This window comes from Megalops cyprinoides, chromosome 17 (assembly GCF_013368585.1).
Source record: "Megalops cyprinoides isolate fMegCyp1 chromosome 17, fMegCyp1.pri, whole genome shotgun sequence".
NCBI lineage: Eukaryota > Metazoa > Chordata > Actinopteri > Elopiformes > Megalopidae > Megalops > Megalops cyprinoides.
The window spans coordinates 24,596,118-24,735,241 of record NC_050599.1 but is presented as its reverse complement, the minus strand read 5'-3'; the positions used below and the strand labels follow the sequence as shown (position 1 = coordinate 24,735,241).

General features: G+C 45.0%; 9 protein-coding genes and 4 non-coding genes across 17 annotated transcripts in view; 8 read left to right on the top strand and 5 right to left on the bottom strand.

Moving 5' to 3' along the window:
- LOC118792678 (kinectin-like) overlaps positions 1 to 13,006 on the bottom strand; it is a 23,383-nt gene extending 10,377 nt beyond the window's left edge. The window contains exons 1-13 of one of the 2 annotated variants that reach the window (XM_036550573.1): positions 12,884 to 13,006; positions 7,561 to 8,126; positions 6,590 to 6,763; positions 6,345 to 6,488; positions 5,935 to 6,065; positions 4,573 to 4,686; positions 3,755 to 3,895; positions 3,171 to 3,277; positions 2,663 to 2,807; positions 2,322 to 2,418; positions 1,878 to 2,056; positions 1,189 to 1,257; positions 540 to 577 (exon numbers count right to left, since the gene is read on the bottom strand). In XM_036550573.1, the coding sequence (XP_036406466.1) occupies positions 540 to 577; positions 1,189 to 1,257; positions 1,878 to 2,056; positions 2,322 to 2,418; positions 2,663 to 2,807; positions 3,171 to 3,277; positions 3,755 to 3,895; positions 4,573 to 4,686; positions 5,935 to 6,065; positions 6,345 to 6,488; positions 6,590 to 6,763; positions 7,561 to 8,125 (1,904 nt within the window). In that variant the 5' untranslated portion in view covers position 8,126; positions 12,884 to 13,006. The remainder of the gene's footprint in view (positions 1 to 539; positions 578 to 1,188; positions 1,258 to 1,877; positions 2,057 to 2,321; positions 2,419 to 2,662; positions 2,808 to 3,170; positions 3,278 to 3,754; positions 3,896 to 4,572; positions 4,687 to 5,934; positions 6,066 to 6,344; positions 6,489 to 6,589; positions 6,764 to 7,560; positions 8,127 to 12,883) is intronic. The other variant, XM_036550574.1, reaches the window with a different exon arrangement.
- Positions 13,007 to 16,360: 3,354 nt separating this feature from the next.
- On the top strand, positions 16,361 to 16,431 carry trnag-ccc. Its single transcript has one exon. It is a non-coding gene; the product is annotated as a tRNA-Gly (tRNA).
- A 231-nt stretch (positions 16,432 to 16,662) lies between these two features.
- Positions 16,663 to 16,734, top strand: trnae-cuc. Its single transcript has one exon. It is a non-coding gene; the product is annotated as a tRNA-Glu (tRNA).
- A 567-nt stretch (positions 16,735 to 17,301) lies between these two features.
- On the top strand, positions 17,302 to 17,372 carry trnag-ccc. Its single transcript has one exon. It is a non-coding gene; the product is annotated as a tRNA-Gly (tRNA).
- Positions 17,373 to 17,606: 234 nt separating this feature from the next.
- trnae-cuc lies at positions 17,607 to 17,678 on the top strand. The gene has a single exon. It is a non-coding gene; the product is annotated as a tRNA-Glu (tRNA).
- Positions 17,679 to 53,206: 35,528 nt separating this feature from the next.
- Positions 53,207 to 55,350, bottom strand: arf6a (ADP-ribosylation factor 6a). 2 transcript variants are annotated; one of them, XM_036549892.1, is made up of 2 exons: positions 54,981 to 55,350; positions 53,207 to 54,802 (listed from the first exon to the last, which is right to left on the bottom strand). In XM_036549892.1, exon 2 carries the CDS (start codon positions 53,908 to 53,910, stop codon positions 53,383 to 53,385), a length of 528 nt encoding a protein of 175 aa, XP_036405785.1. In that variant the 5' UTR covers positions 53,911 to 54,802; positions 54,981 to 55,350; the 3' UTR covers positions 53,207 to 53,382. The 2 variants fall into 2 exon arrangements, with proteins under 2 accessions (XP_036405785.1, XP_036405786.1); XM_036549893.1 differs by lacking the exon at positions 54,981 to 55,350 and adding an exon at positions 54,902 to 54,965.
- A 15,517-nt stretch (positions 55,351 to 70,867) lies between these two features.
- On the top strand, positions 70,868 to 79,767 carry LOC118792663 (pre-mRNA-processing factor 39-like). Its single transcript, XM_036550557.1, has 14 exons — positions 70,868 to 70,988; positions 71,911 to 72,614; positions 72,706 to 72,831; positions 73,557 to 73,675; positions 74,236 to 74,403; positions 74,790 to 74,955; positions 75,559 to 75,666; positions 76,130 to 76,294; positions 76,685 to 76,811; positions 77,682 to 77,950; positions 78,289 to 78,473; positions 78,615 to 78,689; positions 79,100 to 79,220; positions 79,654 to 79,767. Exons 1-14 carry the CDS (start codon positions 70,976 to 70,978, stop codon positions 79,711 to 79,713), a joined length of 2,406 nt encoding a protein of 801 aa, XP_036406450.1. The 5' UTR covers positions 70,868 to 70,975; the 3' UTR covers positions 79,714 to 79,767.
- Positions 79,768 to 81,006: 1,239 nt separating this feature from the next.
- On the top strand, positions 81,007 to 84,154 carry LOC118792009 (ubiquitin-like protein FUBI). The gene is made up of 5 exons (XM_036549687.1): positions 81,007 to 81,076; positions 81,956 to 82,037; positions 82,494 to 82,638; positions 83,329 to 83,384; positions 83,755 to 84,154. The coding sequence occupies exons 2-5, from the start codon at positions 81,963 to 81,965 to the stop codon at positions 83,878 to 83,880; spliced, it is 402 nt and encodes a 133-aa protein (XP_036405580.1). The 5' UTR covers positions 81,007 to 81,076; positions 81,956 to 81,962; the 3' UTR covers positions 83,881 to 84,154.
- A 1,085-nt stretch (positions 84,155 to 85,239) lies between these two features.
- Positions 85,240 to 88,388, bottom strand: fkbp3 (FKBP prolyl isomerase 3). Its single transcript, XM_036549686.1, has 7 exons — positions 88,279 to 88,388; positions 87,814 to 87,915; positions 87,337 to 87,441; positions 86,902 to 87,037; positions 86,154 to 86,221; positions 85,782 to 85,879; positions 85,240 to 85,496 (listed from the first exon to the last, which is right to left on the bottom strand). The coding sequence occupies exons 1-7, from the start codon at positions 88,381 to 88,383 to the stop codon at positions 85,442 to 85,444; spliced, it is 669 nt and encodes a 222-aa protein (XP_036405579.1). The 5' UTR covers positions 88,384 to 88,388; the 3' UTR covers positions 85,240 to 85,441.
- A 1,516-nt stretch (positions 88,389 to 89,904) lies between these two features.
- Positions 89,905 to 97,167, bottom strand: LOC118792687 (heme-binding protein 1-like). The gene is made up of 5 exons (XM_036550588.1): positions 96,817 to 97,167; positions 92,537 to 92,631; positions 92,213 to 92,354; positions 91,368 to 91,551; positions 89,905 to 90,518 (listed from the first exon to the last, which is right to left on the bottom strand). The coding sequence occupies exons 1-5, from the start codon at positions 97,034 to 97,036 to the stop codon at positions 90,347 to 90,349; spliced, it is 813 nt and encodes a 270-aa protein (XP_036406481.1). The 5' UTR covers positions 97,037 to 97,167; the 3' UTR covers positions 89,905 to 90,346.
- Positions 97,168 to 111,570: 14,403 nt separating this feature from the next.
- LOC118792106 (mitochondrial basic amino acids transporter-like) lies at positions 111,571 to 116,396 on the bottom strand. Of its 3 annotated transcripts, none has more exons than XM_036549819.1 (3): positions 116,361 to 116,396; positions 114,257 to 114,340; positions 111,571 to 112,455 (listed from the first exon to the last, which is right to left on the bottom strand). In XM_036549819.1, the coding sequence occupies exon 3, from the start codon at positions 112,453 to 112,455 to the stop codon at positions 111,700 to 111,702; it is 756 nt and encodes a 251-aa protein (XP_036405712.1). In that variant the 5' UTR covers positions 114,257 to 114,340; positions 116,361 to 116,396; the 3' UTR covers positions 111,571 to 111,699. The 3 variants fall into 3 exon arrangements, with proteins under 3 accessions (XP_036405712.1, XP_036405711.1, XP_036405710.1); XM_036549818.1 differs by lacking the exon at positions 116,361 to 116,396 and adding an exon at positions 114,711 to 116,118; XM_036549817.1 differs by lacking the exon at positions 116,361 to 116,396 and having other exon boundaries at positions 114,257 to 116,118.
- Positions 116,397 to 125,278: 8,882 nt separating this feature from the next.
- Positions 125,279 to 128,299, top strand: LOC118792604 (solute carrier family 25 member 47-A-like). The gene is made up of 6 exons (XM_036550488.1): positions 125,279 to 125,524; positions 126,817 to 126,860; positions 126,960 to 127,031; positions 127,121 to 127,303; positions 127,502 to 127,766; positions 127,872 to 128,299. Exons 1-6 carry the CDS (start codon positions 125,488 to 125,490, stop codon positions 128,147 to 128,149), a joined length of 879 nt encoding a protein of 292 aa, XP_036406381.1. The 5' UTR covers positions 125,279 to 125,487; the 3' UTR covers positions 128,150 to 128,299.
- Positions 128,300 to 131,071: 2,772 nt separating this feature from the next.
- Positions 131,072 to 136,717, top strand: LOC118792190 (breast cancer metastasis-suppressor 1-like protein-A). Its single transcript, XM_036549954.1, has 10 exons — positions 131,072 to 131,330; positions 132,081 to 132,171; positions 132,317 to 132,444; positions 133,042 to 133,121; positions 133,266 to 133,362; positions 133,715 to 133,804; positions 134,074 to 134,138; positions 134,230 to 134,269; positions 134,405 to 134,531; positions 134,821 to 136,717. The coding sequence occupies exons 1-10, from the start codon at positions 131,195 to 131,197 to the stop codon at positions 134,936 to 134,938; spliced, it is 972 nt and encodes a 323-aa protein (XP_036405847.1). The 5' UTR covers positions 131,072 to 131,194; the 3' UTR covers positions 134,939 to 136,717.
- The last annotated feature ends 2,407 nt before the right edge of the window (positions 136,718 to 139,124 follow it).

Genomic DNA, 139,124 nt, shown 5'->3' with positions numbered 1-139,124 from the left:
TGTTCTTTTTATTTACAACTTTCCAGATTTGTCTTAAATGTAAAGTTATGCTGATGTTTTCTCCTTCCGTTACTATTTTACCATTACGTTACTTGTATCTGTATGAGTAGCAGCCCTTCTGAAACTCCTTTTTGAACAGGAACCTGAAAATGTTGCTGTGTTTTCACTTGTTAGGGCCCTTTTAAAAAGAGCTGGTCTCTAATGTCCAAGCACACCTATGAGGTCTTCAAAGTCAAAACACAAGCTATTTTCTGGCTTCCTGTGCTAAATTTAGACCAAAACTAAGCCATCTATCTGAGGGCTGACCTTCCTAACATTAGCCACAATGATGCACACTAACAACCACAGTCCTACCAATCCATCTCTATGCAGTCAATTAGATGACTAGAGGTATTTCCTGAATGGTGCCCTCAGTGTAAATGTAATGTCAAAATACTCTAAACCAAGCCTTGCTCAGATCAGATGGCATGACATTAACAGCAGGTGGAAAAAAATCCAGACAGCAGAAGACTCTGTTCCTGAATTCTGAGTGTACTCACAGTCTCTGAAGCTCCTCAAAGTGCGACAGGGTGGTGGTCTGGAGGGGGGAAGATTTGGAGGGGGGGGGGGTGTTGTTAGACATTAATGTATTTACATTTAGACATTTGGCAGACAGGTTTATCCAAAGTGAACTGCAAAGCAAAAGGTACAAAGTGCACATTGTCAAGACACTGAATTACAGTACAAAACAGACCACATCTGAACAACCTCTGTTACATAGTGCAACAATAACCAGTGCCACACTGCATACAGAATAAGTGTTACAGTAATGGAGAAACTTCAATGGGTGTCAAAGTGCAGTAATACCCTACAGTGACATATAAGTAAGGTGCAAGATTTAACACGGGAGCAGCTGAAGCAGTCTCTTACTGAAATGTCTGTCTGAAAGCAAGGCAAGATTTCCCCTACAATCAACAACATTATTATTTATTAGCTAAACAGATTCATACAGATCTATTTACATATCTTACTTTTCATATAAATTTACACAATTTGCCTTTTTAACAGAAACATTTATACAGCCAGTTTAACTGCAGATGTGCTCAGGTTAAGTACTTTGTTCAAGGGTACAAAATGGTGTTGCAATCGGTATATGAATGTACTACATTCTGGTTACAAGCACAGAGATTTATGAATGACACCACACACCTGAGAAGTAATCTGGGCCTGCAGGGTCTCAACCTGGACTTGTAGGGATTTGTTTTCATTCATGAGATCCTGGATAAAGCACACACACCATTTCCTTAGATGCATTTCAGACAAAAAACAATATAAGCCACCAAACAATGTATATTAAATTGTAGATACATTAAAAGTGATGGACAATGTGATGAAAAGTATTTTGTTTCATTTGGCAGTAAGGAGTTACCCAATACAAAACCGATCTGGATCGTAAGACTTTCAATGAATGACACAGCCTAATGGGTAGATTTCTGGTAAGACACTCACTATATCTGCTTGTTCAACCCCCAGCACCAACAAAGTCCACAACAGAAGATGGAAGAGCCAGGCTTTACAAACCCAAAAATGGGAGGAAACACCATGTGCTCTCCATCAATGATCAGTAAATCAGCTCTGACTGGTTCAAATTAGTGAGACCCCCCCCCCCCCCCGGTTACAAAACAGCTCCATCCACTGTGGTGTCAATGCCTTGGGCATTTATGTCCCTAATATCTGATCCAGGTTCATCTTAGCGTCTTTAATCCCGATTCAGGCTCGGTGCTTTCAGGCGCAGAGACTGGCCTTTCCACTGATAATAAGGACAGCTGCTAAAACTGCCATGTGCCCAAATGCCGAATTCGTGGGGGTGTTGCAGCCCCCTGTAGGCCCCACCGTACCTGCACCTGCGCGGCCTCCTCGGGCCGGCCGTGCTGGGATTCCTCCAGCAGCTCCAGCACCCTGCGCTCCAGCTGCTCCCTGGACACCATGGTGTCGGTCAGGCTGCTGTGCAGCGTCTGGATCTCCTGCTTCTTGCTGGTCACCTCTGACTCCGCAGACACCAGCTGGGCCTGCAGCTCTGTGGGGTCACAATCCACCGTCACGATCGGGGTCAGCACCCACACACTGTCCTGCTCCTTTCAAACGGTGTTAATGAAGTGAATGTGCATGTGAGTGGGAGAGAGTGAGCCTGCCAATGTGTGTGCAATTGAGTCTGTGAGTGTTTGTGTATGTGTGCAGGCACATGTGTGAGTGTATTGGTGTGTTTGTGTGACAGTATTTGTGTGTGTGTATGTGTGTACATGTGTGCGTGTGCGCATGTGTGTATATGGGTGGTTGCATACCTTGCTTGGCTGCCTGCAGTTGCTCCCTCTCGGCGTTGACGCTGTGCAGGTAGCCCTGGAGCTCCTCCCAGCGCCGCTGGCCCTCCTGCAGCTGAGCCTGGAGACACACAGGATATCAGAGCCTTTCCCACACACACACACACACACACACACGCACGCACGCACGCACGCACGCACGCACGCACGCACGCACGCACACACGCACGCACCCCTATACACACAAATACATCTACACAGGTATGCACACCAAGACACCTCCTCCTCCTGGCACCTGAGAGCACAGCCACTCACACTCAGTGTGAGCTCACTTCCTGCTGCAACGCCCCGCCCGCTCCCCTCACCTCCAGCTGAGAGACGTTCTGCTTGTAGTTGACCTCCAGAGTCTTCCTCTGCAGCTCCTCCTGCTGCAGCTTGCTGTTGTTCTCCGCCAGCTCCTGCATCAGCCCCGCGTACTCCGAGCGAAGGCTGTTCAGCTCTGCCGACTGCCTGCAGCGTGGGGGAGACATGACGTCACATCAGCGTCTCCTCAACATCGCCATGCGATCCGTGCGGCCATGAGACCAGATCAACATTATCTGCGCTGTACAGATATCAGAATGTGCGTATCTGAAAGTGTATTTTAAGGGTGTGTGTGCGTGTGTGTGTGTGTGTATACAAACATACCTGAGACTGTGCACGTGTGTAGGAAAGAGTGCGTGAGACAGTGTGTTGTGTATGTGCGTGTGACCGCACGTGTGCGTATATGCGTGAGACAGTGTGGTGTGTATGTACGTGTGGCAGTGTGCGTGTGTATGTGCGTGCGACTGCGTGCAGGGTGTGTGTGTGTGTCTGTGTACGGGCTCCGCTCACTTGCTCTCCATCTGGTTGGTGGCGGTGCTGACGGCGTCTCTCAGGATTCCGTTCTCCTGCTGCAGCCGGGAGATCTGCCCCTCCAGCTGCTCCCTCAGCTGCTGGAACTGCGCAAACACCGACCCCCACGTCAAACAGAGGACAACACCGGGACACACAACTGTGCAAAACCTGTGTCTCGAATCTGCTGATCTGCCTACTTCTGTTAGAGTATATAGCACTAGAACAGCCCCTACTAATTGTCTCCATGAAGATGATGTAGAACAGGGATTAAGGGCCTAGGCGTGGAGCCGCAAACTTGCAGGTTTGAGTCCTAAGTGGGGCAGTGCCATAGTACCTTTAGGCAGAATACAGAATAGCTGATTAGCCTCACAATAGCCTCATACAGCTTACAATATCCAGCTGGCCTATAAGTGGATTAAAAAGTATAAAATGTAAGCTATATAATTCGCCCTGGATAAGGGCTTAATAACCTCAAGCAGGCAGGTCAATGAGAAGAGTGCATGTGTTTGTGTATAGAGCCCATGAGCGGTGTGAGTCTGAGCAGCAGCGGTAGGCTGTGACTGAATGAAGTGACCTCTGACCTTCATTTGCATGCCCTGTGCCTCCTGGTAGCTGCCCTGGGCTTTGGCCTGCAGGACGCTCAGCTCCTTCTCCAAGGCCCCACGCTGGTCCCGCAGCACGGCCTCCGCACGCCCCGTCTTCTGCTTCTCCACCTGCAGCTCCTGGAGACGGGGAGACACACACACACACACACACACACACACACACACACACACACACACACACACACACACACACACACACACACACACACACACACACATAGTAAATGGAATTCTGACCTCTTCATGTAAACCTGACCATTAAATATGCAAATGGATTGTAAACCTACAACTAAAATGTAAACTTGATGTGTACACATGTCACTGAAATTTAAACCTGACCCATAAATATGCTACCGAAATGAAAACCCGACCTGTAAGCATACCACTGCAGTGTGAAACTGACCTGTGAATATACTACTGAAATATAGCATGACACACCTTGTTTCAGTAAATACACAGATAGTGAGTGGAAGTGGGAGTGTGGAAATGGTAAGAGCGTGTACAAAGCAAATAAATAATCTTCTTTGAGGGGCTTCACTTCACGGTGCATGCTTCTACCCAGCCATTTGGTTTTTAATGGACAGGGCATTGTTGGAAAAGCAGACAGTAAGTCCAGTGGGAAAAAGACAAACAAGGACTCACTACTACATTCTGCTGCTCATTGTAAAATACAGCAAAATGCCAGCAGTGTATTTTAAGTCAGGTGGTGCCACAATGTCACCATGAGCCAACTGATTGGTCTGTGTCAAAGCACCGTCCTCCAGGATTGGCCGGTGTGGGCAGTGGGCGTGTACCTGGCTGAGCTGCTTGACCTTCTCCTTGGCGATGGAGGCCTCCTCCTGGAGGGTGGCGAGGCGGCGCTCTCTGTCCTGCAGCTGCTGGGCCCAGGGCTGCGGGTCCACTGCAGTCTGAGGGAGAGGGGTCACAATGAGCCGGGCCCCGGAACCAGGAGCATGCAGGTTCCATTCCCAGGAGGGACACTGACACTGTTCCACTGAGCAAGGCACTTCAAGAGGAAACTTTACCCAAAAATTGGTTTTACGACATACATTACGCACCCATGCACAGCTCAGCAATGAAAGCCACGAAGAAGCTTCTGGCTCATGGCCATATGGAGGCCAAATGTTGTTGTTCTACATAATTTTTGATGAGTTTAATCAAGAAAAGGAGAAAAGGGTCATGTTCTTGGTTTACAGAATGCTGTTTGGAATGCATACTGCGAATGAAAGCACTAGATACATGTCATAAAAATGTATCTAATTTTACTTTTGAGATGGCCTCACCTGAAAGGAGGCAGGACCCATTTTTGCAGCTTTATAGAATTTTACTGAATGCAACTGAAGCAAGTGAAATACTCTGGCTCAAGGGCATAGCAACCGTTCAGCATCTGCAGGTCTGTGAAGCATTTTTAATTACAATTTAGGAGGACGAGGAAACGTAAGAAAAGAAATCAGAGAGTCCAAGCATTACAGTGGAAAAATGAACAGAAGACATTCACATATCCAAGTTCTTTCAGGTGCTGGGCGCAGAGAGATGCACAAAAAAGGAATTAAACTACAGCACACTGTGTGCTCCCAAAAAAACCCAATCAACCAATGGACACAAAAGGACAGCTTTCAGATGGAAAGCTCTCAGTCCTTTTGTGCGAATTTTCGCTGTGGGGGGGGACTAAGAGAGTGTTTTGGCATTTACTTTTAATTCTGTTTATGATATTGGAATGGAAAGACACAGCCGAGGGGAGATTTCAGTGGTTGCTGTTCTAAAACCAGCTGCTCAGTGATTCACCTCCTCCCCCTCTCCTACCCCAGTGCCCTCCTGTGCCCCCGCAAACCCCTGACATTACTGAATTACTCAGCAGTCACCCTTCCTCGTCCTCATAAACTGGCACATCCCATAGTTCGGATGCTAACCTTTTACAAAGCTGTCCATTTAGAAGAACTGTCCATCCATATACTGTACATTTTTTAACTACCTTGGCGAAAGGCACTGTGGCATTGGTGCGTTTCCAGTGAGAGGCAGCCACCTTTGGGTTACAAAGCTAGTTTGTGTAACATTATGCTGCCCCAGCACCACACTCTACCTCTAAACCGAGCATAACTGAACCCCCCCCCTTCCAACTTTGTCCCCAACCCTGTGCCCACCCCCTGCAGCCTCACCCTCTGCCAGGCGTCCAGGGCAGTCGGGCTCTTCTCCTTCAGTACGGCCGCCACGCACGCTGCCTCCTTCTCCGACAGCGGCAGGCTCCGCAGCCCCGCCAGGAACTCCCCGAGTCTCCCCTCCGCGCTCTCTGCACACACAGGAGAGAGCGGAACCCGTGACCCGTACGGCCTTGCCTCAGAGAAGGGGCCCCGACATCCCCACGGCCGCTCACTGGCACCCTGGGGCCTATGACGGGGCCGACATGCTGCAACCCAACAGAGGTACATCACTGGTTTCAAAATGAGCAAGCCCCGTTTCTGGTAAACTGGGGCCTGAATGGTTTAGTTCAAGAGGACAAAAAAACAAGTGTGTGACAGATCTGCACTCCACAGACACAGATACACAAACACACACAGACATCTCCTACCTTTGTCTGCCTCGTTCTTCGGCCTCTTGGCGTTAATCTTGGAGGGGGTGCTGTCTTGGAGGGTGTCGGCAGGGGCTGCAGAGTCACCGTCCTTGAGGGGGACGTACACAGACGCCTTAATGGGGGCTTCATCCACCAGGGCTGCTGGAGCAACACATACAAGGTCACATACTGCAGGAGTGCAGCACTGACACAAGCACATAGAGACAGACACACACACACACGTCCTGCATGTCTGGACCTACCAGGCTCCACCTTCTGCTTCTTGGACGAGCTCTTCTTCTTGCCCCCGCTGGTGGTGGGGGTGTGAGTGGGTGGAGTGGATGGGCTGTCCTGCGTTTTGGTTTCCATGGTCACGGGGGCCTCCTTTTTGATCGGGGTAGGGTCCTGCTCCACTTTGGTCTCCAGCTGCAGCTCATCTGCAACAGTGACAGTGCGGTCATACCAGGACCATAGAGAGCGACCCAGCCAGTGATGGTGCGGTCATATCAGGACCATAGAGAACGGCTCAGCCAGTGATGGTGCGGTCATATCAGGACCATAGAGAACGGCTCAGCCAGTGACGGTGCGGTCATATCAGGACCACAAAGAAGGACCAAACCATTGAGGGAACTTCAAAAACTGTCATGACCACAATTGCAGTTACTTTTTCATTTTAGCATGAAAAACCATGTGTACTTAACCCGAAAAACACATCAGATAAAAGCATAAAATATAACCCCTATGCCCTGTGATTTCTACCTGTCCAAAAATACAGCCCAAAGTGGGTGTCACTCTTCAGTCATATTACATAAAATCGTGTCCAATAGCAACTCTCCGACAGAGGTGTGTGTGAACCTGAGCAAGCAGGTGGCAACCTTCACACCTGAATAACACTGCGTCATTCCTCTAGCACCTCCCTGTTGGAAAAGGTGTTTCCAAGAAACGTAACTTCTCAGTACCAATTTGTCCAGGCCTCATGAAATAAAATCATAGTTGAATGTGCACAAACCTTATTAGGTAATTAACACAGAGAACTTCTGACATTAATGAACTGACACTCATGTGATATTTCCGGTTCATAACTTTCTCCTTCCGTAGACTAGCTGGATTGCCCCCTCTCTGATTGTGTCTGACATATAGCCTGTGCGTGTGTTCTGACTAGCTCAGATTTTAATGTTGCATGTACACTAATAATGCCCAGGATGAACTTCCAGACTCCTCCCCCCCTGCTCACCGGCCTCGCTCCCCGCCTTCTTCTGCGAGCCCTTCTTATCAGCAGGGGGCGGGCTTGGTTGCTTGGCGACTGGTATGGGCGATTTGTTCTTGTGCGGTGTGGGTTTGGAGCCGTTGACCTCATGGACGGGGCTGGGCTCTTCGAGGGGGGCGGGGCCACCGGCGGGGTGGGCGGGGGCTGCCTGCTGTTTCTTCTCCTTCCTCTTCCTCTCCCGCAGGCCTGAGGGGGCGTCGCTGGGGGCGGGCTGTGCCGGCAGCTCCTCCTCGCTGGAGGCCACCGCGTCCGTCAGGTCCAGGTCCCGCGGGTCCGAGTCCGACTCGCCCTCGCCCGCGCCGCCCGCCCCGCCCCCTGGCCCCCCGCCCTCCTTCTTCTTGCCCTTCTTTTTGCCGCCGGCCTTCTTGCGGGCATCGGGCTTGGCGGGCGGCAGCTTGAGGTCGCGCTTGTGCCGCGCCAGCACCTCGTCGTACGACGGCTCCCGCATGAAGAGCCAGAAGAAGAGGAAGAGGAGGGCGATGAGCAGGGAGGGAGCCAGGATCAGCAGGTACTGAGAATCATACAGCTCCATTCTGCATGGAGGGAGAGAGGGGGGGGGGAGTGAGGGAGAGACGGAGCGAGGCGAAACAGAAAGGGAGGGAGGGGGACAGAGGAGGGAGAGCGGTGGATGGAGGGGAGACAGGGAGAGAGGGAGAGACAGAGAGAGCGGGGAAATAGAGGGACAGAGAGAGAGAGAGAAACAGGGAGAGAGGTGGAGGAGAAAGAGAACAAATGAGAGAACAGAGTAAAAGGAGAAAATGAAAGAGGTGAGAGAGAAGTGGAGGATGTAAATAAGACAGAGGGAAGGAAAGAGGGAAACAGGGGAACAGAGAGAGAGGAGAGATTGAGACAGTGGAGAGAGAGGGAGACAGAGGAAGGTAGAGAGAGACATGGAGGGTGGAACAGGGACAGGGAGGGAAAGGTGAGACAGAGAGGGGGAAGAGAACGAGGGAGAGAACAAAGAGGGAGAGAGAGGCCGGTAGATATGAGTGAAGAGAGAGAATGTGAAAGTCAGGAGAGAAAAATGATGGAAAAAAGAGAGGGAAAGGGGTGAGGGGGTGGGGGACAAAAGGGACAGACAAAAAAAGATCAGTCTAATCCTCAACTCTCCAGGGCAAGGGCACCTCTCTGCTTTTTACAGCAGGAGTAATTAAGGAATCATTAAAAGACCTGGGAGACTCAGGTCAGTTGTTACCTACGGTTCTGAAATGATTTGGGGTACTTAAGGGACTGGGAAATTTACAACCCCCATGAACAATTACTCCCATTACTCACCTCTTGTGACAACACGGTCAGATGTGGACACCAATAAAGGACCCACATTGTGCGCTCTGACATCATCCCTCTGCACCCTCTGTGGCTCTCTGAATAAGCCCTGTGTCCTTTTGGTGACTGTGAATTCCTCAGGACTTAAATCATTTTCATTCATTGACTTGGACTACAACAACGTGTATTGGCAATCACTAAGCAAGCAAAGAGCGCCCCTACTGGGCCCTGACAACAACAGCACTGATCCCAGATCATTCTATAAGAGCCAGATGACAGTGAGAGTGACCGTGCCTCGCAGTCACTTCGATCCCAGATCACCCTGTAAGACACACAGACCCTCAGAGTGGCGCTAGCTGCATGAGAGAACACCACCTGGCCAAAAAGGCCCCCTGTAAAACAGCACCGACTTCACCATGACCTCCAGAGCGTGGAGGTGGACCTAAGGGCAGCAGCGAGGCCGCGGGGTGCTGCTGTTGTCAGGGATGCATTCCTAATCAAGCGCACACCATGAGGAACACCACTTGCAAGGGGTCTAAGGCAGGTCAGCACAAGGTCACGGAGAGGACAAGCGGCGGCAGGCGAGCCAGGAAGTGAGAGACTGCCAGGTCATACCAGATAAGACCAGACTTCCTGTCTGATGAAAGATTCTAAAGCAAAGAGGGTTTCTGATAAAGCAAACACTCAGAGAACAGCCCAGTGACTGAGACCGGCTGATACAGGGGAGCCTGGTCTATTCAGAGAGACTGTGCTCACACGGCAGTCTGCAAAGGCCTGAAACGGAGCTGCACTCCATCACTAAACGAGAGGAGATGGGGAAGAGAGCTGTTCAAACACAAATAGAAAATTCTGCTGTCTGTTCTTTTCCCGGGATGAAAGCCAACGGCTGTAGGAAGCAAAACTTCAATTCTGACTTGTATACCTACTACCTACAATTAGACACTGCACCATTTGCTTTGCGCAGTCTTGGAATGCTTCGACAACACATTTTTCATGGACACGTCAATAAAGCTTGCGTGAATTGAGTGAGGTGATTAGACAGAGAGAGAGAGAAACAGAACTGATGGAGAGGGAGAGAAAAGGATTGAGTTGATTGAGACAAGGGCACGTTGCAGCAACGACAAACTCTTCCAGCCTCCCTCTCTGCGCATCCACCCTCTCGTCCAATCAGACCGCGGAGGTGCTGAGCACAGTAATCCTGCCTTAACAGCTGCCCTGAGGCCGAACGCCCCGGGCTGGGCGCAGACTGCGCTGGGCTCTGGGCCTGGGACCGCAGAGCCGCGGGCTCAAGCGCCAGCACTCTGCCTGTGCCCTGCGTGGCAGTGCATTCTGGGAATCGCCCGAGTGAAAGCTCAATCAGATTAATGGTCTTGCGCATCATTAGCAAATGCAGCCCTCGGTAATGTTCTCCGAGAAGCAATTAAGGAGAGTCCCGCGCTGCGGCTATCGGTAGCGGAGGCCCCCCAGATAGCAGTGCTTCACCTCCTGCCTCTGTCAGCGTGAGTGACGCAGGGCTCCGGTGGGCCTTGCTCTCCCTCTCTGGGGCCTGCACTTAATGTGGTATCAGATAAGCAATGCAGCCCATGATCACCCTGCCTCTCTCACCACACCTGGAGAGAGCCTTCCACACACTCAAGTGCTGCCACCCCACCCTTCCTGCACACAGATAAACAGGGACTGGGGGCTGGTCACTGGGCCAGTCAGACTGCAACGGCTTCAGACGCAACCCTTGCCGCTCCCATTTTCACCAGCCCCTGTGGACAGGGTGGGGCTGGATGTCAGCTCTGCTGAGCTCACCAAAAACCTTCCATTGATCCTGAGCTCAGGCAGGGCGACAAAGCCCCTGCCCCTCCACTTCCAAATGACAGAAAGCTGTGCCAGCTCCAGTTCCCTGAGCAGAGAGGAGCAGAGCTGGTAGGAAAGTGGGGGCGGGGGTGGCACACCCACAGAGAGACTTCACTGATGCAAGGCAGGGCAAGGCACACCTACAGCCTTCATCTCTGGCCGCTGGGCACAAGCTCTTCCCACGCTAGCAGCCATCTTCAGTCCCAATACTAATAAACGCATGAATTAATGAATGTAACAGGTCAAGACGTGCCCGAAACTGCAGAATAGAGAAGCGAACAGGCACTTTTTTCAGGTACCCAGAAAAAAGAATACAGAGAAGCACCTCACAAAGATGCACCCCCACCCTGTCCACCATGGCAACCTGGGTGCATTGCTCAGATAACAGCAGGGAACACACAGCAGGGTATTTGGAAGGGGAACCCCAGCAGGTTTCCTGGAAGTGTTACTAAGGAGACCCCCAGCTACCTGCCCTGGTTCACAGCATGGCGCGTGTGAAAACCACACCAGCTGCGATCAGTCTGAGCTATCTGTTAAAGAGAGCGCTTATCTGCTTCTAGTCTTAAGACTGTCTAGTCTTCTTAGTCTTACGACGTCATATATTCTGTTCAAGGTTGCTGGTTTAAGTGCAGGTACTTTGCTTAAAAAATAAAAAGGAAATCCCTGGACATTACGACCATTTATTCTCGACTCTTTGAGCCATTCAACAACTCTCAGGACTGTGTTTTCAAGTACTTGAGAGTTTTTTTTTTTAAAGCGACCAAGAAAATTATCAGCGTGCCCAGAAGGGCTCCCACGTTCAAACAATAACATACTATTTTTCACTTTCATACAGTTTCTTAACGGGATCTTCACAACGAGGATTCATGATATGTTATTTATTGTTAACAGACAAAGGAGCACTGCCCAACCTCACGTTTATTCGGCTATGATCTGGGGAGCTCTGTGGTTAATGGCTGCGATGCAAATTAATGATAAACCAACGGATTGCGACAGTGTTGGGCTGCAATAACTCGAAAGTGAAAACTGTCAAACAAATGTTACATCATGACAAGAGAAACGTTTTTATTCAAAGTATTCATTTCATCAGAGAATGATGTCGGTCTGTAGAGTCCATTGTCTCGAATACAGAACACTGTTAAGTCCACAAAACAGGTAAAGTTAGGTCCCAATTTAGACAATTATCCTCATACGTGAAAATAATCCATAACAAAATGTTATTGCGAGCTAGCCAGCTCATCAGTTTGTTGCGACCGAGACAGCTAAACTTACCTGTCATTTTAATGACTGTCAAATGAAGCAGTTATCAAGCGAACAAAACGCAATGACATTCATTGTTCGCGATCACTGTAGTTATTTAACGACGGGCATCTCCGATAATTACTGATGACAAGGCTGATAGCTATGCGGCTAGCACCTGTAGTTTTCAGATGGCCCTCGTCCGTCCAGATAGCTAAATGGGATAGATAGATAAATGGGAGTGCGTTTGACTAGCTAACGTTAGCCATGTAACCTTAGTTAACGCTATAGCTGCATTTTCAGTGGTGGTGGAGCCGTTGGTTATCCCTCTCTACCAGGTCTGAGAGGGCCTTACTAAATCCTACCAGATCGTCCCTTTAAGTCATTCTGACCGTAAATTGCATGAAACAGCAACTGACACTGCTTCATTTAGCAAGATAACATTAGCAAGCTAACGTCAGCATCTGAAATGGCTAAAGCAAAATTACGTTCAGTCTTCACCACAACAAGCCTAACAGAACTCATAGTCATCCCCCTGCTGAAAACTGGACTGAATCATGAGGATGTGAATGAATCACGCACTTACTCAGGTCGCTAGCCAACAAGACTAGTTAGCTATCTTAGCAAGACAGCTTTGCGACGAAATCGGGAGACAAATGGACGGAACCAAAAATTTCAAACTGATTCGTGGGACCTCTGGGCCAAACACTAGGCATCAACCGAACCGAACAGCTCTTGCTAATTAGCAAGCTACCTAGCCACCCCTGCTGGTCTCATTCCTGAAACATGGTCCCCCTGAAATCTCAAACCCATGCTGTCTTCCCAGTTGTCGGGCACTACCGGACAGGCCCTGGACCCGGTTTTCCACCCTCTGCGTTGCCCCGCGAAATAATCCACCCCAAGACTCAAGTGTGTGGCAGAAAAGGCATACTTGACGCACCTGAATAGGTGTTGATGATATTAGCTGGGATGAAACGGCGTTTCCTTGATGTCAGTGAATGGATGCTAGCGGAGGCTATAGCCCCGACACTTGCTTCTGCTCTAGTTAGTCGGCTTGTTTCAGTTCCGCGGAGGGTGGGTCAGCTCTCCGCAAATCAATGAATGAGCGTAGGCCAACCAGAGCCGAGGAGGGCGGTGTGAGGGGCTGGTCTTGCTGCGTGAAAACTACGCATATCACCGGTAAAACCAAGCGACGTGTATCATTTCTGCCCTTCAGTAATTTGCTTTGGTTAGAATAATCTTAAATCCGTTGTCGACAGCAGAAAAGACACTTAGGTTGTATTGGAAGTGTTTTTATTGATCAGAAACACAATAACAATAAGTCAAATTAAATGTAATTAAACACACAAACAGCAATATAACAACAGTCGCAAAATGATGCTCAATACAGACAAGAAAAAACTGGAAAAAAACAGTTTATATAAAGACCAGAGGACGTCTTCATACATTTTCTGTTAGTTAGGGACTCGAGCGTCAGTGTTTCTCAAAAAAGATTGGCTTATGGAAAATACAGGGCCTACATTTATGGATGAAGAATTTAGCTGATAACGTCTGTAAATTAGATCGCCGTAGTTCATATATAGAAAAGGAGAGAGAGACGGGGAGAGCGGATAAATCCTCTTTCTTTGTTATAACACAAAATGGTCTGCTCGTTTGAAATGTTAATCGGAGCGCTGTTTTGCAGTAAAAATAGTCACATCAGTCCAAAGGATTTTGGATTCAGGGTGACGTTTCGTTTCAGAATTTAGGATGATTATTTTTAACCGGGTAGAATCCGGGTAGCATCCAAACATTTTCAAAGACACTTCATCTCATTTGAATACAATATGCTATGATCATTTAAGAACTCCAAGTATGAAAATGATTGCGCATCATCCTTACAGAGTTGTTAGACCAGTAATACTGGCATTTGTTTTTAGACTTAATATCTTTTTGTTCCATATCAAGTATTTGTGCTACTTGAATAGTAATGTCCAGAAAGACAGTATCTGCTTATGGAAGTTTAGAGAGTTTAATAACACTGGAATTACAAAAAAAAGAGAATTTTGGGGCTCCTATTGTCTTTATGGAATTCCACACAGATTTTTTTAGGGATCATTTAATCCATTTTATGTGTATAATCCATTTCAGTGTTGTGTTTTATGTGGAAAAATCTAAAAACTGCTTCCGTGAGAGTAATTATTCATGAAAAGAGATTTTTAAATGTTCATTCCTCGAAACAGAACTGGAGAGAATCTGATGAACCTTGTGAGAGGTATCTTTGGGTGTATCCAGAGACAAGGAAGTAAAAATAAGTCCAGGCAGGCCTTCTACTTTGACTGCCAAAATTCTACCATTAAGCAATTCCCTTGAGGCCACAATATCAATTCTAAATATTAGTTACAAGGGCTGTTCTTGAGTATTTATTTCTTCTGTTATTCTAACACATACAGTGTTATCGTTTCTTTTGCAGGTGTATTGTGCATCACAGAATCAGAACGTGATTTGATGGCAAACACTTTTCACATTAATGCACAAACAGTACCATGTGTGTTTGGAGGTCTGTGAGAGGACAGAACACTTAAAAACAATATCCATTTCCACAGCAAATAAACATATCACAAAAATAATAAAGACAATACAGACTGTACTTCTAAATTGACCTTAAGCTGTGAAAGTTCCCCAGCAAGGGAACACCCCCCCCCCCCCCCCCCCAAAAAAAGGCCATTACTCTGGGATATCCCTGCATATCTGTCATTTGAATAACATCTGTAATGGATAACATACCAACCACCCCTATATTTATGTATATTAGCCAGTACTTAATATTTGAATAAAAATAACCGCCAAAAAGGGGGATAAAAGGTTATATAATCAATGCACTTTATTACAACACAGTAACATGGTCTATGAACTATGCTCATTCAACACCAAGGAACTAAAGATGAGATCAGGGTACCTCAACAAATGACCAGAGAGAGAGAGAGCCCGATCATTTTGAGATAAATGAACAGGGACATTCAAAGCCACACAAAACAGACAACATGGAGAGGGCAGCTTAATGGAAGCTAACTATAGAAAGAATTTTTTTTAATATATATATATATATATGTCCATATAGAACCTGCCATGTAATGAAGGAACCCTAACTTCTTTTCAGCTTAGTTGAGTGCCTCGGTTCTTTTGTTTTCTACATTCAAAACAACGTTTGAAAATTCCGCATCAGGAAAACCAACCCAGAAGCATGCCACACATACTTGCCACACCACACATACTTACCACACCTCTGTTAGAGGAAGGTAAAATACAACCACTGGAACACAGACAAATCGATTAAGTGTACTCCACACTGTTTGTTTTTAATGTAATATGACCTTATTGTATTGTCTAGCATGGTACAAAACATGAACATTAAAATAGGTATTAAATGATATGTTATGTTCTGCCATGAAGGAGGGGCAAGTTTATCTCATAGGCTGCCACTCTCCTTGTGAAAGAAAGCACACGGTGTGAAATGGAGAGCAAAGGAGCCGCACAGTGATAAGCACCAGAGCAAGCTGGGGGCCAGCCCGGCTATCATGTTGTCAGAGGGTGAGATTAGCGAGGACACTTTTGGTTCATAGTCCATGTGGCCCTTCACTTCAGGCTGTTCCTGGCCTTAATGATAGAAGAATGCTACCTTATTTGCAGGATATTCCGTAGCCGTTTCTGTCTTTCTTTTTTTTTGTTCCATTAGAGAAAAAAGAGAACTATGATTTCTGCCTGCTATTAGTTACAAGTCTAGCACTCATCATCAACATTGCCTTTTTTCTGGAGGAGCTTCATTTTGTAATCAGTCATTTTTGGGAATCTGTCTGGTTTAATCTGCTCTTTTTGCTCCTAGGTTCTTCAGTAGCACAGTCTTTCAGGCATTCAGCAGATTCCACATGCATGTGTAGGGGAACCTGTCAGGCAGGGGCCTTTAACCTTGCTGTGATATGAATGCCCTTACACTTCTGTGCTCCTTAAACTGGTGTAGCATCACCTGCTGGAGGCTTATGTTAAGGTAACCACTGATGTTGTTGAAAACAATGAAGTTGCTGTCTTCTGAGTTAACTGTTAGTTAACTGAGTTAACTATTAGTGCTGATAGGTGGGAATCCTCACCCAAACAATCATGCATATCCATGGCACCACCATGTTGTTTTAGCATTATGCATGCGACTATTCCATGGCTGTGGCAAAAAACCTGCACTGTGCTCTGATTTGCAAAGGAAGGGCTGAAACAAACTACTCTGCTGGTCTAAGACAAAGGAAGCATCAGGACATTGGGACCATGTTTTTTATTTTAATGCTACTTAGGATGGGTATAATCTGAGTTACAACAGTAACCTTGCATGACAATTATGCAACAAGGAGGAGAAACCCAGAAAGAGGTCTCAAACACCATTGTAAACAAGGCGCCAGTGGTGTAGGGGTATCATGCAAGATTCCCATTCTTGCGACCCGGGTTCAATTCCCGGCTGGCGCAGTAAGAGCCTGGTAGAACCAGTGGCAAGAAGTGGTGTTTTACAGAAGTTGCAATTTGGCCCTTGTGAAAGCAGCATGAAAATGGCTTTGACTTGCAAACGCTGTCAATGTCATGTCTTTGTAAGGTTGTAAAACCTTTGCCTTTTTGCCAGAATTCCCTGGCTCCTCTCTTCACTCAAGCAGAGTTCAGCAACGTTCGCCAGCGTGGCCCACAGGGTCTGGGTCAGTCAGTTCCCTGGTGGTCTAGTGGTTAGGATTCGGCGCTCTCACCGCCGCGGCCCGGGTTCGATTCCCGGTCAGGGAAAGTGTTTTTTTGAAATTCAGCAACCATAATTCCCCTGTCTACTTGCGTTGTTGGACGTTCTACGAATTCTCGTTCATGCGCCCTCCTCACCAAATAAAGTTAGCTCAGTTGTGCTGTGGAACCAAAGTGTAAGTGCCCTTCCCCTCTAAGTTTGGAGCTGCTTTTAAAAAGGCCAGAACAATGTTCCCTGAAATCATTTACACAACTCCCATAGCTCCATTCTCTGACCTGCTTTTGGACGATACCCAGGTATCAATAAAATTTGAGTAATTTGATCAAACGGAACTGCTAAAAGATGCTTTCAGCCTGCGTCCCTTGTGCTTAGCCTGCTATGACTTCCACCGCCATCTTCTGCGGTGGTCTAAGCGCGAGTCTAGAGTCTTTGAGGAACTCGCAGGGAAACAACAGGGACGGCCTAAACAACGGATGGCCTAAAATCTCCCAGTCACTGAAGCGAGCAGAATTGATGGAGTGACATTACCTATTCTCTTGTGTGAAGTAACAAGACCCTCAGGCATGCGCTCTGGAGAAACCCAGAAAGAGGTCTCAAACACCATTGCAAACAAGGCGCCAGTGGTGTAGGGGTATCATGCAAGATTCCCATTCTTGCGACCCGGGTATGATTCCCGGCTGGCGCAGTAAGAGTCTGGTAGAACCAATGGCAAGAAGTGGTAATTTTCAGAAGTTGAAGCAATTTGGCCCTTGTGAAAGTGGCATGAAAATGGCTTTGACTTGCAAACGCTGTTAATGTCATGCCTTTGTAAGGTTGCCAAACCTTTGCCTTTTTGCCAGAAGTCCCTGGCTCCTCTCTTCACTCAAGCAGAGTTCAGCAAAGTTCCCCAGCGTGGCCCACAGGGTCTGGGTCCGTCAGCTCCCTGGTGGTCTAGTGGTTAGGATTCGGCGCTCTCACCGCCGCGGCCCGGGTTCGATTCCCGGTCAGGGAACGTGTTTATTTTAAATTCAGCAACCATGATTCCCCTGTCTACCTGCGTTGTTGGACGTTCTACGACTTCTCATTCATGCGCCCTCCTCACCAAATAAAGTTAGCTCAGTTGTGCTGTGGAACCAAAGTGTAAGTGCCCTTCCCCTCTAAGTTTGGAGCTGCTTTTAAAAAGGCCAGAACAATGTTCCCTGAAATCATTTACACAACTCCCATAGCTGCATTCTCTGACCTGTCTTTGGATGATACCCTGGTATCAATAAAATTTGAGTAATTTGATCAAACGGAACTGCTAAAAGATGCTGCTAAAAGAGATCTAAGAGAGACACTCTGTGGTGGAAAGAACAGAAGCAACAATCCCTGTAAAGTGTTCCGCCCAGACAGTTGGATGCCACCATTTCCCAGAAGCCACCTGGAGCTGGGGGTGCATCCCAGCACATGTAGCATCCTGTGCGTCTGTGGTTTCACAGCTCACTGCCTCTGCTGGGCCTGTAATCGGACTTGGAGAAACCTGCTCAGACACAGGAGAGACCAGTCAGAGAGATGACATGACTGTCCTGCAGCATTGCCTTATCTGCAAGGTCTAACCAGGCATAGCAAAGTCTGAATGAACCAGTTGTAACGTGACTGTGGTCTCACATGTTGTAAGCCCCACTGGGTCAGGGACAGATGGCATAAGTGGAAAACATGTGAAGAAGATATGTTAGGACGGCAATGTTTTCTTCTGGGATATCGGTGCAGTGATGTGAAATGTTAGCTGAGGAGAGGAGGCTGCGATTAGACAGTGATTCAGAGGAACCATGCCCAGACAGGACACCATCTCCCTCCCCTGCCGGGCTCTTATGTAACGCACTGTCCAAGCCTTTTAAACTATTAATCACGGATTATCATTTATTCATCTTATCATTTGTCTGGAAGACGCTCTTTTCCTGAGCTTCTTACAACGCCACCGTGGAAAGATAAAATAGAAAAAGATGAAAAAATGAAGATCGCAAATAACAGTAAAAATTAGGGAATAAGTACACATTAGGTCATTAATCATCAGTGATTAAGCATTAAGATGAAAGATATTTAGACTTCAGCCTACAACAGTAATTGTCTTTGATGTGCATATAATGTTTAAAGTCATACAAGCAATATCACCTTGACACATGCTGATGGTGACATGCATCTGAAATGTGCTGGTGTTTTTCTAGCTTCTGTGCTGTGTTACTGTTTCTAAAAACAGCCTTGATAATTTAACAAGCAGAACTGTTTGTACATTGACCTGCTTTTTAAACAGCACTGTTGTTTTCTTTTATCAGAGTTGTGTGAGAATTACCTTGGAATCATTAGTACAGACACAATGCCCAGTAATGATCCATAAAAGCAATCTTACCTTACATGACATTGGTGAACATATATTGCACCATGCTGAAATCCACTCTGACTTTGGAGTGATTGGATGCTGGGAGGCTGAAAATGTCTGGACTACTGATGAGGAATATACAAAGGTTAGACATGAATAAAAGTGAATGATAGTCCTCTCCCATGACCCACTTTCCAGGGAGTGGAAAACACCCGTGATAACCCTGAGGCTCTTATACCAAAATGAAATGTCAGAGGTGCTCAAGATTATACACCAGTGAGCACTTTCATCTGTGACCACAAGAGGGCGGCGCAGTTCTAACAGCAGTAAGTTTGCAGCTTGGTCTATTCATTCAAAATGGGCAATGTGCTAAGTAAAAGATAATTTAAAAAACCTTGGATCCACTGCTTTGGATCTGAGAAATGTGTTTATGACTGATGACTCAGAGTAAACAACTCTCCAACCCACTTGTCTGTCAATCATCCACAAATCCGACTGACTGGCTCTCCAGCGAACAGTTTAACTCCTCCTCTGACACTTACATTTTCATGTCTGCATCAGGTGAACACAGGAGGCCATTATTTCACACAGAGAAGGAGGCTATGTGTAATACTGCTAGAACAGCAATCTGAGAACTGCGAAATTCCCCTGTGAGTCCATATTCCTCTGAACCAAAAGTTTTTTCATGCTCTCATTATGCACCACGACCACAACTTCCCCTTGAAAATTCCCCCTCACGGAGTACAAAAAGTCCCGCACTCCCAGTTCCCCTGAGGGACCTTGGTCAGTGCGTTCGCTCCAGGGGCACAATGGCAGTGTGGGGTGGAGGGGCGGGGTCTCTGTCCCTCTCCCACGGGCCCAGGGATGCAGAGGATTACGGTCTTTTGTGGGGAGCAAACGGTGACGCGCGGCGCGGCCTTCCGCAGGCACGCATGTGTCACGCGCTGGCGTTCGCTGTAATCTCTGTTTACACAGCAAGGGCGGCACACCCGCTCTGTCGCTGGTGGACTCTGTAACCCTGCCCCTCCCACCCCCCCCACTGCTGTCTGCAAAACCCACCCCCACACCACAACCACATCCCTCTGACACAGGAAGTGAGCACATTGGATCAAAGCAATGGTTGGGAGGAACTGTAGATATCTACACACCAAAAGCAAGGGGTGACCTGTCCTGTGCTTTAAGACCTCTGCCCTGTATATTATCAACAGTTGGGGTCAGAAATACACTGTTGTGTGGTACTTACTCACGTGCTTGACACTACTTCCAGCAGCACACACTAGTGACAAAGTACCACCGAGTATGCAAATGTACCGTAGTAGGGCGGGGAGGCCCTTAGGGAAAAGCACTATCTGTAGGCCAAACTATCATGCGCTAAGAAAGTATCGATATCAGCTCATGCACATTTGTTTCATCTATGCTTCTCTTTATGCAGCCTTTGTAATAATGTCATATCCCGCTCCAAATGTGTCATACAGTCTTGAATGGGGTGGTGGTGGCAGGCTTAAAAGAAAAAAAATGTCTGTGCTTCTTTGCGTACTGGTAGTCTGCAAGTGTATGTTTTGGAACGTATGGCGTAGGTCTATGCAACTTAATAGGGTCAAACTCAGTTCAGACTCCGTGGGTTTGTGTGTGTGTGTATGCTGGTTGCTGTTCCAACCAATTGCCCTTCCTCAACGGGTTCAATTAGTAAATTAACTGAATAGATTTATTTAGCAGGACACATTATTCCAAACACACTGCAGTAATATATTTGAGTGTATGGCACATATGCAGTCCTCAGCTGTAAAATCATTTCATTTTGAAAAAGGCAGGCCAAGCATACAACAGGTCTAATTAATCAGTTTCACCACATTTTTTCCTGTTCAGCTGAGGGAGAAAAACAAGTGACCAAAAACCTGTAGGACTGCAGCCTCCCATGGCTGAATTTTGTCACCTCCGCTCTGAAACACTCTTTCATAACGGCGGTGTTCGTCAGACTAATTCATTGTAATAGGCTGTCCTGTGAGGCACAGTTCAGGGTTTGGTCTAGGGGAAAACAGCTCATTAACAACCCAGGCCAGCCACTGCTTTAGGCTAGATCAGCTACACTCCCAGTCAATCCCTACACTTTACAAATCCATGCTGTGTCCAGACAAGCCCTTTCCACTGGTTTTAAGATATCCTTTAAAATTACATTTAAGAGCCAGCAGGTGGCGCCGTGTGTGTAAAAACAAAAACGCTGTGACAGTAACTGACAGCTCATGAGAGCATTTCATTGTATGTATTGAATTGAGTTTGTTGTACGCACTGCCAATCAGATCCACAGTTGCATTCATTCACTAATTCATTCATTCAGATAACAGTGTCATGCCAATACTGGGTTTTCTGCCTGAAAAGGATTTGAATCACACGACTGTTTAGCTCCTCAGAGCAGCCCCACAGCACCCCCGCTTCTCTCACGCCATCGCATGTACAAGAGAGGCCCACCCCCCACCCAGGGGAGAGTCTGAGGGGTTATCAGATGAAGGAAATGATCGCGTGACCGTGTGTTTTTTTTTTTTCACTTCAGCACGTGGGTCCCTCCAATGTCCCATGCTGTGGGTCAGTTTGGAGGGGCTGTCCCTGATTACTGGATGGTGATGTCATGTGGCAAACAAGAGGGGTGTGCATGCTGTCTGGTGGAGGTGACCCAGGAGTCGGCATGCATCGTACACACAAACACACACAGGCATGTGCACACACAGAGAAACATACACACACACACACGTGTGCGCGTGCACCTACATGCACATACACACACTTGCATACACACAAACACTTCCACCTACATTTACATGCACACTCTCACATACTTGCACAAATGCAAACACAAATACACAATCTTACATGCAACACGCACATACACATACCCAAATACTCTCACACATGCATACACACATACATGCAAGCACATACACAAACACAAATGCCTACATATACATGCTCACATACTTGCACATATGCATACATGTATACACATAGGAATACATATGCACACACGCACACACACACACACACACACACACACACATACACACACACACACACGCATACATACGCATTCATGCGTGCACACACACTCATGCACACATAGAGAGGAAGTGGTTTGGGGCCAGCTATGTGGCATCTATAAATGTAGACCTGGGTCACCTCCTCAGTGGTGTGGGCTCACAATTAGATCAGGCAGACTGAACAGTGATGTGACTACAGAAGTCTCTGCTCCACCGGCCGCTTCAGGCACAACAAGGAGCTTTGGAACAAAGTTCCTCCAAGTGGACACTGTCCTTCTCTGCACAATTGTGGACATTATCACTTCATTCCTCACTGTAACACTCACTGCAGAATGTCATTAATGAATATGAATGAATAAATAAATGAATAACAAGGTTGTTATGAAACAGCGAGGTACAGGGATCCAGAGGTGCTACTGACACGGTAAGGAAATTATTTTTTTTTTATTCATTCATTCATTATTGCTTGTTTACTTAATTTAGAGGACCCCTTCTCCAGGACAACTTATAAAGTTACTCTGACATGATCATTTTCACAAAAGTGACGACATTCATTTATCTTTTAGCTGCCCTGGCTAAATTCTACAACACGCTAAATGTACCACCTGGCTATTGAGCCTCCCACGTAGCCCAGCCCCTCACCCACAATGCCGTTCTGCGTGCTGTTAGTGCTCTGGCTTATTGTTCGAAGTCATGCAAATAAGGTGGCAAGAACCACTAAACTGCAACAGATATGGCAGCTGTTTCACCAGTGATCTGCTGCGGTAGCCAGAGTGGAGAATGTGTAAGGGCACAGGTCTCATCATGCAAGATATTCAGCAGATTGCAGGTTTGAGTCCTGGCAGGGGTATTGCTGCTGAACCCTTTAGCACTTAAACTGAACTGTTTAAGCAAAGGTCTCATGGTATATATGTATGAAAGGCAAGCTATGGGGTTCTTCCTTGAAAAAGGGCATCTGCTGAGCAAATATATCCCATCATTACTCTTCCATCAGTGGCTACAAGGGAAGAGCCACTTCCTCTCCACCCTATCATTTTCCTCCTGCCCCCACACCTCTGTAAAAGTTTTGATTCAATATGAGGCAGTAACCTAACAGACCATACATTTAGCTGAAATACCATGAAACAGCACTGTGAGACATTTTGGAATGCATGACCATTAGGGGGAGTTATGAGTTTGTGCTCTACAAAGTTCCAGCTACAATTCGCAGTTTGGTAATTCTGGTCGTTGTATGAAATTCAGCCACTCTTTGTCTGTCTGTCTGTCTGTATCTCTCTCTCTCTCTCTCTCTCAGATTATTCAAGAACTCAAATGATAAAAACCTGCTTTATTAGCCTGAAAGGGGTTACCCAGGGTTGCCAAAGCATACTACCCTCCTTCCTTCAGGATAAAACAAGACAATTAATGAGGGAGAAAATAATATTTAAATAATTAAGCAAAAAAGCACAACATAGCATTCCCCTTTCCCTTTGCCAAAATAAATTCATTTTCTCTCCAGGGGTCCCACCGCTCCCTCTACTTCCCCTCAGGCTTATGAAATATTCATCCGCTGTAACAACATGTGGCTGTTTCAGTCCCGACCAGCTCTAACCTGTTGGCACATCTCCGTGTGGAGAGCGGGACTGCTGACCAGGTGGCCCTCGGTTCAAATCCCACATCACTACTCCAGCATACAGTATCTAATGGATAATCAGCAAGTACGGGGAAGCGTTATCCGTTATGAACAGACCCAGGATTGGACGACCCGAAAAAGCTACGTAGCATGAGCAACGCTTGAAGGTAATATCCTTCAGGGACAGAAAGAAGACAAGCGTTGAACTGACAGAACAGACAGAAGGCCCGGGTGTTGATGTCCATCCATCGACAGCACAATGATTGTTTGAAATCAGTACTTACAGACATGCTGTGGTATGAAGACTTCTCCTAAGAAAGGCGGATACGACTAAAATGTGCTGAAATATGTACAATGTTTTGATTCCATTTTGCAGCCAAGTATAGGAATGCAAAACATCTAAGACTTTTCCACAGCCATGTAGGGGGGAAAAATGAACCACAGGTCAGTGCCTGTGGGCAGAACTGATAATATATGTGCAGCACCCTTGAGCCAGAGGCTCCTGTAGTGTAAAGTAGGATGTATAAAGGGGCCTTAGGGGACATGTGTGATGCAAACATAAAAGGAGGTCACCCTGGATATATGTCTGTTCAACAGATGAATGATGCTAATGCTAGTAACCCTACAAAGAGGATCCCTAGAGAAAATATGAGAGTGATTGTGACAGTTCCCGAACTATTTGGAGGACTTCCTTCTTTTTGCAAGCATGCTGGCGAATCAGATTGCAGCAGACTGATGTCGGATTGTCGTCTCCACCAGCGGCAGAGGCCCTTAGATGGTTCAGTGATGTTTGAGTTTGGGTGCTCTGGCAACAGCGGGCAGCCCGTCTCATTGGCCATACACGGGGACAAAGGCATTTCTCATTTCTGTTAAACCGCCGCTATTCTGGTACACAGCCGTGAGTCATCTGCACATCAGGCAGGATCCATTTCTGTGTCCCACATTCTAATCTGCCCATCTAACCGCCTATCTACTCCGCTCAACAAAACAGGCTGTCACTTCCTCTAACCAGAGAGTGAGACACACCACCAGCTTCTAAATGAGTTTGTAACCGTGTTTCTGCATACACAAGAACTGTGAGGTGGGTGAGTAATTCTCTGTAAATAGTATGAGTCGTTTTGGAGTTGTACCAAGGAGCGGGAGGAAGGGCTCAACCACCTCTCGCGCAGTGCTGACTCCAGTCCAGATGGTGGCGCTGTGTCAAGAGAGCGCTGCTCAGGAGAGAACAGGACTGAGGTGAGTGGCTCCATCCAGGCCCGTTCATCAGCCACGAGTGTTGTCACACGCAACAGCGATGAGGCAAACCCATGACTTGCTGTTTATGTACAGTTTACTGGAATTAGGGTTGACAGAATAAAAATTTTGCCTTCAGCATTATTTGTTTGAAAATTAAAAGCGGTAAGCTTTCTGTTATGAACTTTTTGTTTCCAAATGAAAAATGCTAGTCACACAACATCCACTTTTCAATTAATGCCTAATGCAGACATCTATAACGAAAAGTTACAAGTTACTTCCAGCTCTGTTACTGCAATCTGTGCACAGGGGTAACCGGAACCAGCATATAAAGACTGAAAAGCTGCTCCTTCTCTGACCCCATGGTTACACTATGCTGTACACTGGTTGGTAGAAAAGGCTTAGAATGTCCCCCGCTTTAATAGTTTATCAGCATGAAACCCTTTCCTTTACAAACAGACTCGTTCAAAGTTTCCTGTCAGTCTTTGGCCCTCTTTCTCCAACATTCACATCCTGCCATCTCAATTATTACGACAGGTGTGCTTCTTTCAGACAGGTGGGGAATTACAATGCGATACATCCATCTGCTAAGCATTCTAATGCCCGAGGTGAATTTGAACTTTATCAGTTATTACTGACTCCAATTATCTGCTCTGTGCCTGTTCGCCACCGGGGGGGATATACCATTGTCTCTGACGGGCCAGTTCTCGCAGAGACCATTGTGTGAGCCGGTGCTTTCAAAACACAGCTTGCCTTCCGCTAATCCACCCCTCCTCCACACAAACACATAAGACAAACAGCCCCACCCCCGCACTCACACTCACACTCCCCACCTCAATACACACAGACACACACACACCCATAAGTTTACAACAGAGTTATTGTGAAGGAGGAGCCTTCACTAATGGCACACCAAATTATAACCACAACGCCCAAACCCTGATAAAAAAACTGCTGACATTGAAAATGGTCTATTTTTACCATGTTTGTGTAAATGAGTGTAGGATCCTTTTTTTTCCATTTGTAACTGTCAATAACTGAGCTCCTTCCACCTACTTCCTTTTCAGTGTCGTTAATTGTAATTGTCTGCCTCATTTTGTGTGTTAGAGAAGACCTGTCATTAGCTAACAAGCCTGAAGTTAATTAGCGATTAATTAAATACAGGTATATAGCAGGAGAATTAGGACTGAATCTGAGTAGTTTGTAATGTGCTGTGGCTTAGGTGAATTTAGTTTCATTTTGTTTTTAAAGTAGTACTGTTTTTTTGTAAAAACTAAAAGTTCCTTGCTACTGTTTCTGTGGGTGGGACATGGTCAGCACTGTTAACAGATCGGACTTAGCAGTGCCACACAAGGGTTTCAGGATTCAAACTGAATTTATTAGCATGAATGGTGTTTTCCCACTGTTGCCAATGCATTTTAGGACATGAACATATCAGACCAGCCCTTTAACCCCTCCTTCCCATAAAAATGGCTGTTTCACTGACTTTAAGTGACTCATCATTAGTCTACCTGTGTTTCTCAATCCTGCTCCTAGAGCCCCCCTTTCCTGCATATCTTCTATCTTTGCTCCAAACACACCTGATTGAAATGACTAACATGCTCTTGATTAAATCAGGTGTGCTCAGCTAATCAAAAGTGCCCCTGATGAGTTCAGTCAGGTAGGTAGAGCAGGGAAAGATGAAAAACATGCAGAGCAGGGGGGCCCCAGGAGCAGGACTGAGAATCAGTGGTCTAATCTGTTGTCCCATTAGTAACAGAGAGGAGGTCACAAACAGGTGTGACAGACAAGATTGTGGAGACGCTCTTCATGGCAATCTCCTCTGGTCCATTCTCTGCACCATTAGCTCCTCTAAGCCTAAGGTCTGATTTAATAACAGTCTGACCCAGGGGGAGGGGGGGGGGGCTGTTTGTTCCATACTGATGATAATGAGATCAAAGCTGTCTGTAACAGGATGCCCACATGTGTGTGCATGTACAGACACACACACACACACACACACACACACACACGCACACACACACACACACACACACACACACACAAATGCATATATGCACACACCTTACACAGCCTGTCCTATACAAGTGGCCTACATACCACACCTACATCTTGCATTCTCTGACTCAGCTGTCAGAGGTTCGAAGAGCACACGTTTACCAGAGAAAGTGACTTAAAGCGCATACAGCAGAGCTAGGCAACGTTGGTCCTGGACTACACGTCGGAGATGTTTCCGGTTTTTGTTCCATCCGAACAATGTGTTCTCATAATTGGGAAAAAAAAATCCTACAGTGAATTAACGCAGGCGAAGTTACAAAGAGGTGCTCCTCCATTTCACCACACGTGCACGGTCACCTTGGGAGAAGAGAACGAGCGGTGCTCTCACTTTAACACCCAAGCGAAGGAGCTGTTCTCGAACAGGACGGCGCAGCACTCGGGCCCTGCAGTTCACAGGCATACCTGAAAATATCGAGCCAACGTCACGCAATTTGGATGGGTACAAAACGCGAGAGCGCCATTAAACACACTGTGCGAAAAACAACCCACTCGACTTTTCCAAGCACACGGTACTGACTACTGAGTGATTACTCTTTTATCGCACTGCTTTTCGCCACTTAATGGAGTAGCAAGGTTGAAGCAACCTAGGATTGCTGTTCTCCCCTCTGTGTAATTTCTCCCCCGTTCCAAAGATAAACAAACCAAACTAGAGTTAATTAATCAGTAATTGGGTCTTGCGGGGGCAGCTCGTTAGAATTCCCTGACGGTGCATTTTCAAGGAGGGCTGAAAAGTTGCACAGCGGTGGGAACCGATCCAAAAATAAGTTCGGTGACCTACCACTGCTGTCGAAAAACGATCCAGCAAGTGGGCACGGTCAGTTGAGTGATGAGTATTGAACAGACAAGAAGAAAATTCCATCGACTTGAACGTAGACGGTTACGCGACGGTAGCCGAACGAAGCCGAGAGCAAGCGAATGATGACGGTGGCTTCAAAATTACATTCCCATTCAATGGGGAGTCGAGCTGGAAGCCGTTCAAGAATTTTCAAAATGCCAGGAGAGCAGTTCAGAGGAGAGGAGGAAGAATATATTTGCGGAGGCGAAAGAATTCATTATGTAGAGGCCTACTAATGATACATTTCGCTCTGACGACACGGACCAGGTGTGTAGGTTCTTTCTGGCTGAGAGGAAGAAAATTATGCTGTGGTCGAGGATAATATGAAAATAAATAGATATAGGCAAATGTCATTCCCAGCCATTACTACAGTAATATTGCAAATATTTTCAAAAGCACTGACCAGGTAAATTAGACAAACGCGTGCAATTATGAAATTCTTGTGAGACATTTCTGTGGGTGCAATGCCTCTGTGATTTGCTCCGAATAGAAGCGTGAGGGGCGTGGGGGAACATCCCATATCAGCCTTGGGTTCTCGTTAGCAACATTCTCCAGTCCTCTGTGTGCACTGTGAATGCCCTCTCCTCATAGACAATCTGCCAGACGTGCTCTGTGTGTGTTTGCGTGTGTGTGGGTGCACACCCTTTTGGTGAATCAACTTTCCTTGTGACCTCTCTCCCACTCTTCTTTCTCACTTACAATTCTTCTTTTAACTGTTACATTAGCTATATATATATACTGTTCTTATCACAGTGTGAACCCCACCCACCACCCCCTTCAAGTGTGATCTTCAAGTGTTTCTGCCTCACTGGTGCTACTCTGACTAACCATACACTGATAAGGGATGTTGTAATTTACTTGTGCTTTCTTGTCACAGGAAAGGATAGCATAGATGGAGTACATTTCAATGATGAAAACAGTATAGTTTCAAAGGTGAAAATTACAGAATTAATGGTAGTTTTAGTCAGAGAGAGCTCATTTGAATTGGTGACAGAGGGAGAGGAACTTGTGTCTTCAGCATCCAGCTTCGTTTGTCCAGCTCAGGGGTCACGTTCTGAATATGGGGCCAGTACCATGACCTTAACCAGAGGCCTCCCATTAAACCAAACTGCCCAGTAGGACAGGCTACTGCGCAGCAAGATTAGCCAGTTCCCTGGATTGCAAATTTCAGCAGTCCTGCTGGATATATTTATGAGACTGCTAACAGGAGTGAGTGGAGGTGGAGACAGTGCAGCCAAAGGGTTAGGGGCCAAATTATCCCATCATTCCACAGGGTTGAAACCCTTGTGTTAACCCAGGACAGTGTGCTGACATGATTACTCTTCATTTACAAGGTTTACAGTGGTGTGAGCGAGTTACTGCACCTGACCGGTTACCAAAACCTTACCCCCAGGGTTCCTCCGCCTCTTCCCACTTCCCAATTTCCCAGCAGTTGTGAAAGGTTCTGAAAGTGTAGCGTAATGGTAAGGAGGAAGGCTCACACCCAAAAGGTTGCTGGCTCAGTTCCCCTCTAGAGTACTGCTGCTGTACCCCTGTGCAAGGTACTCAACGTATAGTTCCCTCAGTACATATCCTTATATATGTATTAATGGATAAAATAGTAAATCTGTGTAAGTTGCTCTGGATAAGAGCGTTTGCTAAATGTCAATAATATCAGGAGGATGGAATGAAAGGAGGAGCAGTGAGTTAGAGCAAAAGATGTAGCTGCAGGCAGATGGAACATGTCTTTCTCCCTCACGCGGTGTCAGATCTCCTGTCTCGGCCCGCTGTCGGGACCTGTCTCCAGGCCCGGGGGTAGAAACCCAAAGCTGGCTGGGTGTAGAGTTGCAGTCTGCCCATGATGTCACAGTGTGCCTCTCACCTTCCACGGCTTGCCACCTGAACCTCGGGGCAGCCTGTTCACCTGTTTCCTCCCCAAAGCCACAGCGCAAGAGCAGCTCTCGTGGCTTACCCAACATGCAATAGGGTATTTTCTTTCTCAAACCATGGGCAGGAGATGGAGAGCGCAGCAATGAGAAAAACACAGAACAACAAAGAGGCAGCAGAACAGAGGAAGGCACGCAAAGTCAACATCACACATAAATCAACACACACACACACGCACAAAAGTACTTCCTATGGCTTCTTACAAGTGCACATCAATTTCCTCTGTATCTGTCAGCTATTGGAGAGACAGACTAGAACAGGAATCTCGCTGGCTTTCCCATCAAACTGTTCAACCAATCAGAACCCTTTAAATGATCCGTGTGCGCTACTCTGTCCATAACAAAAATGGGCATTTCTGCTCATCTCAGGCTCAGATCCAAAGATTCTGCAATGTCCAATACAGCTGTTTAAAGAATTCTCTCTAAATGTCACGATGAAGTGCTGACTGTTATGGATGTCTATAAATCAGCCCTTGCTGGCTATTCAGTTCACACAGCTGCTTCAGACACCACATGCAATATCCTGGAGATATATATCACCAGAGCTAATACCCACTGTCAATGAAGAGGTAACTAATAGGGGTCCCTCGGTTTCACAGGGTGAGGCGGTAAATGAGTCGAGACGCACTGCTGTTTTAATTAAGGCCATGAAAGAGCGAGAATCGTGATGCCGCCGTCCACAGCAAATGTGGCGGTGGCGGGGGGACAAAGGAGCGGGCCCCCCCCAGCCCCGCTGTGAGGTCTGTGTGGAATTGCCATCTGCATTTGGCGTCCATATTTGGTGGAGCAGATCTGCAAAAATCCCCTTCCCCGTTGTATTGGTGTGGAATGCATTACGCTTTGTATCAAAACGTGGCGGGAAGTCGCTGGAACAGCCCAGATTTTATTTCAAGACCAGCAAAACAACATTGGGTTAATGTCCATCGTAGCTAATTTTGGATATCACACGCACACACAAACACACACACACACAAGTGTGCAAATGTTTTAAGAGACCAACACGGGGTACAGGTGAGGGTCCAGGTGTAGTCAAACAATGGGTTGCAAGATGAAATCCTGTTTTGGAAAGATGTATTAAGGACAATTTCCTGGTACAAACCCTAGTTGTACATATCCACTAATATGTATTACTTGTCCTGCATAAAAGCAGACCTAATGCAATTTATGATGACAAAGAGATTATTTTTTTGCTGACTGTTGTGAACTAATCCATTGAGATGGTTTTCACCATTTCTGAGGAAACGGAACAATTCTGGCCTTCACCATTTTGGCCTGTAAAGCTAAGTTTTCCTTACTCAGCTAAAATCAACAGGAAGGGGCTGGCCTGTTGCCTGTTCATATCCACTAGGCAGTGGATATTACATGCAACATGCTAGCTACCTGGGAGCGCTCTTTTACAAGATTTACAGGAAACATAGTGGCCTGTTTCATGTATAATTGAGTCAAGGCTCCTCAACAGCAGCCCATTTGTCCGATTAAAATAATTTCCGAGGGTGACACAGGCAAGACTCGTCTCAGAACGCTTCATCTGTGTGAATGTAGTGTTGTCCAAGACATGCAGGAATAACAGTTGCTGTGAAAGCTGTGGCAGATGCTCAGATTAATTCGACACTGCAGACTGGTCCATTAGACCCCACTGTGTAAGTACTGGACTCATGTTCACCCCCCCCAGGGGATATAGAAGATCTTAACAGGGGATTAAAGGAACAGTACATACCACACTGCCATTTAACAGTGCACATGTATCAGCTCCTTGTGTATAGTATGTCCATGCCTGTCTGTCACACAGGCTGAGTCTCAAAAAAAGTGATCAGTCATCCTCCTTAAACACTGCCTCCCTGAACCCCCCCTCATCCAATAAGGCCAACACACAGCTGACCCAGTCAGAATAACACACGTCCATCAGTAATCCCCCTCAGCCAATCAGACTAACACACACCTGTCAGTAGTCCCCCCTCAACCAATGAGACTGAAGCGCAGCTGTCTGTAGTCCTCTCCACCCAATCAGACTGAAGCACAACTGTGGGTGTGGGTGGCAGTGTAGCATAGTGGTTAAGGAGCAGGACTCGTAACCAAAAGGTTGCCGGTTCAATCCCCGCTGGGACACTGCTGCTGTACCCTTGGGCAAGGTACTTAACTCACAATTGCCTCAGTAAATATCCAGCTGTATAAATGGATGACATTGTAAAGAACTGTAACCTATGTAAGTCGCTTTGGAAAAAAGTGTCTGCTAAATGAATAAATGTAAATGTAAACTGTCAGTCATCCACCTCGACCAATCAGACAAACACACACCCGTCAGTGGCCCCCCTCACCCAAAAGACTAACACACACCGGTCAGAAGTTCCCTTTTGGCCAATCAGACTCACACACAGCTGTCAACAACAAACCACTCATCTTGAAAAATTTCCCCCTAGTTACCACTGAGGCAAGGTCAAAAATACACTTTAAATGCTTTCAACTAACACTGAAAACTAAAAAATAACAGTTAAAGCAAAATTAAGATGCAGTAAAATTAACATGCACAAAGAAATGGCCTTGAAGCTGATTTTAAAACCTAATTTCAAACAGTGGCCTATCTTACAGCTAGGAGGCACAGACTACTGGCAAAAAACTGAAGCAGAAATAAGACAGAAAGACAGTGGCACACTGTTGCTCCATTTTTATTAGATTTGCTCAGTAAACCTAATAACACAACCTAATTACAATGCATGAAACTCCTTTCACTAGGTAACATGTTTTGTGACAAACGTAACATGGCCGCCAAGTTACATGATAGACTATGTGACCAGCATCTTAAAAATGACCTCTACACCATCAAACTGAATGACATCTGCTTTTAAACAAAAGCATCTCTGATCACCTGTGCCCCCCTTGGGGTATGCAGGCCCTCCAGTGGCAACCACACAAAAGGCAATTAGAATACATCCAATTTTTTTTTTTTTAACTATCCAGCGATTGATAATGAGCCTTACAGAATCCAGCAGTGCTTCTCTAGCTACCAGCTGTTAATCCAGTGAATATGTCATTATTGTAATTATAAATTTAAAATCTCTTTAAAACTGTCATGAACAAAATGCACATTAATAAGGAAATCTATTAATTATATAGCTCAGTGGTTAAGATGCTCACTGTGAGTGCAAGCTGAGCTCTACAGCACAGGTTCAATCATAGCCATGTCATCAGCCAGGGGCAAATAGCAGTGGAACAAAATGGCTTCATTATGATGGGGATAAGGGGTGTATATGCTGTCTTGACTCAGTGCACCAGTGTCAGTGCACCTGTTGTCATGGTGGGATGAGTCTTTTGGTATGTACAATTAACAATTTTAAAAATAGGACTGCATAAAGGGAAAAAACATAAAAGCATAATCTATCAATTATTACCACTTTCATAAGCCTATTGTTGAATAATATAAAATTGTGATGTGAACTTGCATATATGCATTAACAATGCATTCACATACATATTAAATATCATACATAAAGCACCAATGGCTGATTTGTTATAAATGCCTTGTGTATTAAGTATGTATTAGATCCAGATATCATACTAGATCCCAGCTTGGCTTGGAGAGTAAGTACTGTTGCAGCTCCGTGAGAACAATTACAGTGGCAGGTGAGTGCAGTTAGCCCGGGGACGGCTGCCTCGTGACTCACTTCAGACGTTCTGCAGTCACAGGAAGCTGCGGCTTACTCTGGGCCACATCCTTCGCTGTGTGAGAGCCCGTGAGCGACTGCGCTCTGTCAGAGACAGCTCTGGGGCTGCCGACTCCCACAGAGAACAAACGGAGGGCCAGGGGGCTCCCAGCCAAGGATGAAAAGGAGCGGGTTTCCTCCCGGGGCAGATAATGGCTGTTTTTGCCTTACCTTCAGGAGGGCTCAGTGCCCCGCTACTGCTATGCGCTAAAGCTATGCAGCTTCGAGAGGGCTGTCCTACAACCGGCAGATGTGAAATAATCCTCCTTAATTATGGAGTGTGTGTGAGTATGTGTGAGTGTATGTGGAAAGTTCTTGCTGCAGCTGGAATCTTAAGAGAGCTTTGAGTTTTTGGGCCCGCGGTGAGAGAATGGAATGAGTGTTGCTGGAATGAATGAGCAGCCTGTGTCCGTCCGGGACCGGTTCGAGAAGGAACCGTCTCAAGGTCACACTTCCTCTCCTTCCTTCTGCACTTCCCCTTCTCCAGGAGGGCCCCGGAGGGTCTCCCTGCCCCGCGTCTCCACGTGCACACGTAGAGCACCCGAAATGAAGACATCAGCCGCGGCGCTGCTGTCAGGCAGTTGCCACGGGAACGGCCGAGACAAACAGAGCTTTTCCTTTGGCAGCTCGGCGAGTCTGTCTGGCCCGTTCGGAGGGAAGTCTGGGGAGCCGGCACGAGTGGTCTCTCCCCTTAGTAATCGGCGACACCGTTCGGCACGCGGGCGGCGGCGTGCGGTGTGAGGTGCCAGACACCAGCTCATTCAGAGGCAAAACAAAGAGCTTGTGACTCCCTCCTTCTCTCTGCAAACGGCAACACCAAAGACTGTCATGCAGCCTCAAGATTCCACAAACGGCCTCCCTGTCACTGCTAAAGAGGTCCGCTGATAGCTGCTCAGCATGAATATTCACACACAGGCAGGCCAGGAATGTATCTTGTGTCAGAATGATTGGCAGGGACAACAATTCTAAACATATCCACAATGATTATAATCACAACCATGCACGAGTCACAGTCCTATTCCTAATGTGTATTCATAAGCAGCTGACTTCGCTGTAACTCTTAAGGGTGAACAAAGCAGACATGGTGCTTTCAGTGTAAAGCAGAGATAAGAATATCTCCTTTCTTCCTCCAGCACCACCCCCCTGCACAATCTGGACACACCCCACCCTCTATGATGATACCATTTATCCACAATCATGACTCCTATGTTCTGGGCAAATATTGCTCTGGACACGCCCCTGTTCTCCATGGTGATGGCATTTATCTACAATCAAGATTTCTATGGTCCAGGCAGATATCATTCTGGACACATTCCTGCTCTCTATGGTGAGGTGGTTTTCTTTACTCAAGGTTTCCATGGTGAGGGTGGATCACATGCCAGCATTACCACTATTCTCCATGGTGATGACACTTGCAGACAGTCACTTTCAGGGTTTTCTATAGTGTGGAAGAAGAGGAAGAAATTACAGACACAGTTTGTTTTGGTGTGTGTGTGACACTTGAACCCCTCTCCCTAGGATTGCTAAAATTCAGCTCCATGTGCACTGGTTCCTTCCAATTTTAAGCTGGAATGAAGAAGCCCATTCCAGACATAATGTGGTAGAAGGGATTTACTTTCATATTTCATCCGCTTACATTCAGTAATAGCCCTAAGACCACCCATCTCAGTTTTTAGGCAAGTGTCCCAGGCCACGGTTTTAAAAGTGAGAACTGGTCAGCTCGGTCAGAGGGCAGGAAGCTCTTGCGGTCTGTATTCTGTGGAATGAAGGCAGCTGAGAGAAAACCATCCACTGCGGTTTTTAACATTTGAGTGAAACTGTGGAATCATTAGTCTCCTAAAAATGCCCACAGCTGAAGCCTGGAAACTCACTGTGCGCTAAGCAATGCTGCCCTGATGTCCCTACTGTCTGTGTGTGTTTACATACAAAACCTTACAAAATCACTTAAAGTCTGTTAATAGCCTTTTCACAATGACAAGATACTCTCTGAATTAGCACTATGATTTAGAGGAGCTGAATGTATATGGTTCTGCAATAAGTAGGCATGGATCATATGAATGATCAATTCTGATTGCAAAAAGGTGTATTGTATTGTATTGCTTGTTACTCGCGCATCTCTTCATTAACATGAAATCTCTACTACATGCAGAGTGAGCAGCTCGGTGGACCACTCCTTGCTGTTGATCGCCTGGCCCCCGTGGGTAAGCGATCTCTGCTTGGACCTCGGCCGTCGCCGCCATGTAAGCCTAACCCGACAACTGATCAGCAGGAGGGCTCCCCGTGTCCGAGTCACAGGACACTCGGCTGACACCTGACTCCCGAACGACACACCTCGTGCTGGAGTTACAGCCTGCCGGGAACATGCGGCCGTCCCGGCAGGCAGATACCGCCACCTCACAGGTCGCTAATAGCAAGGCTGCAGGAGATCTCGCACCAGCGAGTCCGTCAATGGCTGTGTGAGCGAGCGCTACTATAATAGCTCACTCACTGTCCCTCAGGCTATGGCACACTGCCACATACCAGGCAGCCAATGGTGCTGCATACTCCCCCCCCCCACAGTAAAGTCTGATGAGGTCTTTTTGTTTGTCATTCATTTCTTTGAGCCGGGGGAGGGACACGTTAAGTTTATTAAAATAACTGTCCTTTGGTTGCGAGCATTTCTCTCTCGGTGCATCTTTCTTTTTGTCTGTCTCCCTAATGCCCCTTCTTGCTCCCTCTCTCCCTCTCTCTCCATGTCTCTTTGGCGTCTCAGTGGAGCTGCAGCAGGTTTTTATTCTGCTGATTTACGTGAGCTGTCAGCGTAAAGACTGCCATGGGAGGAAAGCCATAAAGTCTCCCTCTTCAGCGTGGCGGTCACGGGGATTAGTGGGCCGCGAGTGAAAAAGCAGGGCTGGAGGAGGGAGGTGTCTGACCGCGCAATAACCAAGGGTCTGTTTCTGGCTCTGAAGTTACATGCTTCTGCTCTGAACTCGACGTGTCAAACAAGCACCCCTTTCACAATGCGCAAACAGTCCACTGTAATCAGGCTTGTCCATGTCTCTCACAGTTCTTTGGAGGTAGGCCGGAATGAGTTCCCTCTTATGACCTCACTGTGACCTCATAAAAGTGATCCGTCATCTCATTTTTGACTCATTTCCTTCCCTCACTGGGCACACCAGCATTTGTTTATCTCCCTGTCATAATGTAACATACAGTAGCAAACATGCTTTGCCTCAGTTTCATTTGCAAGTAATGTCACAAACATCTTGAATCCAAGTGGACATCTACACTGTTGCTCACCAGGCTGAATAACTGAGCTCACCTTCATTATTAAAGTGTTGCATTGACAACTTGTTTTTGGAGAGAGGTGAAGTGACCCAAAGGAGGAAGTGGGTCACACTTGGGGTAAAGGTCACAGACAGGAGAAAGCTATTTATTGCTGAGGGCTCCCAAGAGGCTGAGGCCTACAGTCCAAGGCATTGCAAATCTGAGCTGCTTCATTAGCTGACAATGACCACAAGCCCAGAGTAATGCAACATAACTCCTCCTGTTTCATCAGGGCTGAGCAGGTAAAGCCAGTCATGGTCACCTGCTTTCACCATAACATCACACCTTCTATTGATCTGTCAGGTGACTGAGTCCCTCAGGTGACATCAGTGGTGTTTGCCCTCCTGTGTTGCACTGTGGGAATTGTAGTGTGAAGAACAGACCTTGGCTGCACAGGAACGTATTGGAGGATTGTGTTTTGGATTCAACATTCCTATGCAAGTTTAGAGAATGTCATGTCAAGGGGAGCATAATATACAATCGGTGATTCCAAAAGTCAAGGTAGGAAAGAATGAAGGAAAAAAAAAGAGAGTACTTATTGCAGGAAGCCCAGCTGGTTAACACCAGAACTGGTATTTGAGGTGTTATTTAAATAGAACTGATACAGGCTGATGTCATTTCCTGAACATGAATAGCATTCTTCCTGATGATGGCATTAAAGACAGAAGAGTAATGAATGAATTTTCATGAATGAACATGAACACTGCTCTGTAGTCACAAGTTGACTTCTATCAGAAAGCCATGGGTTTACATATGGCGCCCTTTACCCCTTTCCACCTACCTGACCCCTAGCAGTATGTAACCAGAGCTCCACTCAGCCCTGACATTCTGAGGATAACAACATGCTAATGACACAACCTGACATGATCAGAGTGGAGTTTTAGAATACACTTGAGTCCTGCAGGTCTGAGGGTCAGCTCCCCAATGCCCCCAAGCCCTTGAATTCATGTGGTTAGTTTCAATTCTATAAAAGAAAAGAACAGAGTCCACACACTACACTAATGCTCCCAAGTGAATCAGAAAAATAAAACAGGAAATAAAAATATGTTTTTATTAGATGCAACAAGAATTCCTCTACCAGATTCACAAAGCAGACTACTGCACTAACTTGAATTAGCGGCTTTGATAAACAGTATCATCTAACTTGAAAATGTTGAATTTTTTCCCCTCAAAGTACCCTTTTCAAGTCTGAGTATCCACTCTGATTATATCTGAGACACTATATACTGAGAGACTGTATAACTTGATAACTGATGAACTTGTAAAGCACATGTTTTTATGTTATTGTTGTGCATGTACTTGCACATCTTGTAACTGTACATAGTTACTGGTCACTTCTAGAACACTTCTGTCAATCATGCTACGTGAAATGAAAATTTTTTATATATTTTAGATGTAAAAGTTCACTGTCTTTACAAAGATCTCCAGGGATGGAAAGGTTGTGGCCATTATCTTCATGTGCAGATGAAGCCACTTAGAATCATTAAAATACAACACAGACTCTTTCTTCTTCTCTTCAGTTATGTTTGTTAGTACTGCACCTACCACCAATTTTAGGAGGTGCGTGTGACTGTTCATTCCATTAGTTCTGACTCTATCTCATCCAGCTATGCCCTACTGAAGCCACAGAAATCGCAGGTGACATGCATCAAAGAGGTAATGCCATTAATAGACTTCAGCACCTCCATTTCCCCTCCTCAGTCCTTCAACACAAGCCGGTGACAGGCTATGAAGGCACTGGGAGTGCGGCTGGGTTTAATGGCAGTGTGGAATGACAGGATGTTGGGGGGGAGGACTTGGTCAGGGTCAGCAATGGAAAGTACTGTTTGTGGTGGCGATGGGCGCTCGCCCCCAAATGCTCATTTCTGTGGCTTTATTTGGAGATGGCTGCTGCCAAGACTGACCCACAGGCAGTTGCTATGGGCAACAGCTGACCCCCTGGACTGAGAAGCCTGGAGAGGGCCTTTTATCAAGTTTGGTAATCATAATTACAACAAGTCTTTCAAGTTTTAAGCTGCTCCCAGGTGTGTATAATGGTACCAGAGACTATGTGTAGCTCATAGGGTATTAGCTGAATTTTGAACTCTAGGAAGTACAGTTTAAAAGGTATGGCAATGATACTGTTGCCTGAAGAACAGCACTGGGCACCCTACTGAGGTGCCCATTGTCTTTAGCTCATCCAGATTGGTTATAAATCAGATATAGATCACTCTTTTACCGATAAGGAAAACCCAGAATCCTCTGTCTGCTGTGGCAGGCTAGTATCGCATCACTTATGCAAATTTTTGTCCTCCAATTGTCATCTCATTTGTTTACGAACAGGAATGCTGAGCAGCTTTTTCAGTAAGATGCCACATCCCCACTGCATGATTTTGCCACGATTTTACGTCATTGAACAAACCGTTTTTCAAGATCTCAGCAAAATCTGGACATCGCATTTCACGAGCAAGATGTCTCGGATCATCAGCGTGAGAGGACATCGAAATAATTGCAAGCTTCCATCCAATCGAGGACGTCCCAGCCAAAAGTTTCCAACGTGTCAGAAACGTTCCGTCTCTGACACTGCATAATTGTTAAATGGGAAAGCAATCTCCCCACAAGCCTGTTTGACATGAGTACTGGTGAGTCACATCATGTCGGTTCAACCACAGACCGGAGCTAGAGAGAAATTGCTCTAGAAAATTGTCTGCCTATTAAGTGAACAATACGTGTCAACAGCTAATTTACACTCCATTAACGGTGAGTGTGTATTATGGAGCGATCTGTTACGCGTTTGGAAGGCGTTAAGGTTTTGGATGTGACACCCGATGCACGTGCATATTTATTTCACTCTGTGCTAAAAGGAAAACATCTTTTAGTTCGACATCGCCACTTCCTCAATCTCAAACCAGGCGTCATGTAAACTGACATCCTGCGTGTGTTTGTGTGAGAGCACATGGTGCATGTTACACCCGCATTGTAAGCACATGCCGTTAATTTGGTTCACCTTTTGCACACATAATATACGTGTATATATAATATGAATACCGTAAAAGGTTGGGATTTTGTATTTCGTGCCTCATGTTATTTCACAAATACGTTCTCATGGCACAGACTTGCCACAAAAATAATTTAAAAATTGATATTCTTAAGTTTCTTGCTCTCATGCCATTTCTCTGCTGTTTTTGCTAAATGTGAAGTTTACCAACATCAGACGCTCATCTGAAAAGGACACACAGCAAAAGTAAATCCACATAGTTTAAAGGTCTTCCTCAAACCCTCCTCTCCTGTTGCCGTGACCGCTTTGGCTTGGTGAGCGCAAATAGCGCAACGGACTGGATCGCTCAGTGTGGGAACCCCTCCACCAGGAACCCCGGCTCCATCGGCGAGCAGGAGGGGTCCCACGACCTAAGGGGTTGCAGAAGTCGTGCAGCGCTCCCTCGGTACTCAAAAAGTGCCGAGAGACGCTAAATCATCTACCCGTGCCCAAAACCAGCAGGGTGCAGTCGGGCCTGCTAACATCAATGGCGTCTTTGTTGGAACCAGAAACACCAGACTCATTTTGGAGCTTCTGTGGAAAGAAACTGTGGCCTGTCTTCCCCTCTCCCCCCTGTCTGTCTCTCACGTGGCACGGAAAACTGGAAGTTTGCACAGGATCGCTGTGATCCAGGCTATTCATAACTTAGAGCGAGGGCCGGAGACCCAGAGCGCCTTCCAGCACCATTCAGGGAGAATTAAGAGAATGTCGCATTTTAAATGCAGCAAAGATCAACAAAGGTAAATATACCACAAAACATTTGGCAGCTGTATGTCTCTGTCTGGTCTCCATTCACTTGAGGGCCAGGCAGAAAGAAACAGCCAGTGGTCACTGGTTTGTTTATGAAAAACGGACCATGTGTGAACTCATGACTGAACTTTAATTTGACATGAAAAACAGGTCTGTCCCAGGAGTAGTTCAAAAGTAGTACTCAACCCCCACCCCCACCTCTGTCTCTCTCATTCTCTCCATCTTTAGAACCAAAATACTGTCTGGTTTTGCAGGGAGGAAAATTTAGAGGCAAGGCATTCCTGAAGAGAATACAGGATAATTTGCACACTATCAGAGATTGGCTCAATACCATGTGCTGTAGAAGCCTCCCTAACCTCCTTCAGGACATCTCAGCTGCTCCTGTTCTGGACTGAAGTGACTATCATGTGTGCAGCTGTGCCAGCTTTTCTATTTGAAATGCTCAGACTTTTCATTTTTCAAACGAAACTTTGTGTCACCTTGAGAGAAGGGCAAGCACTCTGCTAGCTAATTATAGCATTAAGAAACCTCATGAAGGTTTCTGAAGGACAGTACCGTGGTCAAACTGCCAACATCCAGCCCTCACAACTATAGCGTAGCTTTGCTATGTCATAGCAGTAACACAACCTGAGACAAAGCCATTCTCCATAGGAAACAGATGACATAAAAGGGAGGTTTTTCTGATTGATGCTGTAAATTTTAGGCTGAAGACAATTGTCTTCCTACACCCCCCCCCCCCCCCCCCAACACCCCTTTCTCATTAAAAACAATTAATTGAGCTGGAGCAAATTCACAGATGCTGTTAAGCTGGGATCAATACTCCTAGCTCTGCCTTCTCCTCTTTAGGCCTCTGGGCTATTGATGTCCCATTCGGCACTAAGCTGTGAATCCTCTCTCTTCCGACATCGATACAAGGGATCGGGCTTCACCCGTCGGCGCTGACCTGCTCCGCTCGGCCGGACCTATCCATCCGCATGCACGGCACTTTCACTCCACACCGGGGTCGCCCCTCCCCCTCTGTGACAACCAATCACGCCGCTGCTAACCTGCTCGCTCAGTAAATGTACACACATAGCCAGACAACAAACACGCATGCAGGCTCAGCCTCATGACGTCAGACAGTCACACAGACGGTTTACCCCCACTTCTCCATTCTCCAGAACAGTACAGCCTGCCAGCATCTGAGCGACATGAGTCAACGCTTAAAAAAACAGCAGGTGATTCAATTTCCCATAAAAACTGTAATTTCAGTCTAGGGCTTTAATGGCATATGGTGGAAATAAAGTAGACACTGCAGCCCCTCGAGCAGTGGGGCTGGCAAAGAGTTACTGACGCATATAAAACTCACAATACAATAACACGGCATCAAGAAATGAGAAATGAATGGCTGCAACAACCACTGGCTGCAACAATGCCTTTTGTTTTAACTGGGCTTCAGCAATAGCGAGTGACACTAAAGACCACAAACCCTGCAGCTCTGCAGTGTGGACAGCTCACTGTGATAATGTGCAGAGAAAGTCCGTGAGAATTAAGCAGCAGCTGCCCCTCTGAGGCTTCAACACACCACTGTCAGCTGACTGGGTCTGTCAGGCTGAGGCGCTAATCATCGTGTGCTTTTCTCTGGAATTTAATGAAAGCTTTATTTCAGTGCAGAGTCTTTCCAAGTGAACCAGGAGATGATTCCTCTCCCTAAATGGAAGTTCCACTGATATACAAATTACATAGATACAAACACGCGAGCGCACACACAGTGCACCTCAGTCCGTGTATGTTTTATGTCCTCGTTAACTTCCTCCGACATTGCAGGAATGTGGCCCCCACGGTTAAGACAAGGCCCAGAAAAGTGGAAATGCCTTCTCGGGTTACCAGGGAAGACAAACCTCAGCAACTGCAAAGAGGGCTCTGTGTCCCTCTGAAATGTGTCCCCAGGTGTCGCGCTGGCTGTATCAGTGAGTCCTTATCAGCTGGCCGGCCTGGCAGACAACAGGGCACAGTTCTGTTATTCACAAAACCGCAGTTTTCATTCGGTTGCCTGAGGTAAACGTCCCTGGCAACAGAGCACAACACAACACCATTCTCCACGCAGAGAGGAGAGACCCAGCCTGCTAATGTTTCCTTCTGTATCTGACGCAGAGTTGTGAACACCTGGAGTAAGAGAGGAAGCATCGTTCAGCACAGGAAGCAAGGGGGAAAAGCTGGGGTTGCACAGTTTAACCCCTGAGAGGGACCAGAGCCGACCAGCCAGGCACTACCTGTGCGGGAGCTCATAGCTACGACTAAATGACTGCTGAGCTGTCTGCATCCACTGCTGCATGCACACCGCCCTTCTCCCACACACACCCACACACACACACACACACACACAATTAGACAAGGAATGCATTCCATCCAGACGAGACTGATTAACGCAGGAAACCACTCTGTGCTCACAGAGGGACACTGCCCCCCCCCCCCCCCCATTCTCTCCCTCCCCTTTGCTGTCTTTTCTCTCCTTCTCCCTTGCTCCATCTCCCTCCTCCCCCTCATCTCTCTTTCTCTCATTGTCCTAGTTTTAATTTTGAAAATACTCTATTGCTGTAATTCTTAACTGTAGAAATCACCATGGTTCTTAGTACCGTGGAAATGTACTTGGGGCTGATTGTTGGTGACCAGTCTCTCTAATGCTCTAGAGGAACATCAAATTAGTGGACCCCTGGGCACAAGAAAATGACCAACAGTGTTTCTGCTTTATTCTGAAACTATTCCTACCTGCCCCCCTTCTCCTACACACACACACACACTCCAGTCTGCCACTGCCCCTCCCCCGTCCATATCACCTGCCAAATATTCACTGGGCAAGGTCCTCACCCTCCCCGAAATCTATACACTCCCAGTCTCCAAACACACTTTGACACAGTCCACTGGATGCTAATGCGAATATGTTGTCTGCCAGCTGTTAAGGGGGTCTCTCTAGTAATCTTGCTTGTGTCTCCCTGAATGCAGTATTGACCCACTCACCCCATTTGCCTATAATGGGGAAGGGACAGATATCAGCCCTCATGCAGTTTTACTGGTCTAAAGATCTCCTGTGATTAAAATATGAATACAAAATCACATTTGCTAAACATCCCTTTGCTTTTTATCAATATAAACACATTCAAAATTACCACAATGCATCACGTTATGGATATTTGTATCTTGTGGTACTGATGTGATGTGTAAAAGAGCTATATCCCCATTTCGGTGAAATAAGCTTTATATGCATTCAAAGTATGGTTTTGAAGAAGGTGACTGGTATAAATATTGCGCAGTACAGCGGTTGAGGCTTCTAAAAACAAGCACTCAAACTGTACCCTTTTAACAAGGTACTTCACTTAAACAGGGTCAGTATACAGCTATACATATTTACACTCGCCATTAATTTTGGCAGCCACTCTTATCCAGAGTAACTTACAAAGAACGAGCACAAAGTGCATTTCAGGTCAGGAGGGGAGAGGTGTGGGAGTGTTTGGGGAGGCTGTGGACCAGCCGAGCAGCAGCATTCTGGGTAAGCCGCAGTGGTCTGATAGTAAGTATGAGTGTATTATAACTTGCAAAATGTAAACTGTGTTACATTGCACTGGATAAGGAGAGCCTCTTAAATAAATAATATAATTAGTCTTAACTATAGCCATGTTCAAAGAGTCAGTGTCTCAATACCCCCACCCCCACACACACACGTGTACAAGTGCACGGCCACACCCACAAATGGGGCACACACCACAGTGCTCAGCCTGCAGTGTCCTCTTCAGCACCAGCTCAGCAAACTGCACTTCACCACCATCTTTTCAATGGTAACAGTTATTGGTGCTGACAAAGCTGGCAGAAACCAACGGCCCAAACACATAGTAGTTTTCATGAAACAACACAGAGTTGCTGAAGTGCACATGGGCAGACGAGGTCTCCTCTGAAATGGTTAATAGTGCACAAAAAATGACTAACTGGTGAGTTAATATTTTCAGTTCATTATGCCTTGTGGTTCACTTGGTCAACATAAATTCCAAGATGTTTACCATGTACCATGTGCTGTGGACATACCTCAATGTGTCTCTTGAGAAAAATACAGAAGCAGCTCATTTTGTCTGCCTAACAGCATTCTGATTCTGCTCTACAAAAACCCAGACAGTAAGCATTAGATGGAGTTTATGCTCTCAGTCCCCTTTGTTTAAACTCCTCCCTCACCCCCCCACAAACACTCCACCCCGCCCAAATCACCACTGATACGCACTCCACCCACCCCAATCCACCACTGTAACAAACTCCATCCCACCCAGTTCACTGTTACCCGCCCTTCCCTCACGCCACCGCCACAGTCCTCACAGACCACATCTCCACCAATACAGTCACACCAGCATGCAGGTCATGAACAGGCCATTCGGCCGATCAGCTCCTCATTTTCCTCATTCATCTGGAGTGAATCTTTATCACGCCCACGCCCTCACTAGTTTTTTTTTCCCCATCCAATTTAAAAATATTCCACCATGTAAGTCTGTACTGGCCCATAGAAACTATATCATAAACTTATTCAGTGACTGCCAACAATATGCCATTTGTGAAAAACTTCATATCCACAGCAACATTTTAACTATATGCTTGCATTAACTGATTTTAAGATTTTTTTTACTTTTTTAACATCCTTTTTATGTGTATTTGTGTGTGTGTGTGTGTGTGTGTGTGTGAGGCAGAGAACAGGAAGTGAAACTCAGATGCTGTGAGAGGCTGGGTACTGTTTACATCAAAGTAGTTTCTGGAATCATGCTGCAGTGATAGTGTGCATCTGAAACATGGGTACAAACGCTTGAAAGCACATCAGGTATTCTAGAAGCCTTCCCTTATGGCTGACACAACCTTTGACCTAATCAAGCTAAGGTAGCATTAATTCCTGTCATGTAAAGCCCTGTACTACAAAAAAACAAACCTCATTTCTTGTAATGAAAATTGTTATACACCATCACATAGCCTGTATGAATAACCATTTCTTTCACAGTGTCATTCACAAACTGCATTAATCCTAAACTCTTCAATTCCATTAAAGCATAGATTGCCTTGAAGTAAAAAAAAAAAACAAAGGCTGTTTCACAACTGATGACTGAGTGGTTAACGTTTAACTTCCACTTCCTCAGCAGACACCCAGCATATATGACGGCTAACAGCACTTATTCATGTGCCAGTGCAACTTATATAGTTGAATGTTAACAGAAAGACCTAAAGACCCTGGATTTGTATTTTAGTGAGGTGTAGGCCACTGTTAATAAATCTCCAACCACAAATCTTTACCCACAAACGCCAGGTCAAGAGTCCAGTGCCAACACAGATGCTCATCAGCCAGATTGGAGATTCCCACAGCTCAGAGCCCACATTTGGAGTGGGCCCAGCAGGGAGCCATGGGGTACACCTGTCACTGCTGTGAAGCAGTCTTCCCAGTTCATATGGTCTGCAGGCTGGCGGCTGAGGTCAGTATACTCCAGCACTTCGCTCCAGGGTGAACAGATGGTTTTATAGAACGGCCTTGGCATAGGGCACCAAGTTTGTCCAAGAGAGATAAACTGAAAACAACAAGTCAAACACTCAGCCCTGTGTGCAAAACTCCTACTGGCTTACTAATTTTTTTTTTAACTTGCACATAACATTCCCCCACGTTTAGTAAAGGTGATATGAGTTTACATCTGATAAAGGGCAACCACTTAGCACACTATTGACTTGATAGAATGATACAAATTATATGGTTTTTGTGACTATAGGTTTTTCCCTCCCAACATTTGTTCTAGCCATTGTATTTGGGGACTGTAGCAAAATCAAGCAGATTAAAAAGCTCATAAGCTGTTCTGTCACATTAATTTTTCAAATTGAAATGTTTCACTTAAATACTGATAGGTGTTTTAGAAAGAATCATAAAATGGAAGACTTCTAAAATATTTGTTTTTATACCAGCACTGCATTTGCAATCAAGGCTAACTGAAGGCTCAGAAACACTGAACAAAATGATTGTGAAGTGGCAGGCCTTTGAGAAACGGTTCAGCTTCATAAAAGCACAAAACGTGTAACTTCTGTAGCCCAGTCAGGCAAAATGCTGTTAATGATGTTCAACACAAAATGATTCCACACTATTTTATGGCATCAGGAGAACCATGCAGAACTGTCAGCACAAAAGGGCAAGGCTGTCAAGGAAGATCTTGCTCCATCATTAAACGTGAACCAATGAATGTCAATGAGTTAATGAATTCATGAGGAACCTCCATTGATTGGAAAAAAACCAAGTACTGATAAAAACAGGTAAATTAACACTATCACAGCTGGGATTAACCCTAACCACAACATGACATCAATTGTGTATTTTAAAAAAAGACCACTTTCACCTGCACATCCATACCTTTCAGAAATAAAGCAACAAATATATACCGGCTGGTAAATGGCTGGGGAGGTGCAAACCCTTGGTTGTCCCGTCTTTGATTAATCACTATTCAATAAATCATGGAGGAGAGAGGTGGAGTGCAGACCATATGGAGAGGCCATCACGGACAGGCCCAGCTGTCAGCCGGGCTGGCAGCGTGTCTTGCGGTGAAATATGATGCCTCTCGGAGAGGAACAGCGAGGCGCGCATCACTTCCTGTTACTCCGAGGAGCAGCAGGGCTGACGAGCACCCGGCTACCCACACCCAACGGCACAACTGCTGAACCAAAGCGAGCACCGCGGTGGCGAGTGTGACGTCACTGGACGCGCTGCAATATCCCACCCTTCCGCTACACTAATAGAACTGCACATGGTAGAAGGGGAAGTCGCCAAACACGCAGAGAGAGTTGCGTTCATTGCCTTCACTACTTACTCTCACTGTCTGGAAAAGTCCAGAGAGAGAACTGATCCAATGTAGTCACACATTTCAGCATCCTCAAGAAGCGGCAATGAATGAAGGGTACTTTAAAGGGTAGCTTAGGTGACACCTGCTTTACTGTGCCATTAACAGATAACTATTAAACTTACCTTCACTATGTACATCAAACAGAAGATCAAGTTTTACTTTCGTCCGGAAAAAAAGTGAACATATCTGAAAAGTGAAGTGTGACACGGAGCACTAAGGACTCTTCGTCGATAGTCCTTACAAGGCTAATTGATATGAGCTTGGTAAGCCTAACCGAGCACTTTCCCTTGGTTGGATTTCCTTCGTGCTGTTTAAGCAAAGACTGTTGATGAAGGAAAAAAAAAAAAAACCTTTTAGAAAAACTTGTGCTTGACGCATTGTGATTTTTGTCACGCTGTTTGGCCTGATTATTTGTCCCAACACCGGACGGGCTCCCGAGAACCGACGCCTGGGGTTGCAAAATAGGGCGTGCTTTTGTAAGAGATTTCACCCTATGATCGCAGTCATGAGTCAGCGCGGACATGCACATGAACTGAAAAGCGGAGAGAAAAAAACGTCTGTCGGCTCTTTGACCATGGCCCTGATAAGACACGGTGTAGAGATGAATGAACAGCTACACTTTGCCCTTAGAAAACCCCACTGAACTTGACTCAGTGTATTAGCAAGAATGCAGAGTTAAAAACAGCATTTCTAAGTACTTCAGTTCTTCCAGTGCTGGGAGGTGGGAAAGAGACACCCCCTTTTGGGTAATGATATCCACTCCTCATCATGTATTACCCAACCCCCCCCCCCCCCCTTCCCACCAATCAGTCTAAATTTCAGAGTGAACCTCACCGCAACCTCACAATCTTAAATATTTGACCAAGGGGAGGAAAGTGTTTAAATGCTCTCCCATGTTCTCCACTACCTCTCCAGCTATTTCTGTTTTGTCATTTTATGCTGTAACCTGGCAACCCCAGAAAAGTTGGTCTTAACCTGTTTTTCCACTCGCCTCTCCTTTCATCTGGAATTTGTCTCCCCCAGGACAGATCTGTAAGTTTTCAACGATCTGACCGTGGCTTTGCGATGGAGGAATTTTCGTGTTGCCTCTTCTCAGCAACCCCCACTCCCTCCAACCGCAGATCCCACTCAAACTCAAAGTGATGTCATCCACATGCGCCCAGTACCAACTGCCTCTATTTTCAGTGTGTGTTTACACATGCACACATCTGGAGTGAGGAACCAGTGAGGCTCCCCTGCCCTGCTCTCCCCACTGCAGAAACTCAGCGCTTGGCCTCTCCCAGTGGAGGGTCCCTGCCGACCTGCAGCAGAATGTTTTACAGCCTCATTTTCCCAGAATCCATAGCCACAGTTCAGTTGGGGGTCAAGAACACTAAAGACTTCCTTTCTGCGAACAGGGCCCTCCATCACTGGCAAGTCCATCACTGGACTGTGATAAGATCTGACCTGGGGTCTGTGTTCACAGCCAAAGAGAAGACTTGGAGCGGAGGAGTCTGGGTATTGGGGGGCAGGTTAAGGATTGGATTGGCTTGGAAGCAATGATGACACTGATGCAGAACATTATAAATCCCCGACCAGTTGAGCAAGCAAGCGCTGGAGTCGGACAGAGTCGGCAGAACACACACCGGGGCCTTATGGGCCGTGGTGGTGGCAGCACTGCCAGCCCGACAGAGAGTCTGCGCAGCCTGGCGTTAACAGATTAGCACTCACCAGCACATCAGGAACCAGTGATGAAAATGTAACATGATGTGACAAAAATGACATTTTGAAGACAGTGAAAATCCTACACATTCTGCTGGTCAGGCTTGGGGAAGGACACACAGACACGAGCCTCATTACGTATCCGCATGGCCAGGAGAGAGGGTGCTGCTGTTTCAGAGCCCTTTTTTAGGGGGGAAGAGAGGGCTGCGGAGATTTAAAAAAAAGAAAAAAAAAAGCAGGGAGGAATTAGACCAGCTCCACGCCTGAATAAGCAAACTAAACAGGCCACACACCAGATCCTGTCAGGCCCCTTTGAGCCAGTGCACCCCCACTGGCGGCCCAACAATGAACAGACAGCCCCCGGGCCAAATCCCAACAGCACAATCGGCCAGGTCCGCCCTCTCGCCGGTCTGCACGCTTTTCAAGCGCGCTCTCGCTCGCCACCAAAAAAAAAAAAAACACGCTCCGAGGGACGCAGCGGCGGACCTACCGAGTCTATCGCTCCGTCGTCCAAACTGCCCCTGTGTCATTCTGGCCCTTATTACAGAATCGGTTTTCACTCTCTAGAGCCTTTCAAGTGTTTTTTTTTTTTTTCCTCCCCATCTTAAAGAAAAAAAAGGCTCTCGTGTTTCCGTGCCAATCTGTGAAACAAGACCATGCTGGTAAGGTACACACAGCCCAAATCACATAAACAGTGGCAGTAGTTAGCTCTTCTGCACTATGGGCCACACACACAGGCAGACAAATTATCTCCAACTCTGGGATAGGTCTGTGCATGCGGCCTGCACTTAATTACAAGAACACAGTAGCTTGGATTTAAACACCTGCAACACCACCTGCAATGTTTCTCCACTATGCTACTATAATTTCTCCACTTAAACCACTATATTAGATTTAATTTCAGACCCAAGATTTCTAAACAAGCTACTATGCCCTTAATCAATGCTTCAGCCACAGAAACATGGCACCGCTACGTCATCCCCATGCTGCCCACTCCTAGAGAAATAACAAAACTCAAATCCGAAACGTTTTATAGGGGATACAACTAGAAAAACGCAGCAATCAAGTGAAGAGTTAAGCTAAAATGCGAATTACAAAGGACAGGGCCGCAGGAGGGCCAACTTCCAGGCGACAGCTGACAGAGACGGTTGAAGTGCGGCAAACGGCCAAGTGGGCATCGCACTCGGCAGCTGTGGAAGCAGCTCTGACGCAGGCCTCGCCTTCCTGCCTTGCCCGTCACAGGCCAGCTCTTCCCAGCCAGCGCAGCTAACCAGCCCCATTCCAGGAAGCCACTCTGTCAAAGTGTTCTCCTGTGAGAAATCATCGCTGATCTCGCGTCACGGTTTACCGACGGGTGAGAAGGTAGCAGTGCTCAAACCAAACCGATTGCAAAGATAAAAAACGCACTCTCTCAAGCTGTGCGCGGTCAAACGTTCAACCCCAGCGCTTAGAGTTGTAGCGTTTGCCATCCATTCTCACAAAGCCAAGTAGATGGAAAGCCATCTTCAAAGCTATACTTTTCTGGTACAGCTAACGCCCACCTGTTTCAAAACCATTTTTAATTGATAGGAAAAACTGCTAACTGATATTGAGCATTATCATAACTATTTTGTGGGGGAATTTTTTTTTTTTTATCAGGAACACAATTTAAATGACACTGCTTGTCCTGATGGAATCAGTGTTATTCCATTAGCTACACTGTCTGGCCATGGTCTGTTACAGGATAAACTTGCCCGTTTCCACTCGACTCACCTAGGGCTTCATGGCATACCTACTATTTTAGCAGGGGTTAGCTAACATACTGCAAGTCAGGGTCACCTCCAGGTCACATCAGGTGAGGCTGACCAATAGATAAGCCAGGGTCCGTAGAACCTTGCCTTTCGATTCCAGTTCAGAAGAAACTCCAGGGGTGCTCCAAATCGACAGCCACAGAAAACCACAAAACACCACAATGGGACGCCAATATTCCAGCTCAAGACAGACTCGCCCTCACAGCACTGCAGCTCCTTAGCACTGCGCTGTCATATGCGTGATGAAGATAATCCCACAGACTGGAGATTCATTGTGCATTCGCAGCAGAAAAGGGGGAAAAAAAGCTTAACCCCACGTATTGCTCATCTCAACACCACAAAGCAAAGCCCTTGTTCATGCAGGAACGCCTTTTGATTTACGTGGCCGCACCTAAAAGCACAACGCATTACAACACCCAGTCAACACACAGTGCGCTGTGGAGAGCCTTGCACGCAGTGCACGGGGTTACCTGACACCCGTAGCTTTATCCCATTTCCCTTACTGGCGGGGTCTGGGGTCATAAGGTCTTACCTTTCACATGGTGGGGGCAGGTAACACCACGGCATGACCTGGCAACCGTTACTGCTAGCGGGCCAACTGCGGTAAGACATCTGCTTTGTGCAAAGCTCTCCACTGACATGCACAAAGCAAGGCTGATTATTAATGAGGACTCCAAGGTTCCACTTTATCCACTGTGTCTCACCTGCGCTAAAGGCTCGTGCCCCTGAGGTGGTTTGTGGGAAGGATTCTTGAATTTTTTAATAGAAGGCACCTACTCCTGAGTTGGTAACTCTACAAAAAAAGAAACCTTAGTTGCCTCAACCCACACAATCACACCAGGCGACTGAGCGAATGCAGAAGAGTCTCCATTGCATCAGGATCAAGGACGCCCAAGGTCTTTTGAATTAGGTTCACCTAATACGTGATACAGCTTTCAATTGCTAAAGGTCAAAGACAAACAGTAAAACTCACAGAAACCTCTGTGAATGGGTCTGGTATTTACTACCTTCAACCAAATGATTCAGCACTTAATAGTCATATGATGAGTCACCAATCTGAAAGCACACAATGGAAAAAGTCAATCACAGAAACAACTTACAAGCAGTCACGGTTCAACTTTTTTCTATGACAAACGCCCTGGACGACAACTGTGGCTTTTGCGCAATAATGTTCAATAGGTTTTAAAATGTGCAGCACGGCATTTAGGAATTGCTTAGTTCGATGAAAAAAAAAAGTTACAATTTAAAAGTTAGAAACATTTTTCTTCACTTTTTTTTTATTTCTTCAAATCAGCATAGCAAATAGAACAAAAATAAAGCATGGATTTATAATTTAATTACAGAAGTTTTTTTTTTTTTATTCTGACTGCATGACATGAGTCAAACCCCTCATGAAGACCATTTCTCAGAGGAAACTTTCCAAAGCCCACACCTTTATGACTAATGTCACAGACCATAGAGGGTGGGTGGGGCGCATAACCTGTACTTTACGGGACAAAGGTTTGGCCAAACAAAAAATATGCCCCAGTGCTCCTTTAAAGTCAAGGACCAACTATAATCCCCACCTTATACCCCACCTAACAGAGAGGAGGGCCAATGATGACTACATTCAGCCTGCAAGCTCTTCTCTCTGGTCACAGAACACATGACACACTTTTTCTGCAGCACTTGAAACTGAGATGTGATTTTCAGAGAAATAACCTGCTGACTGGGTGGCAAGAAGCTGCAATGTAAAATCTTCCCACAATGCCTTCCGGTAAAGAGGCAATAGTCAATGGTAATATATTAAGACAAATAATAAACTAGGTGGCATAGGGTCCTTCAAAACAAAATTCCAGGTTAATACAGCTGGAAGGATTATAATGGAAATATACTGTATTGAAGATCTGAGTATTTCTTGTAACACATTTGAACAATCTACAGTAATACTGTACTTCACAATGATGTAACAGGTCCATCTTCAAATGTTCTTACAACGTGTGGATGCCGTCCAAACAAGCTTCCAAAGAAGATACTGGCTTTTGATTTTCAGGGAAATTTCTCATATAGAGATCTAATATAGTACTGTTTTGTGTCCTTCTCCAAAAAAATGCACACCATCTCTAATTTAACTTTAGGTCTTAGTTTGACTAAACAAGTAGCAGATCTACGATATTCAGAACTTAAAAGGGAAAATAAAATATGATATGACAGAGAGTACCCAAGCCCCCAATAGATATTACACAAAAAAAGAGAGAGAATCTGCACTAATCTCTGTAGTTTTAAAATAAAAGTAGTTTATGGACTACCATGTCACGGTAATTAAATATAACGGTGACAGAGCCACTACAGAGGAAAAGCAAACTAAAAAGCCAGCCAAACAAGTCAGTCTTTTTTGTTTTTAAGAAAAAAATCGTTATGGGGTAATAGTATTCATCAAAAACGGGAGATAATCAAACTTCTCTTAATTATATCTTCTTCCGAGAAGCCATGTTATTTGTTAATTGCCTCTATTATTTTTTTTCGCTTGTTCTAAACAGTCACTCTCGAGCATTAGGATTTGTAATTTGAAGTTAGCCAAGTGAGGCCCTCGTATAGTCCGTCGCCCGTGGTCGCGCAGGACGGCTGCACGTACCAATTCCTATCTCTGATCCGGGTCAAACCCAGTTTCTCCTGGATCTCGTGTGGCTTCATGGCATCCGGCAGGTCTTGCTTATTGGCGAAAATCAAGATGATGGCGTCCCGCATCTCCCGGTCATTAATGATGCGGTGCAGCTCCTGCCTCGCCTCGTCTATCCGATCCCTATCCGCACAATCCACCACGAAAATTAACCCCTGCGTCCCCGTATAGTAGTGCCGCCACAGGGGCCGGATCTTGTCCTGTCCTCCGACATCCCACACATTGAATTTCACGTTTTTGTAGGTGACAGTCTCCACGTTGAACCCAACGGTGGGAATGGTGGTGACGGACTGTCCCAGTTTCAGTTTGTAAAGGATAGTGGTCTTCCCCGCTGCATCAAGTCCAAGCATCAATATTCTCATCTCCTTGTTGCCAAAGATTTTTGACAGCATCTTCCCCATTTTGTAAACTGTGCATAAATATCCACCTTTTCCAGAGAAAATGTGTTTTGTCCTTTACGTGTTTCCAAGAGCCAAACAGTGCAGAGCTGCGTTAAGTATAGCTTTTTTCCTAAAGCCAACAGACCGAGTGTGAAATTATCCACTGGACAAAAAATGTATCCGAACTATAGGACTAAACCACAGAAGGTAGGTCTTAGCAATGGTGCGGTGGTAGAAAGGTTGCTAGCCATCTATTTGGATACTTCTGCAACCAAGCGTCGGGCTTAGACAGGCAATCAATGTAATCCGCAGTGACAAAGTTACTTACAAATGGCAAACATCCGTTTACAGTTACAGGAAGAGCTTTTAGTTCACTTGTGATGGAAGTCATACAAGACTGAATGCAGTTAGACGACGTATAGGAGTAATCCAGTAACTGTAAGAGATGGTGTGGGAGGTAGCTAGCTCGCTAACTTCTCGAAAACCCACATTCAGAGTTTTTCTCTCTCCACACTGGCTATGTAGCCAATTTCCTAGTTTGGGGTTTTGAGAATCTGCAATAAGTCGATTTGAATCCACATAACGTTGCCAGGAGTAAAATACTCCGGGTTAGATCTGGGGACAAAAAATCGGAAAAAGAAAGAAAAAGTGTGAGGTCCTACAACGACGAGGCTTCAAAGAGAGGCAGGCCCTAGCAAAAGCCTGCTGTAGTTCCGACTTCCTCCTGGTCTGTCGAGAGCTCTCGCCCTTGTTCCGATCAGCAAATGCCGGGCAAGCAGCGCGATATTCTGGGGCTTCTTCTTGATCCTGTCCCCAAACCAGTCGCTCACACTCGTATCGGAAACAAAATCGCTGGAGCCGCAACAACTCCAAAGGTCATTGATTCATTCGAGAGCTTCCTCTCCTCTTCTCCCTGTAAAACACAAGAGCAGCTCAGAAAAGGGAGGGGTGTCGGAAAGCAGACAACTTTAAGCGCTTCCACCCTTATCCTCAGTGCAATTCGATAACGCACAATTTCACTTTGTACCAGCCATCGCGATCACATCCATCTTTCCCTCCTTGAACGCGTGTCGGTATAGGTATGCTGTTACCTGCATTTGGCGCAGCCACCGTACCCCCAGACTGCTCCTCTCCGCTCTCACCTCTCTTTCGCCTGCTCCCTCTCTCTCTCTTTTCCGTCTCACAGCGGTTCTGAGCGACCGGAAAAGGTGCGGACCCAGATCACCCACCACTTCCTCTCGACTGCTCGTGCACTACGCCACTCGGCATGCGTGCTGACAGTTGCTGAACGCGCTATCTTAAAAAATGCGCTGAGCTTTTGGCTGTGTAAATTTGGACGCCATTTGGGCTCTCGTCTCTATTTTTTGTCATTCATACATAAACCGATATTCAAATGGAAAAAACCGAGGGTGTAGTTCGCAACATTCACACACTTATACGTTGAACAGTGCGATCGCAAGCAGTTGCTATCTCTTCTTCTTTAAATAGAGAAAATGCTCATAACAGAAGACAGCCAGGGTGTAAACGTCATTTTACGTGAGTAGGAGGTTCGTTGATGACGCCAGTGCCTCTGAATGGACGCCGCGAAGAACTTTGAAAGATGCCGCATGCATGCAGCTAAAGCAAGATTACGAAAAGGAACACGTTTGTCTTTAATTTTAAAGCCAGCGTTCAGAATGCTGTACTTCCATAACACAACAGCAAAATGCAATTATTTACTGATATCAATTTTTAGATGTTTTAAGGTATATCAGAGCACATCGCAGATGTTTGAATCCAATTGAGAACATTTACAATTACATTTTGTCGTTTGGCAGGCGCTCACAATCAGTGATTTACACAGTACGAGTAGGCCTACACAGTGCACCTAAAATATAAGAAATCATATTAGAAAACTGAAAACAGCTCAGTTAAGACAGAGAACAATAGACACAGCTACTTTGCCACTCGAAGATAAAAAAATAAGTAGAGAATAACGAGATATTTGGGCAGGCAGATTTGACTCCATTATCTCATTACAAAGACTAAAAACGAAATGTGCGATAACAAAGGAATTAGCGGCTGATGACATATTCAAATCTATTTTTGTTGTAGTTTAAATTTCAGAAATCTTTCAATTTCTACTTCCGAACCTGTGATCGAAATGCACATTTAAATAATTTTATATCAAGTCGATAGCCTATTCCAAAGCAAAATGGAAAGACGATGAAAATATTTCCATGGTAAGCAGCGCCTCCATGTGACACAAACTAATATTGCAGAAACCAGGCCTGGAGATTCGGAAGAAGACCCAAGATTGCGCTTTGTCATACAGAGATCCTGGACTACAGTGGATAGCTGGCGATCCCTTCGCGAAGGAACTGAGCACAGACCTGTTAAATGGACAAAACATTACACCTGCAGAAGCTCATCTTTTGATGGCTCACTGTAAACTATACTGCAAATGCTACATATAGGTGTTATTTAAAAAAAACATATTTGGCCTTGCTTTGTCACACTGTAAATGCTGTTTTGTGCTGTGAATTACTTCCATGTATGTGCAGTGTATGCTATAATTCTACAAGTATTTCTCCCCTCTTCCCTAAAAATATGTTTTAAAAGGCTGACTCACTTTGAAGACAAAAGATGAATGATGTTATTGGTACTGCTGTGTGTGTATGTGTGTGTGAGTGTGTGTGTGTGCGCGCAGGCTTTTGGGTGATGTGTTGCCGGACTGGAAGCTGGTCCCATGTGTTGGGGGTAGAATAGAGGTGGGGAAAGTTCCAGAGGGCAGAGATCATGCTGTCAGTATCTGTGCAGAATCATTCCTTCTGCCTCAGCTGGGTTTGACTCTGTCATTCTGAATGATGCAGCAATTTTCTACAGATTCACAATTCCAGACCACAGGTTATACTCACATGGACACTGAATGATGGCATGAGTCCACCATAGGTGCAGGCTGGTAGGTTTGATTTGAACATGAATGTCAAGACGGGAGTTAGATGGCGGCAACCCGCAAACCTATTCCTCTGGGCGTAAGGGTTCAGGGCACAGATATGAACTGATGGATTTATATTAGTGGCCATCCAGATATATGTGACACAGATGAGTGATTCACAAGCAATGTAAGGTGTCTTCACAAAGTTTATTATAACCAGTATCGCGGTATATTACAAATCAATGTGGTGAACAATGTTTATTGGACTACATATTAAGAAGGACAAATTTCACTCTACAGCTGAAGAAGGTTGAACAGCCACTCCTCAACACTTAATCTTAAGCATCAAAATGTGAACCTGTTCATGTCTACAGTTGACAGAAAGAGCATAGTTTATGCTATTCTGTTTCAATTCCATACAGTACATGTAAGCCTGAAAAATATTCTGGGGAAATGTGTTACTATAACTGTGGTGTAAATGTTCAAAATCACTTAAACTCTCAGCATCATCATCAGTATATATGAATCCACTGCATGACAAAGGCCTCTCCCAACCTGTATCTACCCTCTCTGTTAACCTATTCCCTCTCATTCAGGGAAGTTTATGAATTCTATGCCTGAGTTATTGTCCATCCACCTCTACCTTCTGTCTCAGACTCCCCACACAGTCACTCTGAGTCTCCATCTATCACCCTGTTTCTGGCATTATAAGACCTGGCTAACCCCCATTTCCTTTTTTTAAGGGTGTGCTCAGGTATGAAATTGTATGCCCTTGTATGGATCCTGCGGTTGGCATCTAAGTGTGACCTTCTCACCTTGCGTCCGTTTTCATAGTGCAGCCATAAAGAAATGTTCAGTTTGGAAGCGGCTGGCACAATGCGCTATGCAACTTCCTTGCAAGTTATCAGTCAGAGGGTAGAAGGTGAACTTTGTGCAAGAGTGAATTCAAGCAGTGAGATGTGTCATGATTGGAGGTGCAACATTTTAAATGTCCAACATTAAGAAACACCAGCATTAACTGTTGCTCATTTAACTTGGATGGATGCACTTCTGTTCTCTTGTGCTAAAAGTCACTCTGGATAAGAGCGTCTGCTAAATAAATATAATGTAATGTAATGTAATTGGCCCAGTGACAGAGATGAAGTAGGGGAATTATGACTCTGTCTTGCCAATAGTAAAATCACCCTTGGGTATCTACTGTCCAGACGTATTACAAAAGCAGTGGGCAAGAAGCTCGAATTGTGTTTGACAGACACCTGAAAGAGCCCCCAAACAAGTGTTGAAGACTGAAGACAATGACGGGGTCAGAAAAGAAGCGGTAGATCCAGGTCCTTCTAGAAAAGATGCAGAAGATAATCCCAAAACACGAAGAATAGGGAATATCTCCTTAAGAGCTGATCCCCTTCCACAGCAGGTCTTGATTTCAACGCCAGAGCTGTGTGTATAAGATCTATAGGAACAGAGGATTAGCTCTATGAGATCCACAGGGGTTATGATTATGTGATTGTGTTAAGATCACTGTGATCAGATGGGCCTTCTTCTTGTGCAACAACCTTGTGTAATACCTATATATTCCTAATTCACAGACTTAAAGCATTTGTATGTACAGTATGTACCTTAGTTGTTGTGCCAGACTAAAAAAGAAAAACAGCTCATATTAAGCAGTTCTTTCAAACATCATTCAGAGTAAAGCCAAAGTTACGCCAGTCAGCATACACCGATGAGCCAAAACATTATGACCGCTCACAGGTGAACCAAATAATGTTGATCATCTCCAAACAAGGGCACATGTTAAAGTTTGGGTGGTAAGATTAGATGGTAAGTGAACAATCAGTTCTTGTAATCAACGTGTTGGATGCAGGAGAAATGGGCAGGAGTAAAGACCTGAGCAACTTTGACAAGGGCCAAATTGTTATGGCCAGACAACTGGGTCAGAGCATCTCTGAAACGGCAAGGCTTGTGGGGTGCTCCCGGTCAGCAGTGGTGAGTACCTACAAACCACAAACCGGCGACAGGGTGTTGGGCGCCCAAGGCTCATCGATGCACAAGGGCAACAAAGGCTATCCCGTCTGGTCCGAACTGACAGAAGGTCTACTGTCCCACGAGTCACAGAAAATTTTAATGATGGTTACAGGAGGAATGTGTCACAACACACAGTGCATTGCACCCTGCTGTGTGTGGGGCTGCGTAGCCCCATACGCCTCTAGTCAGAGTGCCCATGATGACCCCTGACCACAATTGAAAGCACCTACAATGGGCACACAAACGTCGGATCTGGACCTTGAAGCAGTGGAAGAAGGTCGCCTGGTCCGATGAGTCCCGTTTTCTTTTAGATCATGTGGATGGCCGTGTACGTGTGCGCTGTTTACTGATGGCACCAGGATGCAGTGTGGGAAGACGACAAGCCGGTGGAGGGAGTGTGATGCTCTGGGCAATGTTCTGCTGGGAAACCCTGGGTCCAGCCATTCATGTGGACGTCAGTTTGACACATGCCACCTACCTAAACATCGTTGCAGACCAGGTACACCCCTTCATGGCAATGGTATCCCCTGTAGAGTCCATGCCTCGGCGGGTCAGCGCTGTTTTGGTGGCACACAGAGGACCAACAGCATATTAGGCAGGTGGTCATAATGTTTTGGCTCATCGGTGTACAAGGTTTGAGTAATGGAGTCTTCAAAAACACACATGTTTGAACATTTTTATCATGGGTATAGCAACAACTTTCCCCAAAATATCATTCAAAATAATACAACACTGTGATAAATGTTTCTTTATGAACACTGTAGTTCCTGTTATATAATCAAACCCATTAGATTTTACTGTGTGCTGCTCCACATGGGGTTGAAGACTGAAAAATCTGCAAAGACCAGCATGTGCATAGGGTCAGTGGAGCTGCTGTCATTGTAGGACAGGTGGGATGTCCAGCTCAGGAGCAGCTGGTAGAACTGGCTGCAGTTCTTGTAGTGCAGTCCTCCGGTGATAGGAAGAAAAGAGTGGTGCACTATGGGAAGATGAGTACAGTTAGGAAACAGCTGCTGGAACCACCACTAGCAGTTTAGTTTTTCTCAGGTTTTTACCATGTGGAAGAGGCCCACAAGGGGTAATGTTGTCCGTTGCAAATTCAGAGGGCTTCATTGTCACCTTTATAGCCACAGTTTAGAACAGGAATGTCTTTACTCTGGTCCTACCACTGGTAAACTCCTGAAGAGACTCAAACTGCACCTCATTACCCAGCATCCCACTCATGCTTACTCTGTGAGCTACTGTCTATTAAATCAGTACATTATCAAGTTTGAGCGGTCTTCTGTGAAAATGTCACACACATTGTGACATTTTCTCTTAGACATGGGCACAAGGCACAAAGGTCTGAATTCACCAGTGAAGAGTCACCAGTAAATACAAGACCAGGATTCCCCATGCTACAATCTGCACCAGAGTCATGCTCATGTACATGCTGCCCCTCAGAGTATTGAACAGTTCCACTACTGCCATTGGCATGCAAACCAGTGGATCATACCATTATGGGTCTGAAGGGGGGTTCCACCTCCTTCCTTTCAAGGGCCCACCAGTCAATCGTCTTAAAGAAGGGGTGTGTCCTGATGTGTTCAACTGTGCTCAGTCGACAAGTGAGGTCCCTCTCCAAAAGCTATAGGGGGAGAGGAGGTGGGGACACAGACATGAACAAAGCAGCTTTGTAAAAGGTGTGATGATACTGTGTGAAGGGTTAAACTGGGTGAAAGTGAATGAGACTGTGATATATGATCATTCACTCACTAACTCATTTACTCTCTCATTCACTCACTCACTCATTCATGAACTGAATCTCTCACAAACTTTAATAACTAACTGGCTCACTCACTCAATCACTCACTGATTGGCTGAATAATGGATTTACTGACTCAGTGTCTTACTCTCTAGCTCACTCTCAGAAAGAGTGAAATAAAACTGTCTGACTGATGGACAGATACTGACCTACACTGTTAAATGACACAGAGGCTAACACACCAATAAACAGAGGCACTAGCAACTACATCGACAGCAGTAATTAACAGATTGGCAACATACTGACTGAAGGACAGACAGGTTGATGAGACAAACATGCAGACCTTCCCCAGCAGGTCCTTTGATTCCTTGTTAATCCCACTCAGACAGTGAAGCATGTCCATAGGAACAGACTTGCAGAGCCCGTCATCACCAACTTGAAAGGGGGACTTGCTGGTCAGCATTTGAAAGACAAGCACTCCAAATGACCACCAGTCAATGAGAAAAGAGTACTTTCCCTGGAAGATATTGGGGCAGGCAGAGAGACAGACTGAGTCTCTGACATCATAATGGGGAGGAGACTGTGTTACTGACATCATCAAAGAGAGACATACAGCATTACCCCCAGCCCCTTACCTCTGCTGCAATATTACTCTCTGATCCACAGAGGCATAAAGCTCTGCTGTTTTTGCTCAATGCGAAGTCCCCAATTTTAATGTGTCCATCGTAGTTGACCATTATGTTGTTCAGGGTCAGATCCCTGAGGAGAAGAGAGAGAAGAGGGAAGAAGGGAGAGAGTGGAAGATAAGAAAATGCAGGAAGGGTATGTGAGGGGATTTTGACATCCAGGTAAATACACATGGGGATGCCTCCCTCAAATGTTTCTGTGATAATAAGTACTGCCCCTGTTTCTATGAAAATGGATATAATGTGCAAAGCCAGAGGGTAATAATTACAGGTATGTAACAAAGATACTAAGATGGGGGTGTGTGCATGTGTAGATCATATTTCACTCTCACACTCAGAAAGTGATACCTTTACAGGGAGATAGAGTGATTCATCAAACAGAGACACAAACTGAGTTGGGGCCTCATGATCACGCCTCATCACCTGCTTATTTCCAGAACTGACATACATGGCATTAGCAACTGACTTCACGAAAATGGGGGGCAGGGGGTGTTTTACCTGAGTATGACTCCTTTTTTATGAAGGAACTGGAGCCCACAGGTCACCTCTGCAGCATAGAACCTGAGACATTGAGAGAAAGAAAGAGAGAGCGAGATTAATGAATCCAAAAATAGAGAATAAGAGCCTGTCGGTGCTGTTTGATTAGGGAAAGTCACGTGATTCAGAGTAGCAGACATGGCAAACTATTTTTTTGGTTAAGGGTGTCAGCCCCTCCATTCCTCCATCTAGCTGTGCAGGTGCAGCAGATCTGAAAGTAGTAGCTTTTGAGGCCTGCATAAAGCCAACAGAGTGGCAGGTAATAGAGCACTCTCAGCGGTGACATAGCTAGCGCCACTGGAGCAAGGGCCATATTGCCTTTAACTCAAGTTAGACTGAGTTTGGATTATACTATCAGAGGTGAGGACCTGTCATGTTCATTACACAGGGGAGGTGATGGGACAGGGATGAGGGGAGACAGTAGTACTCACTGTGTGCTGGGCAGGTCAAAGCGGCCCTTTTCCAGGTCTCTTCCATTCACATTGTCCACAGCAAAGAAGAGATTAGCCTGAGTACACACATAACACTGTTATTCACCTGAACACACATCTGTCTTTGGGCAAGGAGCATTAATCTGCTCAGGAAGGTGAAGTAAATTTGGATAAAGGGGAGGGCCTTTATTTAGCCTGGAAGGTGGAGTACAGACCCCTGAGGAGTAGGGGATTACCTTTGTGCAGAATGTGGTATGCAGGTGCTTGAGGAGCGGGCTCTCTGTAGTTAAGGCCGATGCCTGCTTTTCCGCATTGATGGATTTAGCATCGCCATTTGTCAGCATGTTGTCCTTCCTTAGCGCTTTCATTGCAAAGAGCTTCCCATTTTTTCTCAGTTCTGACAGTTTGACCTGAGAGAGGGGGGAACAGAGGAAAGCAGAGAGGAGAAGGGGGAGGGGACCTGATTTTAACAATGTGCACAGCCTTCATAATCTGTTATAATAATGCTGAGATTGTGTGCACTAATAACACATTGTAAGAGGGATCCATCAGGGACACATCTGGGGTGTAGGCTGGTGATAAAGCTGACAGGCAGGTGCACCAGCAGGTGCAGGAGCTCTACCTTTCCAAAGGTTCCCAGCACTGTGTGGCACGCCAGGTTACCAGAGGAGGTGCACGGCTGGGCTCTTTCAGCCTCTTCCTCTGGGTAATGGTCGGGCGGAGCGTTCTTGGCCTCCAGACCGCGTAGGATCCTCTCGGCTTTTTCCTCCATGCCGCGCTGCATCTGCCCCACCCTTTCCTCTATGTCACGCTCCAACTGCGCGACCGTCTCCTCCAACTTTAGCTGGATCAAGGCACTGTTTTCCTCCAGCTTCTGTTGGATCTTGGCAGCCCTTTTCTCTAGGGTAAGTTTGATCTGCGCTGCCCTTTCTTCCAGGTTATTTTGGATCCGCGCCTCCTTTTCCACCAGGATAAACATGACATCGGCAACCTTTTCCTCCAGCATATATTGCACCTGGGCTGATTTTTCTTCCATGTAAAGCCGGAGCTGGGCTGCTTTCGCTTCCAGGTTAAGCTGGATCTGGGCTGCTTTGGTTTCCAAGTTAAGCTGTATCTGGGCTAACATCACCAGCTCAGGGGCAGTTGGCACCACCTCATCATGAACAGGACAGTGCGGTGACATGTCCTCATGATCAGGAATGGGTGGTGCCACGTTCCTCTCCTGAGCAGGGCGGGGCGGTGACACTTTCTTCTGAACACGGCGGGGTGGTGACGCCCTCTCCTGAACAGGGTGGGGAACCACGCCCCTCCTTTGACTGGGGCAAGGTGCACCTCTTGCCTCTTTAGCCAGGCGGGGTGATGCCACCTTCTTCTCTTGGAAAGGGTGGAGTGGTATGTCCCTCTTCTCTTTAAAAGGGCGGAGTGGTGTCATCTTCCTCTCGGGTCCAGATGGGTGTGGGTCAGGCCCAGGGGTTCCAAAATGTTCTCTGTATGTGGTGGTATATTCCCCTTTAGGCAAAGGGCCTGGGGGCTGGAAGGAGGAGATGGAGACAGAAATTAAGCACCTACACCAGCTGACCTCCTCATGTCACCCTTCACCCAGAAACTTTTGCAACCAATTGAATTTATAACTCATGGATGAGACATGAACATTATGGTCTACATACAGCACAGATTGGAAAACCCAGAGGAAGGTGAAGGTGCACCACCTGGTATGAAATGCAAAAGGACATATAAGGAAATAGGTCCGCATAATGTAGATTGACAAAGACATGATTAATGGATTATTGATATGCCAAAGCAACTAAGCAGGCCTAGAAACTGTTCTGTACTATCATTTACTGTAGTATCACAGCTCCCCCACAGTGATGACATGCACAATGTATTTTTGTGCAACCCATTAGATTAAAGTATAGTACAAACTCCAAACAGTAGCAAGCAAAGAACTTTATTGAAGCCCTGACCTGAGATTGCCTGAAAAAAATCCATATGATTTTGTCAGGGATTCAGGATAACATTGTCTGAACAGGAATGCAGCAATATCACTCTCACTTATTGAAAGTGTTAATGTTAATGCACCACATGTGCTGTAGTGATGTCATAGTGGCAGCAACCAGTTGTCAGCCTCCTGAGCTTCTATGATGTCATAAGACTGCTGTGTGGCATTTACCTTTACTGAGGAGAACTTTATTTGACCTGCCCCACAGTTTTTTGGTCATATCTTTTGAACATAAGTTTTATGAAGATATCCACTATCTCCTTTTCCATATTAAATACAGGACATTTGTAATTATATTAAAAAATACTGTTGAACTGAATAGCATTTATTGCTGCACCTATGTCAAATACATATGACGTGAACTACTGTTTAACTAACATTAAGGGGTACAGACAACAGGTGAAAGGGGGGAAGATGCATAACTTCCTTAATAAAAGGATAACTTAGAAGTATATATCATCTATATCAAGCTGCAGTGTTGGATATTAAACATATCAAAGAACATATTAGGAGGAAATTTTTAAATCCATTTTTATTGACTTTATTGACTTGATTTATGTGCATGAATATTATGTATTAATAAATAAGTAGTAAGTAAAGTGCTTTTATTGTGATAAAATCTTGGCACTAGGAACTTTCACATTTCGAAGTTTTGAATCAATACAATACTGAAGTAAATGAAACAATAATTAGATTTATTATTCAAATTAAGCAGTGCTTTTTTCATGTATTTATGAAAAACATATTATACTATACTTCATTTTACCTTGAGCTAGATGCCATGAGGCAAATGGGCTTTGATCATGTATGCCTGCAATAGCGTAGTCTTATGCACAAACAAATGCTAATAAACATTCCACCAAACATGCAATGTTAATCAAGAACTGGAGTTTGTACATAAATACATATACACTCCAAATGCACACACACATGAACTCCAAGCAGGAATAAAAATACAACAGTAGTCAAGCACTCACCTGATATTGTCTGAAAAAATCCATTGAAGTTGTTGTTAGGGTTCTGGATCACATTGTGTGTGAGCTGGACTGAAGTGGTCTGACCATCCCTTACTTACATTAAAGTGTTAATGCTTTCCCCTGTGCGATTTACCTTTAAATACAGATAATGTGCTGTGATGATGCCACAGTAGCAGCAACCTGCTACCGCTATTCCAAGCTCCTTTGACATCACAGAACTGCTGTATGGAATGAGTGAGGGCTGTATTGTAGAAGAAAAACCTATTTCCAAGGCTTATCTTGTAGGCAATTTTCATAAACTGGTAATACAGAAACACGTCCTAACTCCGGTGTTGGTATATACGAGCAATCTTCCAACAGCTCGCCAGCACCTAATCCAGAATTGGCCGCCCTCCAACGGCACTCAGTGTGGCTAGCTGTTCGATGGTTGTGAAAACTCAAAAACCGGCAGTCCGTTTTCCTGTAGGTCCGCTGGCGGAAAGCCACCCGCTTATGTTGGTCCACCGTTAGTATGCCGCAACCTGAGAATTGTCCGCTGTCAGTCCCTAATTTCAGGTCACTTTGATTAGCTGCCATGCTTAGCCGCTACGTGTTATTGTTATTGTTAATATGTCTATTTGTACGATTGCAAGAAATTAGATAGTAGTAGTAGCTGTGGCAGCACTTTACTATCATTTCAGTGTGACAATCAAAATAGTTCCACTCAAGCACAGGAAGTTTTCAGAGAATAGACATATTAATCATGTTCAAAAGTTTCAATTGAATCAAATTCTCAACCGCAACACAACGTAGAAAATATTGAGAATTCTGCCACTTTGGTTCTGACACTAGCCTTAGTAGGCAGAGAGGGGAAAAAATACATATTATGTGAACCATGTATACCAAGAAACTTGATGACAAAAGTAAAAGGTGAAAACATTCCTTGGACAACGTGGGAAGGTGTCGCAAGTCGAGCAATCAATTGGGCAGACTTCTGGAAACCGCCACAGGCTTGACTCAGCTTTCTCATCAGGGCAACCCATGACACCCTACCCTGCCCTCGCAACCCCCATCAGTGGTTTGGCACAGAGAAAACCTGCGACCTCTGCGGGACCATCAATGCCTCTCTCCAGCACATTCTGTCAGGTTGTAAAACAGCACTGACACAGGGTTGGTTTAGACGGCGACATGACCAGGTGCTCAGGAAGCTGGCAGAGGTAGTGGAGAAAAGAAGGCAAGAGGCAAGCAACGAGAGTCCAACGGGGAGCCAACGGAGGATCCACTTTCTTAGGTAGGATGAGCCTGTAGCTAACACCAACAGGAGATCAGCACCTAAGCTCCTGACATCAGGGTTAGAGTGGAGGATGGAGGTGGATCTATGCTGGCAGCTCCATTTTCCAGGGGAAATCTGCAGCACCACATTGCGGCCAGACATGGTGATGTGGACCACAGCCCGAAAATCAGCACTGCTGGTGGAACTGACAGTGCCTTGGGAAGAGGGGTTGGTGGCAGTCCATGAAAGGAAGAGGACAAATTATGCGGACCTGGTTGCGGAGCGCAGAGAAGGTGAATGGAGTGTGAGGCTCTACCTGGTGGAGGTGGGTGCTAGAGGCTTTGTGGGAGACTCAACAACACGTCTGCTCAAAGACTTGGGGCTACGGGGAGCCAGACTGCACAAGGCAACCAGAGAAGTATCAGAGGAGGCGGAGAAGGCAAGCTTTTGCCTCTGGCTGAGGCGACAGGACAAGACATGGGGAGCGAGCAACTCCTGAAGAAGGTTAGCTGCAGGGGGTGTCAGGGAGACGTCCCTGTTCACTGCCCCGCCACCAGGAGATGTTCCAGGATAAGGGGAGAAACATCTATGAGCGGTGGTCCCCGGCTGATGACCCTGCAGCTAACAAAGCGGGCACTGGTGGAGGTGCGACAGGCCTAGAGCCTAGCAAGAAGAACATCTACCTGTACAAGTTAAAGCATATCACAGCTAGCTGTGACCAATCAAATGGACCCAAGAGACAAATGGATAACAACCATCCTCATGTCTCGAAAATAACTGAATTACAAAAAATTTAGAGAGCAGTAACATACTGGTAAAGTCAAGTTATGCTTTTCTTAACATTCCCAACAAGCAAAAACAGAGTAAGGCAGAGAAAAATCGGATAGTTCCTGGGAGTGTACATAAACAATAAACGCTTATCATCAACTTGTTTCCTTTTAATGTACTTCGGACCTCCAAAATCAACAGCCTAGTTTCTTTGCGCAGTTTTGAATTTGCCAAGTCTGGATCTACAGGCCAACAACAGAATCCAAGGGGAGGGTTTCCACATTTAACCTGCAAACTTGTTAGGGGTCAAAAATCCTGACACATGTATAAAATTGACGAGCTGACTGGCTGAAACACATTTTACTGATGAGTTGATCAGGGTTGTAATATACTGCGAGTTTTTCTGCAGCTCCATGAAATATTTTAACACAGTGGCAGATGATCACTTTGTCCATGCTGTGCATTTGCTGGGGCTGTGCTCCATATTAATTTGCCAGGTTTGATTTTATTTGACAATACATGGATTCTCACCTCACAACTTTCAAACCACCCCTCTCTGCAATAGCATTCCTTCGATGTGACACGTAGCATGCTTTAATGCTACGACTGCGTTTGAAAACTTTGTTGACAGTGGCAAAAAGTTTAACTTTAGGGAAATTACTTATGCCATATACTACTTGTGAAATCCAGTACGTGGGCTTTACAAGTTATACATACTGAATTTGGCAACAAGCCTCAGAGGATGTCATTATATCCCTTTAACACACAGATCACACTTCCAATTACAAATGGAGTAACAGTCTTAAAATCAACCTTAATTCATCAGCAATTCATAATGGCATCTGCAACCAACAGCTGGTGCACTGTGTCAGCAAGGATGACTTTTGAATTGTGAGTGATGGATGCAAAAATGCACACAGTCACGGATTATCCACTTCTTCAAGGGGAATATTAGCACTTAAGAATTCATCTGTCAAAACATTAATGACATCCAGCCGCCATTCATGGCTAATTTTCCCCTTGCATTTGTTGACAGATAACTCCCCTTGACTGCATTGGTCTCAGACTTTAACTTTGTGTGTTTTTGTGATTTTAAATGCCAGTCTGACTTATTGATTAACTGCAAGTTGTGCAAAATAAATTAAGTCCATCTGTGTGCAGAGAACCCCGGGGATACTGCTGCACTCTTTTGCTCAAAGATTTGCTCTTTGATGTGGACATTCTTGAAGTGCCTTCCATGGCTCCTTTCCTCTTCCCTGTGGGGCAAATGATTGTTTTTTTAAGAATGTCACAATTAGCCAGTGATTGCATAATTAGTTAGATGACTAAGCTGCTTGTTGAAACAATACTGATAACTAGGAGCCTACGCCTAGAGATTAACGACTGAAATGAAGGTTCAAATCCCTGTGGGTCAGTTGGTCGAGGAAAATTTAGGGTCCTTGGTATGGCATATAGTACACATCATTGAAACAATAATATATCCAGTTGCCCATGCACTTCCTGCTATAAAGCTAAACCAAGCATCCAACACATAAACTCTAGTTTATCAAAAAAAAAACACATTTCAGCAACTGATGAGCAAAATCAAGGGGAATCTAAGCACTTTTCTTCGAACGTTGATGCCAGAAGTATCGCCATGGTTATTGTTCAGCGGTTCTTCACTGGGTAACTGAAATGACAAAGGAAACAAGCAAAACAATTTATGTTATATATTATATATACATACAGTTTGTATACTATATAACATTTACAGACATTTGTAAGACAGCAAACAATGACAGTCAACAAGACGCTGTGTATGTGACTATACCATATACTAGTATATTACCTAAGAAAGATTACTACAAAAACACACTCACAATATAGCACAGAAAGCTCCTCATTCTGCTTTTGTAAAATACTGCATAAGGACCAGCACTAGCTGTAACTAGCTAACATTCTCCTGTTGGACTGTGGCTGAAATACAGCTTTCAGATACCAGAGTTTGCTTCCACAACAACAATCCCATTGAGACAGCAGTTGCCTTCAACTCTGAATTCTAGATAGCTGCAAATCTGAAATAAAATAATCCATTATCACAAATAGAGACAACGATGTTTAACTACAGCAGCCATTAAGCAATTTCCTTTTTTGGATTAATAAAGTGCTATCTAGTCTTTTTTGAGACTATTAATACAATGTAACAATTTGGAAAAATTTGGAAATTGGATGGCATGTAAAATGTAGCTACTAATGGCAATGAGCTAACCTTAGCTAGCTAAAAGACGAATGAACCAAAACACTTTGCTTAATTACCTAGGATTACAGCTAGCAATATCTAGCAAGCTACATAACATCGATCACAGAAATGCACAAAATAAGTAGCCAACGTTGAAGGCATCCACATCAATCATGCAGTTGTGGTTAAAACTGCTTAAAATGGTTGCTAATATTAAGATAGACTAGTTAATTTAGAAGAAAATGGGTGCAAGTCGAAACAGCAAAGAAATGCAAAATGTACCGATAAGAGAGAGACCAACTAACGTTCGCCAGCTGGTTGGCTGACTGTGGCGGGACGCTGGGCTGGTGAAACAGTGAAATTTGAGGAAACCTGTTACCGGCTGCTAGCTACGCATGACGTTAAATTGCAAAGGAGACAAGACACATTTTGAACGTAATTTAACAATCTAGACATTTATTTTTAAAGCCTGTTGCAACAACAAAGCAAAAATAAAAATAAACAAAAACCAGTTCATCGTGAAAGTTTTCTTTGATTGCCTGCAGAGATTATAATCAATTCCTTCTCCTTTTCGAGTTTAAATGCATGCTGAATGCCGTTACGCACATTGCTGCCACCCACATGTCAGGCAGTCTCACAACACTATGAACACCAGATGTGCAGGTACACCCTGGCATGCAAGCCAGATACTAATCCGTACGATTGACGACTTTTAGCGGCAAGGCATTTTAACATTTTTACTAGTGATAATTTTCTTGTCACTTTTGACTAGTCAAAATTAAATTATGACTATTCATAACGATAATTTAAGATATCTGTAACTCAGTTATAACCATATTTTGACGTTGCAGTTACATTATGATTAGTGAAACAGATTTAGGTATCTGTAATTCAATACATCAACGGCCCCTTGGCCACTAGTCATACAATTATAGATCTCCGTTATTCAGTTTTCACTCGTTGAAAAATGATTTTTGACTAGTTAAAAAAAGGCAAATGTATCTTTTTATATTATTATTATTATTATTTCGTTTTGCTGCTGTTGTTATTATTGTTATTATATAGAATCGGTTACGAGTTTATCGGATCTGTTATCAAGTCTTTAATAATGTAAATAATGTAAAATCGTTTCTAAATTTATCGAATTATGATGGGTCCGTTAGTTATTAATGACAAAATACACTTCGTCTACATGATGGATTGTTTCCTTTCCTGGCCCATTTACACGGATTGAATTAAGCCTACAACACCATCTACTCACTCATTTGGAAATACAGTACACGAGCAAACACGCTCCCGTCGACGGTACATACACCTTCCATTTCCCTCCTTTTCGGGTTACGTCCGTCAGTGTCACACCCCCTTCTAGACCGCCCTTGCTAGTGTTTTGCGCATGCGCGCTGCATGTTTGCCCTTCTCTATAAGGCGAGGTTGTGGAGCATGATCACATTAAAACGCGGATGCAATCTAGCTAATAAGTAAGACGACTGCATTGCTGTTTGGCTAGGTAGAACACACTCCGGCGTGGGTGCATTTTCATGGAAGACTCTGGTACGTAATTATTCTTGTGGGATACAGGCTGATTGTATTTTTATGTGATTAAAGTAGTTAGCGTGCTAGTCGTAAAGGTTTGTTTGATAGTAACGTTAGCTTACTTAGGCCCAAAGCGCCCTAGCTACCTAGCTAGGACGGAAACGGACCTTTTTACAATTTTATAGTTCGCCTCCTTGTGTATTGTTATACAAGCAGGGCTTAAACGGATCTTTCTTTTAGTTATGAACAAGTGTAGTTAACAGTATCAAACTCTTATTGCGTAAAATATCTCGTTAGAATCTTGTGATTCATGTGATGGGTTGGCGAACCACCGACAATCAGTAACTACTTTAAGCCAATGTACCTAGTTCACTATCAAGCTAAATTGATAACTAGCTGGTTGTCGAAGTCTTAGGTCTTTTAAAGGAGCTGTATCTGACTTCGGTACAGTTAGCTATCGTGCTAATGGAGACCAGTTTGTCTTAGGTTACTAAAGGATCTAGTTAACGTTAGTTAAGTAAAAAGTTGGCCAAGTAGCTAGCTAACATCAACCAATGTTGTTTCTGGGGTAGGGGGGTACGTACACTGTGGATGGTTAACTAGTTAAATGAGTTGGAATGTTTATCCAAATTGTTGATAACAGGTGCTTAGAGAGTTTGTAAGGAACATAACCTCTGTCCTCCCAACGTGAATTTCACTCTCCGAGTGGCAACCGTTGCTAAAATACGAACGCTGCGTGGGGGTTGCGGGTGGCTAGTGAGAATTTTCTGTAGATTTGTGAGATCTGTATATTTTCCTTGAAACAGAAGCAATTTCTCCTGGTGGAAAATGTCAGTTGTCGCGATATCGTAGTTTCACGTTGGCACGTGAGGGCGTTTCTGAGCGTTTCACTGTAAGAGACCGTAAATTAACAGGCTTGTTGTCGTTCTGTCGTCTCCAGACCAGCTATTTTCCGGAATGCCCATGACGGGCATGCTGGACTCGGATCCCGCAGGAAGCTTCGGCTCGCTCGGCATGGACGGCATTGACCATGGCTATCTGTCAGACTCCCTTCTGTCCGCCCCCGTTCTGATCGAGGCCTCCGATGCTGCCAACAGCCCTGTACCTGACCCCGTGACCAGCCTGCTGGAGGAAGGGCAGGACCAGGAAGAGCAGTCAGAACAGCATGACCCAGTTCAACAGCTTGATCCCTTGGATCAAAACCCGGTGCAGCCGCTGGAACCTATAGGACAGGATCTTCTAGAACAGTCTGAACCCTTCAAACAGGACCCGCTACAGCTCCAGGAGCCATTAGAATGTGATGGCACAGGGAATTTGGAAACCTCAGAGCAGGAGCAGGAGCAGGTATGTCATTCAGAAACATCACAGCAGGACGAGCAGGAGTGTTCAGAGCCTGTGGAAAAGGATGTGGCGGAACAATCAGAACCACCAGTAGAAGCTCCGCCACAGCCGCCAGAGTCCCCGGAACCAGGCAGCCCGACGAACATGGAGCTGGAGGACACATCGAAGGACGGCGTGGAGGAGGACCCTGCCCTCCTGGAGGTCCCGTTCCCCGCGGAGTTCGAGAAGTACTACAAAGTAGTGGAGGAGAACCCTGAAGACTTCACAGGGTGGACGTACCTGCTGCAGTATGTGCAGCAGGAGGTAAGTGGGGCCAGTTGGCTCACTCCGATTTCTTTTCATTCAAGTGAGAGTTAGTTGCTCACGGGTGTCTAACTTTATTTTCCTGTCTCAGAATCACATAGGGGCTGTCAGGAAGGCCTTTGACTCCTTCTTCTTGCGGTACCCCTACTGCTACGGCTATTGGAAGAAGTATGCAGACATTGAGATGAGGCTCGACAGTCCACAAATGGCAGATGAGGTAAACTGGGAGTTCTTGACGAGGAAATTCTCATTGCATATTACAAACCCTGTGATCTGTTACTGTTGAACTGTAGAAATTTCAACTTGAACGGTTCACATCAGCTTATCGCGCCAGGATTGGGTTCGATGCACTTTTTCAGAATTGAATGGTAGGGTCTTGTTCATCAGCCCAGAAATACTTTAGGTATGCTTCTGGTTTTGCCTTCATGCCTCCTTTTTTGCGTTGGCACTAAATAACTTTCAGCCAGGACATTTTTTTGGAATCTCTAATTATCTACATAACAGTGGGTATTGTAGTTTTCCTGTGTCTACTTGCCACATTTTATTGCAGTTTTGGTCAGACGCTGTCAGTGCCGCTCTGATGGGTGTGTGCGGCTGTGTGGTCCGCACACGCCTTATCCTCGGCCTAGTCAGAAAGCGGGACCCTCCACTCTCAGAAGAAACCGAGACTACCCACACACCCCCACCATGCTCCTCTCGGAGAACCCAGCACTCACATGTACTTTCGCAACTCGCCACGTAAAGGGTAATGGCAGCTCGCTGCACCGAGAACCAAAAATTCCAGAGCTCGGTTCATTTTTTTTAAAATTTCCCCGGACAGTCTCTCTCTTCGGGAATGTGAACGGATGGGCAGTTCTCGCCGTTGTGGCAGGGGTTTCTCTGCTGCACCCCTCGGGCCCTACTGTGAGTCTGAGGGCCCCCTGTGTGTTTTCCCTGCTCCAGGTGTACCGCCGCGGACTGCAGGCCATCCCCCTCAGCGTCGACCTGTGGCTGCACTTCATTGCCTTCCTGAAGGAGACCGCGGACGCCAGCGACAGCACCGCAGAGACCCGCATTCGAGCGTGAGTTCACCCTGCCTCTGCCCTCCTTCCTGTTTTACTCTTAATGGGGGATTATATACTGCTGTAGGTACTGTCTGCTCTCAGCAGCTGATCCTGGATCAGAATAAACGTTTCTCATACTAAGTGGTTGTGTAGGAGCTGAGGTGGGAAAACTGGTCTCAGGTCTCTTGACAAGGGCAGAAAGTACCTATAGCAATGGCAGAGGTCTGATGCTGTTGTGCTTTTTCGACCCGTTGGACGGTTGTCCCAACCAATGAACCTAATGCACAAAAGAGAGACGTTTCTAGTGTTCCGTTTGTGAAGGATTTGGTCAAGCCTTCCTCATCCCTCTTGTTTCTTTCAAGGTGGTCGGTGGGATATCTTTGTCTGTTTGGCCTCGGCAGAGGTTGGAATAAAAGGAAAAGTATTGGCGTTCCCATATTGGCTTTGGATAGGACAGACATCAGCTTGGTGGACGAGGTCAGGGCAGTGTGGGGCTCTCTTCGTTTTTTGGGGATGTGTGTGGAGTAAACGTGACGTGGCGGGACGTCCGGTTTCACAGTGACGGTTTGGTCCCGCAGGGCGTACGAACACGCGGTGCTGGCCGCGGGCACCGACTTCCGCTCCGACCGCCTCTGGGAGTCCTACGTCAACTGGGAGGCGGAGCTGGGCAACCTGGCTAGCGTCACGGCCATCTACGACCGCGTCCTTGGGATCCCCACCCAGCTCTACAGCCAGCACTTCCAGAGGTGAGGCCTGAACCGGGGAAAGCTTTGTGCCATTACATACACAAGGGTAAAAGTCGCAATGTCACCCACTTTTCAACACTCCCATAATATAATTTTTAAACCTGTATTTACTAAAAAAAAATGACCTCCAGTTGACCTGAATGTGGGGAATAAAAATTCTCTCATTCTCACTTGGTCAGTAAAACTGAAGATGTGCTTTAGGTCAGAGGTCCCAAGATCCTGTTTTAAAAATGAGAACACAGGAGTCATTTACTTCTCGTGCTTTTGAGGTAAAAAGCGTCTGACAGATGCCACTCTTACAGCAGTCAGTTGTCCCTCTGGCTCCTGTTCTGGCTGTCCACCTTTTCCCCTGCAGGGGTCTGAGGTGGTGTTCTTGTGCATTGCAGGTTCAGGGAGCACGTGCAGAATAACCTGCCGAAGAACTTCCTGTCTCAGGAGGAGTTTGTCCAGTTGCGGATGGAGCTGGCCACTGCGGCCGGGCTTGGTGGGGAAGAAGCGACCCCCGCTGAAGACCTGCCAGAAGGCACGGAGGACCTCCCCGATCCCGCAAAGGTACGGGCAAAGCCGTATTTAACCTATCCCACCTGCCCCTGGAGAGCCTCCATCTGAGGCCCAGCTGTACTGGATGTGGGCGTGTTGTTCTCTTCTTACAGCACAACACATGCTTGCCTCATAAATGCCATGTGACATGTTTGCGCCAATCGGAGATAAGTAAAGGGGTCTCGTCCAATCATAGCTAAACGAAGCTATTGGATGCTGCCCATTCCTGGCTCCCCAGCTTTGTTCTGCTTGAAGTCCTGGATGGTCTTTTTCTGTGAAACGAATGGGAACTCGGAAGCATTGATTGGCCTTGTAAAGGCTGCTAAAATCCAGCCAAATACTTGCCCAGGTTTACATTTTGTCATCAGTTATTCTCAGGTTTTTGCGAAGATATGCATTCTCAGTATAGAAACTAACAGGGTGCTTGTTTTTTTCCATAGAAACGTGCTGCTGCTTAAGGGCCCACTGCATGTGTGCTATGTTAATGGAGCATTTAGCCCATTTGCCGCTGTTCTCATGGTGTGCGTATGAGTAGCATGCCTGTCCGTGTGCCTTTCGATCACGGACGCAGCGCTGAGTAATGTTGAATTTTTCACACCCTCCGTTCTTCTCCAGCGCGTGACTGAGATCGAGAACATGCGGCACAGGGTGATGGAGGCTCGACAGGAAGTGTTCAATTACAACGAGCACGAGGTCAGCAAACGCTGGACCTTCGAGGAGGGGGTGAGTATCACCTGGCTGAGCATAGGCGAACCTTACCCAACATCCACCTCACAAACTGGGAGGGAGCTCATCCACATCGGCCCCCAGGGCTTATTTAGTGACGTGTGGTGTTATATTCAAATGTATTTGTTACACTGCATTTGTATAATTACGTTGTCACAAAGCAATGGAGAGGCCATTTCCTTGAAAGCACTGAAAACCAGGAAACCCAGCTAAACGGTGTTCACACAGAGTACTTGAATGCAAGGGATAATGAGAATGTAATAAATTAAAGGTTATTTTCCAATTTTCTCTCTCCACCAACCTAAAGTACACCCACCAGAAATCACTGTAGGTGGAAATTTTTTCCCCAGACAAGCTAATTAGCAGCGACCCTGAAATCATTTTGCATTTATCCGTTTTCCCCCAGTAAATTCTTTGTGTTCCTTCGGTTCAAACCCCCCCCCCCCCCCCCCCTCTCCAGATAAAGCGCCCTTACTTCCACGTGAAGGCGCTGGAGAAGACGCAGCTCAGCAACTGGAAGGAGTACCTGGACTTCGAAATCGAGAACGGGACGCCGGAGCGCGTGGTGGTGCTGTTCGAGCGATGCCTGGTGGCCTGCGCCCTCTACGAGGAGTTCTGGATCAAGGTGACTGGGCGCCCTCCCTCCCCCCCGGGCCCCGTCCCCCCCAACATCTTCGCCCCCTTCAACAATTTCATCTCCTCAGTGACTTTCCTGCCCTGTTTACCTGTCATGTTGATATGTGACTGTCTGTTGTATTAGGGGATGGCCTGCTTGCCACCAGATTTGACTGCAGCATTTGCCAACTGCGTTGCATCTCTTCGTCCTTCCTTACAGAAACTAATCTTAATGGTTTGATGAAGGTGCTGATGGGTTTCAAAGAAATTTTAACGTTCTTGTCAATGGATTTTACTGGCCAGCACAGGAGAGGGAAGCTTAGTTACGTCTTTGTTTTCTTTCTCCCCTGTTCTGTCTCTCTGTCCTCCTCTCTCGGTCTCCCTGTCTCTATCTCTGAAGTACGCAAAGTACTTAGAAAACTACAGCATCGAAGGCGTGAGGCACGTTTACAAGAAGGCGTGCACCATTCACCTTCCCAAGAAACCCAACCTTCACCTGCTGTGGGCCGGGTTCGAGGAGCAGCAGGGTGAGCTTCCTATTCGTCAGTGGTCCCTTAATAGCGTTAATGTACAGTACTGGTCAAAAATTTGGGCACATTTTTCTTTACAATTACTTTATTTTTATTATTTTCCACATTGTAAAGTCATCAAAACTATGAAATAACATAAATGGAATTATGCAGTAGCCAAAAAAGTTTTGATTTGTTTATAACACTGTTATATGTTAGGTTCTTCAAAATAGCCAAAAATATTTTTTAAAATTAGTTTTTTGGGAAGAAATTCATACATAGGCATCAGCTTCATGATTTATATATATATTTGTCTAAGAACCAAATTTCAAGCATTTAAGCATAAGTCTTTAGATCAAAATGTTTTGAATGCATGTTTCCCATTATCTTAATCGGGTATATCCAAACTTTTGACTGGTACTGTAGCCGTGGCTCTTTTGGTGTGGACTGGCGGCAAAGTCCAAAAGCTACAAACAGGACGGCGTGGAGGTCACTGCCACACGTGAAACTGTGTGAAACTATTTCCTGTCGCACTGTAAATATGTGCATTTGCCACTCAGTCATGCAGGGTAATTCAAATTATTACAGAATTGCCAGCTTTTTTTATGTAGCTCTTTTTTTTTTTGAAGTCAGAGTTGACCGGAGGGAAACTTTGTGTAGAAAACTATATTTGGACAGCAGGTACGTCATCTGCCAAGTTATGGTTGGCAAGACGTGCCCTGTACCTGTACCTGTACAGCACCGAAAGTTAGGGGTTTCCTTTTACATACTGAGCCATGTACGCAATTAGTGATATTTCCAGTCAAACATCTGAGTGTTTGGGCTCAAGCGTAGTGTGAAAGGTGGAGTTCTTATCCACAGTGCCGTGACCCTGACCATATTCCCCAGGCAATATCGAGGAGGCCCGAGGGATCCTCAAGGCCCTGGAAGAGGCGGTGCCGGGCCTGGCCATGGTGCGCCTCCGCCGGGTCAGCCTGGAGCGTCGCCATGGCAACCTGGAGGAGGCAGAGTCGCTGCTGCGGGACGCTATTGGCAATGGGAAGAACGCCAGCGAGTCGTCCTTCTACTCCATCAAGCTGGCCCGGCAGCTGCTCAAGGTGCAGAAGAGCCTGCAGAAGGCCAGGAAGGTGCTGCTGGAGGCCATCGAGAGGGACAAGGTGAGGCGGGGCCTCGGGCAGCAGCAGGGCTTCAAGCGCCATTGGCAGAATTTTAATTTCTCTTTCTCTTTCTCATCTTTGGCCTAAACTGAAATTGAGTGCGCACCATCTTGGTCTGCTTTGACGCAAAAGAAATCCGTGTCAGAATCTCTTATCCAACTAGTTACTACATTAATAGCTCTTATCAGCCTACGTTTTGAGTTTAGCAGTACAGTCAGTCTGAGCTCAGGTTCCACATCCAAGTGTTGCTCACAGCGGTGCCTGTAATTGCCCTAGGTGAGGTTTGCATATTACTTTTGGCGAGTCCTGTGAGATCTTCTCCCCCCATCTCCCCTCAGATGAGTCCGAAGCTGTACCTGAACCTGCTGGAGCTGGAGTACAGCGGCGACGTGCGGCAGAATGAGGAGCAGATCCTGTCGTGCTTCGACCGGGCCCTCAGCAGCCCCCTGCCCCTGGAGGCCCGCCTCGCCTTCTCCCAGCGCAAGGTCGAGTTCCTCGAGGACTTCGGCAGCGACATCAACATGTGCGTCCCCGCTTCGCCTTTTCTACCCCCCTCCTCCGTCACCCCCTCCGGGAGGCATCGTCAGGCTGGAAGCTAACGTAAACTGACGTTTTGAGGACTCATTTGCCTCTCGTTCTCCTCTTTTCTCTCTCTCTTTCTCAGGCTGGTTTCTGCGTACGAGGAACATCAAAAGCTTTCGCAGGCACATGAATCCACAAAACGCAAAGCTGAAAACGGGTAAGGGGGCGAATGTTCTGGCAGCCCTATACAGATTTTCACATCTCAAGTCGCCTACCAGGAGTCAAGTTTTGTGTTCCCGATGTACACCACCCACACCGCGCAATCAAAACAAGTTTTCCCGCATGGGTGGAAACAGCTTGGCTTCCTATGGTGATCCCAGCGTGATGTGAAATTGTAGGCTTAGAAATTACCGGGTTCTTGCTGATTTGTCAGGCGAGTTCACATTACAATGCTTTGTACTGTCCTTTTGTGTTAAACTGGATTAAAATGGTTTTTTAAGTGTGTTAAAACTGCCAGCATACGTGATATGAAATGGTTGATGTGTAACTGCTTTCTGGGCAAAGGCCACTTTGAGTGTAACTTCTCAGCGCTCATCAGCTGTGATGTCATCTGGTCCCTCTCCGCAGCTCCCAGGAGCCGGAGCCGAAGAGACAGCGCTCGGAGGACCCCTCCATGGCCTCGGGACACATGATGCCAGACATGCCGCCAAACCACTCGGCATACAATTACAACTATAACTGGTATCAGGTGGGTACTGCGTGCTAACTCGCACGTCGCGCAGCAGAGCTCTATTTCACCACCCCATGTTGTATAACGAGGGAGAGAAGGGGAAAGGGCACTACAACCAACCCAAGGTTAAATGGTGCCAGACGAAGCTTGCGGGCACAGTGGCAGTATGGGAAAACCTAATCCTCGTATTTTATCATTTGCTTAGCAAATGCCCTCGCCCGCTTATCCACGTTTTACAGAAGCAGCTTATAGTAAGTGTTTCTTATGGGTGCAGAGGCAGTGTTGTAAATCACTGCGCTGCACTGCCACCATTAACCCCTCCCCCTCCCTGATGGTTATGGGTGGGCCCTGGGGTGTGGCAAAGCCATTTAGATTTAAGCTGGACTGTTCTGTTTACACAGGGATCATCCCTTAACCTTAAGCTTAATTTAATTCTCACTTCTCTCCTCAGCAATACAACTACCAGAACCCATGGGGCTATGGACAGTACTACCCCCCTCCCCCCACGTGATGCTGCAGTCCAGGTCATCTTTGTCAACTTTTAAACCATGAGTGACAACCCCCCCCCCCCCCCCCCCCAAACCCTAAAGAATGTTTTGCCTTTTTCTTTTTTTAAAATTTGTTAGGAAGCGTTAGCTCCACCTTCAGTAACAAAGCCAGCTGGTGTTTTGTTTCTTTTTTGAGCCATTGAGGTGAAAAATAAAGAGCTTTTTATTTAAACTGCGTGACTGAATTTGGTCACAAAGTCTGGGAATTGATTGTTTATTTCAAACTCAGATTTGTGAGAGGACCCTAAAACTTAATTTCAAAGTCAGTTTTCTTTGTGCTTCCTTAGTTGTGATTTTTTTTTTTTTTAAAAAGATCCCTCTGTCTTTCTCCTCTGGGTGAGATCTGAAATGAAGAATATGCAGATTTGTTTTTGACTTCACATATTAATTTCGTAATAAAGAGACCGTGAATACTGTGTTTTTGTTGTGTTGAACTTTTATTGCACAGTTGCAAAGTTACGTTTTACTAATGCAGAGTGACTTATGCTGATCTTCTACAGCTCGATTGTAGGTTAGTGTGAATCAGTGCAGTGTAGCTGTTTAATCCTGGCTAACCTACTGAACATGACGGTACATTTACACTCTTGAATAAAATGCAGTTCAGTGAGCTTTACATCACCTTCATCAAACCATCAGTGAATGCTGAGAAGAAACATGGATTGTGGGAAATGGTAGGTCCTGAGAGGTCTAGTAGTTGTCTTTCACCTCTAGTTCAAACCCACTATTTAAATTTGCAGCATAGTCACAAGTAGTAGAGATTTTTTTCCTGATGCAATAAAACGCTTGCTCATTCCTTGGGTGAGGAAACCATGCAATTCTTTAATGTGAAATATCAAACTGTCTGACAAATGAAGATTCCAGTGAAGTGATGTGATTCTTGTACTATATTGTGACATCTGTGACCATATTCATACTTTTTGCTGGTATTGCATTTCAGTTCTTGTAATACCATATTATTAATGCATATAACATGAAAAGAAAGACCAAGACAAGAAGGATTTTCATAATTTCAAAAGGTAGTATGGCATCAGGAATTACGGCAATTTTGGGTGTGTGGGGGTGTATTTGTAGAAACTGCATGATTTTGGGGATCCCCAAATAAAAGGGACACCATTGTTAGTCTAGTTTTCCATAAAATAGAGGTCCTTTTCTGCAGAACGAGTATGTCAATTCAAATACACGGCAAGACAACCGCGCTCGTTGCGGAGAAGGAGCGCCTCCTCTAATGACGTAAATACTTCCCATCATCCCTCAAAACGCACATGCGCGCATATGCAACGCTGAAAAGGCCTTTTCGTCGTCCGGCGTGGAGAGAGACGCAGTGAGGTGTGTGGGAGCTCAGTAAACGTGGTTTAACTTGACCTGTTTAAACTACTAAAGTCGCTCGAAAAACATATTCGAACATTTGTGGTGATAGCATAACATTTTAAGTATCATATTTCGACATATTTGATAATATATGTGGTAATTTCAATGCTTCTTTTGAAACGGGTAGGCCCACTGACGAATTCGCTAGCACTGTAGCCCGATGCTAAGGAGTTAGCTAGACAACTGGCTTTTTGCGTCTCTGTGACAGTAGTCTTGCTGTAAAATGTAAATTCAGCTAGGTAGTTGCATTTTGATTCTAGTGATATTAAAACATTTCATGAGCTCAAAATGTTATGGACAGGAGTAATTACATGGAGCAGGTATTACGGATCACGTTTTTTTCGTTAGCTAGCTGGCGATCCATTACTGACATCTAGCATCATGAAGTAACCACCGTGGTGGAGGTAGCGAACGATGCTTTAAAAAACAAAAATTTGCAAGTTGGATAGTTGCATTACCACATGAACACAGATCTGTTAGCGTACCACGTCATTATAAAGCTGTCCATACGTGATTGTGCATATATATATATATACTCTTGGAAAGGTGTAATGTTATATAACTTATCAACTGTGAAGGCCAGAGAGATAACGAGGTGAATTTGCTGTACACAAGTTTTTCGGTTTCGTTTGACTTTAACTATCCATGCTGCGTGTGGCCTGTGTGAGTAGCTGATGAGTCGTCATGGACTATGGAGCTGTGCTTGTCCCTTTCGTTAGAGTTCCGGTGGGATCGATCGCATGGATGTGTGGAGTCGGGTGGTACTCCGTGTGTATGAGTCAAGTCTTGTTGCCTCTTTTGAGGGCTGACGCCGGGGTTCTTGTGTGTCTCTCTCAGACTCAAGATGCAGCTGTTCGTACGCGCCCAGAATACCCACACCCTTCACCTGACTGGCCAGGAGACAGTCGGGGATATCAAGGTGAGGCCATGGTCCGAGTAACAAATACTCAGGCTTTCTGTTTTTGGTGTGGTTCTGTTATCTGTACTCACCAGGGACATTCTGTAGCAAGGATAGCCAATTCTGGTCCTGCCGAGCCTTAGATGCGTCTGTGTTTTTTGTTCCAGCTAAACCCTTAGATTCTGAATTTGAGCAATTGTCTTTCTTAATATTTGGAAATAAAATCAGGAGCTTGTTGGGACTCCAAGTACCAGGGTGTCTTACCCTTGGGTAATATGCAGAAGTTAAAATAAGTTGTTTAAGTTTGTGTCCCCATCTGAGAAACATGGTAACACCGGAGTGGTATTTCTGTAGCATGGGAAAAAAACTGGCCACTTGTCAGTAGTTGTACCACATCAGAGCTAAGACTTGACATGAAATGGTAGTGTATGTGGTGTGGACCGCTAAGCAGGGTTGGGGTGGTATTTTGTGGTGCAGGCTCATGTCCAGGCTTTGGAGGGACTGGCAGTGGAGGATCAGGTGCTGCTGCTGGCTGGTACACCCCTGGAAGATGGTGCTGTCCTGGAACAGTGCGATGTCTCTGAGAACTGCACTCTGGAAGTGACTGCCAGGCTCCTGGGAGGTGAGTTAGTCTCATGTACCTTAAATCCCCATCGGTCACACGGCAAGCAATAACCAGACCAGGGTTACACGAATGGAGCCGGCAACACCGCAGTGATAACTTGCAGCATGATCGACAACATTATTTGGGTCAAATACAGAGCTCATAACATTCCAACAGTCTTTTCAGTAAAATTGAAAAAAGTTCAGAGGTTATGACAAAGGTGGCTAGACTTCTTGAAAAGAGGCTTGTGTGTTAAAAAAAAAAAAAATTCTCCTGTAATTACTAACAAAAGGTAGTTAGTTATGGCTTAGTTATTGCTGACCAGGTCTTCAAGTCAGTCAGTTTTGTCATCATACTGAAGCAGGAAAAAAACATCAGCTGGCATTAATCCAAGCTGATATGGTAACAACATTGCTTTCTCGGGTGGTATGGGAGCTGGCAAACCAGTTTATTCCAGTAATTACACATGATCACATACCAACCGTGGCTTAATAATAGTAGCTGGAGTCTGCCATCATTGTTCACAGTCAAATGTGAAAGCAAAACTAACAGCGCAGGTTTTTTATTGCCTAAAGATCAGATCCACATTGGTAACTTACCACAGTGTGATACCACCTCTGTTTTACTCTGTAGTACCTTACTAACTGTGTGGAGGTGCCAGTTGGTGCAGCCTGTGCTTTGTAACTGAAAGATTGTTTTTTCCTGCAGGTAAGGTCCACGGATCTCTGGCTCGTGCTGGAAAAGTACGGGGACAGACACCCAAGGTTAGTGCATTTCATTTTCTTCAGGGGCTCTTGAGTATGTTTTCTGCCTTTATAACAGCTGACTGCTATATAGAAAAAACCGCCAGATCTGGAACACAGGAGTGAGAATCATGCTCAGTGTGCTATGAGGGCCACATTGTCTCCCTGGCTACTCCACCCTGATCCTAGATGGTCACAGTGTCTGCACACTTCCCCTCCTGCCAATCACTTAAAAGACCTGAATCAACTAATCGTCTTGACCAAATCGAGCCTTTTTGCAGTTTAGCTTGTGGCCTACAGCCATCCAGGAAATGAGGCAAGGCAATTCCAGCTTTTTGCTAGGAAGATTGCAGTGGTCATGTTTTTTTTTTTTCTTTTCTTTTCCCTCCAGGTGGACAAACAGGAGAAGAAGAAGAAGAAGACTGGCCGTGCCAAGCGCCGCATTCAGTACAACCGCCGCTTCGTCAACGTGGTGCCCACATTCGGCAAGAAGAAGGGCCCCAACGCCAACTCCTAAACCTCCATAACCCCCTGACCCCCAGCTGAGCGAAGGGCCAGAGAGCACGTGCAAGCTTCTAGTGTGCTTTCCAGGGCCAATAGAGGGAAAAAAAACCTAACCTCTGGCACCAAATATGGATTGTGCTGATCTAAACATGGTGTCTTGCTTCATGATTTCATCGGGATTCTTTCACAGTTGTGAAGTTTGATTTGAGGATGTGAGTGTGATCACAAAATCAGATCTGTACTGTATGTTTGCAAGAATCAAAATAAAGTACACCTGTTAAAGCAGAGCTCTTTTCCTTTCAGCTGCATGTTTGGCTGTTGGTGCCAATTCAGTACATGTTCTATTCATCTACAGTTGGCATAATACTCATATAAGACAATGGATAAAGCACCTGTTATGAGCCTAGCATGCAGAGGATAGATGACAGCTTGTGCTATTGGGAGTAGACTGTAAGGGTAGAAAGGAAGCACTCTGGACTGTAGCTACAAAAGCAAGCCACATAATTTTTAGTATCCCTTGTTCAGAGACAAACTGTGGCTGCCATGAAGGAGGAGGCCAAGGATCGCCAGAGACTTTTTCCACAATTTAGTATTGAGTAGAGTGACTAGCTCACCATATCTGATTTTTTTTGTTCCAACTTCACATTCTGATGTAGTTATGTACATTTTGAGTGTTAGGGTCACTCTAAGACCCCACTGGGTGATAAAGTGAAGATCAGAACAGCTGGAAAGTAGTCATTTTCATTTCCTCAAAGTTGGCCAACTGCACATAAAAATGCTCAAATAATACAGAAAATACACGTAAAGAGAAAGTAGAGGGTGTTTCACCAGAGGAAACCAGTTATAACGTCAGTGGGGTGCTGCATTGAATAGGTAATCTAACATTGCATATTTGCATTGTGTGAAAAATGCAGTGCAATATGCAATACTCGTCACTTGTAAAAGGAGTGTGTATCATACAGCAACTGTTAAATAGCTTGTAGGATGAGCTGTATCTAATCCCCTTTAATGTGCCCATTACATAACTTGATGCATTGGTAGAATTTCAGATTGAACATGTAAAATAAAGCTTGGAATATTCAGGGTTTGGAACTAATTTTAGAACAAAATATGGGGGTACTTCAGAAAGGTTTAACCCTTTGATGTGCAGTCCAGTTGTCTTAAAAACAGGGTCTTGTGCGAATCAAATAAATGTAATGCAATGTCTCCCATTTTTGAGCTGTTTGCTAGAGCTGGAAAAGCCTGAAGAGCTCCAGGATCAATTCCCCCCCACACCTACCCCCTGCAAAGAGAGGGGTAGGGGTGTTAACCCAAAACTGCACCAAAAACACAAACCTGAAACACTGCCAAAACAAAACCTGAGTTAGGTTTGTCTCCAAAATTGGTTTATTAAGCTTAACAACAAACATGCACATACATATTTGGAAAATATACTAAGCAAAAAAAAAGCAACTTTGTATCATTTCAATACTGTCATCCAAATGTTGAGTTCAAAGTGCTCAGCGTACAGTGTTTTATATTTAAGGAACCGGTTCCCCGGGGATGGCTTGCGTTCTTCCTGGACTGGATGCGGCTTAATCGATGCTCACCAGTTCGACCTCGAAGATGAGCTTTGCATTGGGTGGAATTCTGATAGGCAAAGGGTTAAGGGAAGCACACAGCAAAAGGAGTAGGTCTCCCCATCAGAAATACAAGCTTAGGAGGCGTTTCACAGAGTTAAAATTTACTGACACATGTTCCTATTATAACTATTCATCTACTATAGCTGTGTGTCACTGATAAACTCTGTAATTCATCCCCTCCGCCATCCCACTTTGGGCCAGGAAGCAGTGATATACTCAGACACAACTTTCGCATGCCATTAGGTAAACCCACAATCCTCCCCTTCCTCTACATTTGACAGATAAAGGATACTTGGAATCAGGCTGCCCCTTCCTGCCGTATGCCCACTCTGGATCAATCTCCAGCTTCGCTGTCTCTCCTTTGCTCATTGTCAGTAGGGCTTCATCCCACTGAGGACAAGGAAAACACACACACACACACACACACACACACACACACACACACACACACACACACACACACACACAGAACACAATTTCACTAGAATATTTGACAGGAAAAATCTGTATTAGCAATACAGAATCTCCATTTAGAACAGCTATTCATGTTTTTGCTCATAAATGCTATAAGTTATATCTAAGAAAGGAAACAGAATGTTACCCAACACATATTTCACCTGTAAAACAGAAATTCAGAGATACGCTACATCCTCTTCCACCTTACCCCTCTGATGACCTTGCCCATCCCGACCTTGAAAGACAGTGGCTTGGCCTGCTTCTTCTTTCTGGCGGCTGCAGTAAAGACAGTCATCAACTTTGGTCCCACGCACGCTGCAGATACTCTGCATTTCACTGCATTTGATGCCGTAAGCCCATTTCCCAGGCATTTAGTATTGTTTGAGAAATGGCTCATACAATCTTAGGATATAACATCCAGCAACACAACGCATTTTGTGTTATTTGAAGCTACAAACTAGATGGTTCCAATCTCAAATGTCATGACTATCTGCTTGGTGCTCTTAAGCGGTACAATACAAAACTTTTCATCCACAGAATCACCACACAAGACAACTTGTCAAATACTGTATAGCATATATACTGTACACCCATTGTTATATAAATTCAATACAAACTATACAGCACATCACAATGGTATCAGTGAATTCAGAATTTGCAGGACACAAGAAAAATTACTCTTTTATCAAAGCCAAATTAAGGTACAGCACACCTGTGTGTGTGCCTAAAAGCATAATCTACTTGATCAAAGCAATAATATGGCTAGTTTTTAAGGCAAACAAAACACGAGCTATAGATACTAATACGCATCCAAAAAATATGGCCATTCTCTTGATTGCGAAGTAAAGAAGTCACTCTCGCCACAACAACAGAGGATTAGTGTTACTCATTAAAAATTCACTTAAAGGAAACAAATAATTTTTTAAACGTAAGTTTTTCAAAACATAAAAACATACTGGCCGGAATGTTGGAGTCAAACACAGTGCCATCCTCCAGCGTGCCGGTGTACCAACAGCCCACAGTGTCACCCTTCTTTGGGAAGTTGGTCTTGTCTCCTTTCTTCAGCACTGATTTAGTGTATTTTGGAGGGCCCTGCAAGAAAACTCCATCATTACGCTGGTGCCCGATCAGACTGCTCATAACAACACAGAGCGTAAAGAGTATAAACAGCTACAAATGGAAGTAAGCAAATAGCTACAAATGGAAATAAACCTCCCTTAGCACAGATGATCTAAATCACAGGGGTCTTATTGAAGTGATACTAGTAGCCTGTCATCCACCACTATTACCCTTTCTCTGGTGTCATGTGTTGCTAACTTTACTTTGGATGAAAATCTCCTCACAGTACAAGTAACTGGTGCGACGAAGGGGAGGCAATCCTCTGACTTTACCTCATCGACTGGGTCCACTTTGGCTTCTTGCTTGGGCTTCTCTTCTATCTTCACATCCTTGACCTGTTTTGTGACCTCCTCCACAGGCTCTGTGCCTTTGAACCTCTAATCACACCGTAAGTTACAGTGTAAGAGACGCACAGGCGAAAGCCAACAGAGAGAATATGGCATCCACATAATTTAAGCAACTGAAATGCGCACAGAACAACATTTTTACAATTCAAGTTTTCATTCTGAAAGCTCGCAGCTTTTTTTCTTGTTCGTGGTCATCAGTTCAGAGCAGGTGCTGCTCATCCCCACTAATCTTCAACCGTTCCGGATGGGCTGACTGTGCCAACGATTGTCGAATTTGACCCATCCCAGTACTATACTGATTATGGGACCTACGCAGTGGCCTGCCTTGAACCGATACACGTGAACATGCAGTTCAATCCATGTTAGGAGGTTCCGTAGCTCCACTGAAAGCGTTCCACCTACCTTGCTCTCAAAAAGCTCATTGTAGGCTGCAATCAGCTGCTCCTTTTTCGCGGTTTTCGCAACATTCTTAATGTTGCCCATTAATTTGTGCTCTGAAAGAAACTAACGGGAGAAAGGTCTGCATGACACAAATTGCTAGCCAGCTAATTTGATACTCGCCTGTATCAAGTTCACGCTAGCTATCAACTGCTATTGCCAACAAATGCTCACCCAAGATAGAACTCTTAGATTAATTATATATTTGGATTCATAGATGCAGTAGCGTTTAACTTCGCATGATATGCCGATGAAGACTGCAACTGAGAGTGCTTAGCCTCAGATAGGCAACCAGCCAAAAAGCCATCCTGCAGTTGCAAGCAAGCTAGCAGCGTCAGCTAAACGGGCTACACATGTGCACACTTAAGCTGAAGTGAACCACTTTCTTAACGTAACACAGGATGGCATGAGCCATGCTTGGAGACATACCGAATGGGCAGCATTGTCCTGTAAGAATTTAATAATGTCTTTTTTGGGGAGATCGTCACTTTTGAGCTGTTCATCGCTCCATTCTCGCGTCGGTTCAGCAGCCATCTTAAAACTGAATTCTATGATCTTTCACCTCGCTGTGGGCGGGACCAAGAACTGTGATGCGCGGAGCTCGAGTCTATGGCGGTAGCTTTGGACTTGAGATCTGAAAGAAAACTGCAATGGGTACCAGTGGACATACAGCAAAGATTGCTTCGGTGGATTAGCATTAGTATCATTGCACATTATTATTATTATTACTACTAGTAGTAGTAGTAATAGTAGTTAACTGCTGTGATTTATTATGTAGGCCTATTTGTGAAAATATCTTGTAATTTTGTTGTGGATATTTCACTATTGTGTTGTTTTCACTGTATGTTGTGTATTGTGCCTGAAAATTTCAATAAGACACTTACTGACACAGAAAACCACAGGTTTGACTGTGGGCTGCCACAGTAGCGCAAAAATGTATTGTCGTGACAGCCTATTCAATCGTCATTGATAGTTAACTAGCACGTTCATTACGCATTGAGCATTTTAAAACTAAAAGTCACTAAATTGTAACACATAAATATTTTTTATTTAATATAGTTTATATTGCCATGCTGAGTTCCAAACCTTTCTCTTAGTAGTATCCCACATGTGGCTGGGGAGACGGGCACTCTCTTCTTATACTTTGCTCACCCACCAATGACTTGCTCAGGTGCCAGGGGAAAGAACTGTACAGCTTGACCCATGTCACTCAGTTGAAGAATGACAGCAGAAACATGCTTAATACATAGAAATAAGGAGATATTGGCCAAATGTATTTATTTTTTGTTTGAAAGGAGTGTCACAGCAGAGTCTTCATAAAAGATCTAGATATAGTACTCTTTATTTCCAAGAAAAGAAGCAGACATTAAGAACACAAATACAAAGACCATCAGTATCTATCATTATTGCACTTCATCAGAACATCTTGAACAGCACACTTTCATAAAACACAAAACAATGAACGAGCTAAAAGCTCGTCAAAAAGCAGTCTCTCCTATTCAAAGAGCTTCAAAATGGGTGTGAGAAATGAGTCGTGACAGCTGAACAGGAGAATTTCAGGCACAGATATCAGACTAAATCCAACAAAGGTCAAGGCTACTTCTAACAGCCAGGACTTCTGGCATTGGCAGTTGAGGTCTCAGAGCAGAAATCAAGCAGAGTAGCTCAATCAAAAATGAAAGCAGTCAACACTAACATGTACTAGCAATACAGAAAAACATGTTGCCCCACATACATTTGTAGTTTTAGAACATATATAGCACTAGAAATAAATTTGTGTACCCTGGACTCGGACAATATCATACACATGCGTACTGACTCTCAAACACTGCATTCATTTCTCAGTGCAACCTCTGAATCCTGGGCCAAAATATGTGCACATTAACACTAACACAAGGTTTATATTTCGTTTGGCAAAACAAAAAGTTAGAGCCTTTGGCTGTGTTTGAGGGTGTCACGTTCCAAGCAACCTGCACATTTTCTCCAATGTTTACATCACTCGGATCATCCCATTCACTGTGCTCATCACACCAGCCAAGCCATACACCATAAAGATAAGTGAATTCCTGCAGCATTTTGTACTGTGCGGGATGATAAAATATGACTTCTGCGTCGTATTACAAACTTGCACGGTCCAGGTCATGCATGAACCAGCAGGATAGGATTCCAATTCTGTGAATCACTGAAACAGGCTTACAAGAACAAGAAATAACAATCGTAACAATAATAAATAAAAACAAAAAAACAAGAATCACAACTGACCGGCTTTCAAAAGTGAACACATACTGTCTTCCCTTCCTCTTCTCCTCAAAATGGTCCAGAATACTTAACAATGAGAGTAAAGAGGTGCTCTGCAGTTTGACTGTAAGTGTGTAACTGTAACATGTGCTCAGGTTAACTGACCAGAGCCAAGTGGAAGGGCTATTGCTATGAAGTAGGCCTAGATGGATTACTATAGGGAGGAGACATGGTAACACGCAGTTTGGGGGCGTGGCTCTCAGGGTTGCTCCATTAACCAGATCTCGTTGCAGCGGTTGGCGGCAGCGGGGCTGCTGTAGCCCGCTACGATGAAGGAGCCACGCAGGTGAACAGCCGGGGACTCCAGCACCTCCGCCAGCGTGCGGAACTGGGTTAAGATGGAGAGCTCGTTTGTTACCCCCCTGAAAGGCCTGGGAGAAGGTGGGGGCAGGGGTTAATAAAATAAAAAAGACTGGATGTAAAAACTCACCCACTTTAATGTCACAGAGGCCTGCCGACTGATTAAGGCTCCAGAGATTAATGCTGTGGAAGTGGATCTACAGTGTAGCGTCTTTGTTAGGAAAATAGACTGGTATTTGGTGGCTACAAGTCCTGGGTGCAAACTTTATGTTGGTAAAGAGATGTTTTACCTGTAAAATTTGTTTGATGTGTGAAATGTAGGGCCAGCTAGCCAGCTAGCCCCCATGAGGCTATATACTGAGTAAATACATGATGTAACGATGCTTTTGAACATTCAACATCTACAGTGGGCAATGTGTGTCTAAGATTCTTTACCATTAACGTTAAATGAAATGACATTTATTTTAACGTTAATGGTCTTTGTTAATAGTTAATGGAGAACCTCCACCTGTTCCCCAAACTGTTAATTGTTTAAATGTTTAAGTCTTGTCTTTTAATTTTCAGTGCATTTCACAGCAAATACACCTCACCAGTTAATTGTTTCAGGATCCATGGGTGAATTAGCCTAACTTGCCAATTATGGTCTATTAAATACAGATGTGTGGCTGCAGAGTAGGCTTTTTAAGTTGGTTTGGCTGTGTGCTCTGGCTGGTTCCTTTTGTTTGTAGGTTTTCTTTTATTTAAATATTTGCTCTTTTTATTTCATTTTTTTGTGAGGAGTGTCAGCCAGCTTCTCCACAGTGTCACAAAAACAGATACTTAAGGCCTTACCTTTTAGTGAGCAACATGCAAAATGTTGGCAGGACCCATCTGTACGGTGGTTCTAAACAGAGCAAAGACCCCCCTGGAGCCCCCCTCACCTGCTGTAGATGATGGTGGCGGGCCACTCCTGCATAACGACACTTAGGTCCAGCGGGCGTGGCGGCTGGGCCTGGTGCTGCCGGGGCAGGTAGTAGGCCACCGTCACCTCTCTGGACAGGACTGAGCGGGAGTCATCCACACGCACCACCGTCACTATGGGGATGGTCATCCCCAGGTACTCTCCTGCGAAGATGGGGGTGCGGCTGACATTTAGACTGCCTGCAGCCTCCTGTGCCATGACACAGCTTACTCTGAAGGCACAGATGTCTAGTTCAGTGCTACCTAATCACGGACCATGATCTTAACTACTGGAAAAAGTCCCCTCGTTTTAAAATCTGAGTGTCACTGCAGATCTAAAATGGCAGACACATGCAGAGAGGTCTGCAGCTCATGAAAACAAAGGTGCATGATTGGTGCAGGTCCAATCATGATTAGAGGCAGTGCCCTTGGAGCACAGTATGCATGTGGATGTACTTTCCTGCAGAGCTTGTAATTATTTACTTTGTGAAAGAAATTAGCTGAAAAAGGAGTGGTTGTGCTACAATTAAGTTGTCTATTCATCATATTTTTGTTAATTACCGTCCCTTAGAAGATTTAGCCATATCTGGCAAAAATTTTATTGGCAAAAATGAACTGAAGTATCGTACAAGATTACAGATCAGTATTTAATTAAAGGCTAAAAATATACTGTCTTGCCTGCCACTGAATCTGATGGTCCATTAAAGTCTACGAAGCAGTCCTTTATATGCTGGATGGTTAAAGCCAGCTCCACACACGATCATTGGAGATTTATGGAGCTGGCGCCACCTAGTGGAGAAAGGTCACAGGCAGCTACAGTATTTACCTGAGGAGTTCTGTTGGCAGATATATCTCATGAGCTTCATGAATCCTAGGCAGATGCTCTGCTCATATGTTGGCTCCTGGACCACGACACACGCCCAGTTGGCTTTCTCATAGTGACGCTTCTCGTACAGCATTTCCCCACACTGCAGTAATACACACAATCACACACACACACGTTCAGCCATGTATGCGAAAGCTACCCACTTCCTCCTCAAGGCCCACGAGTGTATGTGCATGAAAGAAACATATCTTCTCTTATCTAACAATGAAGAGGGTGTATGTGTGTGCAAGTTAGAGAGAGAGGTTGGGAAGGAGTGATGCTCGCCTTCTCCTTGCGGGTGATGAGGGTGAAGGGCACCTTCTCGCGGTCCTGTGTGTTCTCGATGTTTGTGGTCAGCTGCTGGATCGGTGCTGCCATGTCTGAGGAGGGGAGGGGACAAAGTGCTGGTCAGGACATCCTTGGAACAGGCTGCATGGAACCTAATGTCAACCGCTGCAAAGCTGATATCACACTTTCTAATTTTGTTAAACTCAAGGGGCTCTATATTAAGGGAGAGCACAAAGTCTAAACATTTTATCAACACATCAAATTACTACTTGTGGGATCTGTTCTCTGCCCTCCGAATGAAAGTCACAATGTGATTGGACAATACGAACATGGGAGGGATGCCAACAAGCCACCCAGGACAGAGGTTGAAATTTATATTGTATTGTGACAGGATTTCAGTAGGTCATAAAAGCTCCCAATTAAACTGAATAGGAGCTGTTTTCACAGGAACACCAGAAACTAATGTACTAATCGCAGGCCATTACACACTGGGAATATTCCGGCAGTGCAGTTGGTAACAAAAGAATATTTCAGGGGATTAATGTCATACTCTCTCCTTCTACGAACCTCTGTTTGCCTAGATCAGAGGAGGCAATCCTGTTCCTTGAGTGCAAGATGTACCCCTTTTTGTTCCAACAAAGCCCTTAATTATACCATTGGATCAATTATGAATGAATGTTTGGAACAAAACACAGATGCACTGCTTGTACTGTAGGGGACAAGGTATCCTTCTGCTGCCAGAGGACAGTTTTCTGGCTGTGATACACTCCAGCTCCAGCAGATGGAGCCACTGCACAACCACATCCAGACCTCCTCTCCTCAATGATTTGCCAAATTCCCTTGATGTTGTTCAACAGAATTCTGCCAATTCTGATGAGCAAATCTGTTGATGTTGTTATCTGTATGTGTCCAAGCCCATAGGCAAGACCTTCGCCAGACTCTAGGAGGCAACAGACCAGGACAGGAGCAGCTCCCAGCAGAGGTAGAACTTCGCCTCCTCAGCAAGTACAAGGCAATTTGGGGCGGGGCAACATGTGCCAAGGGTACATAAGGTAACGCAGAATGTTCTTCACATGCCTTGCCAAGTTCAGACACGGGTGAATGCACATACCACAGATAATGTGTGTGTGCATGTGCATGCATGTGTTTGTTTTATTACCCCTGTGCTAGTGTACTTTCAGCCTGTCACCCCCTCTTCCTGTTGCTGCTTTACCTAACGCCACTAATCAGCTCTCGTGTGTCTCAAAAATCACACTTCAGAGGACGCGATTGCAGCGTAGTAAAAGGCCTTTTAATCGGTGGCTGTCACTATCACTGCAGCATGTAGTCAGCACACTGCCTTGGGATGCAATGGGTGCCCCTCTGCAAACCACCAGACCTTGGCGACCTTGGGGAGACATCCAGGCAGAAGCTGGGGTGTCCCTCCAGTCCCTGGGAATACGGCTCACTGCTGCCCCCTGTCTGTCTGGAGGGCCTCTGCTTACCGTCTCCTGATTCTGTTCACAAAGCACGAGGACATGGATATCTCCATGCAAGCTCAGTCCTAACTGCAGCATCACCTGCAGGCTCACTTACAGATTTGACACAATGCGGTCCCCATGACTGGAAACGGCAGTTGTTAGATTGCCCCTCTAGGCAGATGCAATCTTCTCTTTGTGGTTCCTTCGGCACCATGTTGAGGCTTGTTCCTTATTCATGCGATTGATGCCAGTATCACAAAAGGAAATCCTGGGATCTGTATCACTTTACCCTCCTTTCCTCTTACAGAAGGCCTACTCTGCCTTCTCCGCTGTCTGTAGCTCCGGCTACTGACACTACAATTTAGTGCTGAGCATGTAAGCAGCTCCCCCTGAGGGAGCAGGCTATTAGAAGCTATATCACTGTCTAACAGAGGTGCTGCGCTTCTGTGATCCCTCAAGGTAACTCTCTGTGCTCCTTCCTGTGTTTATACTACTGTTGCCCTGCCTCATGAAGAGAGGGGGGGTACATGTGCACTGCCTCTTACCCATCCTCCTGCCTCTCTACCACTGTGTACAATGTACACGTTCAAATATACAACAAAGTAAACGTTTGGAGTCAGTGACAAACAGAATAAAAACTCCTTTCTCTGCGTTTTAAGATCAGCGCACGCTGATCCTAGCAGGGGTCAGCTTTGGTTAATGTGGAAGCTTTGGACAAGGGCCAATCACAGTGTGAGTTTCGGGCCGGTCTGTGTGATGTCACAGTGACGGAAATGAAGCCGCAGCGGGGTGCCAGGCGGAGTAGTGGAGCAGCTTGTGTGGGAACTGGTGCGAGGGAGGTGCGACCATCACAGTGACTAAGCAGTCAGACTTCGCTCAGCTATTCTGGGGATTCACTCACAAATAGGCACTAAGACACCACTCAGACAAGGGCAGACCCTCCCAACGCTCTCGTAAAGCATCAGACTTTCGAGTTCCGACATTTTGAAAATGTCCTTATGCAGGCGCTCGAGGTTAAATGCCCTCCGCTGGCAACCATCTGACAAAGCCGCTTAAACAAATTACAAGTTGTGCGCTGAAAATTGAGTTAATGGGCATTAGAAAATAGCCATGCCCATTTTGCCTCACTCCAAACAACCCCACCCCCACCCCAGTCATGCTATTTCATAACAGAACATTCCATGTCTATTCCGGCCTCATTGCTTATCTGAACACTGCATGTTGCATGCACTTTGTTCTGCTCCATGTTAGCCACCATTATCCTCTATCATGCCTGCAGTCTACCCCCAGTGTATAACTGCCTGATTTTACCTATGTGCAGAGGTCCACACAGACATCCCTACAACCAGGCATCCAGTGTTAAGACAGTGAAGCTCTTAAGAGTGTTGTTTCTTTGAGGTTTTTAGAGAGCAAATTGGCCATAATGTTATGTTTTTGTTGTTTTTTTGTTTGTTGTTAATATTGTATACTTTTCTTCTAGTAAAATGCACCAATACATTCCAAGAAGGTCAGAAAGGACTGAAGGTTCAAGTCGGTGTTACTACATAATGAACACTATGCATGCACGGGCAGAGAACAGCGAGGGGAAAACGCACACGTTGTGCCCAGGCCTTGCGCTTGCGTTCAGAGTTTTCTGGACCTTCTATTATATTCTGTTTGTTGGGAGCGACGCATTATCTCTGTCGCTCCGCGGGAAACAACTGCGACGAAACAACAGGTTTTGCCAGTAGTAATCGCCCCCTGTTAGTAGACTCCGTGCGTCATCAATAATTCTTTTGGGAAACCATCTCTCTGCAAATTGATCAGCTGGATCATTATGTGTGACATTAATGAGTACAAACTGCGACAAGACACCGCGAAATGGGGGTGTTCTCTTTTAAACGACATGGCTGTTGACTGTTTGCTAACAATTATATACACGTTTCTCCTCTATCCTGTGGCGCTAGTTCTCCTAAGAATAAACAGTCCTGTTGGGGGTAAAGGGGAAGGTTTAACCCACATAGCATAGCCTACCTCGGCAAGTCTATCGATTGTGGATCTTGACCCTTGACATGAGCTTTAAAGGACGAACTAACCGCTATCTGAGATTAATATTGGTTCCTTGCTGGTCTCCAGTCGTTCTCGCAATATGTTAATCCGCCATCAGAGATTACCATTGAATCAACTGAAGAACTTTTTATACTTAAATGTGAGGGATAATGTACCAACCTGACTCCTTAAAATCGGGCGTTGAGTTAGGTAAATATGACCATTTTATAGTTCCTACAGTGGATTTCAAATGCTTCCAGCGTGCATAAAAGGAGATTTTACAGTCAAGAAATATTTACAGATTAAGCAATTATTTACATATTTTTGCCTGATCAACTGGTCTTCGAGGACATGGGCTAAATAATGAAATCAAGCCAGGCCAGCAGCCAAAGAGATGGGTGAAACTAACACGAACCACTTTTCATACGTGTTCCTGGAACACTGAAAGGATTTATTAAAGTCCTGACTGTACTCAGAACCTCTAGGACCGGTTCTTACGACGTAGCCTATGCAAAACGACATCGATTCCTAGACTGCCTGTAGCTATGAGGTGTAGACTGGCTTGCTTTAAATCCTCTGCGATTAAGTTCCGTGACAACAAACGACCACTGTTGTGACTGTTTCAGAAAGATTACTAACAGGGTTTTAACTCGACAAAAGTTTAACAGTCGTTCTTCTTTCGTGTAGGTTATAGTGGCTAGGGTCTACTACTCTGCTGTTAAACCTCTCACGCAAATGCACACACTTGGTTGTGTTTTGTAAACAGACTGACACCTAAAGAGATCTCACCCCGGGGCACGTTCACTTGATGTACTCGTCCTATGTCCTGCCAGTAATGCAACAGCCTCTCCTCTTCTTCTTCTTCCATGGCGTCGTTCTCCTCGGAGCTGTCCGGGAGCTGGTCCTCAGAGAAAGAATCGAGGTCTTCCACCGTGATCACGCCGCGTTGAGGTCCCGATCGACTGTCGCCCCCGCCACCGCCATTTAGACGACAACCTCCTTGATTCATTACTACAGCGTATCAAGTAAATGTAACACCTTTACCAATAATATAGTATTTCTGTTGCAATAAACAGTAGGCTGCCAACAGCAGTGGAGGCACTTTATTGTCAAACTTTTACTTTAACCCTTTACGCCGCGCACACACCAACTACCCTTAATGTTAGACCTTGCCTACACAAGACCGTGTGTGCGCCGCAAGTCAGTTTAATAGGCATCGGTCGGTGATCACATGACACAAACCCCCTCCCACCTAACGCGGACATCCCACCTAACTCGGACGTCTACAAACCGTAGAGGAAAACAGATGCACTGCGAGGGTCGGGAGCTGCAAGTTGAAAGTCGAGGGGGGTTTGAGATTTGTAGGCGATGTGCAGAGCCGGACAAGACTGAGCAAATAACACAAAGGTGAAAAATCGTGGGAATAGGCTACATTTTTATCGGGCTATATGAACGTGTAGCCTACCAAATTGTTTTAATGCATTGTTTCAATCACAATTGCATTCCTCTGATCGGAATTCTATCCATGAAGTCTTTTTTTTTGTCTCACCATACACCCATCAGGTTGTGCCTTAATCTGAAGTGGCTTCCACTGTCACCTGTAACAATTTAAAATGTTTTAATGCTGTTTGAAACTACACGTTTAACTTATATTTAGTTATTTTACATTTGTATTACATGAAATTTTCCTGCATCGATTTTGTTTACTTTTAGACAATTATGTGATACAACACTGTACTGATGTGACACAAATATTACCTCCACCCCAACTCACAATATATGCTTTGATGTTGAGAGAGAGAATGTCACTCCTTAAAGCATGGACGCAGCCAATAGTCACTGAAAATCTATTTTCATTAACCAAACCAACTAAGGTTATTATTATTATTATTAATATTATTATTATAAGAAAACTGTGAGGTGTCCGTGTTTACTTTGGTTGCGTTCCTTTTTGTCTCAGTTCAGCTGTCCGTTGGAAATGCAGCATCAGTGCTGCCTCAGCATCACAGTTGCAGTACCTCTTTTTACCACTTGCTGGGCAAAGACCTTGACGTGAACTGGAAGTGCAAATTTTTATTTCGTGTTCCCACAGAAAATTAATAACACAGTGCTTCACAGGAAATAACTCATACCAACAAAACAGATTAAATGATATTATCATAGATTTCTTCTTGTAATCTTGGGCAAACCACAATATTTTGAGCAGAGAGAAAACACAATGACTAAGCGAATCATTGATATTTAATAAGTTTCAGAAGTAAATCCAGGGCTGTGGCCCCTTTCTCATACAAATTGGCTCTCACAGCTTGCTTTGAAAGCTCATTGTTAATTGGTGTCTATTGCTTTTGACTGACATAATACATTGGTTCACCTTCACATGCGTACTTATGCAGTTCTTTTTGGGCTGCCCGTGTGTGCATGTCTGCATGTTGGTTTGGGATGGGTGTATGCATTTTCTTGTTTGGTGGAGAGATTGAGCCAGTGCCAGACTCTGTTCTCACTGCTTCTGTTATTTCTCATTTTTGGGGAAAATTTCACCAGATTTGGTTTAAAAAAAACACCTCACAGACAACGTATGCTTGACTTATTGTGAGGTGACAGCGTCTGTACCCGTGTATGGCCCCACTGCTCTCTGTGCTCACCCTCTCTCTCTAGCTCTCTCTCTTCCAGCGAAGCATTGTGGTCAGTCAGGTGTCCCTTTGCCGGTCCCTTTGCGCTGATTGTTGACCTCGTTCTGGGCGCTGGCAGCTTGACTACAAAATGGGAATCCAAGGCAAGAGTAACAATTTCTGTCGCATAAAGAAGCAAAGGTAAATTGTGCCATTCATCCTGTGAACTGTCGTCCCTAATGCGTTTCATCTCTTACAGCAGACACAGTTTCTTTGGCCCTTTGTCTGGTCCTTCTGACTGACTGGAAGTTCAACAGACAATATGCTACTGGAACAAACAAAAGATGCTCGCTACCAAACGCTTCTATTTTTTGGTTCATATCATACAAGCCCACGTTATTTCCAGAGTTACTTACTACAAGCATCATGCAAAATGAAAACTTAAGCATACAGTTGAAAATGTACGTGACAAAGTATATTGGCAAATATTTGGGTCGTTATTCTTGGAAAAAGCTATAAATCTGCTGAGCTAGCCATTGTAGCGTGGTTTCATGGCAAGCTATCTGTAGGTAGCTACCTTATTTGCTAGTTAGCTGTTTGATGTGAAGTTGGCAATGAAGCACACATAACGATATGCAAGTAAACAGATAATTTGTCTATTTAGTTACTTTAAGCACTTATTATTAGGGTATAAAAACCTATGAAACATGGGCATCAGTTACGCTGGGGACACTGGGGGCATGTTCCCACCACTTTTTGTCGTGGCCCATTTCGTCCGGACCACTTTAAAAAGGTGTGAACACATCAAACCCATTGTCGTCCCCAGGACTTTTCAAAATAAACTGACACCCATGCTATGAAGTATTCCACTTTTACGGACTGTGTGACACCCAGAACCAGAAACATGGTCAATGAAGACATACAATGGAATAGGCATGTTAGGGTATCCACACACTTTTGCTCGTCAGAGCAGCTCCCTGGGGGTCATATTTAATTGACGTTCCAGCAGGAAATTCCCTTCACAGCGGGCCTCAATGCCCCCTCTCTGTCCTTGTGGACTGGATAGTGCAGTGTGTAATCACTGCCCGACCCTCAACACTCACCACATCTAATAGGCCCACAGATGTTAGCACCACTGCTGTTGCACACTGGAATGGCGCACCCATCCATCCTGGCTTCAAGCAGCATTGTGCACTAAAATCAACCCTCATTTTCTGTACGCATAGAACTCCTTGAGAGGTTAGTTTGGTGAATTTATGGCTTTGTCAGACACCCTTTTTTCCTACACTGTTTTGCAGAACAGCACCAAGATTTCTTCTCCAGCTTCAGAGCACCGCAGGCAAAGTCCTGGAAAAAAAACAATAACTCAGGTCCAATAAGGGCCCCATCTGATAATCTGTTGTGTCAAAAAGAGAGTACTGCTTATTGCGTTTTTTGGCTTTCTACTTTCATATAAGCCTAGAACACATTGTTCTAGGTTCTGTAGCCGAGTGGAATGAGGCAGAATCGGGAAGCAGGCTATTTTGTGACTCCTAGGCTTTTGGAAACGCCCGTGGACAAAGCAGCCCAGTTGTTCACCGTGGATGGCTAAACAGCAGTGACGGCTAGAAATCGGCACGCAAGGATCTGGGATATTGCAGAGTCATTACTCCTCGCAGAAGAGCGTGAGGGATTTTGAGGGGAGAGAAGGATTTTTGTCTTTCCTAAAGGGGTGTGTGAGAGGGGAGGCCGGCGCAGTGAGCCACAGCCTGCAGGGCTTTACTGCCTAAGCCTCTGGATCACTCTGTGTTCCTTCCTGGTCAGTCCGTAATACCTCAGGGTCACTAGGCTGGAAATATGTGCTGTGTTTTTGCCCCAACTGTTCAGGGTTGGGGGGCAGCTCCAGAAGCATGACCATCCATTTGAACTCTAAGGGAAAAGAAGGCGTCTTCTCAAACCATCATTTTTCCTCAGTCTAGGAGGAGAGTTAGAGCCTATCTCCAGCAAGGCCAGATTCTTTATCTAGAGAAAGTGGGGGTTCCAGGGAGATCTGTAAAATAACTCTTATGCTACACAAGCATATGCATCCTGTAACCTTCATTCCAGTGCTCAGATGTAGTCCCCAGATATGTGTTATGGGCTACTCCTAGTACATTAAATTGGAAATGACACAAGACAGGAGACTGCTGTGTCCTATAGGAGCCATGGCACTAGCTACCTGTGCATGTTGTTGCCTTTGGCTGTCTTTGAAGGACAGCATCTGCCCTTTATTTCATCTCGATATGTAAGAAATGTGAGAGATCTCCCTGCATGGAAAATGCAGGTGAGACCCCAGCCAAAACAGTGATAGGAGTGGACACAAGTGCATTTAGAATAACCACAAAGTAATAAAATAAAACACAAATGAGGACAAAAGATGTAAACTGCCAGCACTTCTGCTGGCTTCACTGAGCTTGACTGAATTACGTCCATGAGGTTTTGTCCGTCTTTATTGTAGATCTACAGCATGATCCTCACTCTGCAAACAAATGCATTTGCCGGGCTCCACCCCTGAGCTGGAGCTTGCTGGGTGGGCAATGTGGTCCTCAGAAATTGCCACAAAACTTTACAAGAAGGGTGTTTGTCTTCTGATCCTCATGCTCTTCAAACTGGTGTCCTTCCATACTAGAGTATTGATTTGTTTACTTTTAATGTTTTTTCTCCTTTATGCAACCATTATTCTGGTATTCCTAATGCTACGCTGTAGTAGATTGGATTTTGGATTTTTCCCTGTTTTCATTTTGATGTCATAGCAAATCACCCAAAATTGAGCTCCTCTCTACTTGAACAAGCATTATCTGTGTGCTCCCTTCTGGTTTGATTTATGTCTTTCTTCTTCCACAGCTGTTTGTTGGTTTGCCAGAAATGTAACTGCAGCTTGTAGAAGGTGCCAAGAGCAATTATCTTAGCATGTAAGCACCTGAGACACTGCAAGATCCCCAGTGTTGGGCCGTGCTGTTCATCTGTTGAATTGTTGCTGAAACTTGTTCCCCTGCCAAGGTTAATGTGTGATCAGTGGTAGGTCATTCAGTCCTGATGCTGATCTCCATTTCTGTTTGTGTGAAAGACCATGAGATACAGCAGCTGTCCTCAAAGCATAACGTTTAAAACATAGGACATCATATGCCCAGGACAGACCGAGTGCTATACAAATGTTCACTAACCTCTACTGGTGGCAGCAGCTCACTGCAATCAAGAAGCTAATTGTTTACTTCAACCCACCACTTAAGGTGTTTAGCATACATGCTCCACAGGTAATAGTGTTTTAGCAGTCTAGATGTATAAGGCTCCTCTGAGTCAATGTCAGATGGTAAATTTAGAATTACATGTTAAAAAGGAAGGGCGGCTTTGTTTTCCTCCCTTTTGTTGGTGTTTATCTTGCTCGAGGGCCACTGCATTTAATTAACAGGCTGGTTCTGCCGTTGAAACCGCCCTCCTTTCTTAATGTTTCTGTCAGTGTCATTCGTTCACCTGCATCGGTTCTGTGCATCGCAGCCCGCGGCTCCAGGTGCTGTCGCCATAGCGATGTTCCCACTGAGGGCGCAGGCAGTGGCGGTTGATGTGTTTTTTTGATTTCTTCCGCAGAGCGATAGGTTTAGGTGTGGAAAGTTCAATCAGCACTCCTGTGTTCAATGTTGCGTTTCTCTGAACTCCACCTTCTCTGAATTCGCCCATTGCAAGCCACTCTGAGGTCTGTGTGTTCACATTTTTTCGGTACTGTTGCGGTTTCACAAAATTGTGATGGAGAAATCCGAGAGGCCCCTATAAGATCCCACGGGTGGATAAAATGATAACGCCAGGGGCATTATTAGGTTGGACATACAGAGCGTTCATTTATCAGTCTGGTAAGGCTCATTAACTAGGACAACGTGCCCCAGGTATGTGGTCTAATGTGCTGCTGTCCTGCATTCTTACCCCGTGTTAACGCTGTCCAGATTGATGATCATATTCTGAGTTTTCCATATTAAAACATGAATTAGAAATTATGGAACACTGTTTTCGATTTAGTAGGATGTGGCATGAGAATATACAAAGATATATCACGGTAAACACTGAGATGAGGTCAAACGCTGGACTGTGGAATTGTGAAGGATGAGCTGCCTTCTCTCATTTGATGAATTTTAAATTACTGGATGTGTATGCACTGACTTTTAAAAATAAGCATTAAAGGAGTCTGAAACACGTTTTTCAAATAAGTATCATCACTTGAGTTGGTTGGTATATATTTCATTTAGGGGATCCTCAATTTTTCACTCACATACATACTCATTGTAGATTTATACCGTCATAAACTTCATTGTAACTGAATGCATGTGTAATATGAGAGAAGGATACCAGCCTGTTAGATAACAGGTTCAGTCTGTGTCTAATTAGGGCAGCTCAAGTACAGGCGCATAGACACTGCAGGGAGGCCAGTTCATGGAATATGTGAATCCCGATAAAACTAGTCTACTTGGAGATAAGATGCTAAAACAATCCTAGTCTGTGCTACTTTTTTATTTATTTGTTTTTGCAGTTCTACAGCTTATTAGAGTAAATACTTTCAAATGATTGGTCTTCTTAAAGCTTTCCCCTTAAGCAAAGTGTATTCACAACCTGAAGTCTGTTGTTGTGTGGAGAGCTTCACTGTCTGTTTTTAACGATGCTAAGGCCAGCAACGTTACGTCAAGGTGTAACCCCCAAAAGCCTTTCTCCGATGCATAGCAGCCCCTGATAACATCTCCTTCCTGCTCTTTAACATGCTGGTTGTGCTAGGCTTTGTTTGAAATATGTCAGCCTGTATCTCAAAGACACATTTTCACTACACTAGGCCCTTTCTAGGGTTCTTCATGGTGTGTTTTTTCGGGAATTGCCATGGCAATCAAGGACACATCAGGTGGAAAGGAGACGTTTGGCCAGAGGGGGTCTGATTGCGTGTCCCCTTGTGTGGTAGAGAGTGTTGTGATGAATGACCTCGCTTCCACGGCGACTGACGTAAGTGGCTTTTGTGTAGTCACCCTGGCAGTAACGGGTAATTGATTTCTGTCAGCATAAAGGGATAGAATTGGCGTGAATGAGGACAGGCTTGATTTTCACCTGAACGATTGTAAGACCTGAACAAAGCTCTTCCTTTGAAAAGATGTCAGAGCAACAGAAAAAAGTGGAATTCTAAAAAATTGTTTTATGAGGTAAATCAGCAGTGTTGGTAAAGACAGTAAAAAACACATCTGATTACACTTCACATTAAGCACATGCTATATCACAAAGTAGTGTGCTACTTGTGCACTTGCATGTTGTTGGCTACACTGTGTAATTGGTCCATGCTTAATTAGATGTCACAGGCCCACATAGCTAATCTGCGGCTTTGAACCTTCACATTTAGCAAGTGGGCGGACAGGCTTATCAAACCTAATTTACAAAGCAAGATTACGTGAGTGCATATTAGGGCCTCGTGAACAGCAGAAAAGGACAGACCACATCTGAATACGTGTCATATAACCTGTGCAGTACTGAATACAGAAGCACTCCAATAATACCATTGAATAAGTACAATAGTTTTGATAGATAAGAACATAAGAACATAAGAACATATGATGACAAGAACAGGCCATTCGGCCCAACTAAGCTCGTCATTTCTTAATTAAAGAGTATCCAAAACTGCATCAAGTCTAGACTTGAACACAGCAAGGGTCTCTGCCTCAACTACATGACCTGGCAACCTATTCCATGTATTGATAACTCTTTGTGTAAAATAATATTTCCTTACATCAGTGCGGAACTTACTCTTAACTAGTTTCCATTTATGTTCAGAGAACGCCCAATATAAGTTCAGAGAACGCCCAATCTGACGAGTAGATCATGTCCGAGTGGACAGAACCAGCTCCTGTAATGAGGGGTACAGGGGGGCAGGTGAAGTGTATGAGGTCCATATTGCTATTAAGAAGCATAGCTTGTTAGAACATGTGGTGGGTTGAAATGCTTTAGTGAGCCCTGGAGAGTGTAAGTGAGCCTGGTTCACCCAGCAACCATGAATAAAACCACCCCTGAAACCTTACTGGACACCTGCAGAACCAGAAACAGACTCCACCTACCTCAGTGAGCTTCAGTTCATAAGTTTTTAATTCTAATTTTTTATTTAAGTTTGTTCGCCTGCTCCAGTGACCTGTCAGTAGATAAACCTGCTTATTTCCTATGAATCTTTGGCAGCACTTGGGTGTTGGGATATTTATTTTCTATCAGGGTGGCTGACTCTCAGCCTGTTCTTAGAGAATATGAGAAAGGACGTAACTCTATGCACTAGAGTGAGTGAATCTGCTAAAATGCCAATAATGTAATAATAATGTAATGAATCTATAGTCTAGGTGCCCCCCTTCCCAGAATACAGACTGAGTGTAGTTTTGAAACTCAGAATAACATTTTTAGACAAATATGAAGTTTATCAAAGCCCCGATGCATAACCTCATCCTCCTTTATTTCATTTGCCATTGCCGTTGCACTTTTTTTTTGGAGTGGATGCTCCTTTTTGACAGGAACACTGTGACAGCTTGTGTTTACGAAACACTTCTCAGAACCGCTAATTAACCAAGGGAAGCAGTTAAGTAGGTCAAGCCGGATTGGCTCAGATGTGAAGATGTGACTGTTGCCGACAACTGGAGCAGTAATAGAGCCGTGGAGGACAGCTGGGGCGCTTGCCTGTTTAGAACAATTTGTTTTGCTTATTGCTTATCTGAAACCCGCTAAGGGCTCCACTTTCAAGGTGGGAAATAGATTTTCTCCTACTGGACATTCGCATCTGTGTCAAGCGTCTGTCCCATTCCCCCCCCCCCCCCCCCCCGTATTCTCTGATTCGATGACACTGTGTTATACGTACAATCTTAGCAGCCACAGGTTATTCAAAAATGTATTTGATGCTCAAATGTATATTTGATGAGAGCAAAGCATAAATGTAAATGTGTATCACTCATTTCACCATAAGCAAACGTGTCAGTAGAGTGGCACAATCACAGATATTTTGTGATTAGATATCCAGCTCCTGCTTTTTGTCTGTCCTCCATGTCTCCTCATCTTGGAGGTTCTGCTTCTGTCCGTGTTGTTATGCTAGCTGTGGGTGTTCTTTTTTAGACCACACCCCTTCAAGAATGTTCACAACAGGCCAGAAAATCACAGCACATGTAACTTCAGGGAAGAGATCGAGAGAACTTTCAAATTTAAACACATGGGGTTCAATATCTTACCCATATGTACATAGAATATCTGTGGCACTCTAAGTTACTGCTGTGAACGTAACAGTTTATTGATAATCTTTCAAAAAGTGACCTAATCATCACGAGAATGACAAATTTACTACTGGGATTGTTTTACTGTAGCACAACACAATAATGCATTAAAGCATGTTGTGTTATACTTCATTCATTCAAGTGGCCTAATCCCTGAAAGGGCATATTATAAATATCGATTTAAAGGCCATAACGGGTTATGTAACTTGGCCTTCCAGGTCTCCAGACAGCTCGCTAATACAGCTGATTAGTTTCCTTGGATACAGGCTTTCTTGTGGCTCAGCTCTAGCCTGCCTAACAGGCAGATACATAATGGGATACTTGCTTCTGGAGAGGATCAGCCCATGTCGGTTTGACCTGCTTGACTTTTCCTATGTTAAAGAAGCACTGAAATGGCCAACATCAGCCACCTTTCTCACCTTGTGTCCATGTAGAAACTCTCTTCCTGTTAACGCTCATTTTGCTTTGTTTTTTCGGTCATACTTTCTGTACTTGGGGCACTTGGCCAGTCAGAGGTTTTTCTTTCTGGTGCAAGTTGAATAAAAACACTCATTCAAACTAGGTTATGAAGGTATTTCAAAAGAAAGAAATATGTTTCTTTTAATTATAAGAGCAAATTGATCCCATGTTATCAATTTAATATTGTTCTTCTGGTCATGAAGGTGGCAGAAATTTCAGTGCTAGCAGATGTGAATGATGGATTTTTTTTAGGCTACCATGGCAACAGTGATGCAAGGTCAGCCAATGAGAAAGCTAGGACTCCACCTCTCCAGCCATATACACCACACCGCGGTCCATGGGTGCATCCCAGTACTTTAGAGATGAGTCCTTGCATCTCTTCCTCGATTCCTTGGTGATGTCCATCAAAGAGACGAGGAAGAGGTGCCAGGAGAAAAGAAGTAAGAACCTAAGGCAGTGAAGAAAATGCAGTGTACTTGTTCTATTGAACTTCTGCAGTTTCATATATTTAGCAGGAATTCCTGGCCTCTTCCAGACAAATATTTCTGTTTAAAAAGCCAATTACCTGTGTTTAAAAACCCAAGATTATTACAATACCTCTCTATGAGCTATTCAATTGGTAAGTTAGTAAGTGTTTGCAAGAGTTAAAATTCATTACAAATGTGCAATTGTTGAAAATTTTTGTATGTATTGATTGTATGTATGATTTGATCTTTGTATTCTGGCTGCTTATTTGTTGTATACATACTTTTGATATTTCTGCAGTGACCGTTTGTTAACGCAACAATAGGAAATTGTGCATATAATGTGACACGTGTGTGGTGGTTTACATCACAGATGTAAAAACTCTTCTGCATGAGGATACATCTACGCATTCTCTGCTGGGGGAGACAAATAAGGACATGTCTTGTGTCCTTGTGTCTCCCGGAGAGCTGGAATCATCCTTACGGTGGGGACCAGTTGATCTCCTGGTCAGAGGAAGTGAGGATGCAGGAATTGTGGAACGGACACAATTTAGCACCACTGGGACGCAATCCATGTCTGCAATCCCATTACCACAATGACCCACATAGCCCTGGGGGGGGACATGCAGGTGCATTAGTGGGCTGCTGCCCCCTGCCATGTGGGAGGCTTCCTGCAGAGTTGGGCACTCTTCACTGTGCCTTGCACCCGTGTCCCGCTGTGCGGTCGCCGTTCACATCACCCCCGTATGGTCCAGATAAAACGGCAAGCATTCGGGCACAGCAGCGTGCGGCCTTTATGTAATGGCTCTTCCTCTGTCACCCAGCTCCCCCATGCCAAGAGCCCCTATCAGTGAAACACTCACTGGAGCCGCATGGATGTGGAGATCTAAGCACATCCGATACGGATGAAGGATTGACTGACTTCATCAGCACAGGATGTCCCAGCTTACTGTCCTGATTGCATTACTGAAAATTGACCTGTTGTTGCAATGGGGAGAGAGGCTGCCTCCCCTGGCCAGGTCAAAAGAGTGAAAATGAGTCGTCCTTTTTTATCAGATGAGCTCACACAAAACAGCAACAGCAACCTAACAATGTAGGTTACGAATATCATTTTCTAGTTAACAAGACAAATATTGACAGATTGGATGAGGGCCACAGCTGTGAGAAAAAGCAGTCCAAGATACTTGTGTCACTGTTACTAATTACTCTTGATGACTTGGCATCAGCAGAGGATCTAATCACATTTACATTTACATTTATTTATTTAGCAGACGCTTTTATCCAAAGCGACTTACAAAAGTGCATACAGTAGGTACAGCGACAGTACGGGGACAGGATGTGTACAGTTCCACAATGAGACAGTTCTCAGCTGAGAGCAAGGTCTGTTTGAGGACGCAGTACTATCAGATTTTTACAATTACAGCCTAAAGGGCAACTAGTACGATAATCAGAGAGGCTTCTCTTCCTTATTACATTAATTATAGCCCATGTATAATGTTTGCCGTGAATAGGCATTCTTTGCCTTTTGACAACATATGCAGCCACAGTTTAAAAACCTCTTGAAGTGCTCCATATACCAGTGAGTGAATTTTTTTTTATTGTGTGTGGAGCCTCCATTTGTGTAATAGCAGCTCATGTGTCATGCATTTAAATTCATTTTGACGCGTTTCCAACAAGAACAGAACAGCACTTGTGGAATCACCAGGAGCAAAGAGACCAGCCAACGGAACAGGCACTGGTTTGACCCATTTGGTTAGTCCTAAAGAGCTCAGCCACTTCACTGCACTGAGTTCTTTTTAGCCACCTCTGCCCTCTAGTGGACAAAATGCACAATAAAGAAAAGAAACTTCTCGTGCTCAGGTCAAATCTGAGGTAAACTGCAGTATGATTACTGTGGATGTCCAACAGGGATTTTTATGGTTTCTTCATAAAGGAGCTCCATCTGCGTAGGAACAGTTTAGAAATATTATGTAAAAGGTATGAGTAGCACATTAGCAACTTCTGAAATCTACCTTTTCAACCACGGCTCATTTTGAATTTAATTTTTTTGTTTGAAATAAGTGGCTGCTGCCAAGAAGTGTCACCCTTGTGCTTCAAAAGCACAGCCATTACTTATTACTCACTTTCTTAACTTGAACACCTCCTGTTCACACGTCATGGGTGTGAAATGATTGTACACTGCAGTTTTTAATGTAGTGAAGCACTGTATTTGTGAATGTAGTCTCCATTTTACTATCTGCAGGTCATCCACAGATCAGTAAGCATCTGAAAGCTTTGACTTTACTCAGTTTAGCTACCGCAGATGATTCTGGGTGAACATTTAAGAGCAACTCATCAGACTGATGCTCCTTCACTCCTCGACTGCTAGTGTGATGACCAAGTCTTCCAGCAAAGGTGTTATTTTTGCCCAACGCATTCCCAGGCGCAGGCCAATGTGGCTGGGAATCAACAGAATGACATCACCTCTGGTCTGAGCTCCAGGTTCCCACGGCAACCTGACCCGCCAGCCCTATCCCATGACACTGCCACTCAAGAGTACTTTCTGCTCACAATGGCTGATCTAGGATCAGCTTTCCCAACACTATTCATAACCAAAACAATACAAAAAATCCTATCCTATTGCTATAGACCTGACTCTCCAGGAGGTGGTCTCCCCGAACCCTTATGTATGTTTAAAGAGGCCCATTGGGAACTGAAAACAGTATTCATATCATCAGGTGAAACACATCAACACTCCACACAAGTGGAGTGTAGATGGACACATCCACAACTGCAGAAAAGGAGAAAAAAAAAATCAAAACCACTTTTTTGTTCATTTTTTAATTCAACTTTCACATTCTACACACGGCTTTGGTACAACGTTGACCAATGCAGTGCTTTGTCATTGTGGAAGTTTGAAACCTTGACCTCACATTCTAAAACCAGGAATTCCATTTTCACATTTTACTCATGGCTTTGGCACAGTGTTGACCAAAACTGTGCCTTGTAACTGTTGCAGAACTTGACCTAGGACTCAGAAGTGTGACCTTTTTCCAGGTCTCCTAAAAACTCCAGTATTATTTGTTCTCCCATAATTCCTTGCTTCCTTTCCCCCACCCCTGGCTCAAACCCACCTCTCAGAAGAAGCTACAGCCAGGTAACCATCCTCTTTTACAAATAACAGTCTTCACATTTTACAGTCCCCTAGCCCCATACGACCTACTTGACAACCAAAAAATGCATAAAACACTCATATGCACACAAGTTGACAACACACATATTGCACCTTGCATCCTGAAGCCGTCCAAATGACGCTTTGATCGCGCTCTCCTGTCGACCTCTGTCAAAGTCTGAAAGCCATGTCAAACCACGGTCTGGTGGCACAAGGCTGTCAGCCAACACACTGTGATCACGAGCAGCACGTCCTTCTGATAGCAGCCACGATTGTCCTGGGTTCAAGTCCTCCCTTTCTCTGCCCTTCAAGCCAAAGGCAACAAAGATGATGGGGACATGTACGACCTGAAACCAATGCCCTTTGACCTTTTGTTCTTCTCCCTGCATTTAACATTTCATACATCACATATACAGACAAGATGTTACATACCTTAACTGCTCATGAAGATAACGCAAGGAATCTAAAATACGTATGGCTGTTAAAAAAATGCATCCCATAATAAATAAAAAACAAAGACTGCTGTATTTTGAACAGGGTATGATGTTAAATACTAAGGGCACCATGTTAGACATAAAACGTATCTCATAGGAATCTCACACATCCCTAGCCTTCACTTTATGTACATTATATACATTTGTCCTGTACGAGCATGCATCTTGGAAACACAAGGTTCAAGCGCTCCATATTTTTCGCCGTTATGAAATGGGCTGATTAGACATAGGTTCTGGAAACCCTGCTGGATGACTGGGCAGCATGTTTTGCATGTCTGTTCTCCCAGTCGACCGGGAGGTAACATTCACCTCTGTGAGCCCAGAGTGCCTGTACCTATACAACCAGTTTCTGTACATTCTCAGACATCACACAGTATGGCTAAGTGCAGTTCCCCGTTTCTGTTGGAGATCATGCCTGGATCACTGTGGATCTCCCAGGAATACATGCTTTACTATGGTGTTTAGCAGGGAAGACTTCATGAAGAGGCCCATTGTCTTTCAGCTGTGCTTATGTAACTGGCTGCTCTGTGCGGTAATGCAATAGTGCTCAGAGAGGTTCTCCTGTAAGTTCATCTGACTCCTCAGACACACTTCAGTCTAAACACCACAAACACCATCCTTCCAGGCAAGCCAAACGGCCTTTGTATTCAGGGCCAATCAGGCCAATGTGTCATGTGACCCCTACAAAGACAGACATTTCATGGTGCTGACTGTTCAGTACAGTCAGGAAAGTCTATTCAATACTGGGATAATGCTGCATTACATCAGCAAGAGGTGGAGAGCCCCAAGAAAACTACATTACCCAGAGATCAACAGGGCAAAGTTTTTCACATTTTGGAAGAACTGTGAGGGGTACCGCAGGAGCGGTCAGAGCCCTTTGACTGAACTGCCATTCAACTGTCTTTACTTTCATTTACATATATTAGTGGGGCTGCTCTTCAATTACTTTAAACCGTATATATATTCAAATAAGGCAAAAAAAAAAAAAAAAAAAAAAAACTAAAACCACAAATAAAAAGGCTAGTTTTACACAAGCCAGATTAAAAATAAAGAAATAAAGAGAACACATTGTATTTACATTTGTAGAGGTTCACTCTGCATATACATATACATACATATATATATATTATAAAAATATACTCAGTCAGGCAACTGAGGGACAGCAGCCTGGCCGCAGCAGCTGCGCGGGAGGGGTCCTCCCTCCAGCAGGGGGCGCTGGAGTCACAGGCTGGAGGGCTGGGCCTGCTGCTGCAGCGCGTGGGGGGCGGGCTCGCAGTCCTTGCCGCCCTCCTCCTGCCGCGCGTACATGAGGACGAGCGTCACGGTGGCGAAGGTGGCGGCGTTGACGGGGAAGGCGCGCAGCAGCGTGGAGGTGAGGCCGCGCGTGAACACCCGCCAGCCCTCGCGCTGCCAGCTCTGCCGCACGCAGTCCATGATGCCGCTGTACTGGCTGACCCCGCCCACGCCGTCCGCCTGGAGGCGGGACTTGATCACGTCCACCGGGTAGGTGGAGAGCCAGGAGGCGATGCCGGACATGCCGCCGGCGACCAGCAGCTTGGGGATCATGTAGGGGTCGTCGGGCTCGCAGCCCAGCGAGCGCGTCAGCATGTCGTACGCCAGGAAGTAGACGCCGAAGCCCGGCGTCTCGCGGATCAGCGTGGTCACCATGCCTCGGTTGATGCCGCGCACGCCCTCACGGTTGTAGATGCGCACCAGGCAGTCCAGCGAGTTCTTGTACAGCTTCCTCTTGGACTTCTTCTCGCCCGTTCCCTGCATCTGCATGCGTGTCTTGGCCAGCTCCATCGGGCAGCAGATGACGCACTGGATGGTGCCTGCCGCCGCGCCCGCCAGGAACTGGTTCATGGGCGTGTCCCGGCCCAGGAACCTCATGGTGTTGCCCTGGACGCCAAAGACGATGGCGTTGATGAAGGTCAGGCCCATCATGGGGGAGCCGATGCCCTTGTACAGCCCAAACATCTGCAGACATGGGAAAGAAAGCACTGACTGTATTGTCACAAGACAAACCAAACCAATCTACATAGGCTATGAAACCTGAGATGAGGCCAAACTGAGATGTATGTGTGAAAAGCAGCCAAGCCTGGTCAGATCTATTTAACAAAGTCCACCCTCTCACTACACCCCAACTAACCAATGTATTTTATGCATTTTTTTGTATTTTAATATATTTTAATGTATATTAATATATTTTGCCCAAGAAAGTGAATAGTTTGAACAGGACAAGCATCTTAGCCAAGTACTTTTTCACAAATGCGTATTTTTGACTACGTATACCTTTCTGGTCTGTCAAAGGGCCATTCAGAGACAGCATCTTATCAACGTCCATATTTGCGTCACAGCATATTCCCATTACTGTAGTGGCTACAGAGCTGCTTTTAAGAAAAGAGGCATTTCTGAGAAATTGCATTTTATTAGTTTATTACCCGTTAATGAACCTGACCACCTGTGCTCTTACCGCCGAAATGTTAACTCCGCACGCACATTGTAGGAGGGTGCGTTTACCTTTGGGCCTACTTTCCCCTTAGCAAACTCGCTTTCCCATTCGTGATAGACCATAATCTCGGGTCCCTGAGGGTGAGCGTGCACCGCATCTATCTACCCAGTTAATCCTGCCCTGGAACCATTCCCACTTTGGCAGAAAATTACATCACAGCCTCCTCTCTTTTGAAGGTCATTTTTGATAAGCCCACACCCACGTTCCCTGTTAGCCAATGGCTGTAGCTGTAGAATGGGGTGAGATCCCTCCCTCCTGCTTTCCAGTCACAGCTGTTCATGTGGAAGAGGGCGTTTACAGGGCGAACACCCAACATGCCTCAGTTCTGCTGGAATAAAACGCTGTCTCTTCCTCTCGCCCTGCTGACTGCATCATGGTATCTGTGTTCTTTCTGTACCCATGACAGGCATTTAATCTAACCACGACGGCCTTGAAAGTATCTCTGGATAAGAGCATCGCCTAAGTAAACCAAAACAGTAACTGGAGCAATAAGAGACAGGCTCTGCAGACTGACCTGTTTCAATGCTTACAAAGGAACGCAACAAACAGTGTGAAAACAGCCAAATATCCACCTGCTAGCCTTCTGTTAGCATGCGCTGCCCATGTGTGGTTTATATAACCTGATCTAACTTAATGCGCTGTGTATTTACATTCATCATACTCTGTCTGGAGGCTCATATTTTATTTGATTAGATTTGTCTCAAAGCACGCCAGCTTCACATGAATTTACAGAAGGATTTACAGAGGACTTGTTCTGCTTTGCTACGTGGCTGTGAGCGCAAGTGTGTGCAGGGGATGCTAGGCCGAATAGCACCTCGCCCATCTAAGTCTTCTATTAGATCTTCTTGATCCTCCCGGCGTAGCTATGCCATACCCCCAGGCTAAAAAACAAGACCGCAGACCCCTCTGTGGGGTTATTCAGTGGTGCGAGAGAATAACATCCGCTTTGACCCTGGTTACCATTATACGCACCCCCCCCCCCCGGAGCCTCCCGCTAGTTTTTCGAGCCCAGCGCCAGCTCTCTTTTCCTTGCTGCCCCTCGAGCAGAGCGCGGCCTTGCCAGGCGGTCATAAAGCCCATGCCATTGTGCATGGCAGCCCGTGGTTGGCGCGGCGAGGCTGGGGTCGCGGCACGCTGGCACGGCTCCCTGGCACCGCGAGCCTTTGCCGCGAAAACAAAGCACTTCCACCCAGCGCTCGGGGGCCGAGAAATCCCAGCGTCCTTATGTGACCGCGGAGAGGCCGGGCGGCGGCGGCGGACACTCACGGATTCCTGGCGCACGATGGACTGGAAGCAGTGAAAGGTCCCCCGGTACAGAGGCTTCTCCACGCTTTGAACCTGGAGCCGCACCTGCAAGAGACCGCCGGCCGTCAGAGCTGATCGGGGCACGCGTTCGAGGCTCTTCCCCCACATCCCAATCACAGAGACCACAGACACTTCCTAAACATCATGACATCATCATAACAGGAAAGGGAAGCAAGGAAAAACCAAGACAAAAAAAAAAAGAAAAAAAATAATACAGTCTTACAATGAAGTGAAAGAAGATGGAGTCTTAAATAAGTGTTGCTTATTATAAAACAAACAAAGAACAATAGGGTGAGTTTAACTGGACTGTCAAAGTGTACAGCTAGCTTTTTTTGAGCTTGTTTCTTTGCTTTCTGGCCACAGAATCAAGACTCAGACTGAGAGAAACAGAAGGGTTCACCATGACTGTACTTACTGGGTTACACTTCCGTACAGAGCTTGTATATCCCTCATCTACAACAAAGCAACACTTTTGCGGGTTAAGTCATACAGCCCCTGGCTCAGAAATAAAAGTGGTTAAAGGCAAATGGAGAAGAGAGAAAGAAAAAAAAAAAAAAGACATCCATTCAAGGATACTTAAGGCTGATTTCTGAACAAAAAAAAATCATGTGAAATTTTCACTGAGGTTATCATTTATATAAACTGGAACTTAACTGGCACTGGTGGGTTTGTATGGCCAGACACTGTGCCTGGGGATAGCAATTAGGGAACGGGACTTGTAACTAAAAGGAGTCAGATTTGGGATTCAGGATTCAGCATTAGGTGTTCAAAGCTCAAAGGGGACACCACTGCTGTACTCTTGGGCAAGGTACTTTAACCGAATCGCTAAGGTAAATATCCAGACAGATAAATAGATAACATGTAATCTATAACCCGTGCAGGTCGCCCTGGATGAGAGCTCCAGCTATGCTAACAAACAAACAACGGGAAAACCTGCCCTTGACCGCCTAGTGCCCTTAACTTTGACAGGTGGGCCTCTGTCAGGAGATTTAATCCCATCATTAACAGCTAGGCTCGTGAGAGACAAAGGGGCCATGTTTCCATTTGCGCTTGAGTTCGTGTGCGAAGTTTACCGGTTGGCTGATTCTTTGCTTTATAAGTTTGCCCTGGCCAGCACTTAATAACCAGGCACTTTAAGAGAACGGCTTTCAAACAGAAGGCATTTCAGCACTGCAGGCACGTTAGACTGCAAACACATCAGCCGTTAAACACACACCACAGTCACTTTCTTCCCTGCTTTATCCTGCCATATGTGAGTTAAAAAAAAGAAGTAAATAAACCTTGTTTCATAAATCTGTTATGCAAAAATGTATTAATTTTACCGGCAAGTTGGATGGGGCATCCTGTAAACAGGGGGGTCCTGGAGTTCACAAAACAAAGCAATCAAAAATACAGGTGCCTAACATGTTAGAGAAATAATGCACACACAGCAGTACACCTGCACTGTAGTTTCCAGCGTTCATCATAGTCTCTGGGGTATGGTGATCCAGGGGTATAAAGGGTAGCTAGAGGCTTACTTTGAAGGTATGGGGGGGTTGGGGATGAGAAAATGTGGGAGTGTGTGAGCGTGTGTGCGTGGCAAAAGCATGCAATGCATTTTTTCTATTTGTCGCCCAACATCTCCATTCCTTTTTGAGCGAGTTACGCTTCATGGACACAGGTCCAGAAAATGGGGCAGAGATAGAATTCACTAGGGCAACAGGCACACAGGTCGACCTCTACAAACAAGTGCGAAGAGTGACCTCTGAGACGGTCTAACTGTAGAGCCATTATTATTTATATATTCATATTACATATTCACATACAGCATGCAGCATTTACGGGATTTGAAAGGGTGGTGGGGTATGGGAGGGGGGGGGGGGGGGGTTCTGGCTTCTGTTATTTCTTTTGTTTGTCATTCTGACATTTTGTTCATATATACAAATCATGCATTTAAACAGTTAAAAACTCATGAACACACACTGTCCAGCTCATTGCGACCGCACAGCGAACAGTGTACCACATGCTGTGCGGGTGCGGACCCAAACGCACACAAACAGGCAGAGTTTAAAAAAGCCAAACCCACCTTGACCGTATCAAAAGGGTGCCCCACGAGGACACCAGCGGCACCTGGAACGGGAAACAAGAGAGGGATCAGAGGTTGCCCAACCCTGGGGGGGTGGGGGTGGGGGGGCGAGGGTGCTGACACAGAGACAACAAATCACAAATAAACAGATCGCCTGTTTCCAAAACCTTCGGCGTCACAGCCGGCGCAAGCTGGCCCGGACCCCAGGAGCCCCGGCCCGCCTCCACGGTCAAAAGCAGCAGTTTCCCCTGCAGTTTACAGGTCGTGTTTGTTGCCGGCCATCCTCCGGCCATCGGAATTTGGGTCAAAGTTTTGGTGCCTTTCCAGCCGCGGCCGGTGGAGAGGGTGCCGTGTGCCCCCCCCCCCCCCCCCCCCCCCCCCAGAGGCCTTGAGGAGCGGCATCGTCAGAGACACCTCCGCGGAGCTGGGCGAAAAATTAGGAAGTAGAAATCTGAGCAGAGAAAGAGATCTGGTTAGATGTGGCCGGAGGCGGGGGCACCTTGCACCGGTGCCGAGTATATTGGGGTGGAAGTGGTTTCTGAAAACAAGGTTTGAGCCAGCCGCAGCTATCGAATAAGTCTGCTACGTATGCTTCAAGGCAGATGAGCCCGTTACGCTCCTTCACTTCAGCTCTTCCTGCAGTCACACGTTTAGCAAAAGCATGAACTTGAAGAGGCATTAACTTCATCACAGCTGTAAGGCCACTGATTACTGAAAACATTAACCAAGTGAATTTATTTCATGACTACAAATGTCAAGACACAAGACTGTTCAAAGGGTAACCTCACAGACACTTGATAATCCAAAGTGTAATGTTGATCTTTACACTGCAGTTTTGTAGTACTAAACAGCGCAGTATCTCACTAATTCACTGTTTCACTTCATTCCTCCCTGCCTCCAATTCCCAAAATGCACTGTGAAACTGGTACTGCCAGTTGGCCAAATACTAGCATAATGGTAAAAAGGATACATTTAAATTCCACAAGGCAAGACATAAACAGCTTTGTGAACAAGACACAATGTTTTCCATGTTTGTGTTTATTGTCATATGTAGCGTATGTCAAAAAAGCAGAAGCAACTCCTCTTTATTTAGACTAAGTGCAGTGCAGCTGAGCTATTGCAAAACTATCTCCTTATTTTGCTGTTTATTTTCTTAAATTCTAAAACAATTATTTCAAATAAATATTATGCTATTTTCACAAGGACGAAAAACATTTCTTAGGTCTACATGCTACATGTAGCTTGATGTGATTCATTTCATGTGGGGTTGTTTTGAAAGTCTAAGTAAACATCATAGGAAAATAGTGACGGATACAATTCAATGATGCAGGATAATTTTAAACCCCGTCCGCCACCATGCTCTCGCTTGTTACAACAAATGAAAGGCTCGTCAACGTGCAAACCGGCTGAGGTAAAAGCCAAGGATCAGCAGTACATTTTTAACATTTACAGTGAGGTTACCCTTTAGTATGTCGGGAACAAGCAGTGTCATGCTGCCGGGGACAGGAAGGGCACCTACATAGGTCTGTGAGCACCCCTTGCCCTCTGAAACACCCATGCCATAATTCAGCAAGGGGGTCTTGCATAAGCAGTGTTTACCAAGGCCCTCGGCTACTGGTCAAGGCTTCTCCAGAGCCCAGTCTTGCATCTCAGCGTAATGTGAAACCCTGCCGCTCAGTCACAGGGGCATTCCTACTGAGCCCCCATCAGCCGCCAGTGCCAACGCAGGACCCAGTGATAATCAAGTTAATCCCCTCTGAGCTCTACCATGTCAAGGGGGGCTTGGCTGCCCTGACCAATCAGGGAGCGGCACAGGCTGAGAGCCATGGAAATACACTGGGCGACTCCTGTGGTGCAACCTGACCATCAGCTGTTCAGTTGACAAATCGTGAGGACCTGTGTCCTTGGTGTATGCAAATTAGGAGGTGGGGCTATATTTACAGTAGCTGTGTTCACCATGGAAACCTTGCAATGAGGAATCAGGGAGAACAGGCCATTTGTATGAGGAGGAGGTTCAGAGGTATCAGAATTATTTATTTGACCATTCCTCCTATGCAACAGTCAGTCACAGTTCACTGAGTTCTTAGGGCAAGAACAAGGCAACTTTGGAATGTCAAACCCAGGATGGGCTTGACAGAATTTAATAATCTACTAGTTTACAGCCTTCCCAGTTAAATAAGCAATGAATCAACCACACATTTTACCAGTAAATTTTTCATCAGCCATTTCCTCCCAGCAGAATTTTTCTGTGAGGATACCATCTCTAATTTTCAACCACCCATCTCCTCAGCTTATAGCTTACTATGGTAAAGAATAACTGCTACCACGTAAATGTTAAATTTTCAACTTGTTAAAATCACATGAACGGGACTTTAACTTTAAAAGGGACAAAAAAATTGAATTTACATTTACATTTATTCATTTGGCAAACGCTTCTATTCAAAGCAACTTACAAGTGAGGTGGAGTACAACTTCAAATGTGGGACTGACAGTCATGCATAAGTCATGCCTTCCATGGCTGCATTAGATACACTTTATAAATTACATGAAAAGCATATACATGCATGCTATTATTACATACAAATATTCAGGATCAAACAAACTTTGATCAAAGATCAAAAGGCTGCACTTCGAATACTTCGTAATTTAAAAATAGAGCAAATTACAAAAGGAGATTTTCTGTTATTACAAGCACCTTCCTCAAGAGTGCGCAAACTGCTGAAAGTACCTTTAACTGAAAGACTTTCCCTCATGTGTAGAGCACACAACTCGCACAGTTTTTGCATGCCCTGTGAGTAGTTCAATAGCTATGGAAGTAGCTGAGACCATGGCTGAATTCCAGGAATTCCAGGAGTCAAGATTACAGTATAGGAAATCTGACTGCTTGGTTCTGCAAACTTCTCTTTTGTGGGGGAAACGCCATTCCAAAACGTGCTCAAATGCAGGAAATTTCTAAGGTGGGCAAGACACTTAGCCACAAAAACCTAACATAACTTTACTTCTGCATTAAACGCACCAAGGGTATCAACCACACAACCAAGGTTGCTTTGCATCTTAGAGCTACAGCAGCAATAGCAGTAGTGCTACATTGCTGCTAGCCCGCGTGCATGTGCCTCAATGACCTGACAGCTTGGGCTAATTATGCTGGGCTACGCTTTGTGCCAATGCGCAATCAGAGTGTACTACTAGTCTATGCCCTGCCATAGCAACACAGTGACATAGAATCTATTGCGATTGGCCACTGCAGGGGTGTGTGCACATCTTTCCCTTTTTTTTGGAGAGCTATTCTAGTTGCCTTTTCTCGGAAGTGCAGTTACAGTCCACGAACGCTTCTGATTTTTCACAGAGTGTACAGACTTCAATGGGGCTGAGCAGGTGATCTCAAACACCTGTAACAGGCTTTTTTCCCCCCGGTGGAGCACGGGGGGCGTTGGTGATGACAAGACCTTTGCAAACTTTTTTCCTTCAGCTGTGCAGTGTATGAACTGCGGCAACCAACGTCAACAAAGCCTGTGTGTACAAATTGCAAAAGGGCTCCACATTTCCCAGATTACGTTAGCCCCAACGTGACCATCGTCACTGTCTGCAAAAGAACGTCAGGCACCAGCATTAGTCCAATCACGAACAAATATGTGAAGAGATGCGAAAAGATTAAACAACTGGAGATTTGCCTGTGTACACAACCACAGCAGGACAGTCAACTGCTGTAACAAGAGCCAATCAATTTTGAGAAAGACAGTCCACTGCTGCAACAAGAGCCAATCAATTTAAAGGGGGACAGTCAACTGCTGCAACTCAAGATGTGCCTAGTCATTACCAGTCAACTATCACAGATACTGTCCATGACTGATTTCTCTGATATACAATATTTAATACAACTTCATTTATCACTACATGCTAATACACATACATTTCAATACTTTTCTATTAATACCATTATTATTGTTAATATTGTTATTATCAGTATCATTATAAATTTACTTTGAGAACCCTATTAGCCAGGGGAATATTTTGTCTGCAGTTTACCATAGCAATTCATGTAACAGCAAAAGTACAACAGCAGTGTCCCCACATGTAAACTGAGTCTGCATCCTTTTAATCATACTTCAAATTCCAACACTGACCACACACTCCTCTGTCAAAATAAGTTTACAATTATATTTCAGTCTGGAAATCTGAAAGCCATTCTCCCCACGTTTTATTAAAACACGCACGTTTGCCTTGTACATGTTACCAACAACGTGAAATTACGAGGCAACATAAAATCCCTTGCAGATGAGAAAGTGGGGGGTAATGTGATAGGCTCCACACAGGGCATTGCTCACGGGAATATACATCATCAGTGACTTTAACGTAGTCAGTGACTGCCAACTGGAAACACAGCTATTACGCTGAAGAGCGCCGGACGGGCGTGAGGTTCACCTTATCGCAAGAGGTGTGCGTATCGTGACGCGAGGACAAATCGCTTCCTCGTCTTCAGCTCATCCAGCCCGACACCTCATCCTTTACGAGCTAATCCAATTTGACAAGATACTACAGTCTCCCATCTAAACACAACAAATCAGGTGCACATGCTTCTTCTTACGTAACCTCCCAAGATTAAAAAAAGACGATGTGGCTGATGTCTCTACAACTTTGTTCAACAGACTTCACCGTGCTATGTATAATTCCTAGGCAGTTCAGCCACCACAGCTGACGGGCCCTTTCTTAGCACCAGCCACGTATACATATCAAAAGCCAGTCCAACCGTTTGTTAAGGGTGTATTTCAACGAATATTTATTACTGATCACAGTTAAAATTATTATGCAAATTGAGGAGGCTTCTCATAACTAGCTATCTGTTTGATGGAGTACGACAATGATTTCAGACCGCCAGGACAGAAATGTTTAGTTTTGATTCAGGACGCTAACACATTAAGACATTAACAAGCGACGTATCGGACCACCGTCTGTTCAATGCGCTAGCAATCACGTCAAGCACTTGCCATACTGATATAATAATCGATACTGTTAGGTACGGGAAAAATGAATGCCTGGAGCTCTTTGGCGCCAGTGCGTTCATATACAAGTAGCGACACATTCTAGCTGTCATTCACATAACTAATATAAAACATAACGTTGCCTTTATCCATTTTTTATAATTAGCTAACTAACATTTATTTAGGTAGGCTCCTTTATTGGGTCCGGATGCCTATATCTCTCTACAGGGTTTGAACGGCTCCCAGCCATTTATTCATACTCGCATAGCTAGCCTGTTCCAGCCCTTAATCACGGCCAAGTTAGTTTGCTGCTATAGACTGTTTTTTAGCGAAGTGTTTCTAGCCTCGATGACGCCGAGTGTGATTCGACACAAAACACACTTTCTTTGTGATATGCATGCGTGACTCTGTGAGCCCAGCACAGCCGGTCAAGCTGCCCATACGCACTAGGTTTAGCCAGATAGCTAACGGTTACTGCGTGTTACTTGCTGGCTAACTCCAGAGCTATGTGAAATTAGCTACAGGCAATGCGGCTACCTAGCTAGGTCTCAAATCATATTATTACAAGAGGAGCGTTTTTATTCTTAAACTTACCTCCTATGCAACCTGCAAGAAAGTCCATCGCCATTCTTTTGTGCAATTTTTTAAACTAGTGAGCTTGCTAGCTAGTTCAAATGTAGCAAGCTAATTTTCTGTGTTCCGTCCTTAGTCTCCACCTAGGTAACGTTAGCTAACGTTGGCTACAAAGCTCGTAGCAATTGGCTTTTGTATTGCGTTACGTCTTCTTCTAAATAGCTAGGTATCCAGCTAGCTATGTTTCCAGACAAAATCGTCTGTATTGTACTAACCTTAGATTAAATTACTTAATATCTATGCGAGTGTGCTATATAGTATAAAGTCAAATTAATCCTGAAACTCCTTAAACAATGTGAGGATTGTGATTTGATGCAGATAGCAAGCTAGATGCCTGAACAACCCCCAGGAACCGCCGTGGAAAATTTTTTCGACCACGTAGGTACCGCTAGCGTTTTCTATTTCTGTACAGGGGTGGGACCACGCGGGAGGTGTTCATGACTCCTTTTATGGAGGAAGGGTTTGTCCAATCGGAGCGCGGTGAGGAAGACAACTCCTTCGTTTACTGTCCACCCAACATTCTTATTGGCTCCTCACACTACTGTCAAGCGAGCGTATTTATACGTCACTGCAGAGCGGCGAATAAAGTGCGTTCGAAAACCAAAATGAGGCGGGTAATTAAGAGGATTAAGACCATGGTAAATTTACGAAGGAAATAACTTGTCTTCGCAACAAAATGGTCAGTTAGTGGTGCATATTAATTCCAAAACAACGGGCCAAATGTTTGTGATGTGACCCTATTCCATCAAACATTTTAAACTGAAAAACAAAATTAACACACACTGAAATATAATAATAACAAACTTTATTAAATAGTTTTAATCTTATTAAAACATAACAAAACAGGGAAGATTTGACATATAACAGTGAAAGGATAAATGAATGCAAACCTTAGATTAAAAAGTAAAACCATGGCAAATACCAGTATATATTCAGATCCACGTAAAATGAATGCATTGAAATTATTTACAGTAGAGTTATGAATCCATTTCAGGTGCATTACAGCAGATAAATTTATCTATAGCAAAACAGACATTCAAGATTGACTATAAATACAATATTATCATACAACAGTGAACAATTCAAATATCTGTGGGGGGAGAGAGAGAGAAAGAGAGTAGGAGAGACGTAGAAAGAGAGATTTGGGGGGATGGTGGTACGGGCAGGGTGTGGTGGCCAACAATGCAATACACTGCCTCACAGTTCAGTTCAGAGCCTACGCCTCTACACAAAACTGGTCACACTCAGCCAAGTACCAGGATTCCAAATAATTCATATTGTGGATGTGGCAAAGCCTTTTATCATTACATTCAAGAGCCTCCCTTCTTTCTGTTTCAAGACCTCTCTGTCATCCTGGATGCTACAACCAAATTTACCGATAGCACTTTCACTATCAGAGACCTTAGGGTAATCCTAGATAACCAACTGTCTTTCTTTTCTCAGGTTGCAGCTGGAGATGGGCATGCAGATTTTTCCTGTATAACATCCAAAGGATCTGCCCCTTCCTCACTATGTATTCTCACATCCAGACCCTGATCCTCTCAAGTCTGGACTACTGTATGTCCTTCTTGTTTGTCTTCCTGCCTGTCCTATCAAACTCTTGCACCTAATCCAGAATGCAGCTGCATGACTTGTCTATAACTCATCTATGTACTTGCTGGTCTGGCAGTATCGTTAACCAGGCCTGGCACTGTTGCTCATGCAAATTGGATGGATACATTTTTGTTTGCTTGTGCTGGAAGTCACTCTCTGTGAGATCGTCTGCTGAATGTAATGAACTGTGGTGACAGGCACAACATAAAAAGTGAACAAAGAACAAAAGAGACCAACAAAAGGAAAGGGACTAGTCCGCCCGTAGAGGCAACCTCAGATTCTTTGGCCTCCACACTGGTGCATATTCCAGGCCGACTTGAACCAAACACTGAATGACAAAACAAAAAGACTGAACAGTACGTGCAGCAGAGGAATCTGCAGAGCTCTCTACAAAAGGCAAATATTAAGGTCACTTTAAAGGTCACAACCTGCAAACCACAGCCATGTAAAGACATCACACTTTAATATCCCACTATTTTTTGAGATATAAATCACATTACTAAAGATAATAACTAGGCTTTATTTAATATGCAATTAAAACTGTGTTCCTGATATGCTGGAGCCAAAATACTCCCCAGCATATGCTTGTGATATCACCTGACAGGCTGTTTTGCCAAAGTAAAGGACAGGACTTAATGTTTTACATTGGAGAGATGGTGTTAACATTACAGATAAAACCTGAGAAGTTTGCTCACCACTGCTAGACAAACTCTGCCACCATAGCATAAAACAGTGCTGGGAAAAACTCTCCAAGCATATGACACACGACAGGGCACATTCTCTAAAAAGCAGCGCAATATCCTGTCTAATAAATCAGGCTTTGTCACTGGATGTGATATTTTAGCAATTAAATGTTGGAGGTTGACTACAATTACTTTGAGTGTCTGATGTTAAAAACCACTTCTGGAGTAGGCATAACTGCCTATTATGTTCAAGATTACAGAGCAGCAAAGTGAAAACAGATTTAAGGCCAAGATTTTTCCATTGAAAATTATGGCATTTATTTGCTCCTTAAAAATAAAGTGCACTTTTCTTATTGATTTGTGTTCACCATCTGGTATTTTCCTATATATTTATATAGATAAAATGCATGACCTCATGTGACCTGATGCCACACCTTTATAATGATAAACTCTCTCTCAGTGGCATCATTGCAATGACTTTCCCCTTTCAATCCCCATCTTTTCAGAAACATCTTTAGTGAAAACAATTGCGTATATTATTTGCCTGCCTTTTTTTGACAAGGTCATTGTGCTGATTGACTCCTCGCTGTGGTCAGCACCCCATACACTGGTCAGCAGGCATAGCTATTTGACTATGTTAAAAAAAGAAAAAAAATTTTAGGATCATACATCACTGTTCATTTTAACACACACATATTTAATATATTTGTTTAAGATCATTTGTAAACGATCACAGAAAAAGATTTTCCGATGCATATCAGAGTGTGAACGTGTATTGCTGTGATTGCAATGCTACTGTTATTATTGTAATTTACATTTGCGCGGCGCGGCGATTTCTTTAAATATATAACTGTTAGATCAAAAAGGTAATTCATTGAAATAGCGAAAACCTTTCGTGGCTGTCATTCTTCTTGGAAAGTTGTCAATGAACAGACTCGGCAACTTTCGGCAGTACTCGGTTTAACTGTTTTGTAACGCTCATCGTATGCGACCGCGTGTTACAGCGGAAGGGCAAATGAGTGGAGTCCTCTGTGCAGCTACAAGGCTGCGCAGCCGTCTCATAACTCACCGAAAACTACAGCTCATGGCCATTTACACTGCTTGCGAGACCAAAAAGAATACTTGGACAACCCAACAACATGGAGCTAGCTAACGTAATGTAACGCTATGAAGGCGAAACTTTGTGCACTCTTTTTTTGTTTCTCTATTCGCGACTGACCGCAGGATTCCATAGGCGGGATGCACTTCGCGGATTTTGTAGCCGGGTCTGTTGGAGGTAACAGTTGCACATGTTGTCAATTCTGCAGTTAAATTGTTGAGGTAGTTTCTTTGGAAGACGCTATGCCTTTTCCATGACTAACGATTAAGTCACGTCAATGTGGAACGTGTAACCATACGTAACTTAACTGTGGCCAGTTACTGTACCATCGAGTGTGCTGACATTAATACTGTATGTCACTAGTTAGGTAAGAGTAACTTAAAATAACAGTGCTTCCAGGCGAAAAGAGCACATTTGAGTAAAGGCTAATTTTACAAAGGTTAGCATGTTAAAGCCTGACAAAAGTCTTCAGTCAGTTTTATTGTCCCGGTTTATGGTGCTACTTTGATTCTGCCTGTTTTTAGGCAACAGTACTTCTCTCAAAGTGAACATGTATATGTACACCTTAGCTACGTCATTGATTAACCAGATTTCCGCCTGTCTACGATGATAGAAAAGGTAACCGCGCACATAGGTGTACATAATAATTAAAGAGAAATGAGAAGAGAAAAATAACGTTTCAGTGCGTCACCATGTGGTTCACATGGTAGTTCAATGCAATGTGAACAGAAAAGTATTTACAAAAGCAAAGCAAAAATAATACGTATAAATAAAGCATAATAAATAAAAATGTGTTTCGCAGCGTGCAATAAATGTATCAGTAAACGGCTTTTCGCTCGCGTCGCAGTATCTTGTTGCCACACGCTGCGTGGTAATGATGACGTTGAAATAAAGGGGAGAGCAATACTGCAGTAAAGTAGCTGAAGCTTACCAAGGCTTCCATCCTACCGCTGCACCGATGCTGCAGAGGCTCGCTGAAATGTAAATCGCGTGGATGACTCACCTTGTTCAATGACTCCGCTATAAGATATACATAAAAATCTGTGAATCTGCGCAGAGCTGGGACGAAAAAAATAACGACCCCCTTATTGCTTCAGCCACTGACAATGCGATCACCAAGTTTCTGTCTCATTCAAGTTACCTTTTGTGATGTCAGAAGTATGCAGACAATGATTTGTTCTCAAATTCAGGGGTAGTTCAGTTATATTATTTCCAAAGCGCTGTGCAAGGTACTACTCTTTGGAAGTTACGCATATCCATAAAATTGCTGACATATAGCAGGCCAAGGGAGTCTGGTAAATGAATGTCATCTGCAGTGTATTATGTATCTGGCCAGTAAGAGGGGGAACTATGGCTGAATTCAGCGTGAGTCACAACAAGCACAAAGGCTTGCACTTCACGCAGTAAAGGCTGGTAGAAGAGTCAGTCCTATGCAGTGCCTGTATAGTAATTACCACTGTTCTTCACAGGGGCATTCGGAGTGGCTGTGGGCTACCCCTTTGACACAGTCAAGGTATGTACACATATGCAATAGATTCGGGTCCCACAGCATTCTAACGACGACAATGACGAGGATGAGAGGGTAATTCTGCACCACTGACCACTTTTTCAGGTCAGGATACAAACCCAGAGGAGGTTCACTGGCGTTTGGCATTGCATTCGCACCACCTGTAAAACAGAAGGGGTAACGTCCAGAATCATCTGCATGATGGAGTGTACCAACTCAGATAACCTTGCAGTGTGATCATAAGGCATCCCCCCTGTTTCTCTCAGGTGTATGGATTCCTCAAAGGCATGTCAGTGCCTGTCACCACGGTCTCCATCACATCCTCTGTGGTCTTTGGCACCTACAGGAACTGCCTGCAGTGTCTGCTCCAACTGCACTCTGGGAGCTCTGAGGCCCCGCCCACAAAGCTGGACGTCTTCCTAGCAGGGTTGGCAGGAGGTGTTGCCCAGGTGACAATGTGGTTTCGGTGCTTATTGAATGGAGAGGGAAAGCTAGAAACCTCACCCTCATATTGGACCACACAACAATGTAGAATTTAAAAAATGGTCTTTGCTCAGTTGTTGCATGCTCCTGCTTCTCACTGATATGCAGATTATGTTATTATGTATTATGTGTGTGATCTGTGGTCTCTTTTGTCTGTGGTGAAGGTGTCGGTCATGTCCCCAGCGGACATAGTGAAAGTGAGGCTGCAGTGCCAGATGGAGCCGCGTCAAACTGCGGCCACCCAATCTGTGCCCAAATACCGTGGGCCTATGCACTGCCTGTTTACCATCGCCCGTGAGGAGGGTGTGCTGGGCCTGTACAGGGGTGCTCCGGCCCTTGCCCTGCGGGACGGGCCCTCCTTTGCCACCTACTTCCTGACCTACAGCACCCTCTGTGAGTGGCTGACACCGGCCGGTCAGAAGCAGCCAGGTAACCAATCAGACAGGCCAACACACGACACCAGTCACTGTAGTGTGAATAAGAGCATGGCCAGCTGCATGCAGAGTAGCTGACGTTGTCCCGTCTATCTTCCAGAGTGGGTGGTGGTCATGTTGGCTGGCGGCGTGGCGGGGGTGGGAGGTTGGACCGTCGGGACGCCCATGGACGTGATCAAAGCCCGTCTGCAGGTGGACGGAATGGGGAAGAGGAAGTACAATGGCTTCCTGCACTGCATCACTGAGAGCGTCCGTCAGGATGGCCCGGGGGTCTTCTTCAAGGGCCTGGGGCTCAACTGCTTGCGTGCCTTCCCGGTCAACATGGTGGTGTTCATCACGTACGAGCTGCTGGTGGGCTTTCTCAGGACATCCCCGTAGCCCAGCTGTGGCTTCCCTGTGCTCCTGGCCTGCTCTTAATCTCCATCATTCAGTGCTGGAACATGTATCTGTTTCCAGCAAAGTTGTTGGCAAACTTGAACAAAAAACTGTCTCAAGAACAGTGAGACTAGACACATTTGTGCAGCTACCTCCATCAGTCCAATACCATAAATTAGTGTTTGTTGGCTGCCTCAGTCTTTATGCATGGAGCTTTACCAATTAAGCGTACAAGAACTCCAGCTGTTGGCAGCATTTTCAGCTTCACCTGTCACCAGAGCAAAGGCCAACAAGCCCAGTCCACATTGGGTCCTGTTTCAAGTGGAAATACCATGCACATAGACATACATAATACAAACTGGGAACCAGAGGTGTTTAGACATTACACTAGAGGAGTGAATGTACTGCCTTACAGGGCTGTCCAAAGATGCATATCTTGTAAGGCTCAGAAAAAGTCTCATTGTTCTCATGAATAATGTAAGGTAAGGTAAATTTTAGTCATAGGTGTCTTAGGTGTTTTTCTTCACTTTTACTCCATATTAAAATGTGCAATATGGTTTTAAGCCTTAATCTTGTTCAAAACATTTTTTGGATGTGTGTTGTCATAGAAACAAGCTGAAAAACACAAAACTGACATGTAGAATGTAATATAAAGATAAATAAAACCTTTTTCTGAAATGGAACTCCAATGAATTTTGCTTGTCCACGCTATACAAAGATTGTTCATCAGTCTCAAAAATGTACACTTTACCTGGTTGCAGTTTGGATTTTACATCAATTAGGAGTGCTAAGTTACTGTTACCTTGGTTCAGCAGAAAATAAAACGTCCCAACATTATAGAGATGAGTTCTTGCAACTCTTCCCCAGTTTCTTGGTGACGACCATTAGAAAAACTAGGTGAGGTAAATGGAATATCCTCATTCAAGTGAACTTCATCAATTCGCATGATGTTTAGTAGGAATCCCTGCCCTCTTCTGGGAGCATGTGTGTTCCTTTTTAACATGGAATGTATGGTGAATTTCATTATTTTCCTGGCAAAATGCAGTTGCATGACTTTTCTACAATCTCCTTAAACGTAGTCAAGGTCTTCTCTACACCTCACATAATTGGCTTCCTATTATCACTCGCATCAAGTACAAAACCTTGGTGCTGGCATACAGGACAGTGAATAGGACAGCCCCCTCATACCTACGACCTCTTTTCAAACCCTATGTTCCCTGGAGATCACTGCGTTCTGCATCCACAGGGCAACTGACTGTGCTGACCCGACAGAATCGCCCTTCTCCAACACAATCCATGTCTGTACTGATCCCTCAGTGGTGGAATAGACTCCCCACGGAGGTTAGGACAGCAGAATCACTGGCCATCTTCCAGACTGAAGACTGAAGACTGAAGACCCACCTTGTCAGACTGAACCTCGGTTCCACTTCAATCCCCTCCCCTAACACTTGAGATCCCTAGGATTTGATACTTATTTTATGTAGTATTGTGATATATTTTGGATTCTGTGTTCTAGGGACTATTGTATCATAACATACTTTTGTCAGATTGCACAAGTTAACTTGTGGTAGAGCTCGGGAGTGTTGTTAGCCTGGTCTGACACTGTTGCTCATTTAAATTGAATGGATACACTTATGTTCTATTATGCTGGAAGTTGCTCTGGATAAAATGCATGTAATGTAATGTAATATAATGGAAACTATTTTACTTTAAAATGGAATTTTTAAAAATAAAAATTCAATTTATAGAGTTTTTAAGTAAGATTTAAAATATTACATCACCTCTTTATGCTCTTTGCTGTGAACAATCCATAAGATGTGTGCAGTCGTTGGCAAAATATGATTTATCTGTATTGTGGTTTGTCATTGTACTCTGGCTGCTTATGTTGTATATTTGTTTTTTATTTCTATGGTGACTATTTGTTTAGAGCAATTAAAAAATGAACAGAATGTAACGTGTATGGCAGTTTATGTCATAAATCCTTGAAAAACTGTGCATGAGGATACACGAATGCATCTTACACCGGTGGAGACAAACAATGTGATATGTTTTGCTTATGTCGTATGTCTCCTACAGAATTGGAATCTTGCTCAAGGAGGCGATCACTTTCTGGGTGACATGGGATGCGAGGATGCAGGAACTCAGGAAAGGATGTAATTTTGCAGTATTGGGATGCCGCCTTGACAGCCACTGATTGTGCATTCGTCACATCCAACCAAACACTTTCCCTGAGATTAGAAGTAATGTTAATCACCAGTTTGATCATTGGTAAAACATACTTCTCCACAGATCAGACCAAAGTTCCCTTTAAAGTAAATGGTCTTTTGAGAGACCCACTCAGTAAACTAGAAACATTTCCCTTGCAGACAACTGGCTTCTTACAGGTCAAAACAATGTCTTGGGGGTAAGATTTATCGTTAATGTAAGACAATACTGAGACACTGACAATCTGGGAGCAAAATGTATGTGATTAACTTCTGCAGCGTAGTTGTTGAATGCATACGCACACATATATTACATATGAGAGAAATAAAAGAAAGACCCCAACGATATCATATATAGTTAACTTTTCATGCGAAGTGATATTATGAACTGTCATACATGCTTTTCCCATCCTCGTTTCTGCCATCCGGAAGTCAACACAAGAGCCATTTTGCACCCTTTAAACCCCCGCCTTCCCTCGCAGAAAAGTAACGCCCACGGTCAGCGGTTTTTATCGGGAATTGTAGTCCCAGTGCTTCCCTCTCGGGCTCCCTGAATATAACAGGGATATATAACACCTATAAACAAATAAACTACAACTCCCTGTAGCAAATTCGGCGCCATTCTACCATCGTAGTATGAAAATTGATACGTTTTTTGATTGGACTATAAGTCTCGAGAAATTGCTCTTTCTATTGCTTATGATTGGTTACTTAAGGTGGCCATATTTCGAACTATATGTTGTCCTTCCATTGTTTTTCTAGTTGAGTTTCTTGTATTTCGAGAAACAGTACACGAATTTTTCATTTTTGATTTTTGTTCCTCCGTTATATTGAAAGCCGCAAGATGCCAGTGTACTCCCGTGAAAAGAAGGAGAGTAATCACGAAGAAATGGAGGTGGATTATCCGGAGCAAGAGGCGAGCAGTTCAGACGAAGAGGACACCGAAAGCTCGTCTGTTTCTGAAGATGGAGACAGTTCAGGTTGGTACTTGAAAAAGCTTGTCCAGCAAGCTATCTGGCTAGTTAGCTACCTTGCCTGCTTTTTCGCCTTGATTAGTTGGCACGCAACTTGGTTACTGTGCTGCATTGCTTGATGCCACTGCTTGACAGTCAGCTTGCTAGCTAACATGCTCCTTCTAGTTGTGTGATGGTGGGTGACTGGAAAAAAGTAAATTTCATACTCGTAGTTTGCAAGATGCAGTTACTGTATGCACATAGCTAGACATCCCTCCGTAGAGCCATGCAGTGCATGTTTATTTGCATTGCTTGCCAACAGGTAGTCAGTTTGGAAAGATTGATCTGGCACAATGTGTCTTTGCATTAATTGAAGGCTAGCTGCACGAGTTGCGAGCTAAGAAACGAGCGAGCGGGCTAGGTGAAGCTTCGGATTTGAGCTTCATTGACAGTTGTCACGCATTGCGATGTTTAGGGTTAGGGTTAGGGACTTAGGGTTAAGTGGAATGATAGTGTAATTCAGTGTACTTTGATTACACAGTGAGAATTAACCTGTTATCGTAGCTACCATTTTATAAATTTTAATGCATTGCGTTACATAGCTAGATGTACTGCATGTGCTATTTTTGTTTATTAAATTTGTCATAATTACACGTTTATTAGCTACCTAGGTGTACCGTTAGAAACCATGACCTGTTTACATATTTTGAATTACTGAATTACGACTATGCATAGGAATCTGAATGTCAAACGCTTTTGTGATCTTTGTGTTGGTAGAGATGGACGATGAGGACTGCGAAAGGAGAAGAATGGAATGCTTAGACGAAATGACGAATCTAGAGAAACAGTTCACTGACCTTAAAGACCAGTAAGAAATTGTCATTTTCCCCTTCTGTAAATTTCCACTCGGATGCCGCAACCTGCATCAGGCTTGGTTGAGAACAGCAGTAGTGGGTATCACGCCCGTGCTTGTTTTCGAATCGAGGTGTGATTTGACGTTTGTTTCCGGGCAGGCTTTACAAGGAAAGGTTGAGCCAGGTGGACCTGAAGTTACAGGAGGTGATCGCAGGCAACGCCCCGGAGTATCTGGAACCCCTGGCCAACCTGCAGGAGAGCATGCAGATCAGAACCAAAGTCGCAGGTGGGTCTCCTTTTTCTGAGGGAAACTCCCCCCTCGTGTCTGTTCATTCCATTCATATTTTTGTACTATAATATAATGACAACGGCCCTGCTCTTTAACATCAGTTGTCTGCTCTAGCCCATATAAAGACTGACAGTGGCATTTGAGCAAGATGAAATGAATAAATGATACAAACAGGCATATCTTATCTACGAAAGCAGGGTGGCATAATGCTGAAGAAATTGGGGTTGCCGAAAGAAGGACAAGCCCCTAGTGTAGCGTGGGCATTGTGCCCTTGGGCAGGGTCCTTGACCTGAATTGCATCTGTGATACAAATGGATTTGTCAAGTGTAAGCTATGCAAGTTGCCCTGGACACGGGCAATCTCTCTGGGAGACTTATGTGTCCACATGTTGTTCAGTTATAGAGTCCTGCCATTTCAGAAGCCTTTTCAAGGGTACTCAAAGCAGTGCCCCACCTAGGAAAAGGAACCTGCAGCCTTTGTGATCTGAGCCCCCACTTAAACCCCATGTACCACTGCTGGCTGTGCCTAATGTAATGTAACAGAGGAGGCCCCTTTTAAAATGGCCCCCCTGCTCAGGTGTGTTGCTGTGCACAGGGATCTATCGGGAGCTGTGCTTGGAGTCTGTGAAGAACAAGTACGACTGCGAGGTGCAAGCTGCCTTCCAGCACTGGGAGGTGAGTGTTCCCCCGCGGCGTCACACCCCCTTTCCTTGCTCGTGCCAATAGACCAGCCCCTCTTTGCTTTTTAGCGTGTTGTTAATGTGGGTCACTGGTGAGGTCCTCTGCCGCAGAGCTCCTAACCCAGACCCTGTCTCTCAGAGCGAAAAGCTGCTGCTGTTTGATACGGTGCAGAGTGAGCTGGAGGAGAAAATCAGACGACTGGAGGAGGATCGCCACAGCATAGACATAACCTCAGGTACGGTACAGACATATAACTTGCTCATTTCCAGTAGTATAGTGTAGACATTGTACCTGAGTTATTGTATAGACATTAGTTTGTATTATTGCTTCATTTATTTACAACAGGTACAGTATAGATATTGTTCCTCAGGTACAGTGTGGACATCATTACCTTGATTTGTCGATTGCTTGATTACCACAGGTACATTATAAAAATTACTCCTCAGATAAAGCATAGACATTACCACAGGTACATTGTAGAAGTGAATACTCATGAACAGTGTAGACAGTGTTCCTCAGGTAAAGTGCAGCTATTACCACAGCGTAGACTGTACATAATCGATTGATTGATTGATTCGCTGACCCAGAGCTCTGGAACGACGGGCTGCAGTCGAGGAAGAACAAGAAGAAAGACCCCTTCAGCCCTGATAAAAAGAAGAAGCCAGTGGTGGTGTCTGATATCCTTTCAGTGTCCCACCCCCTGAATCTCAATTACCATTCTGTTTCGACTAACATGAGATATAACCGTATGCAGCTGTTTGTTATACCCTCATACCCTTTGATGCAACCGTGAACATGTGTGTTGATACTGATACTCCAAGGCAGTTTTCAGTGAATATTGTTTTTAATTGTGGGTAATGTGGAACTGTAATAGAATACAGTGCTTGCCTTTTCTAAAACTTCAGGTAATTGCATGGAATTTTCTTTAACTTTTTTTCTTTTTCACGACCCTATATTGTTTACATGCTGAAAGACCTAGATATACTTGAGGACTGGACGGCAATAAGAAAGGTATTCGGCTCATGGGACAATATTAAAGGGTGAAAATTAATTTTGAGAGAAGATTTGGGTGGGTTGTAACATGTCTCTCTACGTTCTGCAGGCGATGGCAACACTGGGGCCTCCCAGAGTCAAGGCAGATGGTAAGAACATGGTGGTGTCTCTCAGCGCCCCCCCCAGACTTGTGGAGGAGGTGATGCCTCACACTTCTATTTCTGCTTTTTGCCATTTCCTCATTGATAACGTGAGATTATGACTGATGCTTGTCCCCATTGCAGTGACTGCCAAGAGTGAGAAGTACCCTCACAGTGCTCGGTCTGAGGACGGGCATCTGTTCTACGATGGCGAGGTGTACAGCCGGGGACAGACCATATGCATCCACAAGAAGGATGAGTATCCTACCAGGTAACCCGGTCCTCTCCTGACCATCTCAGCAGAGCACGTGAAGGTGGACCAGATGTTTTATCTGATATGTCTTTCTCTGTCAGGTGACTGAGGAAGTGTGTCTTCAGAGTGGGTCTTTACAATGTGTATGTATGTGTGTGTGTGTGTCTCTCTCTATGAATATGCAGTATTTATGTGTCTGTCTCTCTGTCTCTGCAGTGTGTGTGTGTGTGTGTGTGTCTGTCTGTCTGTGCAGTGTGTGCGTACATGTGTGTGTGTCCGTCTCTAACCTCCCTCGTCTGCGCCGCAGTGCCATCATCACCACCATTAACCACGACGAGGTCTGGTTCAAGAGGCTGGACGGCAGCAAGTCGAAGCTGTACATCTCTCAGCTGCAGAAGGGGAGATACACCATGAAGCACTCCTAGCCAGCACTCGCGCCTCTTCTCCTTCTCACCTCCACCCGAGGGCGTCTGGCAGTTTCTGTACCCTCTGTTTTGCAGGTGCTTTTCATCGTGGTTCAGACAGCTTGTCTCTTCCCGGCCGCTCTTCGTGGCAGTGCCGCTCCTCTGTCACACGTTCACGCGTCGCAGTTCTGAACACCCGATCGTGTGTGTACTGTGTGTGTGAGTGTGTGCGCATCTGTCTGCGTGTGTGATGGTATCCCAGTGCTCCACATGGGAGTGCTGCTACAGGCAGTGCTGGTTGCCAAGGAAACTGCAGAGGGGGCTGCTTTGGGCAAGATGGGGATGGACGCTCCTGCTCTGTCGCTGTGGAATTCATGTAAAGAATTTTTGTCCTTTGACTTTTTTATCGTAATGTCATAGCATGCTGGAGTAGAAGGTAGTGGGGGTCAGATGCTGATGACTGGAGAGTTGGGCCTTGTGAACCCTAAAATGGGTGGAGCCATTACCCACTGATTGAAACGCATTGTATAGTTTTCCTATGGAGAGTAATGCCTTTCGATTGACTCAGATAAGTCAGTGGCTTGCGGCACGTGGTAGCTCCACCCACCGTGGAGTTCCGGAGGCTTCCCTCTCACGTCACTGTCCAATGGGAATCTGTGCAACACATGAGACTTTCACTGCTAAACCTGCTTTCGCTCACACTGTCACAGAGATGGCCTTTGCAGGGGCCTGGCATGAAACGGTGTCTTGTCAGAAACCATCGATCTGTTTACCTCATCCAAACACTGCTGCTGCTAGCCTCCTTCCTTTCCTCCAGTGCAGTGTTACTCTGTCCATCACTGCCTCTACCTGCCAGCCGCTTACCTGGGAGAGTCATGCTCTGCCATTGACTGATTGTTCACCAAGTTTAGTGCAAGTGCTCTGAAGATCCACTGCTTCCATGTGGATAAGTCAGTCAATTCATGTGACCGCAGTCAGCCAATTCAGATGACATATAGATCTGTGCTGTGCCCAGTCTAAAGGGATGCCATTGAGCAGGTAGCAAGACTCCTTTGGTTTCTCTTTAGGTTTGAGAAAACCTGGCCTTACTGTTCTCTTGTAACAGGAGGAATGAGCTCTGAATGGGAACTACAATCATTTGTATATGATTTTATTTCTCTCCATTGTGTGCACATGCAATGATCAATATGCTGGGAAACATTTATAGATCTTTTTAAACTTCACTTTTTAGAATATATTCCTGTAAATGCACAGAACGGATATGTTCCGTGTGGTTTTAGTTCAGGCAAATGAGAGATCGCTGTAGGGTATATCTGGTCTATCTGTGTCAATCTGCCTTTAAGGTTTTTGGAGACTCCTGTCAGTCCTAGAAAGTTCACAGCAAAACTATGAGAAGATCTCATCATTTTTAAAAATTCTAATAGTGAGAACACTTTTAAGACCATATATATTGAATAAAAATGGGAGCCATCCCAACTACCTTTTAAGTATAAAGAGGACTTCAGACAAAAAGATGTTTTGCAGTGTTGCAGACAGAATTTGTGAGGGGTCTTGTGCCTTGGTATTCAGGTTTCTGGAGTTTAATGAAATAGTGCGCCAACAGTGTGTGTTCAGAAAGGGAGCCCTGATTGTCCCTGTTCCTCTGTAGAGCTGGAACCAGGCTGGCTGGTGTCAAAACTGGCTGCCCTGGTACAGTGTGCTTGCTTTTCCTTTGCATTACACACACTCAGAGCTACAGCACATGACTTCACATTGACCATTTCCTGGATCTCATCTGCAGTTCGATGCTGTGGTTTTATAAAATAAGCTATGTAATTGTGTATGTATTACCTGTGGTTCGCTTCGATGCTCGATGGAGACGTCTTCCACTGATGGAAGCAACTTGCCGACCCGTCACAGCTCGCCCACAAGCCAGTCAGAACCAGTGACAAAAGCGGGTTGAGCTGACGCAGGTTGGCGAGACAAAAAATAAATAAAACCACCTGGTAGCTGACCTAAGCGAGTCAGCCTGGTTCTAGATCAGATGGCTCTGTGTTCCAACACGTCCAGGACAGGCCCAAAATGATGTACCCATCGCTGATTTGTCGTCTGTTACGGGCGTGAACAAAAGAAGCTGAAAATGGTCCTGTGTACAATGCTAGGGGAGGGGGATGTACCAACACCCACCCCCCACTTCTGTCTTCTTTTGGCTTCTTTGGGGTTTCATGTCTGAACCAGCTGAAATATGCACTCTGTTGCCCCCTGCTGTGCCGGAGTCTGGGTCACAGATGGGGAAAGCATTGATGCAGGGTTTGACAGGAGTGTCATTTATAGGATGTTAAACAGTAATGTATGACGGAGGTCTCCAACTCACCTCCTGGTGGAGCAGTGTGGTTGCTTGTTTATGTTCCAACCTTTGCTCTTCATTACTGAAGTAGCCCGATCATTTACTTTGGCATCCTCCAAGGAGATGGTTTTTTGCAGTGGAAGACTGCACATGTACACAATACCTATATATACATATTTTTCTGCAGTGTACTTGGGAATGCAAGTGTAGTATACATATACATGCACTGTTCACGAACTGGCTGGGGTGATTGGTAAGAGCACACACTATATATGCATGACTATTATCCAGAGTACTTGCACATCGTAAAAGATTTAAGCGTTGTCCATGTACACAGCTGGATATATTTTATACTTACATGTTTATAGAGGTGATTTGGGTCAAGTACTTTGTCCCAGGTTATAACAGCGATGACCCACCTGGGAATCGAACCTAAAACCTTTGGTTTATTAGCCCCACGCCTTACCACTACACTACATTTCATTGCACCTCTGTTTTATATTAATGGGCTATTTGGTGTGTGTGTAAGCTGCCTGTAAGCTGAGTTGATTCAATGGTAGAAATTTTGTTGGATTCTTTGTTTTCTTATTTTTTCTTTCAAAAACAGAGAGATGGTCTTGGCTTTTATTATTATGGGGTGTCTGCTGTTATACTGAGATGTTTATAGAGGGAAGTACGGGTTCCATGCAGCACAGCCTTGACTGATTGTTTCATTGTACGAAACTGATTATGGCACGCGTTGAAGTGCCTGGAAGCTGAAAGAATTGACAGTGAAGTCTGAGAGAAAAATGGGAAACGTGGTTTGTAATATCGGGATTGTTGAGCACATCGCTGGTTTTGCATTTGAATTTATGCCTCAAAGACCAAGTTGCAAATGTGCAGCTGTGCCAAGTGTATCAAAGTTGTGTAATCTCCGGAAGGCCGCTAGGTGTGGCATGCCTTCTCGTGGGAAAAAGACAGCATGACAGAGCAGCCTTGGAATGTTCAGTATGAATTACAACACTCTTTTCTGTAAACATCTTTTCAGTGTTGCATGTGTGCAGCTTGGGTCTTCCAGCACTTAGGCCAATCCTTCTGGTGTGTTAATTCAGGTGTTGTATACCTTTAAAACACGTTGTGTAGGGATCAGACACTGTTTGCTGTGTTTGTGTAAAATTTTTGAACAGAGTATTTATAAAATTGTAAAAACCTTATCTCCCTCGCTTGACATTTGTTTCTCTTTAATTTTTCTTTCTGTTGTAAAGAGAACACAAATCTTTGTATCATTGTTACAGTGCATGTACAGCAAATTAAATGTTTAAAATAAGGTTAAAGCTCCTGTTCTTTGTGTGATTTAATCAGGCATCCTGGGCCTCTTACCTGCAGTGTGTCATGTTGCCAGGAGGTGGCAGTAGTGGATCATTATTCATTGGAAGGAAGGAACCTCTGTTAGGGGATTTGTGGTGATAAATCACAGCTGATATATCAGCCTGGACTCCTGAATAGGGATCAGATCACTCATCACTGACACGGTTCATGGACGCATCGTCCATTTATGACACCAGAGCCTGTCCTCCGCAATTCAACTCCAAGCTCCCGAGTTTGACCCCTGTCTTTCTTTGCAGGTTTCCTCCAAGGCAGATTACCCTTATATTTTGAACATGTAGAATTGGTTTTCTGGTTTTCTCTTTTACTTTTTTATTATATAGAAATAAGACAGTGCGGGATTCACTTTCGCGGGAGTTTTTTCCTCAAAGGCTGATGATGGTCATACTTCAGCTTCTTTGCTTCATTTTGAATGACTGACAGGGGTGGTGCTGGAGCTCAGCTCTGTTTTGAGTAACACAGGAGCTCATTAAAGCCCGTGAAAGTGCTGCTTGCTCATGAATAACTTATACGCGG

What these genes read in the sequence shown, in the direction of transcription:
- LOC118792663 (XM_036550557.1), top strand. An exon ending in TACAGCCAGCACTTCCAGAG is followed by an intron (nt 74,404 to 74,789) that starts GTGAGGCCTGAA and finishes TGTGCATTGCAG; the next exon opens with GTTCAGGGAGCACGTGCAGA. An exon ending in ACAACTATAACTGGTATCAG is followed by an intron (nt 79,221 to 79,653) that starts GTGGGTACTGCG and finishes TTCTCTCCTCAG; the next exon opens with CAATACAACTACCAGAACCC.
- LOC118792106 (XM_036549817.1), bottom strand. Translation starts at nt 114,403, where the DNA reads ATGTGGGGGAAGAGCCTCGAACGCGTGCCCCGATCAGCTCTGACGGCC. An exon ending in CCATCGTGCGCCAGGAATCC is followed by an intron (nt 112,456 to 114,256) that starts GTGAGTGTCCGC and finishes CCATGTCTGCAG; the next exon opens with ATGTTTGGGCTGTACAAGGG.
- arf6a (XM_036549892.1), bottom strand. Translation starts at nt 53,910, where the DNA reads ATGGGGAAGATGCTGTCAAAAATCTTTGGCAACAAGGAGATGAGAATA.
- LOC118792687 (XM_036550588.1), bottom strand. Translation starts at nt 97,036, where the DNA reads ATGAATCAAGGAGGTTGTCGTCTAAATGGCGGTGGCGGGGGCGACAGT. An exon ending in TCATCACCCGCAAGGAGAAG is followed by an intron (nt 92,355 to 92,536) that starts GCGAGCATCACT and finishes GTATTACTGCAG; the next exon opens with TGTGGGGAAATGCTGTACGA. An exon ending in GCCACCATCATCTACAGCAG is followed by an intron (nt 90,519 to 91,367) that starts GTGAGGGGGGCT and finishes ACCTTCTCCCAG; the next exon opens with GCCTTTCAGGGGGGTAACAA.
- LOC118792604 (XM_036550488.1), top strand. Translation starts at nt 125,488, where the DNA reads ATGCACTTCGCGGATTTTGTAGCCGGGTCTGTTGGAG. An exon ending in TGTAGCCGGGTCTGTTGGAG is followed by an intron (nt 125,525 to 126,816) that starts GTAACAGTTGCA and finishes TGTTCTTCACAG; the next exon opens with GGGCATTCGGAGTGGCTGTG. An exon ending in CCACCTGTAAAACAGAAGGG is followed by an intron (nt 127,032 to 127,120) that starts GTAACGTCCAGA and finishes TGTTTCTCTCAG; the next exon opens with GTGTATGGATTCCTCAAAGG.
- LOC118792009 (XM_036549687.1), top strand. Translation starts at nt 81,963, where the DNA reads ATGCAGCTGTTCGTACGCGCCCAGAATACCCACACCCTTCACCTGACT. An exon ending in GACTGCCAGGCTCCTGGGAG is followed by an intron (nt 82,639 to 83,328) that starts GTGAGTTAGTCT and finishes TTTTTCCTGCAG; the next exon opens with GTAAGGTCCACGGATCTCTG. An exon ending in TACGGGGACAGACACCCAAG is followed by an intron (nt 83,385 to 83,754) that starts GTTAGTGCATTT and finishes TTTTCCCTCCAG; the next exon opens with GTGGACAAACAGGAGAAGAA.
- fkbp3 (XM_036549686.1), bottom strand. Translation starts at nt 88,383, where the DNA reads ATGGCTGCTGAACCGACGCGAGAATGGAGCGATGAACAGCTCAAAAGT. An exon ending in ATGAGCTTTTTGAGAGCAAG is followed by an intron (nt 87,442 to 87,813) that starts GTAGGTGGAACG and finishes CGGTGTGATTAG; the next exon opens with AGGTTCAAAGGCACAGAGCC. An exon ending in TGACTCCAACATTCCGGCCA is followed by an intron (nt 86,222 to 86,901) that starts GTATGTTTTTAT and finishes TCTTTACTGCAG; the next exon opens with CCGCCAGAAAGAAGAAGCAG.
- LOC118792190 (XM_036549954.1), top strand. Translation starts at nt 131,195, where the DNA reads ATGCCAGTGTACTCCCGTGAAAAGAAGGAGAGTAATCACGAAGAAATG. An exon ending in TGAAGATGGAGACAGTTCAG is followed by an intron (nt 131,331 to 132,080) that starts GTTGGTACTTGA and finishes TTGTGTTGGTAG; the next exon opens with AGATGGACGATGAGGACTGC. An exon ending in CAGCATAGACATAACCTCAG is followed by an intron (nt 133,363 to 133,714) that starts GTACGGTACAGA and finishes TCGCTGACCCAG; the next exon opens with AGCTCTGGAACGACGGGCTG.